The sequence below is a fragment of the Atractosteus spatula genome, chromosome 11 (genome assembly GCF_055471065.1).
Source record: "Atractosteus spatula isolate fAtrSpa1 chromosome 11, fAtrSpa1.hap1, whole genome shotgun sequence".
Taxonomy (NCBI): Eukaryota; Metazoa; Chordata; class Actinopteri; order Semionotiformes; family Lepisosteidae; genus Atractosteus; species Atractosteus spatula.
The window spans coordinates 3,078,121-3,222,299 of NC_142716.1; the positions used below are offsets into that span (position 1 = coordinate 3,078,121).

Below are 144,179 nucleotides of genomic sequence, written 5' to 3' on the forward strand. Positions count from 1 at the left end.
GTACACTGCCCCCCCCCTCTGAGGCCCTTGTTTGTGAATTACAACAGTTCCAGAATGAGAGCCGTGGTGCCGTTCCACCTCGTGGCTTGTGCCCCGCCGGCCCTCGGAAATGGAGAGCGCGTCTCAGATGGAGAAGACGTGAGTTAAGAGAAGATCACTTCATTGGCCGTATACCATCTCTTGCATTAGGGAATGTGTCTTTTCGCAGACCCCAGCCTGCTCTCCATGAGACGCACAGACAGGGAGAGAAGCTTGGGGTCAGAGCGCAGGGTCAGCCATTGTACAGCGCCCCTGGAGCAGCTGGGGTTAAGGGCCTTGCTCAGGGGCCCAACAGAGTAGGATTCCTCTGCCAGCAGCGGGATATGAACCAGCAACCTTGTCTGGAAGACTGCGTGCTTGTGCTCTCTCTCTCTGCATGACTCTCATCCTGTCCAGGGTGCACTCCTGAGTAGTTGCCCTATTCCTGTCTGGATTACCCCCACTCCTTTCCAATAATATCCAGCTTTCTGATAAGAAATTCCTGATCCTAGACTCAGGTTTCAACTTCGATTCACGGCGGGGAATTGGATTTTAAATGAAATTGTAGACATTGGAACTTACAAAAAAAAATGAAACGAATCTGATTGCTTGTGTGAAATAAAAGCAACTGCAGTCACTTGATGCCTTAAAACAAACTCACTACCAAACAAACTGCATGGAACCCTGAGTAAAAGCCAGCAAAAAAAATATATAATTGTCTGCAAGTCGAAGAAATCTTCACGCGTCCCGATTGCTGCTTCCCAAGCAACCGCCGCAACTGCAGTGTAACCCAAGATGTCCCTGAGAGTCAACACACAGGTCCCCTTGAAGGAGAAGTGCCTGGGTTTTGAAAGACCGGGTTGTTTTCTTGCTCTTTTTTTTTTCCAGACGGTATTGGCTGGACCTAAGCCAGGCCTCCACCACCTCGCGGCTCGTCTTCCAGCTCTGCTCGGGCTCTGTGTAGCTCGGCTTCACTCGCACAGCAGCGCACACACACACACTCACACACACACACTCTCTCTCCCGCTGCCTCTCCGTCTCACGTCTCACGTCTCACGTCTCACACACCGGCACAGACAGCGGCCGGGCACACAGCACCCCCCGGAGGAGGCCGAGTGGGACCCCATGACCTCAGCAGGTCCGGCGGAGCAGCGAGAGATCAGCAAGACGAAGAAGGGCATCTCGACTTTGTTGTTTTCCCCTCAGAGCAGTTTCTCCCGCAGACTGCTCACCAGATTAGCGCTGAATGACCAGACCGCTTTGAGAGCCTGCCCTCCTCCCTTGGCATTGCTCAGGGTCCGCGCAACAAGCCTGCCCCTCTCTTGGTGAGTAAAGTACAGCGGCTGTTTTTATTTCAACTGTAAATAAGGGCCGACTGTGCACTGGAATCGTTATCGCACTTTGTAGGTTTCTGGAAAGAGAAGTGGTGTTTGTGTGTGTGTGTATGGGGTTGGAAGGGGAAGGCTGTGGGTAAATTGAACTTTCCTCTCTCGCCTGCTAGATTTTTAAACAAACAGTAACTTTTAGCCAAGGCCAGCTCCTGTGCAGGATGCTCCAGTACTCTTACCCTGGGCTTTGGCTTCAGGCGTATTGCTGGTGCGAGTGATGTTGAGCGGGGAAAGAGCGCATGAGTGCTGTTTGAGGTAAACAGCGGGGGATATTGATGTTGGTTATGCGGTAGAGGAGCGCGGTAAACTGCGCGAATATTGTTTCGGAAACAGCTGAAGCTGTGAAGGGTGTCTTGAGGCAGTCTTCGCTTCCATATATACTCACATGCTCTACTCTTAGGATTTGCTTTCTGCTACAGTATCTACACCTTGTGTAGATAGGATATACTGTATACAGTATATGCGTCAGGAGAACACTTTTAATGAACATTAACCTAAGCATCTCTGATCACGCAACTGTTAGCATATTAAATCTGATATATTGTAACACATGTGACAAGATGTGCTGCTTTAACCCTAGCACCTTCATTTATTTTCCTGCCATTTGATGATGGCAAGATGATTGAGATGGTGTATGACCGCCCTAAAAATAGCCGTTCGCTTTACTTTCAATACTTTTATATTTCCAATCAAAATGGGTGTGTGAACGCAGGAGTTGAATAAGATGGATTATTACGGCTCTGTTATTTGGTGAATGCCTGTATTCAGGATGACTTGAAAATACAAAAGGATTTTAATGTAACTTAAAAACACAATTTAACTTCCTACACATGTAGTGTGTAACATATGTAGTGTTCTTTGAATAGGAAATTGCTTAAGAAAAGGGTCATACAGTATTATTTAATTCAGCATAATGTACTTCTCTTCCTTTTACATATCAGTGTGCAGCAAAATATCACAGGAGAATACATACTTTATAAGCACAGAAGAAAACTGGAATATGTCTCATTTTAAGAGTTTATCAGCCTTATAATCCTTAGCAGGAGCACCTAGAAAGGTGGATTTATGAATGATAATGAACCCCTTTATTTTTCTATGTACAGTACGTGAATATTCCAGGACTTGAACAACATGATAAAATGGTTTCAGGGACTTACCTACAGTAATAAAGCTTATTTCAGAATACTGCCAAAGAATGGTCTTTCGGTTAAGCCGTATACTATGGCTGTATACAGCATGGCATGAGACAACCAAAGTCTGAAAGCTAGTTGTTTTAAAGAGCCTGCAATAGTTAGTGCCCAGTCTCATTGGGGGCTATCTGTTACCCATTTCAGCTGTTTTTTTAAGTGCAGCAACCTGAGTTCTGAATTTATTGTAGCAGGCTTGATGGATGCAGTTGCATTTAGTATCATTTGTTTGCTCTCAGAAGAGGCCAGCCTGCTATAGTGTTTGCCATTTGATAGCCTAGATTAGGAACGGATGTCTGGTTCTGGACAGGCAAAATCCACTAGGGTTTATAGGTTTGTGTTTCCTAATCCTGAACCACCTGGTGCTGAGATGTTAATCACTGGTGCTAAATTATCAAGGTTTCTGCGCTCAGTCGTTAGTTTAATAAATACTGTATTTCAGGTGTATTGTTCCAACAACTTTAGCATGCATAACGTCATGCAGTCTCCCCTAAACCACATATTAAAACTTTGCTCCTTCATTACATTCAAAACATCCCTTAATAGGTAATCAATCTATGATGAAAAAATATAGGTAGGTATTGACACTCTTAGAGGAAGTGTACAATGCACTCCCACAATGAGCTTTTGTTTCTGTCTATAGACTATATACTGTATAGACTATAGAGGCCCTCCTGGTTGCGTTTCAGTTGAGACACCTGAATTAACGAACTTCTGAAACTCCAAAACAGGTGCGGTGTTGATATCAAATACAAATCCCATTCAGAGCAGAGAAACAATTTAAAAACATACCTCTGACAGAAAATGAAATTCACCTAGTTACAATAAGTCACTTAATTTAAGGATTAATGAGAGAGATGCCTGTGAGTAATCTGAGTAAAGGGGGTTACCGAAAAGGAATGAGCCAGTTTGAAGTTTAAAAAAGGCGCAAAAACACTTTTAAATTTGTTAAATACTCAGGTATCTATTGCGTAAACAGGATCTTGCAAAGACAGGATTCAGAATTGAGGAAGAAACCTTTTATTTAAAATAGGTACAAGGTGGAGCACATTACAAATACCTTAATCACTGATATGATAGTATGTGGCTATAACCTGAAGCTGTTTTTAAGACATTTTTTACTTTTTAACACCTATGAATTATCATATACAGTATGGCTCGCAGTTTCATTAAACTCTAAACCAGTAGAAAGATAAATATATGTTAAAAACACATTAAACATGACATTACTTGGCAGATTAAGAAATGTTCAAGTAAGAACTACGATTCATGTGTCCTGTAACCTGACGTTTTGGTGAACATGTTGAAGATGAGCATTTAAACTAGAAACTGTATAAAGCAACAGAGACTGGCCCTAATGCAATTAAACCTAATCATGACCCAGGTCAAAGCTTTGGAGAAAATGAAATTCTGAGAGACCACTACAGATACACTATGTAAAGCTCCATCTTGTAGACCGGTGAGTAAACAGAAATGTAATTTCAGCTGTGAAAGGTGAGTTATGGCCCGAGCAAGTTGTAGAAAGTATTGTGCTCTGTGCCTCAGATGAGCCATAAAAGGGACCTGGTGATACCGAGAATGCACTGAGACTGCTTGAGCAGTGGTTTTCAGCTCTTCCTCTTTGTGCACAGTTTGCTTGTGGTTAACTAAATGGCCACAATACACATAATTGAGACGTTGTGCTACAGTGTGGATTCATTGTCATGGTTGTGCGTTACCTAATAACTAACAAACTAACAGGCCATGCGGTTTTCTCCTCTGTGTGACGTTTCGTATGTTCCTCTGTGCTCTAACACATCGCGTGGATTTAAAACAGCAGGTTATGTTTTCATGGCTCTCCAATGACCTACTTGTATATACTGTATGTATGGAAAGTCCTCTCTAAAACCCTTTCAGCTCATCAACTTTAAAAACAATAAGATGCAATCACACAATGTCATGGTTGGTTAATTTGGTCTGCCTCCCTGGCATTTTTGTGTGACAGCTGGAGAAAACACTTTTTCTCAGACAGCATGGTGTCACATTGCAAAGGTCAGCACCTATTGTAAGAGACTGTGCTACCTGCGGCTCCACGTGCTTAGGTCACTTTGGGCTGGGCTTTTACATTTAAGTCCAGAAATCACAAAAAGACACGTAAAACATCAACATTTGAGTTTCTGAAGGGCAGGGACACCAGACACCTGTTGATGATTTTATCGATGTCAGTTTCACTTTGTAGTTTTGACTAAACAAAAGACAAATCGCTGGCTAAAAAAAGAGGTTTTGACTGCGAACGCAGGGAACACGGTGTCTTGTATTTCTGAAGTGTCAAGGCCTTCACACTTGTCAGTCAGATTACACACGGGCTCTTCTGACACTACAGAAACGCTTTCATACAGCTTCGCTCACTGTAACCATGAATTACTCTCGGGGCGAATCTAAGGATGCTTGAGTGTTCTAGGATACTCCCTTCCTTGGAATGTGCTCAGCAGCTGTCTCAGCCATTTCGTTTATTTGCTTTCCGAAGCTGTATTGCCAGCTAAATAAGCACTGAGAACAATGTGGTGAAATGGCACTAACAAAACTTTTATACTGAAAAATCTCCCAGCTTTACTGGTCGTCCTGTTTATAATACGTTCTCATATAGATTCATATTTCAACTCAATAGAACGTCTGTTCTATTTTAACACTTAGTATGGTCATTGCCTAAATAAGGATGAAAGTTATCCCTTTTTTTAAATCTATAAGATTTAAATGGAGCAAAACACTGCTTGCTCACAGCTCTCAGGTCCTAGGTCTGTTTCTGGGCTGGGGCACCTTCAGGGCGAAGTTTGCATGCTCACCCCTCTCTGTGTTGTCTGGGAGTGTGTGTGTGTCCTGTGATTATAGGGTGGGCTCAAGGTTTCTGCAGCTCTTATTAGAAGCAGATAGCCTTATCAGAAACCTAACCAGTGTTACTCTATGCATAACTGCAAGGCTATAAGTGATAACACAAATGCAAACAACAAATGAACTTTGAGGTGTGCAGAGCAGAAGGTCTCAATGTGTTTAGTGAAGGTTATAAAAATTTAGTGCTGAGGTTAAAGAGGACTCAGAGAAACTTGTATGACAATGAAATGTGCTCCTGTAGCTTTTACACTGTGTATTGCTATATTCTTTCTGATTGGTTTCCCCCTCTCTTAATGGACGATTCATCAAGATTTATTTTTATCAAAGGGGCTTTATTAGGCTTAGAAAAATGAGGAGTCTTGTGATTTCGTCTTCAGCTATAGAGAGAGCACGCTGTGAGCGACGCCGAAGCTCTGCTTGTGCTTCAGGGTCCATACGACAATACCGTGAGCAATCAGAAAGTGGGTCACCAAGAATAATGTGCTGTTTCACTGGTAATCTTTAGAACTCTATGGCACTGCACAAGAGGCCATCCATTAAAATTTGTGATCTAGGTCATAAATGCTAGGCTGTATTACTCTACCATGAGCGTAACTTTGCATATGATATCTGTTTAGAAAAAAAAGTCTCAAGCATGGTTCCTGTAGTGAGTGTAAAACGTTCGCCCTCAGTGCAAGCTCACTGTCAGAATGGATATACAGTACAGGGGACACTGCCTTCTCAGTTTTAGGGTCCCATAACAATGCATCTGAGAATCCTGAAAGATTTCAATAGACTGAACTAGGAGCGTGTGTGTGTGTGTGATGAGAAATTCTATTTGAACTACTATTCAAGTACAAATGTTGTGTGTGTGTTTAACCTTTCTTCATGAACATGAGCCCTGCTAATTATACCCCTATTCAATTCTGTTCGTCTAGCCTGCTCAGGATCTTCCCATCCTTTTCAAGGTTACAGCTTGCAAGTACAAAAGAATCTCCCAGTTTAGAAAACCAAGACCTCTCATTTCACTTACAGTTGCCATGTAACAGTTTTTCCGAGCAACAGCTTTTAAGAGTTAACAAAGATATACAGCGACGTGCAGAGACGTAAGAATGCTAGAAAAGTCAAATCAATTCAACCTGATATTGGGAATGAGCGGTTATTCAGATTATTTCCACCCCACATTATGAAGCTGCTTATCCTTGGGCAAGGGCTGTGGACACAGTGTAGGGCACAGGGCACACCCTGCACCTGGACAGGTGTAGCTCTGTGCTGGCCCGTTGCACGAAACACACACACACACGAGCACAGACAGGCCACTTACCACTGAGCATGGGAGAGACATGCAGAGTCCACACAGCCTGGAATAAAGAGCAGGACCCAAGGGCTGGGAATCATCAACTCTGCTCATTCAGTTTACATGTGTTGTGAAAAGCACACTAAAGACACGTGGACTGTTTGTGTAGTCTGTCGGGGTACAGGAAAAACATTTCAGTTGTCTTGTCAGCTCGTTTGAGCCTTTTTTGATTATCCTTCTAACTGCGCCAACCTCATTTGTACAACAAAGCCGTTTACACGGCTTTCGTCTGCAGAGAAAGTTTCTACAGGGGTTGACCTCTGCACAGTGTAAGAGCGCGGCTGACATCCTGAAGTTTTTTCAAAACCCCTTTCAAAGTGCTGAACCAGACAAACCAGACATCTGGAGTGGGGGGGGTGGGGGGCAGTAGAAAAGGAATTGCTGGGGTTTGTGGGGTTTCTGTTCTTTTTTGTGTTTTTATTTCTCCGCGTCTCGCCCACACGTGTGTCTCTTGGCTGCCTCCCGTTCCGACTGCTGCTTTCCCACAGAGACGGTTAATCCCCCGGGCGTATTAACAGGCCGGCCAGTCAGTGGATGCTGTGTGACGATCACAAGGAAGTCAGATGGCGCCCTGGCTGTGAGGCTGACGGGTCTCCCCAGGATCAGCTGGGCTCCCTCTTCCACACGGGTCTCTCAGGCCCCGTGACCGGGAGGCGTCTCACACACACACCACCATCCGCGTAGGAGGCACGGAAAACGATGGTAAATAATCTCCAAAGGACCTGTTAGGAGAACACATCATTACGGGATCATGTTCCCCAGGAACAAAAGGTCAAGAAAGAAGATTTGATTTGAATGTCAGGCTCAGCAGCGATCTGACGTAAGGACGCCTGTCATCTGGCTGTAATAAATGGTGGATCACATCGTGGGCCTGAAAAGAGCACTGCTGTACGAGTCGGCTGTGAAGCTGCCAAGAACAAAAGCAGTAATAACAATCGGTGGGATGGACTCAGAAGTCTAACAAACCGACAACATCCTTCAGCTCTGCAAAGACCAGAGCCGCAGCACCTGAAATGACAGAAAATCGGAGGTATTTTACAGTAACTGGCTGTGCTTTTCATTTCAGGGACGGTGTTCATGTTCTTCATCAGTCCGTGTAACTGTGGCTACTTTGGCGTGAGAGCATTTCCGGTGCGTGTACCGTTCACGCACAGAGATCACCACGCTGTGTAATCGAATCTGCCCCAGGCAGGTCTACTTCCAAGTGGGATTATAGGGGTCAAGTGGCCTCCTCTTGTTCGTAGATTTCCTTATCTTCCGGCACCACATTAAAAACTATTCAGAAGAGTGTTGTTTGGAGCAATGATAAGGCCTCTAGGCAAGTATCAGTCTTTTCAGATGCAGGTGAGTAGTTTAAAGATTCCCACTGCATTTGCAAAGCTGTTGCCAGATGATCCATTAAGTGAAGAAGATGCCCATCTGTTTGGAGTTCCTAAGGACTGGTCATCTTTAGAAATCTATGGCACTGAACAAGAGGCCAGATAGACAGTGGTGAACATAAGAGCACAAGAAAGGTTACAGACAAGAAGAGAAGGCATTCAGTCCATCTAGCGCATGTGGTTGGTCTCATCCAGCTGTTTCTGGAAAAGCAGGGATATCTGCTTCAGCTCTCACAAGCCTGGTGGAGTGGATCTCCCAGCCGGTCAAAGAGTGAGAGACTTGTTGAAACGGGGAGACACGGCACAGAGTTGCTTCCTTAAGCGTGACGATGCTTACAGACCTTCAGGGTCACCAACTGATGCTTTTATTGGCCAGTGTCATGGCTGTTAAGTTGGCATCCACTCCTTTGTATGCAGTAAGAATGCAGAGCCAGGGGAATGGATGGCTTATGATGATAAGCAGAGCAGCATCTGAGAGCGAGAAAAAACGATCACCCAAAGCATGTAGTCAAAAGGCTGTTCTGTTACATGTCGATCACAGAAGCCGAATTAGCGGAAGAACAGAGAGCTTCTTGCTAACTCCGGGTAACGGCCCTAGGAGGACAGGGAATCTATGGACTGCAACCGAAGAACAAAAACAACTATTACTACTTTTTTGCCTAGAAGATTATATCTATTACAGCTGGAAGTGGCTGTGAGTATTGACATCAACAGTGGAAACAGGGTTTTATTGAACTCATAGCCACCCTTTATTTTGTTGGGTAACCCCCCCCCCAAAAAAATGCCTTAATTCTTTAGAAAAAAATTAAATGTAGTGTTGTCCAAATGTAATGCAAGTGTGAGACCACCAGTCCACAGGGTGTGGCTCAGCCCAGAGAAGGTGTGGTTGTAAATTATGCTCTTGCTGTTGCTCTGAGGTTCTGGAAAGATTCTCCCCGGTAAACCCAGTAGAGTTAAAAAAAATACAGAGAGGAATGGTGCTGTGGTGTGATGATGCTGGGAGGTGGTCCCTTGATGTTCATGCCATCTGGGGCAGAGGTTGTTTGAGAGGGGAAAAGTATTTTCACAGAAACCTTTAGGAAGGGGTGCACCGTGTTTTATACAGGACTGCTTCTTTTATCAAGGGGAACACCATTCCTCCTCACTTTGAGTACTGCTCATAACGGGTGGTCTTGTTTAGCTTCGTTATAATTCCCTGCAGTTTCTTTGTGGAAGATCTCTGTCTTTTGCCCTGCATTTACCCTGTAATGTTACAGTAATTGTGTGTTTCGCATCTTTAGTGTTCCTGTGTTGGGCACTCAATCTTTGCACAAGATAGGTAAATGATAGTACTGCGCTCTTGTAAGATAATGGTTTCCTGTGTGTCTTCTTTACAAAACTCAGACTGCGTGGGCAAATTTAATTTTTGGTGTCGGCGCTCTGTTTAGTGTGCAGCATGAGTCCGCTCTTCCGGTCTCTTCACACATCTAAGCCAAAGTTAACTTAAGGCATGTTTGTCACGTGTTAATAAATCACCCACTGATTGAAAGCAAACTACAGTGAACAAGTCCTTTTGAGCATCACTTCCAGGTAACAGGTATGTGTCTTAATGAAGCACTGTCATGATTGGTCATTGCTGGAAGTGTAAGCGGAATTGAAACTAAAAAAACACAGATCTTCTCGATGAACTGACACGGAGAGACGTTGTTGAAAAGGATGGAAGAATGCAGGAATCCTTTTTTTAAACACAACTCTTATGTTGAAGGTCCCTTTGCAAAAATGTGTGCCTGCCTGTCTAAAATTAGCCAGAATCAACTGGCAAGAGTCTGTTGCTGAAGAAGTAACCTAATCCATTGAAAGCAAAGATTCACGATGAGTTTGATGAAGCATTCAGTGGAATTACACCGGGGGAGTAATGTACAAGAAGGCGCACTACAGGAAGGTAGACACTCCGGAAACATTTGTAATTTCTCAAAACATCAGTGAAAACTGAATCGCAGTTGCTCTGAATCATCCAGGTCATGGACTCGAGACTTTACTAAATACAGCTACAAAACAGAACTCGTCTCGCGGTCAAATGACAGAGCTGCAGACATGGCTGCTGAAGCTGGGTGGTCTTCGCTCTTCAAGCCCTTGCTAGAAAGAGAGGGTGCTCAGGATTTATTTGTCTACTGCTTCGCCCCATGAGTCTGGGATTTGGACTGAACATACAGACATATGAAAGACTATAACCGACAAGAGCCTATTCGGCCCAGAGGAGCTCATTCAGCTGTTTCTGGACATGTAGCAGGTAGCACAGGCTGCCCCAGTCTGGCGTGAATCTTGGCAAAGTCTGACAAGTAGCTACAGTACGAGGGCATTGATAACCTAGCGGGCGGTGATAGTGGTCTAATGGTCTAATTCTTCTGTTGGAAGGCAGTGTTTGGCTTTTAGAAATTGTATAGGTACTATACAGTGGAAAAGGAAAAGTGTCAAGTTCCCCAAAGACCCACCTCATGACTACTGGAAGAATGTTCTTCGCACAGATGAGTCAAAGCTTGAGCTTTCGTGGCCACAATCAGAGAAGTTTTGTGTGGCAAAAACCAAACTCTGCTTCCAGCATAAGCACGTCATCCTAACTGTCAGGCACGCTGGTGGGAGTATTGGAGTCTGCAGCTGCTTTGCTGCCTCGCGAATGGCTTCCCATTGAAAATGAGGCCGTGCAGTCAAAACAAGCACTGAGGGCTTCTTGAGCATTTCAGCACCCTGCTGTGTGAGGCACTGGCTGCGACATGCAACGTTGACAAGCGTGTTCTTGATCATAGCATTCACTGATGATCCCATATCATTACCCTGATTCCCTGCTTGACAACAGTAATATACCCTGTGTGACGTGGCCCTACTTAATTCTACACAAGCATTTTAACAAACGTACATTTACACTCAAGTGATAATTGTAGTTGGTACTGGTTACATACCAAAGACTAAGGTTTTTCTTGAGTTATGTATTAAAACTCTTGTTTAATTGTGTGTGATCAGTTTACTCTTGGATTTGAAGTAGGTTGGCGAGACAGGATAAGGTGTGAAGCTAATTAAAGTGAATTCAGGGCTCTTACTGAGCGGACTTGGCAGAGGCTTCCAGATCTCCGGCTCTTGTTGTCTAAGACAGATTTGGAAGTTGAGCTACTTCCAATAATCTGCAGCACTGGGATAACACGGAGCTCTTGCCTGCTCCCAGGAGACTGCTAATTGAGCTCAAAGTGCAGACAAGAGGCTTGATGAGTCACTGCAGATGTACAGTTGAGGACAGTTGTATTAGTGCAGTGTGTGCAACAACATCGCAGAGAACAGCCCCCTGTGGAAGAGCTCATGCTATGCCATCTAGGCACCTGTTTACCGAAGCTGCAGTTCAACGCTTTTAGCCAGCATTTACCCTTATGGACAGATTTAACAGGATTTTCAAACAGCCCCCTTTGCACCAAACGAGCACAGAGTGCTTTCAAAACTGAAATACTGAAGTACTTTAGTACTATAAACAACAACGTACCGCTCACATCGACATTTTTTGTTTTGCCAACAGAGGTAACTTCATTGAAGTCCTTTAATAAAATGCATTCATTCCATATTTGTTTTGGCTTTTAGTTTCAGAAAACAACTGACTTCACTCTCCGTATTCGGTGAAATGGAATAATTGCCAGAATTCAACAGCTTTGGTCCTGCCACAGCAGGTTTCACCCACTTCCTGCCTAGCGACATTTACCTGATTCTATGACATGTTTGGTGCTTTAGGCAGGTGATTGATTCTGCATAATTATTTGGTGAAGACACTTTTGCAAAGTGCGGGTATATTTTAGGATTGCTCATTGCTTCGAATTTCTAAAGCGCAGCTCATCTCTCCAAGCCTGCTGGGCAACCTTCTGTGAGGCAACAGATACCATACTGGAAACAGTAAGCCCAGGAAATGGGAACTGCTCATCCATCTTTAAAGCGCTCACTGATAAAATATTCAGTGGTACTAAGAGAGAGAAAGAGTCCCCTTGAATAGGATAGGTATACATCGGCACTTACAAGCACTTTCCTCCCATTGTAACAATACTCTATTGAATCAAGTTATTCTGGAGAAAGTAATGAAATCATGTAAAAACAATATCCCTATGGTATGGACTTGTTTGTGTGCACTTCACACTTCACCCAGTATTACGCGTCTCATTCCAGGAGTGCCACGTGTCTGCCTAATTGTGCTCTGCTTCCTTCTTGCCCTCTCGTACGTGACATGCATTTAAATGGTGAAATGGGCTCAGTTCTGATGATCAGGTCAAAATATTGTGCATGAGAGTGTTTCAATATTGTAGCGTCCATGGGCCCTGGCCAGCACCTGTAGGACTGTAGGACGTCTCTTGGGATGGGTGTTTTGCATCTTTAGTGAATTTAAGTCGCTGCCTCTCATAACAGTGTCTCCTAGACCTGTGTCTCAAGGGCTCTCGGTTCCTTAATAAGCTGGCTTCCTCTCCTAACCACACTGTGTCTAAAGTTCAGTGAGACAAAGCAGTCTAACCAACGCCTGCTCTAAGAACTTCCCAAAAACATATTATCAACCTCAACTTCAATTTTTTTTTTTTAATATTCGTACAGTTGTGCCTAACATAATCGCTTCCCCGCAACAGCGCGGGCGGAAAAAAATATAAACTTTTGTCTTTCACACCGACGAGTTTCCTATGACATAAAAAGCCAAATCAAACAAATAAAGAGCAAGCAATGTCCTCAAAATGCCTACCGTGCATGTTATAATAACGAGTTCGGGCAAGTAGGAGAGCGTTACTTTTTTTTTTTAAGCTGTTGGGGGGGAACATGTCGAATGATTGGGTTACGGTTTTCAATTCGTGACTGGAGTCGAGGTGTTTTCCTGTCGTCTAGTCCCTTTTCTTATAATGTGGAAGGAAACCGCCCGCCTGGAGATTGAAATTGATGCCCTTGTAACCCCAATGTGACTGAAGCAGCAGAGAGGGAAGAGTTTTTTTGGGGGGGGGCAAACTGACGGAAAGCCAGCTCTGACCGAGTATGAGAGGAGGAGAGGTGGAGTTGACCTGACGCTGTGTATTTCGTCCGCTGACTGAAAAGTGTCGCTTTAATATCTGCGACTAGAAAATAACGGTGTGGAGAAATGCGCTTGCGAGTCGTAGACCTTGTTTTTTTTTTCTTCTTCGTCGGCTTGCTGAGTGAATAGCTTTGAGAGAAGGGGGAGAGAGACGGTCAGTCTAAATGCAGCAGGAGCTTGGCTGAGAATTCAGCTCACGCTTAAAAATAGAAGGACATGCAAGCGCTCACGGACGATAGCCATGGACGTCCCAGCCTTGAATAAGGTACATGCCGAGGAGAACTACCTCATCTGTTCATGAAAGGTAAAACGCTGTGACGGCTTTGGATGTTACTGTGTTACGTTGTCGTCTCTGTTTGTTGTTTTTGTGCCTCTTTTCCCGGCGTGGTGTGGGAATCCTGAATTAGCTAGGCCTGAACGCCGACTCGAGTCCTCGGGAATTTCCTGACCGGGGCGACCGAAATTCGGGACGACATCGCGGTGGTTCGTTTTTTTTTTTAATTCGGCGAGCGTTTAATGTAAAGTATGGCCCGCGACACAAGAGTGGGTAATTTAAATTTATTTATTTTGAAAATCTGAAAAAAAAACCGATGACTGTTTGTTTTTTTTTTTTACTGATTACCTTTGTTATGTAGTGTTGTAGGTCTTTCTATTAGTTTGGGGGGTAACGTTGGGGGGAAAAATACTCGCCCCTGCCTCTCAGTTTGTAATATGTGTTTTATTGGTAGTGTTTTAATAAGCATTGTTGTTGTTGCTGGCGTTTCACATAACGGACCTCGGTTCGCCAGAAGGCACATTTTTTTTTCAGAGACGGACCGCAAAATTGCAGTAACGGTCTGGTCCGCTTGCTATTTCAGTAATTGACAGCCGAGGAGGGGTATGTACAGAAAACTCGTGAATGTCACCAAATTTAGTGCTTAAAAAAAACTTGTAGTCTGCCTGTTCACTGCGCTGGCCCTTACTTTGATCGGCGAATTGTATCGTTTTGCAGCTTGGGTTTCCAGAAGCGGTGGCCCATTTATCTCTCTGTTCTTATTGAAACTGAAGTGTCCCATCCTTTATTAAAACCGGTGTTGCTATTTTTGGGCCGTTGAGAAGTTACAGAGAATCATAGACGTACTTTTATCGAAACGCTGTGGTGTGAGTCAGGCCTGCCGTTGGCAAGCTCTCAAAATAGGTCCTCTGGAAATAAACCCTACACGTCGCCCAAGCAAGTAAGCAAGGTAAAACGACGCTCATCCAGAAAGTTTTGACACCAACGAGCAGTGCATTGCGGTTATCGGGCTCAGCAGTACAGTTTTAATATTATTCTGCTAAAACAATACTATATGGAAACAGAATACAAGTTTGAGGTCTAGTGGTGTTTTTTAAACTTTTAATTTTGATTACCAAGCCCAAGCGTATTGACAGAATTTATTTTCCTGTTAACTCAATAATAAGATAGTTATTTAATGAGAAATGTTTTTTTTCATTTTTTATTTTGCGTGGTAGTGATATTTAACATGCGATTGTGACAATCTGAACCAAGTGAAGAATCATTTTCTAGCTTCCTTGTCCAGATTCAGTAGTCATGCTTGCAGCAGATGGTTAGCATAATTGATTGAGCCAAATCTGGTCTCCAAAAAGAAATCAGTAAAGGCTTATAAGAGGCAGGTTTTGGTATCTGTAAGAGATGCTATGTGTTTTTGTGTTCTTGAAAATAATTAAATATTATACACCCCACATTCATAGAACTGTACCCCGGGTGCTAAACTGCTTTATTTCTGTCTAATGATTTTAAGTTTAAATTGAGTTCCAAGTGCCCAGGCCTGTTGTTACGTCAGTCTGTGTGATGTACTGATATGAACATTATAGTCCATAAAAAAAAAGAGTGGCTTAAATTTGCAATAAATAACGAGACGTACGAAAATATGAAAAGAACGGGTCTTGTAAGTGTATTTTTTAATTTGTTTAAAAAAATTGAAAATCTTCATTTTGTTTCCTCATATTTATGTTTAATCCTCATGTTTATTCCTCTCTTTTTCTAGTTAAGCCTCGGCTTGGCTTTAAATTGTGGTTCGGACATGCCACGTCTGTTGCTGTGGTGTGACCCTCAAGATGGTCTGAGCTTTGTTTGCCCCAGAAGAGTGGCATTGCTCTTGCTAGGCTAACAAACTGACTCAGACCCAGTTAGACCCAGTTAGAGTGCAAGGAATCTTGAGAAGCAAATGGTAAGCATATTCCAGTGTGTGTGGCTGTGCCCAGCTGGGATCAATTCACAGTGCTGTCTGCTGTTTAGAGGCTGTCTCTCAGGGCTAGCTGTTCACTAGTGTGACCGCTCTGAAGAGGGCTGTGCTCTCTCACCCCTCAACACGACGGGCTCGTGCCCAAGACCTCTCGCACGCGTGCATTGTAGCACCGTCCTGGTTTCTCTCCTCAAGTGGGAGCGGTCCCGGAATGAACAGGACCACCTTAACTTTAGGCGCCCTTTTTTGGGGCAGCCCGTGGTGAGGTCAAGGTGAGCACACAGTCGAACCCAAGACCAGTGAGAGCTTGAAGGTGACAAGTGACTTCTAGTCAGCAGATGAAACAGGGAAACTGAGGCATTTGGAAGGAGAACAGCTCTTGGACTGTCTCAGCAGTATAGAATGTTGTTTAATATAGTCTTGAGTAATGACAGGCATCTACATAGGCTTCAAAGATGTACAGGCTCAAAATGGGACATCGTCGAGAGGGGCTACCCACTTTTGCAGAAGACTGTATAGATCCTGTAACACAACTCTTTAGCATGTCCTGCCTGTCATTCAGTTTTGCATAAAACTATAGCACAGATGTGATTTCAGTCAGGTTGCCACAAGGTGGTTTGTTGTCGGTGATGGTTATGTACTGTACCTTGAATTAAAAAAATGCCTCATCAGAAATGGTGATCTCATCTGGCGCTTAACAGGTTGTAACAGGTTTGTGTGTGTTGTAAGCTATAGGTGTCGGCACTGGAGGTTTTAAAAGAGGAAACGGAACGTGGCATGTAAGCCACAGTTTACTTTGAGCCCTGTTAAAGCATGTAAATGATTTTCTGTGTTTTTTCAACAAACTCAGTGACTCAGTGTCCTGTGTAGCACCACGCACAGTACACGGCAGAAGTGAAAAGTAAGTGGTGGAAGAGCACAGCAAACTGATCTTGCGAGACCGAGGTCACATGGTAAAACCTGTAGCGTGGGATGACAGGTGTTTAGGCAAATCTGGAAGTGTTGACGTTAACAGAGTCTCAACTAGACGTGAGCAGTGAGACTGACGCGGAAGGCTCTCTCGTTTTGTGGAGCGTGGTCTTGAGGAAACCGGATTAGCGGCTCTCTTGATGACACGCCTGCGTTCTAACCCTTGAAGTTACCCTGATCAAGACCATTCACTGAGCAGGTGAACCTTGAAGTCCCTTCTTCTGTGTTTCACGAGGAGTGATGTGATGTTGCAGCGTACTCTGTGTTGGCATGAGAGCCGCAGACTTCTGGCCCGACAAAGGGCTATTTAGTATTTTAGCAGATATCCAAGTAAAGTAGTCTTTACTTTAAAGATTAAAGTAGTCTTATCTTCCAAGAATAAGAGCAAGCATTTCATAGGATGGAGAAATTTTAAGCGAGCAACATTATGCAGGTGGAAGGTATTCTGGTGACATTTTGAAACATGCATTTCAAATGGTGACACATGGTCAAAAGTCACCGACGCTTCTCACTTCCATCAGAGATTTTATTTGACCTACCTCAGCAGCAGGACTGTAGTCGCTAGCTATGTGAAGGTGTTGTTGGGTGCCCATGAGTATAACCTCAGTCATCAGCAAGTTCTGTTGCTTCCATATCTCACGATACAGATGTCGATGAAATGCAGAAACGACAGCGAAAGCGTCTGGATCGGTCTGCAAATAATTCTGAATGTCATCAGCACAGGCGTGAATGATCTGACCAAGTGGCAGCGTGCTAATACTAATCGTTCCCAGCACAAAGACCTGTGGAACACCTTGAGAGAGCCAGAAAACAGAGATCTAAAAACAAGCTGGACCAGTGATCTCTAGCTGATATAACACAATCTACAGTAGGATGCTGTAATTGACAGTATCCAAAGTCCAGAAAGAGAAGAATTTTAAAGAGGAAAAGAATCATTACCTGCTTTCACGAGAACTGTTACAGTGCTGTTGCTTTTTCCCAGCCCCAACCGAAAAGGTTAGAAGAGTTGGTTCGTTGTAACATGAGATTTCAACTGAGCTGCTGCCACCATTTTCCATGTTTGTTAAAAAACATCAAGTGTGTGTGTTTACGGGGGTTGAGGGGGGTGGTGGTGGAAAGACTTTTTTCTGATTACAAAAACAATTTCCTGCCCTGTAACGAACATGGTGGAATTGTGGAACATCCGTGATATCAGCCCCATCTCCTGCACCTCCTGCTCTCATTGATAGACGAGGAAAGGAATTTTGACAAATGCACTGCAATGCCGTTTCTATAAAATTGAGGGTCCCATTCATCTCAAGCGAGCAACTTCAGCTTTTTAAAAATGTCATTGTTTCTTGCATGTTATTTGGATGTTATTTTAGACAATTAGCTTATAAAAGCCAAAATATGCATTAGTAATAATTAGAATTGAAAGTCCTGCTGCTAAGCTCCTGTGAGCTCTTCATCTGTTGCAGGTATTGTAGGATGCCAACAAATGAAAACGTTAAATGACGTTAAATGAAAGGATCAAGACTAAAAGTCTGGAGCTTTGTCAGCTTGTTTACTCTAAAGGAAGAAGAAAACTAAAACTAAATGAGTGTTGCAATGCCAGCATCCGTTCGCTACTTAATGATGTGGTCTGAATGCTACGTTTAATTTTATTCATTGAAACGATTCTAACCCACTTGATTTAATGATAATTTTGACTTCTGCTTAAAACAGTTGGTTGGCTATCAACATTTTTAACCAGTGTCTATCACTCACTCACGATGTTTCTGGGAGGAGTTACATATTTTTGTAGTTTGAACGTGAGCAAGAGATGTTCTCTTTTTACTAATTTCGTGCTATGTGCTGTAATGGTCTGTCAAAAGTAAAGAACTTGACTGTTGTCCTGGAAAACTAGGGGTTTTTATTAGCACCTACTGACCTGGGTAATGTCAAGTAAGTACATGTCCCAGTGGTTTGGCACAAGTGTAATTAAGTTAAGATGGCAAAACTTAATTACACTTGTTGCATCTTTTCTGTGTAACATGTTGTCTAGTGCTGATGATGCATGTTTTTTTCCAGCTGGTCTAATGACTTTCATATGGCTCAACCCTGTCTGTCAGAATTTTTGCACAGTGTGCAAAGGTAAAATAAACAAGAAGGATCAATGATCTGATTGTTTTATGGCATCCAAGAAAAAACATAGTGCCAAACCGCTGACTTCTGCACAGACAACGCCTCACTAACCTGAATTTCATGTATGCGAACTTGCCACTTCCCTGTGAACGGTATGTCAACAATTCCACTGAAATCTCACTGTACGGGTTTAGGAATGTGATACTTGCAGTGTGATACTGTGTGGTACTTTGAGCACAACTTGTACATCCAGCCAGTAGAATTTGTGGGTTTGTGTGTTTATGAAGTAGTACTGACAGTGTGGGTACAAAGCAGTAAAGGAAAGGTCCTGACGTAGAACATGTTTACAGTGCTTAAGAACAAATTAATTTACCAGTTTTAGAATTGAAGAAATACGGAAGTGCATTGCTGCCACAAAGAGAAAAAATCCTTCGCCTTGTCTCATCATTACGAGACAGTAATTCTCGTGTACTTTGTGATCATGCAATAGCACAATTGTCATAATACCTATATCGCTACCTGCGGACTTAAGCAGTTTTAAGCAGTGAAACTGATTGCACGTGTAACTGTTCCTAATGAAACCATCATTGCTTTGATCTCTAAATCCCACAAAACTGGTCTTCATGCTTGTGATGATTCTCTTCATATTTGCTAAAAATTGTACGATTTCTTTATGACTAAACCACAGTTGAAAGTAAATCCGTACAAATTCTGCTGCGCTGGATATTGACACAAGCATTAAACCAGAAGTGCCAGCCAGGTTCACGGCAGCTTCTAGATGCGTTCAGTGCACAGCGTAACAGGTTGTACAGTACATATGCTAAACCATTATCTAGTAAATAAGAGATAAGGGGGCAATTTGTATTCCCTTAGTGGCAGCAATGCGCTTCAATAAAGACATATGTGTAATGCAGCACAAAGGTGAAAGGTGTGGTTGAGAGCTGAGATCACATGTGCTGCTTAAACACGTAGAACTAGTCAGGTACTTCTGCTTATGATAACCCATTACCCAATAATAGGAACTGTGGCAGCTTTCTACTGACACCTGTGAATTATCCCAACAGCAGTAGATTTCAGCAGCATGTTTCGATCAGTAATCAATGCTGATATGCCACACAAAGGTCCAGCATATCAGTTTACAGCTAGTACAGTTTGGTTAAATATTTCCAGCTTTCTAGAATGAAACAGTCAGAGCCTCGCCTCTATTTAAGGCAGCAATGTAGAGAAGTGGTTGAGTTAACCTTTATATAACGTACAGTATATGACAATAATACAATACAGCAACAGTGCAATAGAAAACAAAATTCAACAAGATTGCTTAATTGGAATTCTTCAGGTACCGTAGAACACAAGACAATTAGCTTGTAAAAGTTTAAAAACAAAAATATCCTTAACTGCAAACAATTTTCTCTGTTTAAATGTGAGAGGTTTTCATTGAGCATTGTTCAGCGTTATGGAGTATGAACTGGAAGTCTGTGTGTTCTAATATTGGGGGGTGGGGGGAGGGGGGGTTTGCTGGTTGTACCTCTTAATTCACTCAGGTTGCTGAGTGCTAAGTCCCTGCAGTTGAAAAGAGTGTTCAGCTCATCCTTGTGAATGAGAATTTGCGATTCACTAACGGATTTAGTTAAGTAAAGGAGTAAAAAATAATAAGCAACAATTGTCAGCCTACGTTGGGCCAAGCAAAATGTGTTTGTGACACAGTGCAATCGTCTGTGTAATATGCAATTTTCTGATGGAAGCTTTCATCTTGCCACCCGCTGCAATAAGGAGAGGCCAGAATAGTGCATTCATTGCAGCTCACAAGGCTGAGATAACTGAAACATGCATGAAGGTAACATCAGCTACTAATTAAAATGTGCCCTTCTAGTGAAAAGATAGATCCCCCATCACTAGGCGACAGGAAGCTGTAAAAAGCATGTGAGCTGATTTTCAGTTTTGACTCTAAATTTGACTCCAGTCACAATTCTTACACCACTGCGTGTGAAACTTTAAACTGCAAATTTAATCTCTTGGTTTTTCTTTGAAATCATCAACATTTTTTTTCTTTCGATTGGCGTTACAACTTATGAAAAATCAAGACGTTTAAGAGGTCAAGAGGATCGAGGTTTTCTCCATAATGTGAAAAATTACGGCAGATAATTGAACCAGTCGGATTTCTGTTGAGAAAAACATTTCACGCTGCCCTGGTCTGCTGCCTCTGTGTCGTTTAAACGGTTGTTTCCTCCTGCAGGTGATGTAGCACGGTCGATACCATGTGAAAGATGAGCTTCCTGAAGCCTACTCGGAACCTGCTGCTGGCCTTGTGTCCCATGCTGGTCTTGGGATTCCTCTACTACTCGTCAGGGAAGCTGCACCTGCGCGTGTGGAGCCAGAAACCACGTGAGTACGCTAGCAGGCACTGTCCCCCACCCTCCCCTGGGCAGAACCCCCCGAGTGACCTCGAGAGGGACCTCACGGGCCCCATCTGATTGTCGCAGAGCCCGAGACACCGGCCACCCACCTCCTCGCTCCCCTGGCACGCGGCCGCCGGGATCGCAGTGACCCGAGCCGTGAAAACGTCCACGCACGCACGCACGCAGCTGGAGATGCCAAATTGACTGGGTGTCAGATTAACAGAAAAATGGCGATTGTAATATCAAAAAGGAAAAACTAAAGACGTCCAGAGGCTCAGGGGTGAATTTTAAAGTTGGTCAGGTGGTAAGAACCGCACGGCGCTTTGAAGTCTACAGCAGCCGAAGGCGGAGCAGGCGCCGGTACTCATTCAGATGAGTGGGGGAGCTGCGTGAAGGCGGCGGCGCCCTCTTGTCACCAGCTGAGAGAGACAGGAAGGCGGGCAGTGATGATTTTTGACAGAAGCTGCAGGCTTTCGGCCCAGTGGGGAAATCCTATGTGGTTTAAATGGTGCAGCCAGGCGCTGTTCAGGGCTCGGGGATGCTGAGCAGATTACCCACCTGAAAGATGCCTTCCACTCATTTGGTCTGTGACGCACGAACCATGTGATGATGCAGATGTTGTTTGTGCGTTGGGAGCTAGTTTGTGCTTGCTCCTTTTGGCAGATGAACACTTATACTACAGGTTTTTCAGCAGTGAAAAGAAAACAAGGGCACATTTCTTGACTCTTTTGTTCTGCCTCTAGCTGACGAGGGAATATGTTAGATTGGAAATCTATTGAAACCTGTTACAGAGCATGTGAAGGAGAGCTTTGTTTTTTTGCTGTTCTATTTGGTTTTTTTTTCAAAAATTAGGGTGCCTTAGAAGGAGATCTTGGGTTGTCACAAGTATGTACAGTAATGCATAACTCATTCAGGAAATGGTAAAGGAGCCAAGTGATGACCTTTTTCCCATACCACAAAGACATTATCTTCTTTGCCCTGGGATATGGCGTTACCCATGGTTCTGCGCTTTGTTCACAGGGTGGTTCTAAAGTTAAATCACCTAAAACTGTGTTGCTCAAATTACACCCTGTGGAATGTAGGAGCTTGTCCCACATGCGAGTGGACTATGGAGAACATGTTGCTATGGACAGTAACACTGAAGTTCTATTTCTGTTTCTAGTAACACGGTAGTTGCGCATTCTACACGTTTGCTCAGTCCGCAATTGCAAACATGGTTGTACATGCATTCGATGTCCTGCCTTGTGGTGTGTACTGTCGCTGTCCACTGCGTCTCTATTGCCTGTGGGCCAAGTTTCACCGCTTCCCAGTGTGGAATCGGTGTGATAGAAGGGCTAAACAACTATATGTGCACCCATTTTTTTAAGTACAGAAGATTGTACAGTGTCCTTTGTAGCTCACTGTATCTTTTAGATGGAGCAAGCCTGTTCTCTTTAGGGTGCTTGTCTCTACATAGCGCATTTGTTTCACTAATGTATGTGTTCAACATGAATTGACTGTCATACTTAAAAGCTGCATATTTAGGTAATTCTTTTTTTGCCAGGTGGGGGCGCTAGAAGATTTTCAAAGGCAGTTTTCAGGTTCTCTTTAATATTCCACAACTTCAGCAAACGTTGCAAATTTGCATAAGAGTGCTGCACTTTTTTTTGTAGCTGCTTATTTGAATGTTTAGCTTTAATTCTGCTTCGTTTTGAAGTTGTTATTTACTTAAACTTGGTTTTTACATTTGTAGAACAGGGCTTTGTTGTTCAGTCCTCATTGGATTGATATCTGGGCAGCTTTTCAGTGGGTTTTTTTAAAGTGACCAACAAATGGAGAGCTGGGAAGTGGTTAAATTTGTTCAGTTATTATAAAGTAATAAACTGCTTTGTGTCAGTAGGAGCTAAGCCAGTAGGAGGTCTGAAAGACAATGGCCCTTTTGAGACCACGATTAGACAGACCTGTAGCAGAAGAGATTTCACTTTTGATATGACTTCTCAGAATGCGTTCTTGTGGGAGTTCTGGCTGTTTTTAGTACTCTTGTGTTTTTGAACTCTTTCTCTCACTTTTTTTTTTAGAATGCAGGTGTTAGCAGAGTTATAAATAAAAGAACTGTACAAGTACAACAACCATGCAAGTAAAACTCAAACGTACTGTAGCTGCAAAGGCACTATAAACAAAAAAAAAAGGCAGCTTTGATTGGAAATGTATTTCTTGGTTAATTGTATTACTAAGTGTTGTTCATTTTTCCCCCTCATTCTTATGATGACTTCAGCTTTCGGCCTGTATTTAATGAATTCCAGAACACTGCTTTCAAGAGTGTGTGTCAACCCCAGTGTCCTGACTGTGTTCACCTCTGTGTTTCCACAGTTCATTCAGTCAGAATGTAATGTTTTCCAGACGACGAATCTCACTTTAGTTGTCCTTTAATTCAGTGATCCGTGATTCTGCTTCTGAGAAAGTAATAGAAAAGGTCTAGAACAGAATCTAGATCTTTCTTATTTAGGAGTTCCAGAGGTCCAGAGGAGGGTAGCCAGGTACATTCTGGGCTGAACGTCATGTCCTGCTCAGCCATGGTGACATGGGCTCTGACAAAGTGAACGCTGGACTTCTTCTGTACGGATGGTGAAACGTGTCTTAGGACACAAGTGGAAACTACATGGAATTGTATTTATAACTGATAACAGGAAACGCTCCTTTCCTGGAAGGGTAGTTGAAGTGTGGAACAGGCTACCCAGCCAGCTGTTGAAGCGGATATCCTGACTTCTTTTTTAAAAATAGCCACAACTACCAGATGAGCTTAATGGACCAAATAGCCTCCTTTCGTTTATAACTCATTAGGTGCACAGACGCAGCGTTTTACCAGGGTGTACTCCTTGCGTAGTGCCTCGTTTATACTTCATACACTTCAGAGAGTTATACTCAAGGAAAGGAAAGACGCGTTATTCAGAAAATGGTGCTTGTATAACTGAAATAAAGTATATGGGCTTCCAAGTTAGAACAGGGTACTGAACTACAGCGCTGCAGTGCCACTTCTCTACCACTAGAGGGCGAACTGACACTATGGAATGTACTTAGTTCAGTGACGCTGTAAGTTAAGAGTAATGTGTCAGCGTCGTCTCTTAAAAAGAAACAAAAACATTGGTGATTTTTGGCGTTTTCCCTGCTTGTAAGGTTAAATCTTCATAATTAGACTAGCCCTTTTAAAATAAAAAAGGGCCCTTGAATTTATCTAGAAATGCTACCCTGGTCTTCAACAGCTAAATTCGTAAGTTTAAACTGTTTAATACTTGAAAATGGCGCAGAGGGGAAGTAGAAGTAACTGAGGGACTGGTGTTATGTCTGCTTTCTGAAGAGGCTGCAGCCTAACAGGTGTTTTGCTTGTGCTGAGGAATGAAATGGCGCTGGCCTCCCTGCTGTCACTGCTCTAGTACTGAGCTCCTGCACTCCAGCTCTTCATTGCATGACTGCAGTCTGTGGTTTGGGAAAACGGGATCATCCCGAGCCACAATTGTTAGGGGCCGGCATGCTGTGAGATCAAACAGGTTGTGTTACAAATATGTGCTGTATGTTCTGTGCATAATTGGCATTCCAAAAATGAACATTTGCTGAATAAATATAGCCCAGTGTTTATATACATAGTCCTCTGGCCATGCTTTAGTAATCTAAACATTTATCAGAGCGACTAGAAATAAAAAAAAAAAATTGCGGCTAGTGCAGGAATTTGATGCTGTTGTCTGAGGGGCTGAAGAGAAAATGGGAAATCGTAGTCCAGGTGTGGTCCATTCGCACACAGAGGCCTTCGGGCCAGGCTCCTGTGAAATGGCGAGCTGCTTTTCTCAGGGCTGGGAGGCTGGGATTGAAGACCGGGTTCCCAGCATCGCGAAGAGAAAAAATCCGAGTGAAAACCCGAGTTTCCACCTCCCTCCCCCCCCTTTTTTTTGCGGGATTAAATTTGAGCTTGCTTCATAACGGGGTGGTTCAGTGCTGGGTTACTTTATAAAATGAATCTGGGACTGTAATTATCTAAGATGCGAATCCTGACGGGACACGCAGCAGACGCCATTGGGTTCTGGATTTCTGGTGGAGATGGTGGCTGCACCTTGTGCTTCCCGCCCCAGTTCTTGAACACGGTACGCCCTTTGGAAAAATTTTCATAGTATCAACACATTTTGTTTTGGGCGGAAAGAGCACAACAGAATTGGATGAAAATGACAGAAACCTGCTCATTTGGTTTCCCCCAGGTACACCTTACACACACTGCTCTTGGATGAGCGCCTGGAACGTGCTTTCTAGGGTTTTGCCAGATGCTGCTTATAAAAAAAAAAAACACAGGGAAGGAAAACAAAACAATTGCTCGGCAGTGTAAATCGCCACACATGTCGACTGTAGTACTTTGCTCAGCCGAAGGGAGTTGTTTTACTAGCAGGATTAGAGCAGCCTGAGCTGGACCCTCCCGCGCGGAGGCATTCGGAGTGCAGTGAGAGTGTCTGGCGGAGGTGAACGCCGAGCCTGCCGCCTGACCTGCTGGTGTCTGTCCGCTTCCCAGAGCCAGTGAGCTCTCCGAGGTTTCCAGTCTTCAGTCTGCGTCTCGGCATTTGTTTCTGCTTACTGGGGTGAAATCTTATCCCTTGAGTTCAGTTTGCCCCCATGGCCTTTTTTGGGATCGTTATTTTTTTTCCCCCCATGTTTCGGGGCACGGGTGTTGTTATCGAAATGCAGACTGAGGCCAAAGCCTCATCATTCACCTTAGTGTGCTGTACTTGCAGCTAGCTTGTGCTAGCTGCTGTTTGTACGATTCATTCATAAACCCCAGTGAGATTATACTGCACTGCAAAGTGTTAATGCACTGTCCTGTATGGATAGAGAACCTCTTAATGTTTTAAATGCAGACTGGCGTAACATTCAGCTGATTTGATTGTGCTGAAGGATTATTCAGCAGTGTTATTGCTTTGTGTGCTTTGTGCAGCATGTATTGTTGAAAAGTCTTGTGGCAAATTTCAGAAAAGGATTAACAGTAACGTTGCCTACATGCGGTCATAAGATTATGGTTAAATAATGTTGAAGTACTGATTACATACTGTAGCATGTAAAATAAGTCAACTTCTGTGGTTGAAATGCTAATAATCTCCTTTAGTAAGTAGTGACTATCATGTTATAGAATGATCATGTTTGCTAGTTGAAAACCATGATTTCAGAATGTGACCAGGTTTGAGATGAAACATCAGAGGTGATGAAATGGCCAATTGAATGACTTTTTAACAGATGTTACCCCAAACACCTCACTGGAGCCTAGTTTACAAAACCTTGAAGATACCTTATCTTAAAGAATATGATTACAGTAGTGTTTCCACACAGCACAATTAAATTTGACAGTTTAACAGTAAGCCTTATTTAACACTTCTCCCATTTGGTGGATGCTGGTAACAGTGTTTTTTCTGTAATGGAATCGGTGAGTCTGTACGACACAGCCCGCATCTGAATCACTTGTCAGTGTAAATGTTTAGATTGCCTCTTGGCCCTTTGAGACACCCCCTGTTTGAAGAGCTAAGTGCTGTTCAACCCCCATGTGATGGCTGGGTGAGTCGTCAGGAGGTGGGGGACACGGCAGCACTTGAGCCTGTCTGATCTGCAAGCCGCCTTCTCCGGAGCCACTCTTCTGCTTTGTGATCGTGAGAAGCCCTCAGATCTGTGATGCAAGTTCAAAGAGCCACGATTTCACCTTCGTCTCTGTGCACAGACGGAACGGGTGGGGGGGGGGGTGTTGGGTAATGAGAGCCCCCACACAGGGTTCTAGGGGGTGGTGTGATTGATTAATGCATGCGTGTTCAACCCTGAATCAGAAGTTGTTGAATCTTATTAGCACCCTCACTGACCCCCTGTCTCGGTTCATTAGCACAGGTTAGGTTGTGTTTACTTTTGGAGTTAATCAAATCAGGGCCCAGCTGAGGTATGGATAGACTCTTTGGGTTTGGGTGCAGCTGATCTTGCCTCATCCTTCTCTTTCTGTTTCGCAGCCTGTGATCAAGTGATGTTATTTTCCCAATTTGAAGGACGGTATTATTCTCTGCCTCGTATCTCAGGCATAAAAGGCACTATTTGGTGGCAGATCACCATGTGGATGGTTTTTGAATTGAGGAAGTCGGGTGCAATACAGATGTGCAACCGTTCCTATCAGGGATGGAGGAACAATTTCTGTTAGCCGTGTTCATTTTGATGATTCACTGATTAGGAGAGAATTAAGTATTTACATTACACTGTATGCAGGGACCCAAGAGAAGCCGTGTTCTGCTTTTTCAAATGCAGTGAATACTGTGATGTTATGAAACTCTCTGCTCCTGCTGCCTACCGAATTCGTCCACACCAAGTGAAGTATGGCTTGCTATGCAGGAGTTAAAGCATACTGGAACGGCAAATCTTGTGGTGGCTGTTCTTTTAGCTGTGCGTGTTCGCCATTGTCTTAACCTGAAATTAGTATTTCCTGGCAATAAAAAAAATATATTCATTGCATCGTTCTGCCTGCTCCTCTGGTGAATTAAGGCTTGGGTCTTGGCCCCCTGGGGGGGCTTCTCTGTTGGAATGTTTTATATCCCAGACCCATCACTATCGCACTAATCCAGGACCTTCAATTAGCTGGGAATTTTGTCTCAGTGGCTTTCCAGGTTGCTTCCCCCCTTTTTTTTCCCCAAAAGCTGAAAAACAGAAGTAGAGTGGTCAATAAGTATTTTCTAAGTCTGCCCAAGCTGTCTGCTTCAGTATCGCGCTCGTCTGAAGCTGAGCTTCGGTGAAGGGTTGTAACCACTTGGAATGTCGTTTACAACTGGGGCGTCAGTGTCTATGCTGTATACATGTTGTTTCTTTTGTGAAAAGTTACGCAAGTTATAACACGTGAGGGACTCCAGTTGGTGTGTACAAGCCAAAAGCCAGGAACATGAGGAAAGTTACAGCCGAGAGGAGGCCATGTGGCCTATTTAACCCATTTAGTTGTTAGCAGCTAATTGATCCAAAGGTCTCGTGCAGCTGTGTCTTGAAAGAAGCCAGGTCCACGCCATTAGCTTCAACAACATGGCTGAGTAGTATGAACTGGGAGAACACAAGCATCTGCTTGAGAGAAATACGGAATCACGCATTCAAACGTCATTGTAATCGACCGGTTCTTAGCACCTCGTCAGAGCTGGCTGCTTGCCTTTGGGCTGCCTAATGCCTGCTTTGGAGAGCTATTTGCCATTAACTTGGACGTCGCTGACGTTCGCAGGCATGCGGGCATCTTTGATTTGCTGCAGTCCACCCAAGTTTCAGAACAAGTGGCCCTCAGTTTTAAGTTCTTTCTACAAGAAGAGACCGATAATCTTCCAGCCACACTCCTGCTGGCTGTAGGAGGAAAAACAGCCTTCACATTTCACAGCACATGCGCCGCTCTTGGGTTTTTCTGACCCTGTTGCTTAGAAATAGTGAAGCAGAGCCTAAAGTTTTTTGAAGAAGGCATGGATGAAGAATGAACTGGAGTCGGATGCCTCTGGTGTACATCTGAGTGCCTCTGAAGGCAGACGAGGATTTTTCCTCCTTTAAAATGAGGTTGTGAGAAAGACGGACATCCTCTTGACACGAGTATGTTTATGTATGTTTTGATTATAGTTCATGCATAGTTACAGAGACAATGCAGACCATATTTCACCATGCCTGATGCTTCAATTTTAATACCGAGCTGAATGTAAATTTTTAATAGTCATAATGCGTTAGTGCATTTTTAATTGGGTTAATGTTAATTTGTTAATGTTTTTTTGTTGTTGTTTTCAGATCTGTTTATGTCAGTTCCTCAGGTTGCTGGGCCAGCGTGCCCTGAGGATCCTGCCACCTTCTAGCTGTGATGGGATAGCTGTTCCTCTTCCTGGTCATTCCTTTCTCTCTAGTTTAAATACACCCCCCATAGGTGCTTTGTAGTGTGCTCCATGGCTTGCTGGGGTCTACCAGAGACCCCCAGATATATATCGTGTGGAGCAGCCACTGAACCCTGACGTGCACTCCGAGAAAGACTACATTGCATTCGCGTGTACGTCAACACTGAATTTGCAGAGACATGCACAATTTAATCAGGTTAAGGTGAGGAAATGTGGGGAGGTTTTCTTTTCTAAGCTACTGTCAAATTCCGCCAGCGTTGTGGTGGATCTGTGGAGGTTATCGAAGTTATGTGTTTTTCCATTATAAAGTAATTTTCCTTTGGTACCACATGTTAAAAGCAATCAGGGAGATAAGCCTCGATTCCCTCAATTTTGAATAGGAGGGGGTGGGTCGGCGTGTGTGTTTGGAATAAGGATTTCAGAGCAGGCAGAATCTGGTGTCTCTTAATGCCGAGGCTTTGTGGAAGAAATTAGCAGATACGTTTAGTCATTTTTTTTTTTATCCTCCAGCAGTAACTGAGCTCAGCTTTTGTGCTTTTCAGAAAGTAAAAGCAATCAGGTTTTTAGTCTCGCGTCATGGGATTTTGCGGATTAATTTTGCAACATCTTTTTTTAAATCCACTAACAGGCTAGGTGTGCTGTCTTCGAGAATGCAGAGCCGTACGTTAAATATTGAGAATATTGATTGGCCAGCAGTTACTTCATCGTGTCTATGATATATCGTATGAGTTGACTTGATTGTTTTCCATAACTCTGCCCTGATACCAGTTTTCTGCATTTATTGAGTAATCTAAACCTTTACTAGAACGTTCTGTTCCCAATTAAAGTAGTTTATACTGTAACACAAGGGAGAACAAGTTCCTTTAAGGGATATTGTCAAGCACAAGAACTTTTTTCATTACATGGATGATTTATCTTTGTTTCATAAAAAAACACCAGACTATTGGACATGGGGTCCTCTATGTGATAAAGGGTTCCTCAGTGAACATACATGTGATGGACAGGCTGGGGGAAGACTATTGCACCAAGAAGAAAAAGGCCCTAAAGGAATTGTGAATTACCACTTGTTTAGCTTTTTGCCAAACTGATTATGTGTCTCATGTTAAAACTGCCGTGATCAAGATACAGAAGGGCCAAGATTCATTTCTGCTGCCTTGCAGTGCACGGTCCTTGCCCACTTTTTTTGAAGGCAGAAGCATGATCGCTACAGAGAAACTTTCGTTAAAGCTCCAAGACATTGCAAAGCCAAATAGGGTAGTTTGTGTATCTGTGCAATAGGTCTGAGGTTGAAGCCCCACCTCTAACCTCCTTAGGTCCATGTTCTATCCAAACAGCTCTGGGCCAAGTCCAGGAAATGTTGTAGGAACCTTGTCTTCCTCCTGGAATCCAGGCTGCAGAAGGTCTGGAGGTCAGCCTTGATCTTTTCGAAGACATGACGATGAGTGTGGGTTCTCAGAGTTTGGATTTCTACCCACCGTGTGTTTTGCCCCAAGTGCCCTAACTTGCACAGGCATGCGGCGGCATATTGGTGGAGGTCAAATAGGTTGAACTGTCTCATTTCCCTCCTTGGATCTGTCTGTAAGGTGAAGTGCTCTACATCAGCCCCAGTACAACAGCACGGAGGTGCGGCAGTGACCTGCAATGCACACGGCAATAGGATCGTTAGGATTACTCTGTCGGAGGCTTCCCTATGTCAAGGGGGACTGAATGAGCCAGTGCAGGGTGAAACTCAGCCTTTCCCTGTCAAGTAGGCCAACGTATTCCCAGGAATTTACCCTCTTAATTGTTAGGACCTGGCACAATTCTTGCAATCTTAATCTTCCTCTGGAAGAAAGGAGGTGCTGCACTTTTTGAGGGAGTGAAATTCAGAGAGGCTGTGTGTTAGAACTCGGGAAAACATTTAACTTTCTCCTCACCCCCCCCCAAACTCCCCTTCAAACCATCACCATCATCTCCAGTCTTGTTGCTGAATGCCTACGTGGAGACCTCTTCTGTAAGGTGATCCTGGCTGTTTAAACATGACTGTACATCAAACTAATGGTGCGCAAAGAAAGACGTTTGAAAGGAATAAACACCAGTCTCTCTTAATCCTTTTTATGTTTCAGTCATTAAGTGTTCGTATAGAAGTGTCTAAGTCGGCAGTGGGATGCAGATACCATCTTTTTGTGAAAATGCAACCTTTTGGAAAAGATCATTTAGTGTAAATATCTCTTGGATCTTCTTGCATCTCAAAACCAAGGCCCCAAACTGCAAAACAAAGAACTTTCTTGTAAGTAGTACTACTGTACTTTAAAATCTAAACCCCATCAGTCCACACTGAAGAGAGGCACAAGTGAGTAACAGCTTTCATATACACTAATAATTTAAAATATTGCAGATCTTCAGGATGTCAGTAAAGCTCTCTAAGGTTTGCTGTTTGAGAACTGCAGTCTGCTTATTTTGTACTACCAGGGCAGCACGTCTAGTAGTGTCTGTGGGGTTGCAAATGATGGCTCCGAAGGCAGAGTTGGGGTCAATCCCAGGTTTTTATTTCCAGTTGCTCTTTTTCACACCTTTTCCTGTTCCTTTTTTTACGTTCACAGCACTGGAATTGGTTTAGAGAAGGAAATGGGCTTGATCCCACCCCGATGAGTAGGAAACTGCGCTCTTGTTGCTTAGAGATGAGCCTGGCTAGTGTAGCACACTTTGCGCTTGGCTGAGTGCCGGAACTGCAGATAGAGAATGAAACATCAATTATTCCATTATAATACTGGTGATGGATTTTTCTTTTTCCTCATCATCTAGCCCTCCTGCTTAGGTATAATGTCTTGCCAGTCAGTAGAAAGGGCCTTTATGCATTAGCAGGTTTCACTACCAATCAGAATTTTCTCAGGTGTTCTACTTTATTTTTATTGCAATGCCAGTCTTTAGAAAAATGTGCTGTTCGGCAAGGTGTTGTTTGTCTTTACAGAGGTAGCATGGTGAAAGAAACTGTAGTTCAATGTGTGGTGTTTAATTAGGCTTTTCCGTATCTTTAAAAGTAACCTATCTGTTGTAACGCGGATCATTTGAGCTGACCAGAGGAGAACTCGGAGAGCTGTTTGACATTTGGGCAGCTGGGCATCCTAGCATCTGAATACATCCTTTCTTCCCGATTCTGCTCTTTAGATGGTAACAGAAAAGCTTGGTCATTGCTGCCAAGGTATAAAAAGGGTATTTGCAGTGTGTGCTTCAGAGCTAAGTGAAGAGACCACCTCTGTGCTTGACTGTCCGGGGGCATCCATAATAAACTCATTTCAGCTGCTCTGTAGCATCATACCTCCCTACAGGTGGCAGAGAGAAAGTGTTTTTACGTGCATATGGGACATTTTAAACAGGCTGCCATTATGGCCATTCCTGAGGCAAAGCTGTGTGTAGAAGAACACATATCCTGCAGTGTTTAGAATCTGGGCTTTTGGTTTCTTTGCATTTGCTGAAAATACCAGACTTTGTCCGATACAAAGGAAATCTTGCACAGCTTCAAGGGAGTCCTGCTTTTGGAAAAGGAGTAGTTAGAAGAGATCCGTCTGTGTTTTGCTTTTATTCCAGGTCATTCTTATCTGGAGTTTCTGTCACACATGAAGGAAATGCTGTTTACAAAATGAATGATTTCTGACTACTGTGAGTTTAAACCTTGAATAAAAAAATAAATTTTGAGGAAAGATGTGGTGAACCTTAAGAAAAAAGGAAACCATCAATTTTGCAGGCAACTTTAATTGCTTTCAAATATTCTTTTAATCAGGCTGTCTGGTTTTATATGAAAAATACACAGTTTGTGTAATGTCAGAATAATAAAATCAGTTTGGAAATGGCAACTACTTCACAGCTGTCTTTAGTTTATTTTGATGCAGGCGAGTCAGTATTTTTAAAAGACGTGGACTGATTTATCTAACGACAGCGTGTTACGCAAGACCCGTCAAGTTCTGTAAAAAACGCAGGCGAAGGCCGATGGAGATGGGTAAGTCTCTAGGGAATGAAAGGGCACATGTGATCCTTCAAAGGAAATGAACAGACCAGACACAGGTGGGGTTGAGAATCGACTATGTCTGCATTCAGGTTTCTGCAGGAAACTCTGGGTTTTCAGAACTAGAAACATAGTAGTTCATCGTTCGTCTCAGGAATAACTTGACTCCTGTAGTGCCTGTTGGAACTAAATATGGGATGTATGAGGGACAAACTGTTGTAATTAAAATGATAATTGACTGCACATCTGGCCGACACTCCCGTCCGTGACTGCACTTGAATTTCCCTTGAGGGTGCTGAGTGGATTTTTGTGTTGTACAATTAAGTGTTTTCCTTCTTTTTTATTTCTGGGGGGGGTTAAAGTGCTTCAGGTAACACTTGTCCATTTTCCAAGGTGTTGAAGGGGGGGATGAAAAGTCATGGTAACAATTAAGCTGAGGGCTTGATTAAAAGCAGGAGTCATCTCTTACATAATCAGATGGGCCTTGGACTCATCTGCAGGATGCCGGGGTTTAACGCTGCCAGAGGGTCTCCCTGTGGCCCGGTACTGATTCAAGCTAAACTGATGCTCTTGTGTTTACAGAGTTCCCGGGGGATCCACTCTCCGTGGGACGAATTGTAGGCTCAGGTACAGGTCCAAAACAATCCTGGAAACAGTCAGACCTGGCAGCCATGTTGGGAGGTTGTCTTACAGCTCAAGAAAGAGGTTTCATTGTTTCATCGCTAAAGCAGTCTTTATGAAGCGCCTTATTGCTGTCCGATTGTAGAGGCCAGTTTTCTTAACCATTGTAGCCTTCGCTCGCCCAACTGCGTGGTGAGACCTTTCATGTAGACTGTATGATTGTCTTAGTACAGTACCTTCAAATTGGATCAAACATACTGAAGCACAATGAAAACACAAGCCCCAAGGTTTAAATCGGTAGCAAATTAGACGCATGCTCTTTGCATTTTAAAATAATGAGCCGAGGGCTTTCTTGGATAAATTGTTCCTTTGGGATAACTGAACGCCGAGCTCAAGTCATGTTAGATGTGTAGATGACTCAAATGTTAGTTCTTGAAAGCTCTAGCCACTTACAGTTTGGCATTGGAGTTAACATGACCAAAAAGTAGCCTTACAATTCTGTATGAATTGCCATTCAAAAAGACATGATTTTACTTAAAAAGCAAGAGCAGCAAATGATACAGCCATGCCCACCTTCTGCAGTGAATATCTCTTGTTTGCTGTTCACAAGATTGAGAGAAAAGTGTCGTGGAGAGGAAGATGTTCTCAGAAACTTGCTTTGTGAAAGATGGGCCCCATCCTGGAAGGCAAAAGGTCACCACACCAGTCCTGGGCGTCTGTAATGTCTTTCTGATCCACCTGGATTATCATTTGCAGTGACTACAATGTGAGAAGTTCTTGTGAAGAAATAACCTGTGCATCAGCCAGGTCCAGCTGCTGGCTGCCTGAAAGTGAGGCCTGTTCACAGGAATGACATGCCGCAGCTGTGAGATCTACCGAATCTTCTGTGAGCTGGAGGACATCTGCGGTGGTGGTAGAGAGTCGTGCCATGTTCACCAATGAATGCCATTTTGCTCTAGACAGACCTTTCATTAGACGATAAATGGAGACCTCCCGTTGATCATTGCTGTGTTCAGGCCAATCAGTGGGGCTGGAGAAGTGTGATGATCTAGGGAACAACCTTCTTTAAACATGAGTGCCTTTGATGCAGATGGCAAGCTTACCGCTGCTTGACAGTGACCTTTGTAATTGTCATTCTGTTCCTGTAAGCTGATCTTCTATGGTCTGGAAGTTGTAGCCAGACATCGCAAGACCACACAGTGCTGTGATTACAGTTACAGATTACCATGACTTTGGTAACATAATGTCAAGGTCTGAGTGTGGCCAGTCCTTTCTTCTGATCCAAATCCAAGGACCAGCTCAAGGACAGCCATCAACAGAAGACAGAAGTATGACTGGCCAGCCTTCACCTGCTGACAGCAGCTGCAAAGGAAAAGAAGCAGAATATCCTACATTCTGTCCAGAGGCTAATGAGATCTACACTTCTGGCCTCCCAGGTGTTCATGCTCAGGGAAGTCATACCTGATAATCAGCTTGGATGGTTTCATCCTGATTGTGTGCCATGTTTCGCACTGAAAGCCTAGCAGGACTTTTTTTACCCGTGTTATTTTTCAGATTGTCCACAATTGTGTCTCCAGTTAAGTAAGACTTGTTGGTTTCTTTTGTGCTTCAGTGTATAACAGAATTTGAAGGGGGTACTCAGGTGTGGAAAATGAAGGCATTTTAATGTAAAGATTGAAAATCATTACAAAGCATTTACTTTTAAAAGACCTTATTTCCACCACTGCTCTGACACGTTATCATGAAGAAACACAGTGTCTTTAACTGTAACATTATTTTGTCTGATTTGGTTTAAGTGCAATTACTGTATGTAACCAAACAAATCCCGTGCAGGTTATTAAGTCATTTATTGACAAGAAGTATAACCTCCCAACATTGCAAAACAAAGCCCAGTTGCCAGCTCTATGTAAGCTTCAGTGTCCCTACAAAACCACATGTAAAACTTACAAAGACTTTAACCCGCTTCTTCTGCCTGGCCCTGGTTTCTAACGCACTTTCTTCTTTGAATTCAACCACTTTGTTCAGAGAGAAGCCAAATTGTTAGTGGGAGGAAATGAATTGGCAGTTTATCCACAGGTACTACACATGTCCCCTTTTCAGAACGAGCCTGCTGTGAGCACCAAACAGCTGGTACCTCACCCCCCAAGTCACCCCCCCACTCCCACTCACATTTCTAAAGTTTCTGATGGGACTGATATATCGTGATGGTTCTGTCCCCTTTTTTAAAAATGATCTTGATCGAGCCAGGCGGCGGGTGATTTCCCTCTGCCCAGCGGCTGCCTTGTCCCACCGACATCCCTGGCTATGCCACAGGCAACACTGCGTCGCAGGAGACTCTTTTGGTGGGGGGGACGCGGTTACAGCCCTCCTGCCTTTTGCTACCCAACACACCTAAGATCGTTCATCTTGCATTCCTGGGGATGCCGATCTACCCAGGGAAAAAAAGCAAAGCACGGTCTTGCCCATTTTCCTCCCTGTGCAATCGCACTTCCCGCAAGCTGCATGCAGGCTGCTTTCAGCGGGCTTGCTGAACAGAACGGGCAGGCCGGCCCTCGTCTTTGTAAGAGCGTGGGGACACTGAGGTTTCTGGTTCTTAACCTGGGAAGCTCCAGTCAAGAGTTCTTGCTTGAAACCTCTTGCCTGGTCTGCTGCTTTGTCTGAGCCCCACTGCAGGCGAAACCCTGTGCTGGGGTTGCAGTGCACGTCTCCACTCCCACTCCCAGTGCTGCTGCATAAACACCCTCTTAACCGCAGATACTTCTGGGCCTCAGGTCTCATAACTTTTTAGGTGTTGGGGAAGGGTCTTTCGGGCTCACTGGAAATACTGCATTTCTTTTCATCTCCTCGGTACCCTTGAGAATTTACTTTAAATCCCAGCAAATGTTTCACATTCCTGATTCTTCTGTTTTTTTTTATTTGCAAGCTAAAAAGTTTATAGAATGAGGCCTGTGCTACAGCTCTTGCTAGCTCTGCTATAAATATATTGTTTTGGAGAGGTAAGTGTGTCGTGAACAAAACAGATGGGAGGTGCCGATTGCACAAATGTGATACCTTTACTGTGGGAAATGTTCTGTGCTCCTTTCAAGCGCGCTGTTATTTTTTTTTTGTGTAAATCCCAATGATATTTGTAACAGTTTTTCTTGACCTTCTTGACTTAAAAGGTTTGGTGTGGTTTTGTCCTCATCATTGCAAAACGGGTGACACAAAAACGCTGAGGAAAGATGCTAGAGTTGGAGGGGATAAATTGGACATGAGCTGCAAAAGGGAGAGATTAAGCCATGCAGTGTCTTGACAACACACATTGTTAATTTGATTTGTCTTAAGAAAAGAATTTAAAAAGACTTAGTGTGTGAGAATTTTTGAAAGTGACGCTTTTTGTCATATGGAACTGATAATAACACATGCTCCAAAACAGAAGTACAGGCACTTGGCACATTTTGTTGGCTTTCAGGTATAGACCACACCATCAGCCTCAGCATTTATTTGATTAAATTCTTAAACCTTACAGAATGGAATAATTGCAGCTGTTAGAAAGCTATGCTAATTCTCTTCATAGCAAATGGTTTCGTTTCTCCAGATCAGGTACGCATTTCCTGAGCTCTAGTTTTATTAGGTATGTAAAAAGATTATTTAAAAAAAGATTGGTCATTTGTTTCAATAAACTATTGTTTCTTCAAGTGAAGAATATTTTCCATCTGTATAATGATATACTTTAGGTGGTATTCACCCTTGATAAAAGCGAAGTTTTTCTTGTAGTTGTATTGATGAAAATGCCTTCTCTGTGTTGTCTGGGCATCATTTGGCAATTTGGTACTAAAAACCAAACTAAAGAAAAATACAGCAAGGCCAGCCTACACCATGATGAGCATTTTTATATATGTTTGAAGCACAATTCAAGGTACTTGGCGAAGCAGTAACAAGTGAAGAACTTCATACGATCAGTGACCTTGACAGGTCGGAAAGGAGAGGTATGCAGAAGGGAACCAGAGTCCTGTTCTGTTAGGACGATGGTGCTGCAAGCAGGCTTGCTGGTGGCTGGACCAGAATATAATCTTGGGAAAGATTTTGACACTGCTCTTCTTCGATATGACAAGAGGATCTGCATAGAACACTGGATTAGCTGAACAGTTCACTAATGTGTTCTTTCGGGGATAATTCAGAGATGGAAGGGACTAAGGTTTCAAAGTCAGAAGGGCTGGAAGTGGAATGTGCTCCTCTTCTGGGCTGAGAGATGTATAAGAAAACAGCCTGCATGCTCTCGGTTCTTCTGTGCAGTGCAACACAACCTTGAAGCAATGAGAAAAAACTGTTGTACATGCAGGCTGTTCCACTGGACTGAGACATTTTGTTTAATCAAAATTCTGAATGTTTTGGATAAGTAATAACAATAAATTACATTTTGATACTCATTTGTTAACGACTAGAGTATTACCTAAATATTGTGCGTGTTAGCCATCAAAGGTTTATGCAGTCTCTTGACTTCTTGGCACTGTTGAGTTAAATATCAATAATTTATGGGTTGTTTTTTTTTTGCCGAGATCCATTTATTTGTATTGAGTTACTTGGTTTAATCTACAGTGCTGTGCATTGTTTTAGTGAGTGGAGCATTGTTAAAAGAGTTAATTTTGGAGCACATAGACTAAAATGTTTGTATGATTTATAGTTCAATTAAAGCTTCACTGTACTTGGGAATGTTTCATACAGGTAGTTAAGAAGATGTTTTTTTTGTACTTGTGTACCAAAACCTCAGAGTAACCTGTAGATTAATAGATTAATTGATATTGTCGTTACTGTTACTTAACCAGGGCTTAAATGGTTTCAGTTTTCAGTGGGGAAAAGTTATGGTGGGTCTTCTTTACTCTGCTTATTTAACTGCACATGCCTTAATGCTATGCCATAACATTTAAGCAATTGCAGCTTTTTGTAGCTATTATGGGTGAAAACGCGATTCCTTTAGCAGACCAGAATACATGCTCACGTGATTTTGGGTCATAATGTAATCCAACCTGCCAACCTTATAAATAAAATTTCTTTATTTTGCTTTAATCAGAATTAATGTGGTTTTGATTTTTCTCTCCCCAGTGTATGACAAGCAGGGGTTCTTGCTGAAGCTGGATGGTAAACTGTAAGTACATCCTTGTTTTCTCTGCACATGTTATTAACATTAGCTTTTCTTTGTCTCGCCCACCAACACCCTGCTGAACACGTTGAAGTACCTAGACCACTGTTATGCTAGTGATTGTGATCTCATTAGCAACTGTGGCTGGTGTGTGACTTGATTGCAGCCTGTGTGTCATATAGCCCAGAAAGCCAGAGTGATTGGCAGCTTTGAGATTTGTTATCATTTAATTAGCTTAGTGTTTACAAAGAAGCGACATGGCTCTTTCAGTGATACTTTACTCATTCAGGAAAGGAATACCAAAAAGTTAGGGAACTTTTTTAGTGTTTCCTGAACATTTTCTTTTTCCCATCGCTCTGTGAAAGTGAATTACTCTTAAACGGGAGAGTGGTCTTGTGCTTTTATCTCTGTGCATGTGAGGCATCTTGCCCCTGCGTAAGAAGGATGTTGCTGCTCGGCTTCCTTGTGATGTTGCGGTTTTATCCGTTGGTAAAAAAAACAGATGTTGCATTAACTGAGCTGTGGGACCTCTGGGTTGTAACATGCATCCTTTCATAAACCACAACCATGTTTTATCCTTGATTCATAAAGACAAAGGGCACAGAATTTCTAGTAGCCTTGCTATACACTGAACAGACAATTCCACAGTGGCTTGTGTGTTTTCTAGTAAATTGTTTTCAATTTACAAAGCAATCTTTGCTTACTGGTAATTGCACAGTGAAATAAGCCCATCTATTTATATACTGTTACTAGGAGCTCTTCTACAGTTCAGTCGAACCTTTCCTGAATTAAAAAAGCGAGGAAACCACAGATTATAGATTCACTGGCTTGACATACTACAGTGTACTTTCTTTGTTATTCATTAATCCTTACAGAAGTCTTTTTTTTATTGATAGCTTAATAATATTCTTGAGACAAATGGAGAATGCGCCCGTCTTGACCGCTTATAAAGGAAACAGAGTCCCAATGGATTGGCTTTTTCCTTTAGAAGATTTTGGCGTCACACGTTTCTTTTCCTGCCTGTCACAGGTGGGGGGCTGTGTGTCTGGGGGGGGGGGGGGGGTTGAGGCCCTGGGTAATGGGTTTCACTCCACATGCCCTGATGAGAGAGCTGGCTCCGTGGAACCCAGTGACCGCAGAGGCAGCAGCGCGCGCCACTGGCATCTGCACTCAGCGCCCAGGCTGCTGATGGAAACCACCTCGAGAAACTGTGCACAGAGCAGCCCAGATAACAAATAATTTCAGTGACCGTGTACTGGCATGCATGTAGACAGGCGGTGCTGCGTCTGATCGGTTCACCTGAATTTCCGGGTGAGTCCGAAAGCTGAAATTCCGATTTTATGACACCAGCTGCTTTGCATAGGAGTAGTTTGGATTTAACATTCCACAGCACGAGTGTGTGTTACACACTGACTCCACTTAATTCATGACATTGCCTTTGGTAGAAAGGTTTCATGCAGTCCTTAAGTATGTCAAATATACTAACAGTCCTTTCGAGTGCATACTTTGGGTTCTTTTGAGTGGTAAATTAAGCTGTTAATTAAGCTGTGAGCTGTTATTCCATTTAGGACGTTTTTTTCCCTCTGGAAAACTGTATTGTGGCGGAATGTTACTCAATCAGCAGAAAGAACGAGCTGCCCCTTCTTTGCAGAAACATACTCTTGTGAATCCTCATTAATCATTAACCTATTGGAGGTTAAGACTTGAATGTTATGACCAAGAATGGTAAAGAGAAGAAAATCTCCTTGCAGTCTAAACTTGATGTGTAGGAATGTCTGCTTCCTTGTTCTCGAGAGCTTAAGTTTTCGGTGCATGGCTGAGTGGCGGCACCCTGAAGTCTTAGCAAACCCCTAAACCCCTGCAGCGCGTGAGGATCCCGGAGTTATTTACAATCAATCAAGTACAGTAAGTTCTTGTCGTTCCACGCCCACACACAAAAACCTTTTGAACTGGCGCGGATTCCAGCCTCTGCAGCCAAAGGGACTCTCAGGGCTGGAGGGCTTTGAAATGGTTCCAAAGCCAATATCCTTGTGATGCCAGCCCGGCTTCAGCTGGCAGAGCTTTCAACTGTGGGCCGGCTGGCTCTCTGCACCCTGTTTATTTAAGTTTGGCTAATTTTCAGCAGGTTATTAATGGGTAGGTTAAAAGCTGCCATTTATGGAGTAATTAATAAAGTGTGTGAGGCTTAACAAGAGACTGACCCTCTCCTCCAAGGTCACGCAGTCATAAGAAATGAGCTGTTGACGTTTTCGAGATTCAAACCAGGCATTTTAGTCCTAATCATTTTCACAGCTTCTTGTGAGATCCTTAGCTGGATGCAAAATTTGGAAGGCTGGACTTGTCTTTAAGTTCAAGTAATTTAGCAAAGACCCTTTTCCTCACCTTATTGAAGGTGTTTGTTCTGAGTATATGAGGCCGTAAATTATACAGAAGAACCATTTTAAAACATCAAAGTCCTACTTAGATATTAAGGCTATTTAGACAAATAGGTTGCAAGCTTATTGGGTGTGGAAATGGCATGTTTACTGTAGCAGCGGACGTTATTGCAAGTCGATCACTGTTTTAGAAATGTATTTTTTTATCAGACAAGCATGTTTGTAACAATAACGGGAAGTATTAAAGCATTTTCTACAGGGGCTACAAGCAGTATTTGGAAAATAAAGACTTGTATTACAGTGTTTATGAAGGTCATAGTTGGCTAGGATTAGGATGCTACCTGTGTGGAAGATACAGAGCTTCTTTTGGTCAATAGGGAATTTACAGAGATTTGTAGCACTTTCTAATTTTAGTTCTCCCCAAGTTCCTTAGCAAAAAAATGAATTGCCCGTTTGTCTTCTCCATGACACGGTGATGGGTCTCTCTTCTGTCCTCTTCCTTAATCCGTCTCCTTGTGCGTCTTCGCAGTTCACCCGAGCTGACCTACAAGTATGGCAATCTCAGCGAGGGAGCCTGCAAGCCTGGGTACGCAGCTGCCAAGATGACTGCCATCTATCCAAAGTAAGCGGACTCTTTCTTCTCCGTCTTGCTTCTGTTAACAACATCTGCCCCGGATCGCCCACGCTGGCCCTGCCATCTGCAGTGATCAATAACAGGTTTTATTGGTTTTGTATGGCCGGCCCTGCCATCTGCAGTGATCAATAACAGGTTTTTATTGCAGGACGAGCTAGGAGTGACTTGGGCTTCTGCGTTATCTTTGTGAGGAGAATTTGGAATCGGGGTTAGAAGAAACAAAGAGTCGGGCTTCTGCGTCAGTCCCGTTCCTCTCGTGTAATTTGGGCGGGTTAAGGCATTAGCCAATCATTTCTGTCTCTGTAGCCGAGCTATTAATTAAAAACGATACATTTCTTAGAGTCGAAATGCAGGTAGGCAGGTAATTGTTTTAAAATGGTGTATTACTCCTGTGTAGCACCTCATAAAGTGGTGATTCTATTGAAGTGTGTCCTGAGGGTTTTTTTTTTCCAGGAAAATGCATGGCGCTGTGCAGTTCGACAAACACAATCTGAACCAGCGGCACCCTTGTCTGTTTCGCTCTGTGCTGGAGTCTGTGACTCTTCGGGCTCTCCGTTCAGCTTCTCTCGCGTCCCCTCAAGAACAGCCTCGAGGGGGTGAAGAGAGGGGGCTCCTTTTTGAGACACTATGTCATGCTGCAGTCATGAGGAGTGGTGGCTAATTGTACACGATCTTAGATTGTATAGAAAGCCTTTCTTTCCCTATGTGGGAATGTGTAGGTTAATTCATGTCTAACTTTTCACCTAAAAAACAGTAAATGAAACTCTTCCCTTGTTTGCTGTAAACCACAAAGCTCTTTGTTTCCTGCGGCCGGAGTAACGCAGCCTCCCAGTCTCTGGGAGGTTTAGCCACAGTCCCGTGCCCAGAATTAGGATGGAATGACTCAACCCCCTTCACTGGGCTGGAAGGAATACTCAATGGCCCACTGTGATGTCACTTGCCTTTAAAGTTTTTTTTGCCCAGGCTGTTTGCTAGTGAGCTCCCGTTTGTTGAATGTCATTGATCTATAGCACCAGCCCAGAATTGTGGGACTTTTTTAGGATGAAGTCTATTTTCCATATCATTGTACCCCTGAATGCCCATTACTATGGGCCTGTTCATCAAAGGCTTTATTAATACTAGAGATCTGGGGCTGGAATAAATGTGACCATGTTATTATACAAGATATAAGTTGAAAGCAAACTGTAAGGAAGCCATCTTCCTGTTGGTAAGAGATGTTGTTGGCATCTTGTCACAAAATAACAAGTCTCAAGCTCTGACAAATTTTGCTTACCTGTTGTACACCCTGATCTCTCATATACTGTGGTTTTTGGTACTTTTAAAAACTCCAAAAAAGGAACAAAAAACGTAAATTGGGCAAGATGACTTCTTAACAAAAAGTTTTCTCCTAGCGGTCGGTGCAAAACTACGGCTTATAATGAGCTTAATTCATAGTACAGCCGAGAGGACTCCTAGGAGTCGTTCACACACAAAATGTAGAAGCTAGTAAACATACGTGACTTATGGGACATAATCTCTTAGATCAGTCCTATTTTTTTTTTGAATTGGAGCCCTTTCCCCCATATCATAAATCTGAAGGAGGGTGACGTTTCCCAGGACTCGGTGGAGCTGGAGGCCTGTGGTATCCATGCTCAGCCCAGAAAAGCAGGAAAAACTGTGCAAGAGCTGCTCCCTCACCAGCCCGGGCCACAGCCTGCTTGTCTTTGCGGTACATACTGTACACTTGTGACCTCACCTTTGTTTGACAGTGACGCTCCCGCGGTGGGCCAGATTCGGCCTCGGCAAAGAGCCGAGAACAAGAGAAGACGGATCACTTTATTAGCCAGATACAATCTCTTGTATTAGGAATTTGTCTTTTCGCATAGCCCGGCTTGCTCTCCATGAGACACACAGGCACACAGACAGGGAGAGAAGCTGGGGGTCAGAGCGCAGGGTCAGCCATTTATATGGCGCCCCTGGAGCAGCTGAGGTGAAGGGCCTTGCTCAGGGGCCCAGCGGAGTAGGATTCCTCTGCCGGCAGCGGGATACGAACCAGCAACCATTCCAGCCACAGGCATGGATCCTGAGCCACAGAGCCACCGCACCGCCCCAAACAAACCTCAGAAACACATCTCTTTCTGAAGTGCTTTTCCACCTGAATGGATTGTATGGTAACGTCAGGTTCCACGCTCTGGCTGGCTGAAACAGGGCCACAGTGCATGTTAACACGTTTGAAATTTGAAGCCAAGCTGAAAACGTAGAAACATTTTGCAGGAAGACGGCTCAGCAGCCAAAACGTTACTCCTTATTTTTGTTATTTTCTGTGTCCATTGCGGCCATCTGACACAACGTCCCTCTCGAACCATGTTAACGTACTTGCCTGAATATTTGTTCGTGGTCTCTTCAGTTTATGGCAGTTTCAGGTACTGGCCGGTGGCTGAGGCTTGTGGTTTGTCTTAGAATTTTGTTCCACATGTATGGTTTTCACTCCGAAGATCACGGCTCATAGAAATAATGCAAACATCATCTCCCTGATGAAAGATCACTGGGAAGAGTTTTTCAAGTGAAAAAAGAACATGTGTTTGGCAAGCGTTCTGAATTGAACGCTGCTCAGTTAAGTGAGTCCCTTCATTTGATTTGTTTTTGTTGTGGCTTACAAAACCAATCTTGACTTGTAAAAAAAAAAAGGCTTTCACCTTTCAGAAGCATTTTAATTTAGCAGTAAGGTGATGAAGGTGCACATGTAGGGGATTATTGACTCGGAGCTGGAAGTCAAGGTGCTATGGAGCCAACAGGACCTCCATGCAAGAGATTCTGTCACATCTTAGAAAACCACATATAGCGTTAAACATTTGTTTAGCCATCCGAGATTTTTACTTCCCAAAACAACAAAAAAAGATTTTTCCTTTGCTGTCCTAATTACCCCCTCTTTAATCATGATTCAATTGCAAAAAAAAAAAACCTCAAGTACGTCAGATTATCAAGTTTCTGAGAGCCACATAAAATACACAGGATGTCTGTTTATATTTCTCTGCAAAATCATTACTGCTGTTATAAATGGATATTTCACAACATTTTTCTGAATTGAGTTTCGTAAAACTACCTTGGTATTTTAAGCAGGCGAATTTGTGTTTTCTCTCGGGAAAGCAGGGAAGTCAGAAAGCTCACTGGCAGTCTGAAGGCTTCCAGATTCACGGTAGATGGACACAAACATGCGACTGGGCGTTGGAATAATTCTTCATGGTGATGATTTTGGTCTAGTTACTTTGAGCAGTTTTGACCTTTTGTGTCCAGGCTGTTTAAAAGCTCTACGTGTGCAGCAGTTAAGGTGGCTGATGTTGTGTGGGTTAGACAGTTGTGCATCTGAAATCTATTCCCCAACCCTCTATCTATAGGATTTTTGTGTCTTTGATCAGACATGAGAGATTCCTGAAATGTAGGATTTTTTTTTTTTAAATGATGGAAGTTTGTACATATGGGTTTCTCCTTTTATAAAATAAAAAGTCTTCCTGGCCACTGTGCCAGCTATCTTTCACTTGGAAAACCGTGTCAAGTCACTTGCCCGTCTTCCATGAATTTCCATGAGTTGCTGTCCTGACTATTCCGGGGAATCCCCAGTCTCCTTCAGGGCCACATCAAACGGGACCCCCTTCACACAGGCAGACCCAGCACGACAGTGGCAGCGAGTGGTAAGTGGGGAGCCCCCTACTGTCCCCCAGAATCCTTCAGAACATTGGACTCCCTCAGCACGCGCTGGTTGGCTTCTTCTTTTCGCCATCCCGGTGCCCACACCCAGAGCTCAGATCAGCAAGGCTCATCTTGATGGCATGCATTGTAACCTAATCAGGCTGTCGTCTTTCTGTTGTCTTGAGAGCTTTACCGGTCTTCTGAAGAGCCTGGAGAGCATGGTCGCTAGTTGTGGCAGTATGGAACAAAGTTGAAGATGACTTCCTGGTCTCTTTCTGCTGGGTGAGGCCTCGGATCCATTAAGGGCTTTCTGGGAAATGGACTGGATGGGCCAGGTGGGGCCTGCCCACATTTGTAACCGTTCTTGTGTCGTTACTGGTGTCCTTGTGTATAGTATGTGCTATGCAGCTGTCCAAGGGTAAGGTCTCTTTGGTGTGATGTTCGAATGTAGGCTTCTGCGTTTGCATCTGGCTGGAGTAGAAGGCATGGTGTTGAGACGGACGGATCAAATAATGAAATTAAAAGTGGAAGCACTGGGTCGAGGGCCATGCCTCACTGACTTCTCATGGAAGTCCTGAGTGCCATTTTTCCTTAAATTGACAGTTGGCTCTCAGGACGTGCACGAATATTGGAAATTATCAGATTGCCGCCGAGCCTGAGGACAGCGTGAAAAGGACAGGGGGGGAACTAAGACGTCAGGCTTTTTCCAGGCTTGAGGGATTCAATTATTCAGGCTGTGCAGGGATTTCTTTGCTGTTAAAGCCTGGCCGTACCGTCCGAGGGCAGCCAAGGATGAGCTTGATGTGGAATCGGGACAGGCTGCAGATTGGATGCATCCTCCTTTTTTTTTATGCATGCTGTTCCCAGGCCCATGTTCCTGTGCGTGAGATGGCTCCAGGTCCCCCTCACCGGCAGCCTTCTTTTCAGTTACAGGCACGCAATGTGGGAACCCACCAGGGTGCAGAAGCACAGCAGAAGCTCATAAATATGTTAGCAATGCAAAGTGAAATGCGGAAGCTGAGGGACTGCAACTGCGCTTTGAGTTGCCTTACAAGCTGGATGGAACAGATCCATTTACTTAACAGTCTCTGACGGAGGGGAAAGTGGTGTTTGAACAAGTCGGTTTCACTCTAGAATTATTCAGTTTAATTGCTCAGTATAAATGGGCTGTTAAACCGTAAGGAAATCCTGGACGCAGACTCTTGGAGAGTGAAAATGGGAACTGGAAAGCTTCAGAAATGACTTTTGCGACTACTCGAAAGCTGGGTGATTTACAGTAGTTTTATAAACACTTGAAGCTGGTCTGTAGTGAGTTGCAGGGCCTTAATATAAAAATGTAAAACTTCAGTGAAGTCATTTATTAAATCGGAGTTTTGATTTGAAAGTTGAGTTCGTCCAGTTTAATTTCCTCAAACTACGGCCAAGTTTTTTTACTAACATAATTAACGGCTTTTGGAGTGTCTCCTAACTTGGCCGCCTTAGTTCTGTACGGCTCTGCTCGTGACACAAGTTAGCAGGCTTTGAATTAAGGAGTGACATGAAGCCACTTGAGCAGGGCTGAATGCCTGGCAGATCAGCAAAGGTGAGCAGCATGTGAGAGCTTGTGGAACAGGACTTTTTTCTCTGGTTATTAGATAGCACTGTGGCTGCTTAAGTAAACGGACAAGGTTATATTATTCCTCAGCGTCCCAGGTCCGCAGCACCATGCATAGAAACACATGGCATTCATTTTTCATTCCTTTGTCCATCAGCAGTGTCTGTAGTACCAGGGGCCCTGGCAGCAGATGTGATCCTTTGTGAATGTAGAACCCCTGCTTTTGGTTGCCTGGGCTCTCAGGCAACAGTCTCCACTCCCTGGTTTGTTCCATAGAATGAGAGGATAAGTAACGCGTCCTTCCCTGTGCACTCTGACCCAGCTCTTATCTTCATGAAGATCTTCATAATGGTTTCAGGTCTGCCTCTCCCCCAGCCCATTAACTGTGTCAAAGTGCTGACTGCAGAGAATGTGACCTGCGTTCAGAGAAAAAAAAGAGAAAAAAGTTATCATAGTGGAATATTTCTTCATTTTCTCTGTTCCTCCATTCTACGGCCGTTCTTCGTTTGTGGTGTGTAGAATTATGCCATGGCCTCATTCTCCTATTTCAGCCTCACAGTTTCAGTGGCTCTGGAGACACGGACTTTTAAAACCTCTGAACTAACGCAGTCTACCTCGCTAAATTAGCAGGAGAAGCTTTGAGACTTGCTTGTGCCGACCACAAAAGACACCACGACTGGAGAAGAAGCACCATCGTTTCAGGTTTGATATTCCTGAAATCGTTCCGCTTTCAAGAAGCAGGCTTCCTGACTGTATGACAATCAGCTAATTGCCCAACGCTGACGTGCACTGTCCCCAAACAGTGGCTTTTGTATGCAGAACATGAGGTCTTGATGTAGGGTAGGTAAGCTGAATGGAGAAATCTATCGGGCCCTTTTGCAGCAATCTAAAGGTATTGTCATTTGGTTTCTGAAAAAAGCAACAGGCATTTGTGGAAGTTGTAATGTTGTCATTCAAACTTCAGAGTTAAGCATGAACTGTTAAAATGTGCTGTACTGTATCGCTTTGAAAATGGCCTTTAGTGCACAGCCATTGCATTGGAAATGTTGAAAACGTTAGGGGTCTTGGGAATCAGTGGAGCAGGAGATACATTTTTAAAATTCAACGTGGTCGTGGAGCCATGTTAGCAGCGATGGTCTGAAACTTGGTTCTTGACACAGCTGAGAACTCCAGGACCCTGTTCTCCCACACAGTCCCTCGGGCACTGTCCCATCCCGGATTAGGAGCAGTCCTCCTGTCATCCTGTCTGGAACGTAGCCCCACCGGTCGGCATATCCAGTTTTAACATTTCGCTTTGAGAAGCCTTCCATGGTGGCTGGAGGGGAAAAAAAAAATTAATCACACCCCAAGTTAATGGCTCGTCTCGCCTCTTGCCAGCACGTCGGCCATTAAAAATAGTTTTAAAGATCGGCGTGGCCCAGCTGAAACAGATTGCTTTTCGGATATAGACTCTCAGAAATGGATATTCCTTCTCGCTCTGGTTTTTAGTTTAAAGAATGCCAGGATTTTTTAAAAAAGACCATTCTGTGGGAGGGATTAATTATTTGGAGATCAAACCATTATCATCATCAGAGGGGTGCTCACTGTCATTTCATAAACCGTGCTATTTGCTACTGACCACCTTGGGATCACTAGAACTTCACGTGGGAGGGAAACTTCCCAGCTTTCACTCTCAAAGAAAACTGCTGAAGCCAGCAGCCAGTTAGTCTTGGACAGTGTGACAAACGGGTATGAAGCGTCATTCATCTTGCTTGCTTTTGCCAGTCAATGCTGGAACAAAAAGACAGGCAGTGATTAAAGAAAAACCTCATCTTAATGTTATGAAACGGAAATTGCTTGCATATTTGCAAGATTGCTTTGTCTGTATTAATTGGTTTTTTTGCAGGCTGATTGTAGTCCCTTGTTTTTGATGTGCAACTGGATGTAACTCAGCTTGCTGTGCCAGGGACCTCAATCGAAACAAGGCTTTGTTTTTCTTTGCCTTCATAGAAGAGACAAAAAAAAAAAATGAAGACAAATGTTTCAGGTTCTCGCTCCTGTTGCCTGTGTGCTTGTGATGTTTTGGTGCAGCTGTGCACTCAGTCTGAGAAGAGGGCAGACACAGACGCAGGCTGTGTTAGAAATGTAAAGAGCTGGCGTAGAGGTGAGGTGAGGCATGAATTTTACTTATGAGGTTTACTCCTGATTAGTGTTCAGTCTCATCAAAAAAATTTTTTTTTTCTTGGATTTAAGTCATGATTCATTCAATATTATATGTCACAAGGTACATTTTTTCCCCCGATTTCCAGCTCCTGATTCTTTTTTTTTCTGATAAGAAATGAGGTAGAACACACTGCTGTTGCAGATGGCACACGTAGGAATGCTCGAACATGTTAGTGTTCCTTTTCCAAAATTCTTGGGGTGCCGAACACCTTGGGAGCCTCTTCTGCGCCCTGATGACCGTTCTCCGCAAACGGATTGTGTTGAAAGTCGAGGGGGGACCCCGTTCAGCCGGCTGACGGCGTGGGGGGACAGATCTCCTGAGCACGACTGAATTAACACCACCGTCTCGTGGAGCGGGGAGGCTGGGCCAGGGTGGGCGCACGCACCTGTGTGCTCTCTCCACGCGTGAGACGGCACTGTCCCCCCCCCCGCAACCTCGTTGTTTAAATGTCAACAGCTCGGAGGGGAGAGTTGCATGAACAACAAACAGGCCTGCACCCAGAGCTAATAATAGTGGTCAGCACTCACGACCGAGGAGGCTCTCTTCACAGGAAAACAGCTCTGTTGTTCCAGGGCCTCCCTAGCGTCCGTGTCTCTCGTGATCCCAGCGCTCTGCGTCCTTCCCAGCGAGTGCTGGAAAAGCATACGGGAGGGTTTTAAATAGGCGAAAGTCGGTGCTTTATATTGGATTTAAAGATGCTTCTCACTTTTTTACTTTTTCTGTAGTCAGATTTCGCTTGTGGGATTGCATTTGAAGCTCTCTCGCTCGCTCTGGTGCTTTTGTTCCAACAGCTCTCTCTGCTGCGGTGTTATACGTGCAGTGCCAGGCTTTGTTTTTCTCCTTTAAACACGAAGGATGGTGGGTCTTTCAAGGGCTGGGGGGTGTGCTGTTCTCTGACTCTGTCTTGGCTTGGTACAATATGTCTGGCTTGCAGTGCCGCAACCATGCCTGCTGCTATAAAGGTATCTCTCTGGAAAGGCACAACCTCCATGACTGTGAAGTGGCCCTGACTAGCAATCTCCAAAATGTGGATTAATTCTCAGCACCCCCCTCTTTCCCTACCCAAACGGTTGGGATCGAAGTGTTAAATCAGCCGTCTTGTTTGAACTTTAACTGACCAGTTATGAAAATATCACACCCAGTGAAAGATAGCTGCAAGGAAATGAGCACAATGGGATTTTGGATGTGTCTTTCGGGAGCAGTTTTATGACACTCAGTACCTTGTCAGATGGCTTGAAAGTCTCGCGCTGGTTATTTACAGCCGATCTTGCCCCCAGCTGTGAAAAAAGGTTTTGCCCCAGAATCTCATTTTAATTAATGGAAGTTTATTTTGGCAGCTTTTCTGCTTGCATGTCTTCTGTAGTTGATTCTGAGACATTAGCCTGTTCCATTTTTTTTCTGGGGGTGCTATGTCTGCTGTCTGTTGTAACCCCCCGAGATCTAATAGCTGAAGTGGTTCCATCATGTTTCCCTGTGAAAAATATCTGGAAGAAGTGCTAGCCCTGTCTTATCTTTTGCTCTGCTGTGAAGGACTTTCAGTCCCATGACTGAGAATTCTCAAACATGAGAATTGAGTTAAATGGTAACCATGTATAGATCTGTGACTCGCATATTTTGGGCATGTCCAAGAACACGTGGGAATTTGGGAGGCTTGCTGCATTGCGAATAAGTCTTATTGGAGGTCCCCAGGCACCTCCACGTTTATCCCGTGGTGACATGTGAGCCTCTTATGCAAACAAAGGGTCCAACCTGTGTGGAGTGATGGAGAGGTTTTCCAGATGTGAGAGGCCCGGGGGTTATTGTCTGTCATCCCGTTACCCCACTGTGGTGGAAGGGATAGCAGCCCCTTGGAGACCTTGTTGCCATGTTTACATGACGGAGAGGGGCCCGTCGGCGCTCCTGCCCCACCTGGCACTGCAGGTGTGGCTCGGGTAGCGAGCTGCTTGAAACGCCCAGTTCCAGGTTGGCGGGGTCCACTTGGGAGGGGTGAAAAGGTCATGAAAAATGTCTGTGGTGGGGGGACAAAAAAGCAAGCTTATAAATGGTTTCAAAAGTCTGGCGTTGCTTTGTTTTTCATCTGTTCACCTTGTTCGTTCACTCGTAGGCTTGTTATGCGTAACTCTGCTGTGCAATGAAACATGAAAGTTATTCTCATGCTAACCTTGAACTGTCTAGCACTTGTTGTTCTTGTTTTGGCAGCTGTACTTTGGTGCTTTGAATGGACAAGGGGCGCTTAGCAGAAAAATCAAGAAACTCAGTTTGTTGTCCACTTCAGACTTCAAATGTGCTTCTGGTTATGCAGACCCTGCAGGTTGTTTTACTGTGGTGCTGTAAGCACTAGCTTGCTTTTGCAGGTCTTGTGGTCAGATGGCAGTCTGGATAAAGACTTGTGCAATATCATGACACTGGTTTTAGCAAATTTGATTTTTTTTTTTTTTGCTGCTCTAGTATCCATCCAGATAAGTGCAGCCTGATATATTTCCAGGGTCAAAGTAAAGTCCTATTCCAAGAGCCTGAAAGAATGGGGTCTTTTTAGTCTTGAACAGAGAGGATTATGAAGGGGACCTGATTCAAGATTTCGGAATACTCAAAGGCATTGATGAAGTCTGTCCTAGAGAATTCTTCAGCATTGACCACTGAAACATAAACCAGAGGATACAAGTGGAAACTGAAGTGCAATTCACAGCCCTAAAGTGGATTGTGGAATTTGCCGATATGAAATGAGTTTTTTTCACATGTGCTGATAGGCCTGTATTTTGTTTTCTTACAGGTTCACAAAACCGGCCCCCATGTTTCTGGACCGGAACTTCAGGCGGCTGAGCAAAGTTAATAACTACTTACCTCCGTTTGGGTTCAAAACGCAAGGTACTACTTTTTATTTCAAAAAATAAATAAAAGGTACCGGTTTTTATTTTGTGCAGTAGAGCACAGCGACTGCACACTGCTCACTGGACCGTTTCATACGGCCACTCATCACAGCTGCTTTTAGAAAGCCATTTGCTTTTTAGATGTTTTGATATTCTCAGTGATGACAATATTCCTTATAAATAAGTTTTTTTTTATATCCCCTGGAAACCACTTTTCCTTTCTAAACACAGTCCCAAAGCAGAATTTGGAAAGCATTTCAGTCTCTTTCTTTGCATGATCTTACTTGGAACAGGCTTAGTGCTTCTCGCTGTTGGAAAATGGTGAGCACAAATTAATTGTTCTCTTCCATGACCAGAGTTCTCCAGACTGTGGAAGTCTTTTTCCATGTTGAGTTGGGTTTAAATAGTCCCTTTTATCATTTATATGTTTCTGTAGGGTAGGTGTCATGCATTCTTAGAATGGTGTAAGCAATCTGATGTGTGTTCATGCACCCACTGGAAGTGTTTTCTGATGCAGAGAACTTTTATGTTCCCATTAAACACAGGTGAGGGGCCTTGGCCAAACATAATACATTGTCTCAGAACTGTTTTTTAAAGCCGAGCTCCGAAGACCATCTGTGAAAAGGAAAGGAGAGATTACACGACTGACAAAATATTTCTATTGTCTTGGACATTTTTTATGATGATCAGTTGCAGGTAAATTGGTACAAGAAGTAACTTACAGGTCAAGGATAAGAGGTCCCTTCACTGAACAGAGTTCTTTAATTTTTCAATAAGTCCTTAAAAATGATTTAGGGACTCTTCCTCTTGGGGAAGATCCCTGCTTTAGGCTCTCCTTCAAAGTGTACAAAAAATAATTGGGAAATGGAATAAAAAACCCAACCCCCCCAATAAAAAATAGACAAGTGTGAATTCCCTGGTGCTTGATTTCCCATACTTAAATTCATATTAGATTTTCCTGACGATTTCCAGAACGTTTGGACTGGGTTTGGTGGGTTTAGGATATGTGTATACTGTTTTCACACTGTTTTACAGATTTCTTTTGTCTTTATTTCTTTAAACAACCAGTCAACGACAAATTGAACGCAAATATTGTGTTGAGAGAGAACTGTACCTGGTGTGCCTGCCCTTAAACGAGTGTCTCAGAACGGGGTTTTTGTTTTAAAGAAACCTGCAGTCCAGTTCTTCTCCTGTTGCTTGCATGAATTTAGCCAGATGTCTGGCTTTGGACAGTTTCTTCTGTAAGTCATTGCCCGGGCACAGTGAGCGAGTACCAGTGACCGAGAACTGCAGAGGGATCCCCTCTCTCGGCGCCTGTCTCTCAGCACACCGGCACATCAATTATCATCAGGGTTTTGTATCTTATTACTTATTACTTATTGCCACTTTACACAGCAAAAAGGTTTAAGTCATTTCCAACCCACAAAGCTGTTGACTTTTTTTAAGAAACTTTTTTTATTCCGTATGCTTAAGAAAAAATGATAAAAACCTAACTTGTGCTTAAACATGTTTATTTATTGGTGGAAATGTGTGATAGAATTTTAATAGCACAACATAATCTGTGGTGTGGTATTCTTGTAGGGCTTATCAATAAAGAGCAGTGCACTTCTTTAGCTTTGTTTGTTGAGTCCAGGAATCCCACCTTTAATGACATGCCTGTGCTCCAGCTGTTCTGTGCTGTGCCTCCGTCTCCCTGCTTGAAAGGAGAAGTAGTCATTTGAAACATTTTCAGAAGAGCCAAGAAGTTAATGTCAATATTCGGATTGTGCCTGATTAATGTGATCATTTTGAGGTTTTTTTTAAGTCATGCGTTGTTGTGAACATAGTAGCTTATAGCGACATTACTGTGACGTTACCATTTTTTAACTTTTTGTCCGTGCTCTGTGGATGTCTATGACTTAAGGAAAGATTGGTCCATACGCCACAGCAACTAGAATCTATAACGGATGCCTTGGGATCATGTTTTGACATTATTCTCACTGATAATACAGGATGACAGGTATTGTTTTTTGGAGTAGGAAATTGGAAACGGATGCATTTTTACGTTTTAGTGTTTTGTTCTACAGCCTGCTCGCAGTGAATACGAGTTGACTTTCCATTGGAAAAAATAACGTACTTAATAAAAATCTTGTTTGTGACCACCATTTGACCTTTAAAATCTAGCTTCAAAGACCGCATCAGAAGTAGGTTTTGTGGGCTGGGGGCTGGCCAGTGACAGCCAGGCAGAGAGATTGAAGCTCAGCAGTCTTCACAGTATACATTGGTAGATTGTTTGCATCATATCCAGTTAGGTAAGAGAGAGAAAATGTAGGTATGTGCATTACATAGCTGTTTATAGTGGCCTTTTCTATTCGTTCCGGGGGTGACAGCTTTATATGGGTGAAAATTTTAAATAGAGCTCTTTGCTGTTTATGTTCCACCTGGCTTCTATTTTATCTGCTGACAGTTAGAGCAGCGAGTTGTTTTTTTTCCAACCCGAGACCTGTGACAAGGTGTTATCTGGCCTTACTGAAAAGAAATTCTTGGCAAAGCGTTTTAGAGCCCCAACAAAAACAACAAAACCAGTTTATTTTTAGGCCGGGCGAGTGATTGTTACCCCTGTTTGACGTCAGCAGCAGGCCTCCTTCTCCCGCCCTCCAGTGTTCCCTCTGTTTGCCCTGCTTGGCCGTTGGTTTCCCTGCCCTTTTGTTGAAAACCGCATGGGTGACGTCTGCTCTGCGAATGTTTCCCGCCCGAGTATTCTGTCTGAAATCTGCGTGAGACTTTCAAGGCCGTTCCTCATGAGATTCGATTCTCCTGCAGGTGTGCCTTGGAAGCTGTTGTCCATAAACAGTCCCCAACCAACCAAGACAGAGCTTGAGAAAGCTTGCCCAGAAGCATGGATGAAAATCGCACCATCCCAGCGGGCAAAGTTGGATTAGGCTGTATCAAAGAAACACCCAATGTGCTTCTATCGCATTTGGACTTGGGAGTGTGAAAACTTAATCAATATACAGTTATTGCCACCATTTAACTTCTTTCACTTGTTCATTTTGCAAATTCCAAGTTTTGATTAAAAGTATTCACTTTAAAAAAAGCGTCATTCAGCACTAGGGGATTGCCATTGGAAGGGGGTGAATACTTTTCCAAAGGCATTGTTTGTGCTTTGCTGCTGTGCTGGAGCGCAGCTCAATCCAGCCCTTTTCCCTGATCCAGTTTCATCTTCTGCATCACAAAAGGCATAAAGAAGAACTGGATTGCATTCCTCATGCCTGTATTTGGCCATGCACAGCTCCCAGAATGACTCAAGATACCCTAAAAAAAGGTATTTAGCAGCTGTGGGAAATGTATCCCCACCCCCTTGATTTGTTTATGAATTCCCATAGACTGCTACTGTCTCCCGTTACAGATTGTCCATCAGATTCTTACAAGCATGGGGGGATTGCTTTCAGCCATAGAGTCGGGTTTGTGCTCAGATGGTGTTAACTTGAGATGATGTACCAGGAAAGGCACTATATTTGTATGAAATGGGACTAGTTTTGCACAACTGGAATGCTACCTGCCCTATCTATGGTAGGCTGCTTTGAAATCCGGAATACTACTATAGCTATAGCAGCAGACATCTTTGCATAGCTGTGGAAAGTACTTGTACATTACTATTAAGTAAATAGCCTGCTGTGATCATACTGCATTGTCCCGACCAACTACTTTCAAATAACCTCCAAATGCTTAATGGATTTTTGTAAAGTTCATCAGTGCTGTCAACTCCCTTTTTAGAGGGTTTGAAATGGTTCGTTGCTGTAAACCAACAGTGACTAAGCTCTGTGAACCATCTCGAGAAATTATTCAAGATGTCGAAACCGAATGGGAGCAAAGCTAGTTCCATTCAAAAGACAAAATGGGTGATTTCCCTTAACCCCGCGTGCATGACTTTAGAAAATGTAAATACCGCAACTGTTAAAACATGCTTTTTTTTTTACATGTTCTGAAGCTGCTTCGGTATTGAAGTGTGTTCACCTGTGATGGGTGTTTGTCTCTTTTCAAGCAGCTTGTTTTCAAAGCCAGCTTGTGGAATGTTGTCCCGTCTGTTTAACACTGTGCAGCACCTTCTTGTAATGATACGTCAGTCACCTTCATCATGCAGGCATTACAGGGGCCTGGCCCTATGAATGGGGCTGTCTGTAGTGTGCGTTCAGTCAGTGCAGGAGGGGTGGGTTCGTCTCTTAGCAGTTGTAGTAAAGCATCGAAGGCAGTGCTCTGGTGAAATGTTTATTCTGACAATTAAAAATGTACACGTTGCTAGTTTTTTAACTCCCTTTGAGAGGGCCTGTCCATTCATCCAAAAGAGTGAATGAATTTTTACATTATGGACTGGGTACTTGAAGCCATGTCATCAAGAGTGCGCAGCAGCCTGTGAAATCAGAGCCTTGAACACGTTTTTGCACCAATGCCAGCACCAGCTGCCAGCACCAGCCGGAGCCCCTGGGCTTGGGTATAGCGACAGGAAGCGACATGCCCTGAAGGGTCTGGCTAGGGTCCTGTGGGATGCAGCTGCAACAGGCAGTGAAGTCCTCGCAGTTTTGAAAAAATGAGCTTCAATTCATGCCAGGGCCTTGAGGAGCTTCATTCCAGAGGAGGGCTCTCTTGGGGACTGACTGGGGTGCCCCACCCTTAGAAACAGTAGCCTGGGTTTTCGCTCCTTTGATTTCTCTATGCTTGAGTTGGCTTGAATGAAAGCCTTTCTTTACAAATTACCATCGGGCCTGATTAAAGTAAGTCTGTCTGTTTGCATTTGTACAATTAGCTTGTATTTGCATTGTGGTACTATGTGATGCTATTTCCCCTTTTTTCACTCCCTCTACATACTGTATATATTCTGCCACCATCTCTACCAGTGTTATTCAGTGATTGATTTGTTTTGATTCTATTGATGTAGAGCTGGTTCCTGCTATATTTATTGGATTTTTTTTCTGTCTGAAGAAGCTGGTGCCATGGATGAAATAGGTTTTTATCTTAAGTATTAGTTCATTCTTAATTGCAGTACCACCTGCTGAAATGAATGAGTGTTATAATATAGGACTTTGTTAACATTGGTTGAGATGGACGTTGCAAACAGGTCTGCAACAGAATGTGTTTGTGCCTGGCTTCTGTATGTACAGTACTGTATTCTCAGTCAGTAAGCCTACAATATTTAGACATTTGCGGCTATTTTCTTCAGAGAATTCAGAGAATCATAATTGTATCCCATGAGTACTGACTCTTTCTAAAGTTAATTTAAGCCTAGAGACATGAATATTTACTCCTTTATGCATTTTTGGCAAGTATTTTTATTTTTTAAGATGCATAAGTTACATATTAATTTTATGTTACAGAACATGTAAATTGTTTGTTCAGTGTTTTATCTGAGACTTTTTGAAAAAGAAAAACGCAGAATTACTGCTTTATGGATATAACCCGCAAAGTTAGAAAAGAATCCTGTATTTTTACACAGTACTGGAAAATTACTGTGGTATGTTAGTCGTTCACCTTTGAGCCACCAGTTTCAGGGCTTTCACCATCCTGACTGATAGCAGAGTGTTTTTGTTGTACAAAGTAGTACATCTTGAGCGCCTTGTCTTAAGACCAAAGGCCCTTTTCATTATAATATATACCTAAGATCTTTTCTGAGACTAACCAGAAAATTAAAAAAACAACAGAGTCGAAGGAAGGCGAATAGAGTGTCCCACACCAAAGCTTTTGACTCCTTGGAATTGTAAAAAATATACTAGCAGCCACTGTACCGGAACTTAAATGAATGCTCTAGCAATTCAGTGACATAACCAAATTCTCAGAGGGCGAGAGAATGCATGCTTTATCTGGAGAATGTGCTTGTTTAAAAATGCCATTCTTAACTGAGTGTTTCTTTATGGACTCTTTCCGAAGCACACTTAGCGGAATTTATTTCTCCTGCTCGCGGTGGGCCCAGGACTAGCTCTCCGAAAGTTGTCTTGCGCCTGGCAAGCAACTGGAAACCCTAAGTGATGGATGTTTTTGAAATATGAAGGGGGTTATCTGCGTCCAGTGATTGCAACATTGTTCGTTTCTTTTAAGGATTTTCATTTTTCTTTTCTTTCCACAGAAAAAATTATCGACGCTATCTTGTCAGCAACGAAGCATTACGGGCTGGGTCCAGAGCTAGACAGGTAGGTGCGCCTGTTACTGAGTGAGAGTGTGCGGAGGCTGTGCGACTCCCGTGGGAAGTCCTCTGGGAAAGAGCAACCCTTTGCAAGGTGCCAGGCCAGGAGCACCGGTTTAGAACTGCACGGTTCTCCTCTTCCCTGCCACGGCCTGTGTTCACTGCCTGGCTGCTTCGATTGAGAAGGACCTGTACTTCTTTATGAATTACCCAGACGTGATGCGCAAACAGGATCACAAAGGACAGGGAAGGTATGTTGGGGGAAACGCTGACCCGTTCGGTTGAAGAAGTGCACCCTGCACTGGCACTGAATGCACTCGGAAGCTCCAGGTGGTGACAGTCCATGCTCATCCCAGCGGCGGACAGCCGGACACGAGCCAGTGCAGAAACACTGTGGCAGCTGATGTCGTTTCCAGTATAGCGCTCACTGCTCTTGCGAGACTTGACGTCATTCATCACTCGATACCCCTCAAGACCTTTTGCCGATCTCTTACATCTTTGGAAGGGGAGCAGATTTGGTGTGACTGTGGTCACCGTCTCTTGAGTTTTAAGTACGGGTGCAGTGGCGAATCTAAAATTCCCCGCTACTTGTGCGGAGAAAGATTCCCGCGGAGGTGAAGCAGCGTGACCATCTCCTGGCTCTGTACGCTCTTGCGCCCTCTGAATGAGTCACCGTCGGTCACATCCCGCTTTGTTGAAATAATATCTCCAACGCGTCTCAGCGAGAGGTGTTTACGGCACAGTGGCCTTTCAGCTGAAGTCCCCGAGAGAGGCAGAGAGCCCTTGGCGCCCACTTCAGGGCTCCAGCATCAAAAGGGGCTCGAATATGTTGAGCCTCTTACGGGTCTTACCGCCTGTGCAGTCTTTGATTGCTTAAACAGGGGGACAAGCTGAAGTGTTTATCGTAAGAAACACACTGGACTTAACCCGGAAATTCCAGAACCGTGCTGAGCAAATACCTCCAAACCACAACAGTGAATCCATCACTCGCACACACCTTCGTGTCTCTCCTTGTTTTTTTTATTTTATTTTATTTTTTTAATTTCTTGGCCAAGTAGTCTGGTGTTCTTGTGCATGATCCATGGTGGCAGAATTGGCTTCTGAAAGCTGAGTTTCCTTCCTAAGGTTAATGCATTTCTGCAGGCCCAATTTTCAGTTGGCTCGGTGTTTGTCACAACACAAATACAGTGTACGGTATGCTGGTGATGGAGTCGGGGCACTAAGTGTTAGGTCTGTACCTACAATGCAGTGCCTGGAAACGGAACAGATTCAACTTGCAGAATTACAGTGGATGTTTTTGTGGCACCTAGGTATTTTATTCCATCATGTGCTGTGCTGAAGTGGTGTTTTGCGATAGACGACATTTTTCATAGAAAACACCTTCAACCATTTTTACTCAAAATTATAAAGTTCAAATCTGAGAAAAACTGTAACAGGGCCGTTGATCATTGTATCATAACATTTCATATAGTAACGCTAACCTAGCTCTTCTTATCAGTATTGGTGTCCTATACATTTTATTGGCTTTACAGCATTCTGCAGGTCAAAGTTTAGTGGTTAAGAACTATAAAAATGTCCGAAGCCTGAAAGGAAACCACACTCAAGTTGTCCGTTTTAAAGCAGGCTGTGTTCCCGAGTGATGTCACTCTTAAGGGCGCAACACACAGCATTTTATCCTGGAGCCCCAGCCCTAGGAAGTAACCCCTCCTTTTTCTCTGAACTGTGTACGGCAAAAGAAAAGACATTTTCTGGTTTAGCTGGTAAGGAATCCTGAGTGTAGCACCCTAAGAGTGATGTCAGGGAAACGTTTGACCTTGGTATAGGCTACTGGAGTGCACCTTCTCTAGGCCTGGGGGATTTTTATATTAATCATTAAAATGATAGAGCTGCACAACATAAGACCAGCAAGCGACATAGGGTATTGATACTAATGAGGAAAAGACATGATTTAGGGTGAGTATTTGAAGTCTTACGACGCCAAGTCACAGGGCCCTGTCATGGCATGTTTCCTTATTTCCCATGTTGTCCTGGGCAAAGAATATTCACTCAGAACCAGTCTTACAGTCAGCCTTTCGGCCTTTAACCTTGGGATAACATTTCTTCTTGCAGTGTTGTGTCCCCTCTCTCCCTTCATTTTGTATGAAAAGCATTCAGACCTGCTGTTCTCAGTCTGTTGGAAACATCTTCACTTTGTCAGGCTGTTTCCATATTTGTTTGGAGATTAATGTGGGAATTCAGTGGTGAGATGACTTCACTGTGAACGGACATCCCCGGCCTCCTGCTAAACATTGTCGTCATCCTCGGGCTCCTCCAGGGGCTGTGGAGGGGGGCAGGATCTACTGTACTGTATGTCCCTCCATTTCTTAGTCACCCGGGCCCAAGGCGAATAAAAAGACTGCTTTTATCGTCTCTGCACATGTGAAGACAAGAGGAATTCAAAGACACCAAGTTCAGATCTGGCTTCAAAGCCCTTAAGCTGTGTGTGTGATGTCCCTTAAGAGGTTAAGGGACTGAGAGGGACAGGATCAGTCAGTTCATGCTTGAACACAAAGGTTGTGGCACTGGTGGGGAAAAAAAAAATCCCTCTCCCATCCTCTACTTATTGCTGTAACATTATTGTTGTCTTGTTTCCGCTCGGGATTATTTCATTAGTCCCGATATTTTCAGAAGATTGGTGTCCCGTGTGTCTGAAATCTTGTCTTGTAAATACACATCGCACACAGGATGAGATAAAACAGAGTAGCCCAGTCTTCCATGTAAGTAAGAGTTTGGATCTGGAACCCTTTCTAGATGTAGAATTTTGCGTAAACCTGGATTTCACTTGAGAGCGAATGCTTACTATTAATACCTTTATTATTTTATGCTTTGATGGTAGCGGTTCCTCTCCTGTATGCTGCTTTGCTAACATGAAGACATTTTGTGATACAGTTAATACATTGTATTCTGCAGTAAAATGAATGATATCATTCAAGGACAACTAAACAGACTCTGTAGAATGGGTTTATGGTGGTGTGCCCTGTGCATACTTCATGTGCTAATTGCTTTGTTTATATTTCCCTCTTCTTTAACAGTTTGAGCTGTAAAAGATGCATCATTGTTGGGAACGGAGGGATCCTTGCCAACAAGTCCTTGGGCTCCCGGATCGATGAGTACGACGTCGTTGTGAGGTGTGTGTGTGTGTGGGCCAGGCGCCGTTCGGATTGAAACCTTTTCTAATCGTCCACGTACTCGTGTGTAGCACAGAGAGAGCCGTTTAGTCTCCAAAAAAAAAAAGCTGCAAGCAGAGGGTAGTTGGACTAATGGTTCTGCGAGCTGCTTTAATGAAAGTCACAAGTAAATGTGCTCAGAGGCAAATTTTCAGTGTAGCGCAGAAAATCAAAAGCCTGAAATCAAGACGTTCCAGACCACACACTTTCTTCACCCAAGTGGTGTTTTACCCCATCTGCCGAAAGACATTGTGAATAAAAATAACCTGTGGTGAGACAGAAGAAAGACAAACTATGTCCTTAATGATGCAGAGAAAACCCTATATAAGCAAAAGGCCGTAACTGAATTAGTGTTTGACAGAATAATTTGTAACGTACTCTCCTTAATTATGCACTGTCGCATATTGAATTACAGCTTCTTTGAAAGAAAGGTTCTAGATCTAAAACTGTTAGGGTAGCAGTAAGAGTTAATGCCCTGATCTGCGTGAGTGTTTAATGGCCGGGGGAGACCGATGAAGGAGTGCATGTGCCCCCTGATGCTTGGATTAAGAAGCGATTGGACAGGCAGCCTGGTGGGGCTCTGTCCAGGTGGGCTGAGTGGCACGCTTATCCAAGCATGTGCGGCTCTTCTCAACTGGAAGCACATGTTCCTGTGTGTGACCGGCTTGCCCCGGGTGCACTGAAGGGCCGTTCCTCTGGGAGCCCATCCTTTATGCCCCCGGCCCCCTGACATAGATCTCCCAAGCCCGTCTAAGGGACGTGATCTCAGGGGTGCCCCAGCCTTAACCCTGAGACCACTGGAACTAACAGACTCCTGCAGCTGCTTCGTGATGCTGGGTAGACGAAGAGGGATCTGAGAGGTGTGACAGCACTGAGGATGTCCGTTATCCTTGGAGCTTAATTTGTAACAACACAGGAGACATCTTCTGTGCATATCATCATTCCTGTCAAAGCACCCCGCTTTGTTTAGAGATCATTTTTTCTCCTGCCCTCAGTTTTTTTTTTTTATGTCTGTTCAGTTCCGTGTAGGGACAGAAGGCTTTACAGACATGCTAGGCTAGGCTGTGCATCCCAACATCATGTTCAAAACCGATTGAAAGCACTAGTGTGCGGCAGGGTGTGATGATAATTCTTTACCCTGATGACTGGGAAACGCTGACAGGCGATGGAGCTAAAAGATGATTTCAAGAGGAAGCGGTTTGGAGAAGTATGACCAATATGGTTAACCACAATATGTGATGTGCTCTGAAAAGCCTGCCTTAGTGACCACCGTAATCTTTGGTGATGGACAAGGCTTATTCCTTTCCTTTCAGAAATGTGTCATGGTTGTATTCATCTCTTTGTTCTCTTAATGGCAGACCAGAGCTCTCCTGAGAGCTGGAGCCATGTTGTGGCCAGCAATTCTGTCAGAATGATCATCAAAAGTCCAGACAGATGTTCATTTGAGGACAGCACAGTGATTTTAGAGTAAGGCGATGACAGCACAACTTCGATCAGAGAGACCTACGGTTTTCCGAGAACTGCTGTGGATGCAGAATTTGTTCTGCAGTCATGTTCTTCAACACTTTCAGACCACAGACAGCCAACACGCTGTTAGCTTTCCAACAATCTGGGTTTGTTGATTTTATTGTTCTTCTCGTATAGCATATGAAAAGTACGGATTTTACCCACCGGTTAGCCGCGTGAATTTCGCTGCCCTTTCCCAGCGGGGAATGATGCTGCAGTGAAACATACATTTGTTAGGTGACTGTTGTTAAAAAGCATGAAGAACTCCCTGTGACTCGCCGGCCGTTTGCAATGAAAACGGAAGGATTTGTGAAGCAGTGACGATGACTGTTCTCCTGCAGCCTGCTCTTTTCTCGTTTCTCGATTCCAGCCCCAGCTCAGTGGGCCCCTGTGCTGGACGGTGCTGACAGCACAGCACATCCTGCTGGGTTGGTACATGCCTCCCACTCCTCTTCCCATGTCAAACTCTGATGGTCACACTCATCCGCTAAAAAGACTTGCCGCCTTGTCACAGATGCCTTTTTTACTGTCGTGTTTTTTTTAACATCACTAGGCTATGAAAAACGAGCCATTGCCCTTTCTTGAAACCCCGCAGGTCCAGTGCTGGGCTCCGTACAGGACTGAGCTTTCTGAGTGTGTCTTTGTCTAGTGCAAAGTTAGTTGTATTTTCTGATCTTACATTTTCCAAAGCTGCGAAAATAATCTGACGGAAATGGAAACAGGAAGTTTGTTGTTTGATTTGTCTGTATAAATAGCAGGTGTTTACCTCATTCCATGTGGAGTGAGTAAATATCTCTTAATAGCATTTATTACCAGGGACTTTTTCCCTATAATTCCTAAGTTTCCTGTAAGTTCCTAGTGTATGACTTGACTGCAAAAATGTAATTATTGATTTGTACTCAATTCTTGCAGGAGTTAACTGTTGCTATGATCTGAACTTTTAATGTTTATTGGTGCTTTTTTTTCCCCTGCTATCCACTTGATTATGTGTGCTATTTTAAAATATTTTACTTCCCCGCTCAATCTAAAAATGGGACTTGTGTTTACAGTTTCCAAGTATCCTTGGAAAATATACAAGAAGGGGTCTGAAAGATCCAAGATCGACAGACCCAAAAAAGTTCGTTAGTGTTTCGTTTGCAGACACTGGGTGCTGAAATGATTCCGTTGTAACAAGCAAGTTACTTAACCTGACACCTCGCGGAAAATATGATCAAAACATTGTTAGCACATTGAAACAGTGGTTATTTTTGGATAGCTGGAAAGTACCATTTTTAATTTGTGTTTTGGAAGCAAATCTCATCTTTGCAAACCGCAGGAACGTTTTCCGCTGGGTTTCCCAGGCGGCCTCCTGGGCCTGTGTGCTGGGCACAAGGAGGTGAGGTGGATGCCCAGCCGCGAGTCAGGTTGCGTCCTCGTGCAGATCTTGGTGAAAAGGCGGGGGCGCGGGGGCCAGCGGCGCGGCAGGGCGGGGTGATGATTAAGCCCCTCTTCTGCCTGCATGGGCGGGGGGTGGGTAGATGAGTATGGCACGCGCCGGGCGCTGATGGCGATGCCCTCTCCTCGCAGGCTGAACGAGGCCCCCGTGGCTGGTTACATGCGGGACGTGGGCTCCAAGACCACCCTCCGTATCACCTACCCCGAGGGGGCCATCCAGAAGCCGGAGCGCTACGAGAAGGACTCCCTCTTCGTGCTCTCCGCTTTCAAACCCCTGGACTTCAAGTGGCTCAGGCAGATGGTCTTCAGAGAGAGGCTGGTAAGTGCCCTACAGCGGGCCTGACGGGGGTGGCAGGTGGTGATGAAGCCCTCTTCTGCGTGCACGAGGGGTTAGTTGAGTATGCTCATCTGCAGCCCGGAACCAGCGTGCGGGGACACCAGAACATCATAACATCGCTTTATTAGCCCTGTACAATGTCTTGCATTAGGAATTAGTCTTTTCACATACCCCAGCTTGATCTCCATGAGACAAAGACACAGACAGGGAGAGAGAAGCTTGGGGTCAGAGCGCAGGGTCAGCCATTGTACGGCGCCCCTGGAGCAGTGAAGGGCCTTGCTCAGGGGCAGTAGGATTCCTCTGCCGGCTGCAGGATTTGAACCGGCAACCTTCCAGCCACAGGCGCAGATCCTCAGCCACAGAGCTGCTGCTCCGCCCTGCTCCAGTACTTCCTGTGAACACGTCACAGGAAGTACTGGAGCACAGCTGGAACATTCATCGCGTCCTGCATGAGGAGCTTTTGGATGTCCTCAAGCAGGACACCGTGTCTCATGTCGTAACTAATGAGACACCGAGGCAACAGAAACTGCACGGCTGCTCCCAGCGATGGGCTTCTTTAGCTTTGATTTGGAAGGGCTCCTCTTCAGCTTCAGAGCCATGTCACTTTGCGCAGTGTTTGTTAAAGAGGAGAAAATCCCATTTTCCACAAGTGAGACAAGTGGGGGCAAGTTTACTATGTTTACTACAGTTAGTCTAGAGTAGAGAAGGAAATTCATCACGGAAGACCTTTTATTGGGAAAATGCCAAAGCTGTTTGTTGTAATATATATATATTTTAAAGTACATTCAGGAAGGTTTATACCATAATTCTCTTACATTTTAAAACAGTTTCATGAGATGTTGAAAATGTTAAACCACTCCAGTTTCTTAAAGTAGGCATTACTTGTAGTACCAGAGTTGTGGCGAATAACCAGGAATGAAAGGCTTTATTAATGGTTTTTTCCAGCTCAAGCTTCTTTCCCTTTTTTTTAACTGTGTTGCTTTTGTGTCTGAGGAGCGCCGTAACAAGTCTTTCAATGTGGCGGAAGGCTCCTAAATTGGCAAGTTGCTTTGACTGAATATCTGCCCTTATCTCCCTTCCTAAAGCAGAAGGATGTGGAAAATTAATGAAGCTCTGCTTTAGTTAGGTTATCAAAAAGGAAGAAGGCAAATGAAGAAAAGCACTTGGTCACACTTGAGTGCTCTGATGCTTCACGGCTGCCTTTGGGGAGTAATGCTGTAGTCCTCTGTGGCATTAAGATCAAGGACAGGGGGCTGAGTCTGTGCTGTTGTGCTACATTGTGCCAGCAGCCATATCACTCTGCAACTCACAACTGGCAGCCCACTGAAGCTCAGCAGGTGTGAGCCTGGTCAGTACCTGGATGGGAGACCTCCTGGGAAAAGCTAAGGTTGCTGCTGGAAGAGGTGTTAGTGGGGCCAGCAGGGGGCGCTCACCCTGCGGTCCATGTGGGTCCTAATGCCCCAGTACAGTGACGGGGACACTATACTGTAAACAGGTGCCGTCCTTTGGATGAGATGTAAAACTCTCTCTGGTCATTAAAAATCCCAGGGCGTTTCTTGAAAAGAGTACAATTCCCCTCATACAATTGGAACATTTTCCAGTCATGTCCTTTATTTTTTTATTTATATATTTTTTTGTCAGCAGACTTGCTAAATCGTACCATCTGGTTTTCATATCTCATGGATTCTTCATCCTCGTTCTGGGCCCGGGCAGGTACAGTCATTGACTAGAGCAGTTCTGTGAGTGTGTGGTACGCAACTTCTTTTAAGACATTTGTAAGAAAGATGTGCTGGACATGTTTAGTCTCCACTTGTCCCAGCTGTAATATTTTACTTAGACGTTTGTCGTTCTACAAAGCGTGGTAGCCATGGTTACATTTAGATGTATTTTTTTATGAGTATATGTTGACCACCTTTGTATATTTTGGAGGTGGCCCCAGTGAGACACTGGAGCTAAGCAGCACTTTCCCAAGTAACAGTTAAATCACTCGAAATGCTTTGTTTGCTTGATATGGAATCGAATGCCCTGTTTTTGACCACATGCCTTTTTCCAAGACCAATTAAAAACCTTGTGTCAATAATGTCTGTAGATTTAAAAGTTATCACTTTTTGTGTGCCTTTCATGTTTTATCTTCTTGCTTTTTTTTGTTTAGTGGAACTTTATATAGAATTATCTTGCTGTCCTCAGATACCTTTCATTGTTTCAAGGCACAGTCAGCGCTCAGCTGTGATTCTGAGTGTATAAACAAATCTGTTTTATTGCCAGCTGCTGTTTTGTTACTGGTACAGTTGGCACTGGCATCTGAACGGTGCTTTCAGTGGCTGGTATGAAAGGAAAAGTATACCTTTTTGTGTTTTCTAGCAACAGCTCGGTCAGCCCAGGAATATTAAAGTGTGATTTTTTTTTCCCTCTTTAAAGTTGCTAAAGCAAGCAAACTGTCTATTGAAAGAAAGGCATGTGTGACTTCATAGACAATCAGCTTTAGAAAATCACAGCTTTTGACTCCTGTTCCAAAAATACCACTCCCTTTTTCCCTTTCTGCAATGAAGAGTAGCAAAAACTTTGAACTGTAGCATGTGGGAGCTTTGAAGTCTTGGATTCACAAATTCCTTTTGTCACATGTTTACTTTTCCAGGCAGAAGGAATGCCAGGCTTTTTCAGCATTTTTCAGCCTTGAAAGTAAATTTTCAGTGCCATCCCAGGAGACTGTGTGTAGACTTAGCTCTACACCAAATGTTGCTCAGCAGTTCAATTACAGCAGGTGCTCTAGAGTTTGATCTGGTGACAAAAGTGCCCTAATCTAAATACTCGATCTGTGCCAGACCCTGCATTAGCAACAGTGTCGACTCACTGTGCAGAGTTTGCATGGCTAGAGAAAAGTTATGCAGTTCAAGAAAAATCAGGTGCAGTTGACTTCCTTACAATACATGTCTACGATCAACACATTTGTGTGCCACTAGTTAATGGAGTATGCTAGGAACAGTACATAGTGGGAGAAAACGGCAAAATTAAACAAAACAGTCAAACATAAATGTCATTGGATACCAGGGCCAGTAATAAGCCAGAACTGGAGTTGTGATCTATGAAGTGGGGTGTCCCCAAGAGCACCCACTGACTGATTTGAGGTCACATGAAAGCAGAACAGAACAGATTTTACTTCCAAAATGATATTGAAATGATGTATATCTTAAAAAGCATCACGAAAGACGTTTGTCATTGACATAGATCTTGGATGAACTGAGAGACAATTAGGCACGCAGTTATCTTACCTATTCATACTAGATCTGCTGGTTTGCATTGTTTTAAACACAAGTAAATTGCATGTAAAGAACTTCATAAGCAGATGCCAAAACATCTGAAGTGGATTTGCAGTGAAATGGGCATGATGTGACATCTCTAATCTCTAAATAATGGTTGTTTGCTAATGCTAAATTAGCAATTTTTTCTTTCTAAAAAAAACAGGTTATTAATCATGACATAGTTCCTAGTGGTGATGTAAATCAATTCCTTTTCGGTCAGATTTAAAAAGGCATATTAGGACTGACTACAGGATTCCTTTGAAAAATGAAAGTCAGTGGACTTGTAACACTACACCTCCTCCAAACTAGTCTGTGGTCAGGCCTCATTGGTGTTTTTCCAACCATTTCTCCTAAGCCCCTTACTTCATAATATATGTCTGTGTTTTAAGTGTTCCTTTTCTTTATTATGGTTTTTACCAAGTTAGACATCAGTACTCACAATAATGGAAAGCTAAAGGGTGACTTATGATAAAAAGCACCTGGACTGTTAAAGAGTTTTAAAGAGGTTCACCCACTGGGGGTCAGGCATTACTAGAAGATTATTGTGCATTACCATGCAGTAGGGATTTCTTTACATTCACAAGATTATCCTGTGTGGCTGTACTAAGGGAACATTGTTTTCCACACAGTACTCTTGTTTGACTGGATCTAACCAGCTTACTTTGATGATGCATACAAATCTGCTAGGTCTAGATATCAAGATAACAGACAGCTGTGGTACATTACATTTAAACATAGGGTTATAACTATGTTATGCAGAATGATGATAGGTTGTGCTTATACTGTATGATCATTATCCAGTTTACTTTTCTTTGACCTTCTCTTTGTGTAAGCTGACATGAACCTTTTGATTATATGCACTGTAAAATAAAGAGTTAGCATTTTTGATTAAATATACATGCATGCTGCCCTCGGTTATCATTGCAAGAAGAAGTGGAAGTTTTTATTACATTTCTGAGTTTGATGTTCCCCCAGGCTTGCCAGACTTAAAAGGCTAAAAGCATACCTGGTTGTGACGCAGTCTCCTCCTCTTTTTGATTACCCATTGTGTTCCTGTGCCAAGTATGGAATGCACTTGATTTCTGAGCCTGTGAAATGTTTTTGTTTTGATATGGTGTCTTTCACTTTCGTACTTTTGACCTCGCCACCTGATATACATGGTGGTTGTCCTCATGGATACCCTAGCGCAGCAAAACCCTTACAGCTCTCTCAGCTGCGTCTTTCCTCTGAGACTCCTGTCCTGTGCAAATGCGTCTGGCAAACAGGGCTGTCTCAGCTCCCGTGGCTCCAGAAGTCCGTGGAATCTCCAGGTGTAACCCTCCAGAGAGGACTGGACACATGGACCCAAGGGTCTCGCGCTCGTGGGGATCAGAGGAAAACTCTTCCGTGGGAGCTTTTATACTTTCTTCATTGAGAAATTGCACCCACAGGTGGCTGGTGGGGGTGAAAGTTCAAAGAGCTGGGAAGGACCACTTGGCAACGAGATAGGTGGCTCAGGACCACAGTGGGAGCTGTCAACTGAAGACCATGTCAGGGCTCTGCTAGCAAGACAGAACACATTCCCAGTAGAGCAGCACTGTTGATCTGAAGCACAGTCTTCGCTCTGGTAAACAGTCCTGCTCCGTACATACTGCATAGCACTGCACCTCCTGGTACAGTAGGCTGTAGGGAATGTGCTCTAGGGAGCAAAATTACCTGAATTATAGAAACTGTTTTTTGCTACGATTGCTTCACATTCGTGGTTTTAAAGCACATTTTTTAACCAATATTGCAAGACTTAAACCGGAGACACGAAGTAACCTAAGCCGTGAGAATTGCCTGTGACACCAGTGACTTTAGTTCTGCTGGATTCCCTTCAAGGGTTCGGCTTCTTGAGATTCACCCAGCGGAAGCCAAAACTGTAGAAGGACGCTACAAGCGACCACTGACTCTCTGGCGCCTGGATGCACCCCAGCGCGGTGGCCTGTTTTGTCACGCGAAACCGCTAATAGTCACGAGGGGTATCGAGGGAAGCAGGTGCTCTTCGAGATGTGCCCCCTTGCCTTGTGATGAGGCAACAGAGCACGAAGCTGGCAACAACTGTATGTCACAGAGCCAGAGTAATAGCCCTCCACGTGTGTACATGTAAACCCTCAAGGGGCACACGGCCCAACTCAAGGCCGCAGAGCTTTGATCCATCAGTCTCCCCGGAGAGTCGGGTGGGTTAACCAAAGGGAGTCTGTTGACCCAGGCTCTTTGCATCACAGCCATGGAGTCTTGCAGTCTGTCCCGAATTTGGCCTCTGGGTTCTTGGACCAGCACAACCGCCAGGGTGATTAGAGAGACAGGAGCTAAAGGCACGAAAGTCAAGGGCGAATTCTGGGCACTTCCACAACCTGAACTGTGACAATCGCCCCTTTGTTAGAACTAGACAGATTTCAGCTGCGCAATGTTGGGGGCAATCGTATGCACACAGCGTATTTTCTGGGATAAGTTTGAAGGCAAAGATTGTGCACACGGTTTCAGCCGTCTGATCTGAGTCAGTGGGAAAAGTGGTTGACTGCACTCCTGGCCAGACAAAGGTCGTGTCTGCTTTAAAGTGGTTACATGCTTGGGATTCCTTGTTACAAAAGGGACTTGCACCACAAGGGCTGCAAGATCATTACCAAGTTCAGGGGGTAGCGACATGCTCCACTGCTCTTCCGTAGAGCTGGCCGAATCCTCCAGGTCTGTGCCCATTGCAAAACTGTCAAACTCTACAGAACAGGAAAATTCAGCGCATCTGCAGCAGCTGTTTCAATGCACAAGGGTTTTTGTCATCTGCATTCACTGGATAAACACTTCATTACCCTTGTTCTTTCTGTATTGTTTGAATTTGTATGCAGGGTTACCTTACTTTTATCCCAGCTGGCAACTCGGGTGGCTGTGTAAGTCAGGATATTGGTAAATAACCTGACTGATGAAAGATCTTCCTAGAAATCCTAGCATAAAAACACACTTAAAGTACTAGTACTAGAGTACTAGTATTTATGTGGGAGTGTAACGTTTCAAGGCTACCAGTTTGTGTATCTATAAATGAACCTTTTTTAGGGGTGAAGTCTCTGAACTCACTTTTCTATCATTGCTAAAAAGGCTATTCCAGTAGGTACAGTATAAAGCCTTCATTCAATGCTATCCAAGAAAGTACAGGGAATCCTTATAATAAATCACACATTAAATTTATTCCAGATATGCTGCCTACGAAAGTAAAAATATACAGGTGCAAATAAAATTGAGCATCTGAGCAGGTATGTAGTTACTTAAATTATTTTTCCCATTTATTGTAAGCTGGACTCAAGCTGGAAACTGAAAATGGTATAGCGTATTTAGCACAGACATAGAAAAGTTACCAAAGTCTTCCTCTGTATTCTGGCTTCACTTTCCTCCCGTTTTCATTAGGTAGATTTAAAGGAAGACCTGTTTTATACACATTAAGTCTAGGCTCTTGCCACTGAGGTCTGCCCAGCTATTTGTGGCATTCCCTGAGTAAACCTGCAGTGTTTGCACAGGGGCCAGTTTGGTAGTGTACCATGTGTCCAGCAGATGCACACCAGCTTGCATCTGGGTGCACTGCCCTGCTGTTAGTGCTGTTCCCTCGGCATGCCAACGCAAATCTGCACAGCTTCTCACAACGATAGACCACATCTATCAGGAAGCAATCTGGAGTTATTCACCATCTGTAGCAATAGGCACTTGAAGCACCGTTATAAACGTTTACACTAGCACGAATGCTAAAAAATGCATGCTAGCTTCCTAGCTTTAATAATGTCTACAGTGCATTAATTGACCATTTTATCTTCAGCAAGAAATTGGAGACTTTCGAAAACCCAGGGTTGTGTGTGCACTATTTTTTGCATTTTCGTAAGCACGCCATTGTTAACTTATAGTCGATTTAAGGAAAAAAACCCGAATGTACTCGGTAATCGTATGCTCAAAAAATGAGTACTATATCTCACTTTCTCATAGCTGAAAACAGTCTTAGCCGTTTTCTGGGAGGTTGTTATGGAACAGCTTTCTCATCATGTAATATGACTGCTTAAAGTTCCTTCTGAAAGGTGTATTTATCTGCCTTGGCTCTCTGCTAAAGGCAGAGCCACTGAGGAGATGTTTTTTGTGCCTGGGAAAGTCTTTGTTGTGCCTGGGAAAAGGGGCAGCCGATTTGAAAGGTCTTCCGCTTGCTTCGATATGAGTTTCTCTGCCGTCTGTCTCCGTGCTGCTGTCTTTTGTGAGCCCCGATTAGGTTTCTCGGTCTGCTGGCTACCAGAATGGCCGGGTAGAGCTCAGAGCTCAGAGGACAGGATTAGCAAGCTGGGAAATGCTGCCCGTGAGGAGAGCAGAGTGTGCACAGAACAGGGTAGCACTGTTATTGAAATCATGTAAGTACTTAACAGTTTGCCATCTCTCTGATGTGTTCAGGTGTACTCAGAGAGGCTACTGTTTTTATACCACAAACAGAAACAGCACAGGCCTCTCTTAATTACTCTAATGGTGATACAGGGTCTTAATCTTCTACAGTGCTTTGTTCTACCTTTTGTTTTCCATCAGCTGCCTATTGCTCATGGCTTAGTTCTTGATACCATGTTCCTGGGTATTGCTTTCATTTAATTGATGGGGTGGCATCATGTTTTGCAGCTATATTACCCATCCTAAGGTGCAGCCCTCTGTCATTGCTTTCAGCCGTTTTCCTCTGTGGTTTGAGAGAGGTTTTCCTTCGTATACTTGTTAGCGCTTCACCACATATCATTGAAGGAAGAAAGGAATCGGATATATAGATGCTTTTATTCTTTTAGAACTTAATGGATACACTTGTAATGCATGATATACCGGTTTTGGTAGAGAAAGCATGATTGGACATCCCCGATTCAGTTCTTTAAGGTAGAGAAATTGTTTCACATTTCTAAAAATCTGTTTCTTCAGAATTATATCTCTTTCTTAGAACACACCATTTAAATAGGGTGGGGTGTTTATTGACTATAACCAAACTCCCACGCCTTGTTTACTTATGCCTCCTTAGCTTCTCCAGCTGTAATTAAATTCAGCAAGTCAATTTCAAAATTCTCTTTCTTTTCTGCGTTGGAAGAAATTGGTTTATTTCGTCGAAATAATTGTAACAATGTTTTGCGATGTTAAGAGGGTTGTGTGAAGTTTGCTTTTCTTGGAATGTTCAGAAGTCCAGGGTGGGAACGTTCAGCTGGTGATTACATCCCTGCTCTTTACAAGACCCTGCACCTGTTTTTTAAAGACTGGAAAAGCTGCAGTCCAGAACTCTTTTCTTGCCTGTGTTTTGCAGTGGTGCACAACCCCAGCAAGGAAAACATTCCTTATGTGCTCTATTACCAGACAGGTCTGTTAGCCGCTGCCTAGTCACTGATTCATAACCTTCAGTAGGGACCAGATGCCTCAGTACAGCAAACCAGCATCTGCTCTTCAATGTTGAATATTCAGGCTTTTGAGATTTACCGTGGATTTTTCATGTTTTCATTTTTTTACTGTGGCGGTACACTTATTTTGCATTTGTAATTATATCCGTGCGAATGTCGGCTCCGTGCGGTCTGATGCATACACTGGGTCTATCCATACGTGGTATAGGCTGTTTTCCGGACCCCCTGCTTCTTCTTAACCAGCAGTCACCTAGTTGGCCTCTGTTGGTATTGAAGCCCTGACTGAACCCTTGCTCAGCACTCTTGTCACTGGGTTTTGCTCCAAGAGCGTCTGCATGCATTGCTGTGCCCTGCTGCGCTTTGCTTTCTCCTTGCTGCGCTTGTGCCTTGTCCAGTTTGCTGCATACTGACTTCTCCTGGCTGGTGAGCCTCGTGACTACCTGTCTGCAAACTTCGCCTGTCCGTGTTTTGGAAACTCCTCAGGATTCTGTTGCGTGTTCCCCGTCTTCCATTTGAGCCTGTTTATCTCCACCACTGCCCCGGCTCGCTGTGCACCAGCCCGAGTGCCGATACAGCACAGCTTTACCGTGTTTCTGAGAGATTAGGTGCACATGCTTTTTACAGTGATTTCACTGTGCATTGCTTTTCTTTCTTCCCCATGCGATTCCATAGGGATCTTTTGCAAAGCTAGCACATTACTTGAATATCTTTTGTTTTAGTTCTCACTGTACCTCTGCTTTTTATCAAACAGTTTTTTAACAATAAAAGGTTTTGTCTCACAAATATTCCTGTATACCATGAACATTCATTCATTCAGCCACAAATAGCATAAATTCTTCAATGGCTTAATTATCTAAAAATGTATTTATCCACTGTTCTCTTCAGGATCCCATACCATTTTCCCAAGTTTGATTTGCCTTAAAAAACATTTCTTGTTCACTTTTCACCAAGTTCAGCATCCAGCCAGTGTGGAAAGTATTGAGTGGATATATGATGGATGTAGAAACTGAGCTGACACTGTCAAGGAGAGAGCATTTTAATCTGAAAAGATACGGTCTGTATTTTTTTACCAGTGCAGACTGAAAGCATGGGTCCTCCCTTTGTGAGGTCACCTGTTTCCTAATAGTTTGAGCCAACTGTCTTCAGCTGAAATCTTGCCATGTTAAAGGAAATCAAAACATTTTTTTTTGTCATAAATCAACTTTCGTGCCGTCTCTGTAATTGCGCGATTTATTTCTAATTCACAGCTTGACGTGACTTTCTGAAAGTGGGTTGGGTTTTTTTTTTTTTTTTAGACAAGAGTCAAGATTAATTTTTGTTGGGCTTCTCCGGTCTCTGCGGCACGCCTTTCATGTCTTTCCAGAAACCTTCTCAATGAAACAAGCCCAAAAAACCAAGCAGTTTAAGGTTGAAGCCAAGCAGTGCCATTCAGTAAAAAACTTTTCAACACTGAAAGGAAAACACTGTTCCAAGCCATGGGAGGAATGCTGTTAATTGGACTAATCTGTTTTTCAGAGGTCCATGTTTGTTTCAGACAGGATAAACTTAGAGGGCTTCAGGGTTTCTTGTGTTGTGTCTTTTTAAAAAAGGCCTGCAGTTCTTTTTTTGCTCATTTGCACTGAAACTTACCGTAATACCAAACAGTGATCACATGCTTATTAATCTGTAGAAGCAAAATTTCACATGTTGGGTTCTCAGAATGAGAGAGGGCTGAGATGGATCCCTCCCCAGCTGCAAACTACAAGCAGAGTCCAAAGCCGTGGTTGGCCAGTGCTACACAACCCCCCTCCCCTTGTGCCTCCCATAAACGTTTCACGGGACAGTCGGAGCAAATTGATCGGAGCCCCCTCAAGAGTTTTAATTGCCCTGATCCAAGTCCTGTATTAACCATCCAGTGCCTTTTCAGGAAGAATCATGCATCCAGTGCCTTTTCCAGAGGTACCTCTCCACATTGAAGCGGTAAGGAATCCCAAGAGCCTGGCTCCTAATCAGAAATATGGCCGGTGCTGCGTTTTGGGAAAACTTAACAAGTTGGACCCCTGACGTCTTTGTGGCTGTCACTGTTCCAGACGTTGTGGCCGAGCTGCTACAGGCCCTTACTCTGCTGACATGCACTGATCTCGGCGGGAGTGTGTCCAGTTAGTGTGCAGCACTGACTTTGTTAGTACTGCAGGACCTCTCCCTGACTTAGTGCTGTAAATTATTTTTAAAGACCTACTTTGAACTTTTGGCACAAAAGATGCTTTTTAAGACTAAGCAGAAGTCTTGTGCCTCTCTGCCTTAGGGTTCCATGTTTTTAATCAGAAAGGGGCACTCACCATCCATCACCTCTCCAAAGATGAGATATAGCTATTTTTAAGAGCTATTAAAATATACATACTATATTTTATGCACCTTATTGACAACATTTTTTCTGTCCAAACTTTAGTCAGTGTGCTTGGTATTAATGTATACTTCCTTTTTAGCCGCTCCTCAGTCCTAAGTGCTACCCTCAATCTCCTGTATCCGTTTTAGATATTTTCATCCTTTTTGCTCCTGGTGCTGAGTTGACATAAGAATGTATTCCTCCTCTTCTAATTTCCCTGATCAAATTGCAAAGATCACATCACAGCTATGCGTGGCATCCAGTGTCAGATTTATGCTGTCGGAGTTTGGAACAGAACAGGTGGGAATTTGGTGTCCGAACCACACTCAGGTGCTTGCTAGCTTCTCGGGCTGTCTTCGTAACTCCTATAATGATGTGGACAGCCGTGTCCAAACACCCCTGTAAACTGCAGTTTTATAGACAGGTTTTTATAGTCAGCCAGCATGCGGGAGAAATGTCAAGGGCCATTCAAGGCTTGCTTCCCTAGAGAGCTTTTGCTTGGTGTTTTATTGGGAGATCAGTTTCAGGGTATGTGGTGTTTGATGGGAACAAGGTGATCATTATTTTTCCTCCCCTGTTGAATGCAGACTTTTAGGAAAATAAAGCAGCGATCCATCAGGATACTTTTTTTTATGTTGTCAGCTAAAAAGCCCCCATAAGTTTGAGTTTAGATGGAGGGCTGGTTGTAAGCCAAGAGGTCCATAATACCAGGTGTAACCTGCTGTGGTCACAGCACTCTTAAAAAGTCTTCGAAGCCTTTGGTGATAGGGATTACAACAAGAACCTGTTCTGGACTATAAAAACAACAACGAGACTCGAAAAGGCTGCACCTGTGGTCTGTGTGCGGATGATAAAAAGCTGCAATTCATCCTTCTACATGGATATAAATGTATCTGACAAGCCTTTCCAGCCGCGCAAACGCAGCCCACGGGGGCTGTAAAGGGAAAACAGCCGGGCGCGCGCTGTCTCTGTAACACCTGTACCACGTACCTGGCGCCGCCGACCCGGATCCCAGTGCTGGAGTCGGACACGCACAGCCGCTCTAAAAATAGGCCTGCCTGCGCCGGACCTGCTCCAGCCCCTGCTCGGGCCTGGAGCTCCGGCTCCTCCGGCCTCTCTCTCTCTCCGGCTTCGCCCCCTGCGGAGCTGCGCTGCGGCCCGGTGATGGAAGCCAGTGTCCAGAGGCCCGCCAGTAGAGGACTCGGAAGGGCGCTTTTTCCACACCGGTGCCTGCTCCCACAAGCCACCCCGTGAGCAGCAGGGCTCGGTGGGGCTCCAGGCCTCTGCTGTGAACGTTTTGTGCAACTGGCCGTGTTCACGGAAAGCGAAACGCCACACGAGTGTTGTCGGAACGTAGACGACCTCCCTCACGAGCCCAAGGACCCCCTGGAGGGACGGGCGCAGTGGGCGTCGTTAAAGGGCTTGAGTTCACTTCCTCGGCTGAGTGATGCGTATTGCAGTACAGTGCAAAAGCCTCTCATGAGTTCGGTCCCACAGACTTGCCTGGGAGGATTAGATTTCCATCTCCCGTCAGTTTTTAGTCATTTTAATTCGTATGGGCTGGCTCGCAAGCCACGAAAAGCACTGTAGCACGAGGGGGCTAAAACCTAATTGGTCCTTTTTGTTTTTCCCAACGATCCTAAAAAAAAGTCAAAGACGTAACTCCATACTCGCTAGCCTGTCAGCCAGAACTGTCGCTCTTTCCAATCAGCGTTGTCCTTGGCTCTGGCACTGCTCGGGACTGCCACGTGGAATGCTGGGAATCGCTGGGCTGCCTGGAATCCCACAATCCTTCTGCGCGGTCAGTTTCCGAGAACGTGTTCGGGGCCGGAGACGAGGGCACATCAAACCTTGGAAGCCTTCGTCTCCCTCCATCCCTTTGCATGCGTTTACATCTCTCACGCTCTCTGCCAGCTACATCCAGCTTGCTGTTCACTGATAAGCACGTCGGCCTTCTTTGCCAAATGGCCAAAGTTCCTCTTGTCAAAGTTGTCCCAGGTGTAGCCAACACCTATTCTGAAACTCCCTGCTGTTTTAACAAATACAGATATGCAGCCATATCACTCTGCAAATCACAACTGGCAGCCCACTGGAGCTCAGCAGGTGTGAGCCTGGTCAGTACCTGGATGGGAAACCTCCTGGGAAAAACTGTTGCTGCTGGAAGAGGTGTAAGTGGAGCCAGCAGGAGGCGCTCACCCTGCAGTCCATGTGGGTCCTAATGCCCCAGTATAGCGACGGGGACTATACTATACATCCTTCGGATGAGATGTAAAACAGAGGTCCTGACTCTGTGGTCATTAAAAATCCTGGAGCGTTTCCCGAAAGGAGTAGGGGTGTAACCCCGGCGTCCTGGCCAAATTTCCCATTGGCCCTTACCAATCATGGCCTCCTAATAATCCCCATCTATGAATTGGCTTCGTTACTCTGCTCTCCTCCTGGTGAGCGTTCTGGCGCACTATAGCTGCTGTTGCATCATCCAGGTGGGGCTGCACATTGGTGGTGGTGGAGGGGAGTCCCCATTACCTGTAAAGCGCTTTGAGTGGAGTGTCCAGAAAAGCGCTATATAAGTGTAAGCAATTATTATTCTAATTATTGGCATTGTCCCCTATTTCCATCGTTGATATTTCTTTTTTAAAAAATCCTATCCTATAAGGCCACATTTCATCAGACGTATTTACGTATACATTTGCATTTCTCTGCTGTTTGCAGAATTTGGTTCATCTAACAGCATTATAAATCCCTATCCAATGTCCAGACCCCCCAGTGCCACTGTCAGCGGGAATGCTGTTCGTAAGCTTCCACTGCTGGGAAAGTAATTTTAAATAAATTAATCTGGCTTCCTATTTTATCTTGTCTCAGGCCATCAATCTGCCCAAAATCCAGCCGAAATGCAGAGTCTCAGACAGATAGATCTTGAAGGAAATTAAAGCAGATTCCATGGCATTGTTTTACAAGCAGTCATTAGTGAACTGGGCCCTGCTGAAGCTCAATTATTCCTTCATTAAGAAAGCATAAAAAAGTGGTGCCTAAATAAGGGCACCACTGATCTAGGAACATTAAGACCAAGAACAACCCATCAAATTATTTAGTGTCTTTTCAGTTTTCCTGATCATTTCAGTCAGTACCTTCGAAGACATTAATAATTTTTGCCTTGCTAAACTACTGTAACGGGGGGAGCTTTCTGTCTGTGACCTGCAGAAGTGTCTGGAGGGAAGACGGCATCCAACTCGCACCGCAGAGCTCTTGTTGCCGCAGAGCTTTCCTTTGAAGTGGTTCTCAAAGAGCATTTGGATGCTAATGGCCCAAGTAGCATTACTTTCATCGAATTTTTCCTTTTCAAGATGGATGTTATCTTTGCTTTTAACATTTACTTTTACATTTATTGCCCAAACCAGCCCTGAGTTGTTGTTGTCGTCGTCATCGTCGTTTTTTTTTGTTTTGGATCAGTTTGCATCGAGTGGCCCTGATTCTGGCATTAAAAGATGGAAAGAGACTCTCGTGTATCTGATTTGGCCCATCTCTGTAGTCATCGTGAGGCTTCCTTTCCTCCTCATATTTAGAAGTCAAGCTTTTGCATTTACTATAGAAGGAGCTGTTTGGCTCTGAGGGTATTTGGTGCAGTCAGCTGCCTGCTTGAGAAGATTACCACCTACAGCACAGGCACAGCCTGCCTGGCAACCCCTTGCAGACGCATAGGCTGGATATTGCTGTACAAGTCTAGATTGTTGGGAGTTATTAGCATATGAATGGTGTCAGGAAGTTTTCCCATTATCGTCATTTCATCTCTGTTACCATGCTTTGAAAGAGCATTATGCTTATTTGCTTTTGTCGAGGTTCTGGGACTCGAATCTGCTTTAAGATGAATAGGTCAATTTGTGCAGAGCTTGCAAGCAGGGTCTCCTGAATTCTTTCCTTTTCCAGTTTTCCTCTTTCAGTTTCCCCACAATATTACTATCCAAACTATGGAAATCAAAGCACAATTCCTTTTAAGTTTCTGTACTTTTTTTTTCTTGCATACAGTATGTCCTTTCTTTAATGAAATGCAAACTGCCATTGGAGTAAACGGAATAGCTCTAGTAGTGCACATTTTTTTATGTATGCAGTGAGCTTGAATAAAGAAATGTTGAGTGGCAAGCTGTAGCAATTCTGGATTCTTCCCATTGGTTGATTGTCTAAGCAGCAGCCACCCTAAATAGCAGATCTGACTAGTTCACACAAACTGGTTTATTCTTTAACCTTTCCGGTTCAGTCACCTTCACTAGCCCTGAAAACTAACGTGGCTGCCCTGTTGCTCCTCGGCTTCCAATATTTTAAAAAAATGGCAAGTACCTTTGGCACCATGCGGCGTGCTTTCCCCTTGCCCTGCTTTTTCCAACGCCTCAGCTCTCCAGTTTCTCGAGAGACGGCGAGGGTGGCGGGTGCCAGCTGTAGCAGGTAGGCCACCAGCCCCCCGAGGACACACAGGAGCCGGGGATCCTCAGTCCCAGCCCTGCTGCCTAGAATGATCTTTCGAGCCCTGGCCTGTCTCTGGCTCGCAGCCAAGCCAGTTCAAAGCACTCTGCCGTGCTCAATGGCTGCTCCCTTTATTTGGGATATCAAAGGCAGCATTCACTTATTTGTACAGGTGATTTCTATTAAGCCCAATAACCTAACCGCCTGTTTGCCATCAAGGATGTTGTCACTTAGCCATCCTGCTGAGAAATAATAGGTGATCACAATGCAGAGCGAATTGAATAAATGCAGGGTAATTGTTCAGCTGGCCTCCTTGCCCGTTTCCCCAGTAATCGATATGGTGAGAGCCGCATGGCTCGGAGCTCAGCCATACCAGGCTTCTCAAGCAGAACACCCATGGAGGTCACTGTCTTCCGCGGGGCTCTTCCTGCTGGAAGGCCTGATTAAGGCATAGATGCAGAGCAGGTTAAGGTGAAGTACTGAAGGGTAATAAAATGCAGAGCTGTTCCTCGCGGGTGTGCACGCTTTATCATTTTGTCCGGCTTCCCGTCCCTAATTCTCATTTTTGTCCACAAGTCCGTTATTTGAGCTTTTCTTAGGCTACGAGGGCGAAGATGTGATTAGGTTCAGCGTTGTCTGAACTTTACCGACCTCGGACTCGACTGCTAAGGGAATATCCTTGTTAAGGATGTGAATCCTCATGTGTTAAAATTAATGCTTATGATAGGCAATTTAATGTAAAATGTTGTAACTCATTTTACACATTTTATAGGCCTGTGATGTAACATAACTTCATGCGACTTGCTTTCTGCAATTGTAAACTGAAGGTTGAGTTACAACTTTGATTAAGTCATACAAGTGCAGTGAATCTGATTTTTTGCCTGAGGATACGTTTTCTGTTTATGGCTTTCATTTTGTTTGGCGCTGATCACTAGATGTTAGCCGCTGAAAAGCAGCCAGGGAAAAGTGCTGCTCTTCCTTTCTGTAACACACTGAGGTTCCACCCAGCTGTCATCGGCACAGTACTCATTCTCCAGGCGCAGCTTGCTCCTTAAAACTCTCGGCTGCCTCTCCTGATCTCTCTCTCTCTTTCTCTCTCTCCTTGGCAGCGTGGCACAGAGGGCTTCTGGAAATCGGTGGCCCACCAGGTGCCCAAAGAGCCCAGTGAGATGCGCATCTTGAGCCCCTACTTCATCCAGGAAGCTGCCTTCCAGTTCATCGGGCTGCCGCAGAACAATGGCCTCATGGGGAAAGGGGTGAGTGGCTGTGGGGGGGGTGTGGTCAGTAGGAGGCGCCGCTGTGTCCCTCAACAGGGTAAGAGGCAAAACCCGAGACCTGCACTGACTGACCTGTCCCACCACATGCCACTCGTCTTGCAGCGCTGGGCTTTTGATGACATTAGTTCCTGTGCATTTCCAAAATATCGGATCGGTCTCAGCGTCACAACACACTATTTTTTTTTGCCCCTTTTCAGGTACAGTATCTTGTCTGGCCTCGTAAGACCTCTCAGACCAAGAGGGTTGGAAAGAAATGGTTTCAGGAGGGTTTTCTTGATTGCGAGGACAAGGATACAGTGTCCCTCACTATTCCCCCACAGAGCTATTTGCTGTGTCTGGGTGTAGCGTTTGGACCCGGCTGCCCTCGGTCTGCTGTGTTGATCAGTCCCTGCCTTTTGGAGCACAGAGCAGATCGTCTGCAATGAAATAAATCCAGAAAACTAGTCCAGGGGGGCTGTGGTTTGAAGGTCCGTTTAAAGGCACGTAAAAAAGGAGGTGTGTGTGACAAGGTTCAGATAGCTCCGGCGACGCAGGGCGTACGGTACCCCAGATGCAAGGTCCATTAGCCTTGTTTGCAAGCAAGTGGGACCTAATAAATAGAGGGTGGACAGCTTTATTTCAAAATCACAGGAAATTAAAATTTAACAAATGGGGGGAAATTTAGGAGGTTTTCCTGGGAGGGAAAACTTAAAATTTAAATCTGGTTGAGCATTGCGTTTTTGAAGCCAATTACGAGTGTCTTTTTACGAGCTCTTCCATCATAAACCAATTTTGAAATGAGAGGTTCACTTCTTAAGCGCCATCGTAACTCTGTGCATTTGGCCCGGGTTTCGGGGGGCGGAAGCCAGTAAGGGGGAAAGAGGTAATTTTCCTGCTCAGACACGGGCCATCAGGCCACCTCGAGCTGAACCCTGAACATGTGCTGAGCACGTGGCCGGATAGCCGGGCTCCCCACGCCGAGTCTGAGCCCTGGGGCACCATGAGGCTGGGAACAGCTCCATAAGGTACTGATCACGGCAGACAGTCTGACACATCCTCCGCTTTGATAGCTTAATACCCACCTGACAGAATAGGGCACCAAGCCTCTATTTTAATGATGATTAGGAGGCAGATTGACCTGGTGTACAGAGCTCTGGGCTACGAAACTGAGTGATCTCATGGTTAGAATCAGATCCCCTGTTTAACATTCTGGGAGGTGGCTTGAGGAGCTGGAATGTCTCTAGTGTCCAGGGACTGAGTGCCGTGAAAGTGGGGAGGTAGGTTTGAGGAAGCTGTTGATCTTGAGTTTTCTGGAGCTTATCCCAGACGTGTTCGCGTTGAAGTGGAGAAAGTATCGAGCAGTTCTTTTGTCTTTGGCGTGGAACCTCTTGATCCTTACAAGAGCTGGGACTACCAAAATGTTAGATTGCTACAGAAGCACCTTCATAGGGGAACACTTTCATGCTTTCCTCTCTTGAGGAGAAAGCGGTATCATCCCATCAAGGCACTATTCCTCGTGCTTTGTGAAATCTAAACGCATGTTTTCCTGTTGCATCCTGGCACCTTTTGTGCTAAAGCGAACAAGATCCTGCTGTGACAGCAGCGAATGTCAGGCTTGACGCTGCTGGCTGGAGCGTCGGGGCCCGGTCCCTCCTGCTTCCTGCTGCTGTCAGCGCTGCAGCCCCTCCGTCGAAGGCGCTGGCCCTGCCCGTCCCGCTGGCGCCGCGGTTGCCGTGGAGACGGGACCCGCGCACGTGAAAGGCCACACAGTGTCCCGAGGACCCGGCAGTCAGCGTGGCACACCGCGGCCCTTATCAGCCCCTCGCCAGGCTCTGGGGACGAGGATTAATTCCGGCGCTCAGGGTGGCACGCTGATAAGCTTTCGCGCGGGTTAGGCCATTAACCTCAGGGCTGCTGCCTGTCACTCACTGCTGAAGGGAGCTAAATGAAACACAAAGACCGCTCGGTTCTTCACTGCCGGGGATGTCAAAAAAAAAAAAAGTCGAGCTACAGGGTCGTTTTTCATGCACACACTCCTGTGCAGAGTCTCAGATCTGTGTGGTTCTTATGTGAATTGGCAGATCTCTCTTGTGTGTTTGCATATGTGAGGGAGGGAATACAATATGCCCATACACTATATACAATACGATGCCATACACAATATACGGTACAATGGCCCAGTGTTACGCAGTTTTAATTTGTAGTTGGCCTCTATACTTTTTGTAGGGCGGTTCAGATGTTTTCACACTCTTCTTTGAATACCTTAACATTTTAAAAGCTAAATCCTGAATTAAATCCTTGGGATAAAAAAAAAATCATTTTCCAGTTTCCGCCTGTAATTCAGGCAAGGCTGTCCTGGTCATCAGCCGTAGGGTCCCGGTGTTCCGCTCGGTGCTCTGAGGCGCTGTGCCGCTGCGTGTGCCTAACATTTGTATCCTGTCTTTTACAGAATATTCCAACACTGGGAACAGTTGCTATAACAATGGCTCTCCATAACTGCGATGAGGTAGCTGTGGCCGGATTTGGATACGACATGAACAGCCCCCACGCTCCTCTACACTACTACGAGACTGTGAAGATGTCTGCTATTAAAGAGGTACGAGTACGAAGGCTACACGTTGTCTGCCGCGGGCTTCAGCGCTGGCTGATTTTTTTTTTTCCTAGGTTCAGACTACAAAGCGGTGTGAATGTTCCTTCTTGTGCTCGTGCACGCCATAAAACACCCCTTCTGTCATTTCCTAGAGAATTCAAATGTGCAAACAGAGATTCACAGCAAGTACAGTTTGACGAACATCACTTCTCAGCAGCGTGTGCTCCTGTAACAGAGCACTCAGTTGACCTTGTGTAGTACAAGTGCCCAGCCTCTTCTGGGCTTGCAGGGAGCTGCTATCAGCCAGTTATCTGTGGAACAGTTTCGTCATTCATGTTCTCCTCCCCCCAGGCTTCAGCCTGAGCCAGTCATTCAGCAGCAGCGGTGCTTGATGGCTGAGGAGCTCACACACTGTTGCCCCGGTTTAATGATGTTTTCTTAAGACTTGCGAGTCCTGATGGATTAAAATAACACTGCTCCGCAGCTCAAATGGTGTCTACAGCACCTAATCCCAGTGCTGAAGGACAGGCTAATAGAGGCATGGGTTTTGGGTTACTTTTCAACTTCACGCTGTGAGAGGCTCCTTTAAAAAGCTCTCAGGCCAGGCTTTTCTTTACAAAGTGTGCTGCGAGGGCTGTCGCTACTCTGTTCACTGTTGCCAAGGTGGTTATACCCATCACTTTTTTTCCCCCCCTGCTCACTGTAAAAAGGATGCACCAGTGTCTGCAGGCACTGCGACAGCGAGTGTGTTGTTCATTAAAGGGATTTGTACTTGGCTGTAGGGCTTACATGTAACTAACATAAAAAAGGCTGCGTTGACAATACCAAAATAAAAACGTTCAGAATGTTTTAAATGGCAGGTCTTTTTCTGCGCTGCAGGTTGTCCATTGTAGTATAATCCTGACAAAGCCATTGTATGTAGCCACTCCTCAGGTGGAAAAAAGGGAGTATGATGTACTAAACAATAGAAGATTTTACCAGGTTGTCAGCTTTGATAGTTCTGCTTTTCATATTCGTGTCCTGTGGTCTTAAGTCTCGTAAAATGCATCTTAAGGGAATCTTGGGATTTCCTTAAGCACAAAAACCTCAGATGGAGAATCCCTAAAGCAGAAGACCCCCATTTCATCTTGCATTGCTGCAGGAGCACTAAAGCTTCCTGTGGTGGCTGGAGTTCCTTGGAAGAAGGTTCGCTCCGAATTGGGAATCGGAACTGGTGGAGGTGGCTCAGGCAGTAGGTTCTGAGTTCCTCTGGAGTGAGTCTTCTCTTATGCTTATGGCTGCTTCCTTTGTTTTCTACAGTCTTTCTTGAAATAACAGAATTTATCATTCGGTTTTCTTTTCTGCCGCGTTTGGAGAGGGTAGTGAGTGACAGTCCTTTCCTCTGTTTGATATTTGTGTCTTTTTTTTTTCCCGCCGTTCCAGTTCTCTCTCCAGGAGTTAACTCCAAAAAACGAAAGACTGGACATTGTCAAGGCTGCAGCTCAGCAGGGGGGTTTATCAGTGTTGCACAGGCTGAGGAGAATGGTAGATCACCTGCGGGCTTTACTGCGTTTAGCTTTGTCAGTTTTTTGAGACCTTTCATTTCACTGTCATTAATCTTGCCGCAAAATAGCCCATGCCAAAAAAACAGCTGAGTCGTATGTGATGTATGATATTATCTTCTCTCTGAATGCAAATGGTTATGCGTTGTCTTGGGTTTGTCTTGGTGGAGAGTATTCTAGTGGCCCAGCAGTATTGTTTCGCCAATGGAGATGCTATCCAGTCTTTCCAAGCCTCGGCATCCTAGCTCTTCACAGCCACATGCCTCTCTTGGATTTCAGTTTGCAGTTCCGTGCGGCTCATTCTCGACAGGGGTGAATTATTGAGAGCGCAGTAATTGTTTCTGTGTGACCCCGCAGCAGGAATTTCTGGGTGATTAAACCAGGGTTGGATTTTGGGGGGGGGGGGGGAATAGAAATGTAATTGATTCTCAGTGTTGAATGTCATGTTCAGGACAGCAGGAAATGTCTCCCGTCTCTCTTTCCTTGCATGAACTCTCTGCTAATTAGAAAGGCTTGACTGCACGTCTTTTAACTGCTGGAGACGGTCTTCATCCAGGAAAGGTGGACAGATCCTGTTTTTTATCTGTGGTTCTTCTGAGCAGATGAAAGGAGGTCATTGCCCAGAGGACACATGGACCAGCACGAATGGAAGACACGCGGTTAACAATGTCTTGAGGCCGCGTTAAAATACAGGAGTGCTAAAACTTACGTTTTATAACGTCTGTAATGTCCGGATTTATTTTTATCTTTGGAGATGCTGTCAGACCACCTGTGAAGGAAGGTTTTACCACCAAGACTGTTTTGTGCTTCCGGAATCTGTACAGTTTGACATGGAAAAAAAACAAGTTTTTAATTTTTGGTATCTAGAAACCATCGTAAGCAAAGACATTCATGTAAATTGCCTTATTCTGTGAAAGGTTTTACTGTAGGTTCAGCCAACTCCTGAATTGTTAAAAACTACAGAACCCTTTGTGATAAAGGCCGCCATGACCTGGGCTGAAAATGTCAGAGATCAAAGACTGAAGCACTGTCGTACTGCATCATGCCTTACTTTTTTAATTGATTTTCCATAGAGGAAAGTTATTTTACATTTTTCATCTTTAAAAGACTGTGAGGTGCGCCGCTCCTATTATCATTGTAGCACGAGTACAGTATGGTTATTCACCGCTCCTTTTCGCGGAAGTTGTTTGGCGCTTCGTCGGAAGACCGAGAAAGGCACGCATCAAGCGGAGAAGCGGCAAGACCGAACGGGGGAGCTCAAGACTCCGGTCTGTTGATTAAAAGGCCAGGCGCTTCAGCACTGATTTGCACAGCGCACAGTGTGGTTTGCAGGGGCAGGACCTAACCGTGGAGCAGCAGTCCCTGCCTTGGGGGTGATGGGAGCCCTCCTCCGAGCAGGACAGGCGGAGCGAGGGGCCGTGACCGGCCGAAGCCCACACACACGGAGCAGGAGGGAGGAGATAATTAAACGAACGCTGAAACCTGCGGACAGCCAAACAGGTCCCAGCTGAGTGTGATTTGCTATATTAGCATCAAGGAAATTAACATTTCTGTCGCCCTCCCTCCCTCTGGTAACCTCTCCCCCCACCCCCCACGTCAGGCAGGGAGTAGGAAGAGAGCTCAAAAGGTTGCTCCTTCATTCCTGAAAGGAATTTTTAAAAATCAGCCCAGAAAGCAGACGCGTTGCGCACGTTTTTCATCATCATTCAGCTTCTCCTTGCACCGAAGGCATTTCCTTGCTCTCCCCGTCTTGGCATTTACACTTGCGCTCTCTTAACATAGCGCAGGAGAGTCCTGTTTCAGGGCTGGCTGGTGTGTCATGACCCAGCCTGTTTCAGCGTCACAGCGTGTTAAAAAGCAAAGAAGCATCCCCCGCTGACGGATCTCCTGCAGGCTGGTGCTCGAGGCCTCAGCGCCGAGATTGAGTGATTTCTCAGCAGCTGTGACACACCGAGGAGGCTCGTACCTCACACGCCCGTGAAATCAGCGTGACAGAGCTGGCCCAGAAATTAACCTGGAACAGCTCCACTGGGACTTGAGTTTCAAAAGAAAAAAAATTAATTAAGCAACCAAATGCTCCTGGAGTGCTCTAGGGTGACATGGTTTAAATCATACACATTTCCTTATTTTGCTGCTGTTTTACAAGTCCTTGGAAGCTTGTGAGCAGTTTGTCGCTTAGACTTTTTTACTGGACTTCTTTATTAGTTCTTTATTATTCTTTCGGTTTCTTTGCGTAATTAATTTCTCCTTACAACCTCACAGTGATCTTAGTTCTTTTCCGACATGAATGTGTTACCGTCTAGAAATGGTGAACTGTACGGTAAAAAAAAAAACTCCCTGTACTGGTCTGTGCTTCGGTTCATATTGTCAGCTTGTATGACAGATGTTGGACACGATTGAGGAAAAGCCCTCGTAAGGCAGACAGATTTCTTACCAGATGAGGTGCAGGCAGTGGAACGCACTATGCCCAGCTCAGTGTCCAGCAGTGTGTCCTTTCTGCAGTCTGTCTGCCCTTCAGTAACAGCATCTTGAAAAGCAGTTGCAAGCCGCTCACGATAGATGAAGCTCACAGGGGTATGTAGTAATGTTATGGAATCTAAACCAAGCTTAGCTCATGGAACCCTTCAGCACCATGCAGACGGCATGAAGCCTTTGAATTCCAAAGGTACCATTCCAATAGGACAGACTGTCGTGTTTTTGTGGTTTCAGGCATTTGTCTGTGGCACAACAGCCGGTGAAAATTCATCCTCGGGTCTTTTGAATGATTTTTTTAAACCTGTCTCTATTCCTTTGAATTGACTCAGTCACAAAAGTTTTCCCTACTCTGCGACTGAGCACAGTGTTCCCTGTATCATTGTCAGGTAATCCTGCTTTATTCCATATCCTCTGCTTTTACTGTGGTGTTCCATAAACCCTTGAGTTACCAGCAGGGGCTTTGTTTGAACGGCTCAATGGCGTCTGCAGTGGTTTGTTGACTCTAGGGTGATCCCTTAATGCGGGTTTTGTCTCTTACTGTCACTGCCACTAGGTAGATCTGGAATTATGTGATCAAAGGAGCACTAGCAACATGTTCAGCATGAAACGTAGATAATGTGCAATGTTGTTTACATCAATAAGCATCGCATAAAAGAACATCTCTGCACGCATTTGTTGCTTGACCTGTTTTTATTCACCAGGGTTTAGTGGGTCACATACAATGGCTTATGGTGCTTGTGTGCTGCTGCTGCTGCTGCGCAGGTCTTCCCACCAACTGAACCTCATTCTTTTAATTCTCCTTTTTTTCTTCTTTTTATTCTCTAAACACAGTCCTGGACACACAACATTTCAAAGGAGAAGGAGTTTCTCCGCAAGCTGGTGAAGGCTAAGGTCATCACAGACATGACGAATGGGATCTGAAGCCTCTGCCGTTGAAGCCCTGTTCCCGTCGAACTCCGGCGTTCGAGGAGCGTGCTGGGAGACGGAGAGAGACCGGACGGCAGAGTGCGGCTGTGATCAAGCGTCCCGTGAGCTCTGAAGCAGGGCACAGCCCGCTCTTCTCTTCCTCACCGCCCAGGGGACAGAAGGTCACCCTGTTTGAACTGGCATGTGCCTTTAAGACAGAAAAGGCTGTTTTGGAGGATGTGATTTACACTACAGAATTCCTCCTGTAAAACATTCTTTCATTTTGAACTATTAGAGCGGAATTGGGGGATACTGAGCGACAAAAAAAAAAAAGAATAACAGGAAAGCTGTGTCTAAAAAAAAACATATAAAACTAATATAAATAAGAAGACTGGAAGATACTGGTTTATGTGCCAAATGTACCTCTGGAGGAGGTGCCCTCCACTTTTTGCTTGAATGTATTCACAGAGTCAACATCAAAGATTTACCGTGCGTTTTTAATGGTCCGCACCGCCCTTTCACAACTGCTTGTACAGGAATCTCTCCGTCCGGATATCAGTGGGCATATCCAGGTCATGCCCGTCGACAAGGGCAAGGTGCAGCTTTTTATTCCAGAACTGCTCCCCGTCACCTCTTCCTCTTTTGAGTTTTTATGGTTGTGATGCTGAGGTGTCTGCCGTTTCTTTTTTCTTTCTGCAGACAACAAGGGCAGGTCTTTTATTTATTCTGGGTTCGTTTTTTCAACGGCCAGGGGAGCATAGTTTGAGTTTGAGTCTTGAGCCGGAGAGCCGGTCTCGTTGACAAGACGCGGCCAGTGTACTGTACGTCAGCGCCCTTCTATTGTGCTTCCTGAGAACATGCCGACTCAGGTTCCAGAATGGTTCCATTCTGAAGGCTGATATTCAGTCTGGTAGCTTTTACTGCTTCTCAGTGTTACCGTCGTTCAGCTGCGGTTTCGTTTGATTTTGTCCTGCACTGCGTCTCTTTCAGTGTTGAACACGGGGACGGGGGAGAAATATTTATTTTGAAAAAGACTGACTGAGTGGACCTTCAGCAGTCAGCGCACCAATGTTAGTGACAATGTGTTCTTTAAAAGACGAAAAGACGCGTGTTGTGGGAAAGCCGAGCTGCATGGGTGCTCGCTTCTGTTTCTGCCCAGCAAGGTTTCTGGAGAAGCAACCCATCTGCAGCAACTTAGAGCTGTACTGCCTGGGCCAATATTTTTTGGAAACAGACCTGTGTCTCCTCCGGAGGCCACCCCAGGCTTCTCTCAGATGGTGCAGAAGACCATGCCAGCCTGACAGGAGATCCCAGTAAAAGTGTTTTCTTACCAATGCAGTATAATGTATAAAATGTATTATTAGTTGACCAATTGAGAAGTAAAGGTTTGGATATGGTTTGATTACCAATGAGGTGCCACTGTTGATAAAAACAGATCAAGAGTATATATTCCTCCTTTCTTTTGCCTATGCAGTTAATGCATAAATTACCTGATGTTTCTAGTAGAATTATGTTTTTTTTTCCAATCCCAATTATATAAACACTGACTCCACTGACAAGTGTAACTGGATTATAGTATTCTCTGTATGAAGGAATTTGAAAAAAAGAGACTGACTATTCCAGAAACCTCATGTTTTTAATTTTCAATTGTATTCACAAATATGTTCAGTGTTCACGTTACATATGGTTAACATTTTCCAGACACAAGTGAAAATTATGATTGTTAATCAAGTTTTTCCTTTTTTAACTTTTAAAAGAGCACAAGACAACCCTTCAGATCTTGAGGCTTTTTTTGCTAGAGATGATCGTAGCAGATGGTGCTAGAGGTTAACAGCGTTAAACTGAGATCTGGAAAGATTTACTGTGTATTAGTAGAGAGTTATACTGAATGACTGTATATTAGTAGTAATTCATTTGCTGGTGTTTCTCTTATTTTTGCTGCGTTAGACGTCAAACCTTCCGGCTTGATGTTGGGCAAGCAAATTCCCAGAGAGCACTTTCACTATAGGATAAGCCTGTAAACTTCAGAAAGTTTAGGAATGAAACATTATTACAGGTACTATATAGTTCCAGTTTGCTGCTGATTGGTGGTACACTATACAGTATATATATTTTATTCTGTTGTGTATTATTTTCACATATTTGTTGGTCGCTGTAAAGATCTTTCAGCCTGAAGTCAAAGACAAATAAACCATGTTACATCTTTTCCCTTGTTGTTTATGTTTTGAAGTGTACCTCACTCTAACTCCAGCTGCTGCACAATCCGCTCTGACCTCCCTCCATGAACTAGCAACCTCTTGCCTGTGTTGTGTAAAGTACTGTACAGTGAAGAGCCTTGTCAGCCAGAACTGAGACATCCCAAAACATTCTGCTTTCAATGTCCGATTTCTCTTTTTATCTTGCAGGAGAAAGAGAATTGTGCAATCTTGGTTCTTTTCACCAGCATTATTCATCAATAAAATTGAAAGTGTATGGCCTGAATAGATATGACCTGTTCTGTTCCCAGGAAATAACCCTAGCTAGACCATAGGAGAACCAGTGACCTTAAGAAATATGCAAACCTTTGTCATGTTTGGTTAGTACAGTATTGGAACAAGTAATAGGTTTATTCCATGCTGAAAAAAAGAAGAGAGAGAACACAACGTTTCGGCCATGGAGCCTCCTTCAGGTGTGACACCTGAAGAAGGCTCCACGGCCGAAACGTTGTGTTCTCTCTCTTCTTTTTTTCAGCATGGAATAAACCTATTACTTGTTCCTTTGCAGCCTACGCATGCTGACGCAGCTACCCACCTGAACTAGTACAGTATTGTATCACAGTAAACCCCTCAGTTTAACAGACTTTACTTTACAGGACTTCAGATTTAACTGTCAAATTTTACTGAAGAATAATATTGTCTGTAAAATCCTAAATATCGAACTTTACCTGCACAACGGGGATATATATAACGGGGAAATGCACAAACAATGAATGAAGCAAGGTAAAAATAGTACATAATGTAGGTTTAAAATTCAGGAATATCAGGGTCCCTGGTTGGGGCAGGTCAATGCTTATGATGGGTGTTTTGTGTTCTGTATGTTTTAGCAGATTTCATACAGTATATTTAGGACACATGATATAAAGAGCATTTGAGCTTCTGCATTTGTGATAAAAAAGGCACAGGAACAATTTTCTTTGAGTGTGCTGAATGCAATTGTTCAATAAGTAGAAAGATCCAGGAAGTATTTTTTCATATAGTAGTGTGTTTTGGAGCTCACAAAATGTAATTTGTTTGAATGAATTATTTAATGGACATTCTGAACTTACTGACACCCCTTCACCACTAATAATCTGTTAAACAGAGTATTTACTGAATTAAGTTCATTTTTCAAATATTCTTTTGGTATTTTTTTGCATTGCATACAGGATCCCTGTTGTAGTATAAGGTTACTACGCCAAAGGATCTCTTGAGAGTTTTGCAAAAAAAGATCTGGACACCTTCTCACACTTTTCACTCCATATAAGCTATGGCATATCAAGGGGGAAATGTTTCACACATTCTGAGGTTGCAGTTGTCCTGTTTCGTTTGGTGTGTTCCAAAAATGAAAACAAAATGTTTACGACCGTTTGTCCAGCATAAACAAACGCCCAGTGAATCTTAGCTGAGTCACTGTTGTGCAGTAAATGTTTGCTGAGATGTTTGTGCATCAGTGAAACATTGTAAAGGTCAGAGAGAGAGAGAGAGAGAGGGGAGGAATACTCTCTGGCCTTTCTCTTCTGCCAGCTCCAACTGTCTTATCAATAAAAAGAATCTTGCCTGTGAGGGTTTTCCATTTTCATACTGTACACTCATTTTTGTGTTGGATGTATCTATTTTAGACGTGACAGTGCTGTAGTTGTAGTTGTAGTTGTGGGTGTGTGTTCTTTTTTAAAAGAGCAACTTCGTTGTCATTGCAGAGTCCAGAAGCAGTTGCTTCCAGAAATGTTGCGCCGGGCTGAGCAGTACCAGCCTAACCTGGGATAAAATGGGAGAAAAGCACATCTGGGGGTTCGCCCATTGAAACTTCAAGACTGATGATGAATATCTTGTGTATCTGCGCCAGTAATTGCCAGATCTGTGATTCATGCAGTATGTGAATGGTGCCTGAATGACTGATCTGACAACGTAGGTCACGCAGCAAATGTTCGTAGGTGTCGACCTGGTCAATCTGTGGTGGGCTTGTTTCTGCCAGCCTGCTGATAAGCTTCCTGTACTGCACTGACTTTGATCTTGCCCTACTTAATCAATTCAGCCGTTTTCATGCGTCCTCTGGAGCAGTCTTGATAACATGCCCTCTCCTGGAGGAAACCCATTCTTCTCCTGCAGGCCTCCCTGCTCCTGCTGGTTGGATAAATTGTGGACAAACTGGGGAGGCATTTGACTGGAATTGATGACGCAACTGGGATAAAAAAAAAGTTTATGATCTAGAATAGTGATGTTTTTAAGACCATGTGCCATTTAATTTATATACAGGACATGAATGCAGAACCACTACCAGCTGTGTCTCTCCGGGCAGGTGTTGCATCACCACTGTGCTCAGTTTACTTGCATTCCAGTTGACCAGAGCAGCAGTCTAGTCTGTGAATCTGGAACGTGTGGTTTGCACGTTTGCAGAAGAAACCGCCTGAAGTAAGACTGATTAATGTCTTGGTGAGCAAATCGTGGAAAAACTCCTTTTCACCAAACGGTAAGATATCTACTTCCGTCCCCACAGAACTCTGGCCTGGCTATGGCATTGTTTTCAAGCGAGGGCTATTTCTGAATAGGTTGCAATTCTGCAGGAAGGAAGAGGGATTTGTTTCTTGTCTGCACCATTTTTGGTAGAGCTGTTTTTCCGAAGTGACAGAAACGTATTCTGAGGTGAAGCTGCCTTGTTTTCTGTAACTTTCTGTAAGAGATTTCTGAGCCATGTGGACTTCGTGCTTCACATCAGCGCGTCTGGTATCAGTAATTTTTAAATGTGTGCTCATTCCGTGAATGACATGGTCCCCCCTCGACGATGAAGGAAATTTGCTGGCAGCAAAACTATTTAACCTTTTTTGTATCCCCTTCCTCTAATTAATCTTAACCCTTGTTGTGAAAATGACACCCCCGTAGAGAATTATTTGCATTATTGCAGTCAAAGCCCTAGATCATCTGTTTTTTGAAATCCGATCCTGATTGTATTGAGTTTCTGTGGATTACAGAAACGCTGAAGCAAGAGCCTTGACTTTATTCTCCATGGGTGAGTGCCGTGATCCGACCATGGATGCTGTCTGCTTGTAAGGATCACCACAAACATAGCACCTCCAGGTGTGTGAGGCAATGTGCTGGAACTTCTCCCCGCGCAAGGAAACTGCGGCCATCCCCAGCGAGCCCACAGCTTGTCTAACACCAGCTGCACATTAGTCATCCCGAACAGGAGTCTGTTTTCACACAAGCCCCAGCGTCTGCCCTCCACAGCCCCGTCCCTTCCCTTTGAAAACAGGAGAACTTGAAAAGCTCTGTTCCGAGAGTGCACGCGGTTGTTACGTCCAGCATAAGAATGCCTCCGTGTCGGGGATCTGCTGATGCAGATGTTTGCACAGCCGTCGGAACGCGCATGGAGGCGGCTCTAAGCAATAGGAATGTCCCTTGTGCTTGCTCAACCCAGCGGCCTGTTCAGTTCATCGTCTCACCTGGTCTGCGTGTCTTCAAACCCTGGTTTTCTGTTTCTTGTGCACCTACCTGTATATGCCCGAGGTCTCATGTTCACTTGCGTTAATGGCTCCTTATTCTAATGAGGATTTAATGATTGTCTATGCCGAGTAAAGTTTAAAGATTAACTACTCATCCCTCCATAGTGGCCGCAGCCCAAGAGAAACAAAGTCATTTGCTGATATTTTCAGTCTTTGCTGTCTTTACCTCTGAAACTGATATTTTTGGGGACTGCTTTTTGTCTGAACATCACATCGGATTGCACTTTTCAAGTTTTTTTTTTTCATATAATCCAAACTGCAAGTGGTGGAGTTCTTTGTTTCTATTCTTTGGGGTTCCAGAGTAAATTATCTAATGTTCCTTCAGCAGGAAAGGTAAAATCAGGTTGTACATTAATGTCCATGAAGCCAACCTACTGCTGCCACACTCCAGTATTTTTGAGGTCGGTACCATGCCCAGTAAAAAGAAGGAACTATTAGTACGAGGACTGCAGTCTTCTCCAGGTCTTGGTGCTGTTTGTCCAGTGCAGTTTGGTTAAGTGGAATCAACAGGCATCGATACTGAGCTAGAGGTGCAGATGTTTATATCATTGCTGTAGTAATGTCTCTGTACAGCAAAATTACCATAGTTTCTCCTACCTCAGGCTTTGCCTTGTTGAATCTAGCCCATCTAGCTTGTTCGGTGTTATTAGCTAATCGATCCTAGGATCTCATCCAGCTGTTCCCTGAAAGAAGCCAGGGTACGCGTTTTGACAGCATGGCAGGGTAGCCTGTTTCGCGCTCTGGCAGAGGAGAGGCACAGTGGCTGAGTCATGTACTGTATGTGTGCTGCATGTGTACAAGCATCCCTGTGTAACAAATATCCCTGATCTCTGGTGGTGATTACTGTGGCCTCGCCTGTTGAATCTCTCTGCGGATACCGAAAGATTTACTCTCGTCTGTACAGCTCATACACTGCAGGTATTTTATTTTCCCTGTTGTTCCATAGCTCTGCACTTCCCTGCCCTAGAGTGTGACAATCCTTGTGCGATTCGAGGGGCCTGACTCAGACTGAGCTAGCCGGCGTTGGCTTTCCTCCCACATTCAGCCCCTTCTTTCACAGTAAGAGGAGCGCTCTGATCCCTCCAGTCCGGGCGAATCCCATGCCGGCTAATCAGCGGAATGAGAACTCTGGGCTTTCCGGAACAGAGTTTCAAGCCTGGACCCCCGGTGCAGGGCTGTGAGCTGGGTGTAGACAGCCCGCTCTCCAGTTCTGTCCTGGAGCCTGTGTTTTTACACCTTGGTGTTGTCCCCGAGCTTCGCTGTTTTTGCTTTGATGTTAATTCCCACCCATGATGGCATCAGTGATGTTATGGGAGTCTTTCGTTTTGTGGGCTCTAGATTGTGATGGTTTGAGTAGGGAGCTGTGTCAGCATGCGTAGGCTACAAAGGAACAGGTAAAGATTTATTCCTGCTGAAAGGAAAAGAAGAGAGAACTGAAGAAGGCTCCACAGCTGAAACATTGTGTCTCTTTTCTTTTCATTTCAGCAGGAATAAACCTTTACCTGTTCCTAGATCATAATATATATACTGTATACGGATTCAGAATAAACAGCTTAATACCAGCACAGCATGACTCCTTATACCTTCTTAAATGTAGAAAAATATACAGTTGGATTGCATCTAATTTTGGTTTTGAGTACTTCATTAGCTTATTAATGCAGTTGCTAGATTATGCCACTTTTCCATTTTTAGCACCAGGACATTTATTATTTGCTTATTCGTTTGATCTCATTGTTCTCAGTGATGTGCATCTTTTTAACTCTCAGGAAAAAAAAGGACTGAAATTGTATCTCTTTTCTGTAAAATAACATTTTCACATGTACACAAATGAGTTACTGTATGTTCAACTAAATAGTTTTAAGGATTGTTTGTTATGAGTTTCCACTGAACTATTTAGATTGTCCAGGCAATTTTTTCCTTGGTTATATTTAAAACTCTGAACTCCAGCCAGCTGTATCACACTCAGAAACTAGTATCAACCAAAAGAGAGAAGGGGAATTATCTAAAATGTTTAAAGTGAGGCTTATAAAAACTATTAACAGCTTTAAAGACATTTATAAAAGGCATTTACTCTGCAGTCTAATTTCTGAGTAAAGAAATTTTTAAATACTGTATTAAGAATAGCTCAAAACTAGCATTTGTACTGTATATTCATAAAGCTTTATATGTTTTTTTGTGATTAGATTCCAAAAGCACTGCAGAAAGATCTGATTGAATCTGAATAACCAGATTAGATTTCCTTCCCTTGGGTGGTCTTTTCCAGTTAGGTCAGTGAGATGCAGCCCCAGTCTGCAGGGTCTCGGCTCCCTGTACCCCTGCCTGGGTATCGGCCTGCACTGTCAGTCCCTGAGCTGAGGCCTTCAAAATCCTGCTAGTGTGAAGCTCACAGCTTCTTCCACAGGCACATAACCAGCGGGTATAGAAAGTGCGAGATCACCGACGGACGAGATATGGACAATGGGCAGGTGGCTCTTATTTCAGGAAGATTCTTGACCCGTGCGTGTCTGTGGAGGGGGGGTCAGGCGATCCATATGGACAGGTGGCCTTTCTATATAGGTGCCCCCTGTGACAAACTAGACTGTGATCAAGGGCATGGGGGACTGTGCTCAGAAGCACCACCGGGAGAGGGCTGGGGTTTCGGTTTCAGCTCTGCAGAGGTTCGCCGGTGGTGCTTTTGAAATCCAAGCTGCAGTAAAAGAGCTTAAATTCACCATTATTTACAAGGAGCGCTCCAGAGTGAAACAAATTTCTCCTTTTTCATACGGCCCTCTGCTACCTGCAAAGAGGTATGATTTCAAACAGGAAAGGGAAAGAGGGGGGGGGAAGGTTAGCCTGGGGTGGGGGTCTGATTTCACCAAAACAGGCTGGGAGGTGGTCTGGCCCGGTCTCTTTACAAACATGTTAAAACACAATGAGATTATGAAACAGGCGGGAACTCGGCAGCTGTTGGGATAATTGGGCTTTGGGGGACATTTTTCAAATGGGCCCAGCTATTTAAAAGACCTGTGGAGATGTGTATCCGCTATTAAACCGGTGCCAGAAACCCTGGCATGGCCACACACTGGCGTCAGCGCTCGCTACTCATTTACAGGGACTGCTAAGGTAGGTTTGACTTATGGCCCCCATGCGCCCCAGCTGAGACTAAATTAAGAAGGGCTGCAAGTGGGTACTTCAGCGCACTGCTCTCCTCTGCCCCGTGTTCGCACACACGGGCCCTGCAGCCAGGGCCTGTGGAGTGTGCAAGTACGTCCGGTCGGCCGAGAGCAGGAGAGCAGCTGTGAGCGAGCCTGTACACCTTCATGGGCCGGTCCTCTGATTTCCTGTGACAGGCGTTCTTGTGTGTGTGTGTGTGTTTGCACGGTGCACAGGGAGACGCGCTCTTGTCTTCCGGAGGGGCTGATTTCGCCAGTCCTCCCCGCTGGAACGAAAACTCCTCGTAAACCCAGCGACGTGGGAAAATGCGCAGATGGAAAAGCGAGCGCTTCCTGAGGTTCGTTTACTTTGCTAAAAAAAAAAAATCTGCCGTGCTCACCAGCTCTGTTCGACTTCGTCCCTCTCCGCTTGCTTTCACTCCATGGGCTGTTCCTACAGTTTCAAGTCAAGAATCATAAATTACAGTTTAACAGGAATCCCCTGAACTCTCGAGCTGGGCGAGTAAACACGCAGGACGGCGAAGCTGGTCCCTATGTGGTGCTTTTGAGGTTTTTTTTAAAGAAAGCAATCAGTGCTGATGTGATTATATCCTAGCCAGCTGGGAGGAGGTCTGCTCAGCTTTCACTGGCTGACACCTGTTCCTCTTTTAAGCAAACAGAGTACCATCTACTGTGTCTGAAATAGAAATATTTTATACAAATTCTTATGATATAGTGTACCTGGCAGGACACTGCTTGAGGAAAAGGTCACATGGGGCAGAATGGATTAGTGCTATGTAAAAACTCTGACTCTCCAAAACAAGCAGCCTAGTTCCTTTTAATTTCCCTGTTTTTTTTGTTAAACAGAGTTGTCAGCCTCTTGGGTTTTAATTGGTTTATCTTTTTTTAGATGAACATGTGTACATGTACAAATGTTTGTCTATATCCATTAACATAGCAAAGACGACAGAGTTCTGTGTGCAGTGTTAACATGCATTTTAGAACTATAAAGATAAAATTAATTTAAATTTCTCCTTGCAGATTTTTTTAGGCAACTGCAAGGCTTACAGTAACAGGGAGATGATGTTACACGGATATCACCGACATAAACAACTGGGAGTTCAAAGTGGTTTTGTTACAGGCATGCCTGGTTATAGTAGTTACAATAATGCCAATATTTACACAGACATCCATTATGCAACGTCTTTAAAAAACAGACTGCGGCGACCGTACAGCCTGCTTCAGAAACAATCTAACCTTCAATACAAGCAGAATTCTGCAGTTTCCCTCCACCTTCCCAAACGTGCTGGTAGATCCAGACGATAGAATGTATTTTGAGGGGAGTCTATATATCGGAGGGTATAGAGATGCGATATTTTAATCCAAAGGATTTTCTAGTGCATATCCTTCTCATTCCCAGACTGCAAAATGTTGGCTTTAGATAAATACAGATGGCAAGGGTACAAGCTGGGCTACAGATGTTTTGGTCAAGACGCAGCTCGAACTTTACAAGGATTATTTCAGGTGGATGATAGCACTTGGTGTCACGAGAAAAATTACCAATCCGTATTTCCTGTCACGGAGGAAAACATGACTGAATTTAGAATTACTGGCTCCTGCAGGAGATGAAGCAACAGAAATAGGGTGCACCAGAAGATGTATTCCTCTTTAGGACAGTTATTTTTCCACTGTTTCTTAAGCTAGCGAGATTTCAGAAAAGCACCGGAGAATGTTCATGGCAATTTTAGGTAAATGCTATTTTAATGAGCCCCCTGACAGTCTGAGTACAAAACTTTGAAACTGAACATGAAATTGCCATGCTGGTCTTTCCAGGTTTTTCCATTTCAAGTTCAAGACACAATCAAATTTGATGCGTCAGCTGTATGGTTTAGTCTTACCGAGGTGCAGCAATTTACTGATAAACATTAGGCCGAAAATTAAGTAGAAAATACTTGATCATTTCTTTAGAATAGTACCTGAAACTCCTTGTTTCTTGATCCTGTATTCAAAGGTTGTTCCTAAACAGTACACATCCACAAAACAGTGCTACTGTAGTTTCTCGTTGTACAATTCAAAGCACTTAATGAAACATAAACTACAGCAAGTTAATCTCTTTAAATGTGAGACAACGACTGTTTTAAATCAAAACTGTCCAGTATGCAGAGATTGTGTTGATGGCTATTTTACTGCTGGTGCTCAAGCTGTAGTAAAGAAAGCATTTCCAGTCATAAAATGGAAGAAAAATAACATTTCAGAGCAAAGAGCACTTGGGAGAATAGTTAAGGCCAAGAACGAACAAGTCCAGAAGGGAGATGGGTCTGTATCAGCCCTGTAGGATGAAAATGTAGATCCACTCAGGGATGGCGTGGTCTTAAAACACTCTCACATCTGCAGGCAAGCACTGACTTCCTGTTTGGCTCGGGACAAAGAAGCCCCCCCACTCTACAGCTGGAGCCCCGATTTCAGGAGAGGGGGCAGGTGAGAGATGGGAGAGTGTGAAAGACAGCACCCCTGGCACTGCAGTGCAATGCCACTGAGCATCTGAAGAATAACTACACTTTTTAACGTGCTTCTCCCATGGGCTACACAGGAAACGGCACAGTACGAGGAATAAGGCTGTTGGACTCCGAGCTCCAGGACTGTGGGCTCTACCTTTGAGCAAGGGGTACCAACATCGATTCAGACACACCTGAAGGAACCCTCACCCAGGGGAGAAACGACAGGCCATCAGCTGCACGGCCCAGGTATGGACTTTTTCTACTCGGATCACAGTACATGCACAGTACATGTTTGGGTAGTAATTAGAATAATTGCTTACACTTATATAGCGCTTTTCTGGACACTCCACTCAAAGCGTTTTACAAGCAATGGGGATCCCCTCCACCACCCCCAGTGTGCAGCCCCACCTGGATAATAATATAATTGGATAGATAATCAGTAGCTCTTCCTCTCATTCACGCAGTGCTGTTCATGTCAAAGGATCCCAAAGCACCAGTAGGAAGGGAGGCAGTTCATCCAGCCCTGAGGTGCTTGAGGTGCAGCCCCCGCTGCCTGGGGGGACACCCTACAGCCCCACTGCACAGCAGAGCAGCACAGAACTGAGAAATCGTCTCCCCAGTTGGACTGAAGATCTCAGTTTCATACAGTATCTCATCAAAGGATTGGCACCACAGATACTGGTCCCGAGGGAAGGGCGCCACCTACTGGGCTACAGTGTTAGTTTTTGGAGATTTTCACAATTTCAGGGGTCAGCAAGATGTTAGGTTGAAAATAGTTATGTAACGTGCCCACAAAAAAAAAATGTTTTTTTAAATCGTAATAAATTCAGCGTTGAATACATTGCTGGTACACTGTGTTCCCATTCCCCTTCCCCAAACTATTTTTCTGTTTTCTTTTCCCGAGCAGCTCTTTGTTGCATGCATATAAAATACGCAGCAGATAAATGAGTGGAACCAAGCAGTGTGTATACAAGCCATCAGAGTGGCCTGGCTGCCTCACGCCTAGCCGAAGTCAGCAGGCGTGACGTGTTGTGCTTCAGGTGAATGAGTAACTCAGTATGCCTGCTGCATTTTTCCCGACCTTCCTGCCGTGGCTGCGGAGAATCCGTTCAACTCGACAAGCCCCACTGCTTCTCCGAGCGGGTTCCAGTTTTGTTTGTCAAGTATCACTCCGAGGGCTTAACGGCTGGAAGCTGAGTGGGGTCACTGCCTTGAATCCACTCTCGAGCTCTTGCCCGGAATCCTAGCTCGCTGTGTGTGTGACTTGCGAGGGTTCAGGCAAATTGTAAGGAAAATTTCAGCCGGTGAAAAGGGTTTGCATCATTGGGTTTTAGGACTTAATCTTTATTTGCATGTCCCCTGTGCTGCATGTGTATTCAGAGTATTTGGCTGTATTGTTCCCAATCAATTTACAACATAGCTGAAGGTACACAGAGGCTCTTCAGCGAGGTAATCTCCTGACTGAAGGTGAATTTCTTGCCAGCAAATGTCCTGGAGTTAACACGCATCCATAGGAATTACTCTCTCAGCCTGTATATCACAAGAAAAAATGTTTGTCAAATTGTATAAGACAAATTGTACAAGACAGTGATACATTGGAAAATGAAGTATACTCTCAAAAGATGATTAGACATGAGCTTTATGCATACTCTCTGTGACTAAAACGTTTCAGAGAAACACAAATATTTATAGTTTTTTTTATACTGCATTACTGCCCTACTTGCCTATGCCCATATGTTTCACTGTAGGCATATAAGCCACAAGATGAGTAGTTTTACCTAATCTTCTCCTTCAGGTTGGCCACAAACAAGACAGGTCAGTTCTTCTTTGTTCCGGTTCTTGACTCTATTTATTCATTAACTATAGTTTCAGTTACACTTACTTTATGCTTTTGAAACTGTTTGTAATCAGAATGTACAGTATAGAGACCCTGCTGACTGAGCTGTAGTTAAAAACGGCTTCATACACAGAGCTTTGTCTTGGATCAGCAAAGAGCTGTGCCTGTACAATTTCTCTTTTGACCCTGATTGCTTTCACCTTCTAATCAAGCCTACCTTCATTTTCAGAAAGAGGCATCGGCTCCGACTCCCTTGATAGGTGTTGCTCTCATTCCTTTTTGAACCTGTTTTGTACCCCATTAGAATGCAATGGAGTCAGTGTTATAAAGCCCAATTATTAAACACACAATTCCACAACAGGGAAAAATTAGACACAATATATATAACTTACAGGCATGCATGATTTGGTGTTTGTACTGTAACCTGAATATTACACACAAATCTATCTTTATGTAAACAGACGTACACAAACTCTGGACGTAACTATATTGTTTTGACTACACAATGTAAAATCTATTTATAGGCAGATACTCTCTGTATTCCTGCATTTTTCCTGGTAATTAATAGGCGTGAGGCCCAGTTTGAAGTGGCTTTAAATAGCTCAATATTTGAAGTAAAGGGTGAGCTGCGCCTGGAGCTGTTTGCTCTGTGGCCTGTTTGTCAGTGGATTAAGGAAAGCTGTTTTGGGAAGGCTTGAGGAGATCTCTGAATCACAAGTGTGCTCTGCAGCAGCGCTGCTGGAATGTCAGGCCTGACTGGAATTCCCACCACCTCCACCTTCCCAACGGGAGCTCCATCCCAGAGCCAGCGGGGAGGAAGCAGCCCCCTGACCACCCAGCGTGCCGCCCAAGCCCGGAGCCCAGCAGACAAGTGGAAGACCCTCAGACCGCAGAGGTCAGCACGCTGCACACGAAGCCCAGTCAGCATGTCCATTTATAGGCTTTACAGCTTTTCTGTTCTCTGCCTTCTGGGTTAAAAGATTAAAAAGACCCAAATCGCTCAGATGTAAAATATATGTTCATACGTATGTCAGTGAGAAAATAGCTATTCCAATTTGAAAGAATTCTAATTTAATCTAGATTTATGTGGTATTTAGTGCTGGCAAAAGATTAATTGTGTGAACGTTTTTGTAGCGTTAACTGCTGCTTTACACTTTAATGGATGTCAAAACAGGAATTCTGGTTGCAGGCTTGCAGCCGGTTCCTGGCATGCAGACTGTTGTAGGGCGCTCTGGGAAGTGGGTTTCAGCTGTCCGCTGTCATGGGAGTCGGTCCAGAAGAGCCCACACAGGCTCAGGCCAGGACAAGGACACAGCAGCCCTGTCGTGCTCTCCCGGCTCCCAGCTCTTTTGTTCAGGGCATTGCACAGGCGTCGTTCTGGTAGAGCCATCAGTGGCTCAGTCTCTGAAGGAGCAGTACGGCTAAATAACAGTCCAGGGATGAGCCTCCAGCTACATTCCCAGGCTTAAGAGAATGTCCAACACTAACAAGCTAAAGGTACTGAAACTCTTTAGGCTTGAACAGAGAAGACTAGGAGAAGGACCTGATTTTGAGGACAGTGGACTGTGGAATAAAACATGAATCGGAGCATAGACTTGGAAACTAGGAGGAAGTGCACTGGAAATCTAAAAGGAAAGACACTTCTTTATTTCATTGTGGGTGTACAAGCCATCCAGCCCTGTGGCCAAAGATAATATCCTGTCTTCTTTCAGGGAACATGTGCATGAGATCCCTGGATCACTTAACCACTAACTACCACACTGCCTAGGTAGGCCTAATGACCTCCTCTGATTGATTGGTAACTGTTCAAACCAGGCGTGTATCGCGCCAGGGTTGTGCGATATTCCAGAATGAATGGGATTTTCACTATGTATCAAACCTGGAATTGATTTCTTTAATAAAGTGCACAAATTCTCTCTCTCGCTTGTAGTCCTCTTGGGAAACCCCAGTTGAAAGTAAATATGCAATATCTGAGTGATGTGTCAGAGTCGCAGCTGGCCTCCTGGGCTGACTCACCACACTCTTTCAGAGCAGTAGTCTGGGTAGATCCCCTTCCAGGGACACTGGAACAGGCCAGAGAGTCGCCTCCCCCTTCGTGCCGAAGCTGGTTGATTGCAATTGGCAAATTATCAGTAATTTCAGAAAATACACTTATGACACTAAAAATATAGCATTCGTAGAAAGGAAAAGACAAGCTTGGTTACTGTGAGCAGCTAACCTAAAAAGATCTTCTTTCGAGATGGACCAGGAATCCTGTTTTTGTGCTCTTCAGAATTGTGAAAAAGAATAGATTTTATTCCTTTCCTCCTTGTTGGCTTTGCTGTGTCTGTAATCAATGGGTGATAGGCCAGATGTCCTTTGTGAAGGCCACGGTCCTTTGTGTGGATTACTTTAGTTTTCATGGAGCCTGGATGGTTTCCTACAGGAATCTACTCTTTATGAAACTGTTCTTACACTCCTTTTAATAACACAAAATACCACACATAAAACAGAAAATTACCAGCAGGAGAAAAACATCATCATTTTGTCTAAGCTGTGTTTTTGCTTCACGTTTCACACTGACCTCTCGAAGTTATGATTGATATCAAGGGATCTTATAACTGACTAAATTTGACCCTCACCAAATTTTTTAATGCAAAGCATGTTTTTGGATCTCTCACACTTTGGGGAATAAATGTCCCCGAAGTTATTAATTAAAACAGCCAATGGATGCTTTTGTTTTTTCAGCTGAAATATTTATGCCGCAAAATACATCATCCTGGCAGCAGCCGAAATCTTATTCAAATGCACTTTCGAGATAAAACTGCCGTGGTCATTATTTATTCGCTCCGGCCGGGGTTTCTTTTCGGGAAAAGTTGCTCCCCCCCCCCCCTTTTTAACCAGTGCGGAGCTCGACCAGTGACCCCCCCCCCCCTCCCCCGGTCAGTTTGGACAGATGGACAGATGCTCCACCACTGGCCGCCCATTCACGTGCCTTGCTTCTCACCCTGCAGGTCCGCAGGTCCGCAGCGCCCCCTGGAGACCTCCCTGACGACGCACCCTGGAGGTCACCGACCACAGAGGTCAGTGCTGCACGCCGCCCGGAGGAAACCCAACGCTATCGTCCACAGTCTGCCATGACATAGAGCAGGTAAAAGCCGCTGCTCTCCAGGGCCGAGGCCACATCCTGCTTTCAAACACGAGCTTCTACCCGAGATGCTTCCCAGGGCTGATGAACACTGACGTTTCAGCAGATTGGGGTGTTTTTCCGTTTGATGCCTGGCCAGTCTGTACTCTCCCCACGTTTTCTCTAATATTTCCGCCCCCACCTGGGTACTACTCCCATCCTCCATGGGGAGAATGAGGAAGAGCGGGTGTGCTCCTCCTAGCTGATGGGACCGCTGGCTCCCATTGGACAACGGGAGCGTCCCTCACCAACGGCACCATCAGCCAAGAGGAGCCCTGCCTGGTCAATCCCAGCCCTGTCCCGGCAGGACTCTGCCAGTCACCCAGCCCCATCACAGCCAGCCAGCGCCAGGACTTGGCAACACCTGAAATGGGGTATAGCACCGCTTGAGCCGAGAGACATGGCGCACAAGTAAATATACGTATTCAGATCTGTCGTGACTGGACATGGATACTTCTTGTAATAAGGCATGCTGACGATGGAGACTGCGATATAATGAGCAGAAGAGGGGAGTGGCTGCTGATACAGCAACTGAGCAATGTACTACGTCCATCCATCCATTTCCTAACCTCTTTCTTCATTTCAGGGTCAGTGGGGAGCCGGAGCCTATCCCAGCAAGCACCGGGACCACAGCGGGATACATCCTGGATGGGACGCCAGTCCATCACAGGACACACACACAGACTCAGACCAGGGACAGTTTTCCCAGAAGCCAGTTCACCTGCCGGCATGTCTTTGGACTGTGGGAGGAAACCCGAGCACCCGCGACACAGACCTGAGGAGGACGTTCAAACACAGGTAGCTCCCCAGGAACTGACCCCAGAGCCCCAGCACTGCGCGGTAGCAATGCTAACCACTGCACCACCGTGCCGCCCCTCACTGTACTCCACTTGTGTACCATTAGTAAGATTCCAGGCCCCCTTAACAGCGAGCTCCCTGCTGAGCATTAATCCCTGGCCATCTGTACTCTGTAATAGCCCAGTCTGCAGTGTGTCTGTAGCCCTTGCCCTGTCCAGCACTGGTCATTAATCTCCATCAGCGGAGAGCTCAGCTAAAGGGCTCAGTCTCTCACACAACGTGTGCTTGCTGCAGTAGAAGCCTACATTTCCAGGGCTCCTAATGTCCAAACAATTTTATTTTTCCTTGAACAGCAAGGAAATCGTTTGAAAGCATTGATTTAAAATATCTTGATCAGGGCCGTAAAGCTTTATTTTATGTGTTGTCTTTAAAAGCAATAATCTCAAAGTGATTAATAAGATGAATACCTGTTTGTCTCATGTTTTAATAACAATGAAGGTTTCATTGCAAACACACAGAACACGGTTAAATACACCATTGTCATCATTGAAACAGAGGAATGAACATTTCTGTTACATGATTTTTTTTAGTTTTTTTCAAGCCACTGTCTTCCTGTGTAACTAAAAAAAATACCATCCTCCAAGATTCATCCCACACTCCTCAGCTTGTTTTGGGAAAGAAAATAGACAAGTGGGAACGTTGCACAGTGATAATACAAAATGTATTAATGCACCCCAGTATTTGCTGCGGCATGATGATGCTGTACCTAAAAGAGAAAGCTGGAATGTTGTCCGTGCCACATACTTAGCTTGATGCCATTTTTCATGTCTGGCTGCCCCAGTGCGAAGAGTTAGTACTCAGAAAGGCACACCTGGAACCTCTGAGCACAAATACAGCTGCAGTTCTGTATTCATCAGCTAAGCGACTTACAGCATTCACTGCGAGGCTGCAAGTCAAAAGCAGGGTGCGGGTTTTAGCATAGTACTGTTGCCACAAATACTAACATTTTTACCATGACAAATTAAAGGTTCTCCCCATGAATGAGTGGCGAATTCCTTCAGTCGTGAACAGTGCTCCGGTTCAGAGCTCAGCTGTGTGTTGAGAGCTCCTGACAGGTCAGGCAGCAGTGATCCTGTCTTGGCTCTGTCACCCAGCCTGGTACCCGTGGCTGTGAGCTGTCAGTCTGCTGTGCTGTCTGCTGGCAGTTCCCCGACAGTGCCCGACGCTCGGTCAGGAGTGAAAGGGAGTCAGGCTCTGTTAGCTTCGTGCTCGGGAAGGTGATGCTGCTGTACCCAAAGATGGAACTGCATCCTCAACTTGGCAGGAAGCCCCGAACTCAACTGTTGTTTTTCTCCCTGAGAAATTGGTATGTTTTGGAAGGTCCATAATGGTAAAGGGAGGCCTGGACTTGTTTTAAGGGAGCCTGATTTCTCCTGCCCATCTTGATAACTTTCAAAGGCAAAGACCGTGCATTCGAAAGCAACTTTGTCAGGGAGGGCTTTCTTTCTGCAAAATGTGTTTCCCTCACGTACTGCATATACTTCTTTTTAAATGTTTATTTGTCTTACTCAGTTTATCTTGGTGATAACCTGCATATGACTTATCAGCTATATGTTATGTGTATAATTAGGATAAACTTAACAGGTTTGCATAACTCTGGGATATGCTCTTAGCCATCTACAGAACTGTCCCTCCCCACATACTGTACATACACACACCTACACATTTGAGAAGGTTCGGCTTAGTTTGAAGAGATCAAGACACATTTGTTTCACAAAGCAATTGCCTTTGCCAAAAGCTGACACAGGCTACTGTTTACCCTTTAAGAGTTTTAGTTATGATACTAAAAAAATCATTTTAATAACTGAAATCATGTGTCATTTGCATAATATGCATTCTGCAAAATATTCTGTATGAAAAGAAAATATGAATAATTACTCCCTTATTACATTCCCCAAAGGTTTTCACTTCAAAATGGTTAATACCTCCCTGTACAAGAATCAGCACCCTTCCAATCCTAGCCCCCATTGACAGTCAATGTCCAGATTTGGGCTGTACTTTTAAAATTTGTGAAACACTCATATTTTATAACCTGACAATATCATCATATAATGTACTCCAATGCCGATGTCCTCATTTGTCTGAGTTTGAAGTGAAGTAAATCTGAGTGATTTCAGCATTTACATAAGATTCAAGGCAACGTTTTCTGACGTTTTTGACCAGGCTGTTGGCCCTATACAGACCCCTGAGGCACACCAGAACAAACAGCTGTGACAGCAGAAGTACAATACCCAAGTGATACAAACTGTGTCCTGTTACACAAATAAGAAAGCAGTACTGGCAAGTGTTACAGTTGTTAAAAGAATTTGGAGTTTTTACAGAGGGCTTTGTGGACAATGGTGTCAAAGTCAGCGCTCACATTGAGCAACACAAAAGCCCAGGAACCAGAATCCACAGACATACAGTAAAAGCCATTTTGTCGCTTCGGACCGAGCGTAAATTGAAATGTTTCAATAATGACTTATTCAAAACTAGATGAATGAAATCCTGAAAAGGGTGGATTTCAATACGTTCTGAAGGCTTCGCCTTAATTTCTACGAAAAAAAATCACTTAATGGCAGAAAATGTATCCTGAAAGAAACGCGCGAATACATTGCACAGCTCAGTTGCTTCTTCAGTAGCACGAACACAACAGGAGCCTGGACACGGTTTCTTTAATCACGTTTGCTAGTCAGAACGTTGCATATATTATTCAATCCACTTACTTCAAATAAGCAGATAAATCTAAAAAAAAAACTATTGACAAATCTGTCATCTTAAACATAAGCATGGGGACGCATTAAAATGTTTCACTTCCTTTACAATGGGATTTTAAAAAAAAATCCAGGAGAGAAATATTTCACACAGCAATAGGTGCTTTAGACTCCTGCCTTCAACCGTATGGTAGTATTCTCGATAGAAAGGTAGCATAAACTGGTTATTGATTTTTTTTAAAGAAATAAAATCACTGTGCTGTAGCGACCGCGTTTGTAAACGCGCACACCAGAGAACATGCGCCACCATCTACAGCAACGGCATAACGAAACTAAAACTCCCGAGCGCTTCAAATTGCTTATTTAGACTGCACATAAAAACTAGTCCGAAACACTAACAACAAAGCGCTTATTACTGTTGTTGTAGTACAGATACACAATTAACTGTAGGTTGAAATTTGAGCACGATTGTGTTGCAATCGGAAAAGTCGAAGCGCAGTTATGAGCCGGAGGGCGCTCCGGTTTCAGCAGCGAGCGGTTGGCACTGGTGTGTCGGGATATTCGCTTACAGGACTCACCTCTGGTCCCGGATTGTGATTACAGACTGTTTATTTAGTGTGTGCCGCTACCGGCACGAGCGGCTCCCTGCCTTTGGAATGACGCCGTCAACGCGTGCTCTCGTATGTGCGTGTGTGCGCTTTTTAAACATGTTTTTAAAAAAATAATTGCAGAGAATTTGAGGATAACGGCAGGCACAATGCAAAGAGGAGACGCGTTTCCCCAGGAATCTGCACAAATAATGGTATCAACGGATACAAGTGAAAACAAAGAAAAAACACCCACCAAAAACACGAAGGAATAAAATCAGATGGCTCATCTAATAGCGACAAAGAGCTGTACTTACTTTATCATGTCATAGCTACCTGAATAGCTCGCTCTGCGCTCCGGTTTTGTGTGTGGGATCATGTGACAGAGAGGGTGGAATTTGACACCAGGAGGTTTCAAAAATGAGGAGCAACACATATCTGTCTTTGGAGCTGGAATTGATACAAAAATCCGTAGTTAACACGGACCAGAAGACAGTTTCCGTTCCAAATTGCTGTCCCGAACACTCTGGGACAGAGGCTGCAATAACCTCTGATAGCGACAACCACCGCACGGCGCGCCCCTCGGCTCCTGTCTCATTACTGGCAACTTAACGTGCCGAGCGCCGTGTACATCTGCGGGACAGGAGTTTGACAGGACAACGGCAGCATCACCTCTGGCTGAAATCGGCAACAGAAATTCGGATTACTGACAACTGATTGTATCCCTTTGTGTGCGCGTTGTATTGTAAGGAATCATTTATATACAGTACCCATCCAGGGGGCACGTTTACCTGGAATGAAGCTTTGTCGCTGTAGGATTGCTGTATCAACACGTTTGCGACTTACAACACTTCTTTTCTGTCAGGGAACGAAGTTCTGGAGAGGTAAGTGTCCACTGCGTTATCCTGACCAGCGACGTTAATTTGCAAATCCTACTTTTTTTCCCCCCCTCATACAGCAGGTTCGTCCGCGGCATCAGTGTGAATACCGGAGAACTTGTTTCAGATACACGGTTAAAAAAATCAAGTCGCCCAAAATGGTAAACTAATTCTTGCGAATGCCCAGCCGATCCGTGCTTTCAATATGAAGTTATCTTTAAGTTGTAAAAAAAAACAACAGTGGCACAACAGAAGAGTGAACTATCCAGACTGATATTCGTGGGGTCGTGCTACCAAAACGGGGAGTGGGTTAAGAACAGAAGATTGCAGTCGCTGGATGTACCACAGAGATACTCTCCTTACGCGAATCATTTCGTGTAGCCCTCGGGCATTACAGATGAATACTGCTTAATGTCAGCCCGTTTGTTTGCTCATCTGCGCCTCTAAAAAGAGAGAGGAATATTCAGAATATCTGAGGTCGTGACAGACTGAAAACTGAAAATGCATTCTGCACTTAGGGTGGTGGTGGGGGGTTAAACTGTTGGGAAACATCACTGTTTCAATACACAAGACGCGCTGCCTTCCAGTTCCTTAGAAGTAGTTGCTCTGTGCTGCACTTGAGAGGAAAAGCGAGGCATCCTGGAGCGAAATTAAGCATAAAAAACAGTTAAACCTGTACATTTGTGCATCGCTTTCTCGAAGATAATTTGTGGGAATTTTAGCAAATGAAAGTCCCCTTTCATCTTTTTTTCTGCCTGTAAAACTCACTTTCGTCTCGGCTCCTTAGAAGCACACGCAACGCCGCCAGTTCTGAACTGTTTTGTATAAGCCCGGTTGCACCGAACATATTAATTGGGCAGTTAATTAGATTAATTTACGGAATCGGTTTGGTGTCTTGATCTTGAACATGGCCTCGACTTTACAGCACAATGCATACAAATATGGGGTTTTCCGAAAAGACCTAAAATCCTAAGGACCGAGAATCTCAATGCAAATCATTCTTGGGTATTCACATTGATCTGTGTTCTGAAGATAGCAATGCTACTATATTAAAGACAGTGTTATTGATGCTGTTGCCAAGTATATTATCTACTTTAGAATTATTTTTCTATTTGCAAACTTGAGTTTTTTTATTTCTTTCTCATTGCAGAGAAAACAATATAAAACTACACCTTCATTTTCAAGGGCGCCGCTCAGCTGTTTCTTACATTTAAATAACTCTCATCAGCCGGGAAGTTTTCTTAGTCTGGAGCCCGACACCGACTTGTGCGCTGTTTCGACACCAAGCGCAGTGTGTCAGAAAGGTGGAAAATATTATAAATATATATATTACTGAAAAGAAGAAGAGAGAAGGAACCGGCTTGGTTACGGAGGGAGGCGCCTTTTAGACTTTTGAAAGTCTACAACCGCAGTGGATCGGCCGAGCAGCCCCTGACCAAAATTACAGCAACAAAACACCCACCCTGTCAGGCAGGGGGGAAAGCGCGGAGGGCGAATACACCATGCTTCTGTGAAGGAGCTCTCCATGTGCGTTTTACACAGCCGAGAGATGCGGAGCAGCCGCGGAGAAGGAGGGGCACCCAGAGGTGCGGATCAGTCCGGGACGCGCTGGGAACGCACCGGGACGCGAGGAGCACACGGTAACGCCGAGCTTTGTCGCTTTAAGTGGTTTGGGGGGCCATCTTAACAACTATAGATACACTTTCGCCTTCAGCAGGGCAATCAATTCCCATTGGGAGCTGTGGGTTTTGTCGTGTCCTGCAACTGGAACGGCAACTTCATAAAAACCTGCGACGGCGCTCATCTGGCGCGTAACCACACGTTTTTCCCAGAGGGCGACAGAGAGCACCTGTTGAGCATCTATATTCGCTTCGTTGTGCTGCTGGCAGTTGGTGATTTGGATTTGAGTATAGTTGTATCTTCACATGACGCAAAGAATGATCCAATATTACTTATACGTTTATTTATATATATATATCACTTTACTATAAGTATCATGCAGCCTTTGTTTTATGACGAAGTGGTGCTGGTGTTGTAGTCTAAATACCAAATATCTACGGGCTCCAGCGTGAAATACTGTACAAAAAAAAACATACCGTAACAATTCGCTGAATTATTTCTGCTTCGAGGTCCGGTTTGGCCGTACTCCGACACGCCGGGCACGAGTTCCAGGAGGGAACAAGGTGTCCTAGCTGTTGCAGCTCGGTCGGGTGTCGAGGTCTGTCGAGCGAATAAGTGCTGCGGCGTGCCGGGAACGAGTTTCTTGCTTTTCGGTAGCAAGAGTGTGTGTCCCGAGTAGTTAGAGTACTTGTTTGCAGATTTCACCCTGGTTGAGACCCGCCAGAACCCCATTAACCTATCATTTCCATCTGTCTTCGGGGAAGTTTTTTTTTTTAATTAATCAGGTAATCATCTCAAAAGCTCTTGTTTACTTTAGGACTCTGCTCGAGTCAGCGTTAGCGAATTATGGATTTGCCGGGGACATACTGTACAGTATATTCCAGGATTTCTATCAAGTAAAAACTTTAACTCACGTTCAGCTGAATTGTTTCAACGAATATTTTTTCATGTGTATTTGTAAAAGGCGCATTCTTATCGCAGGCCATTAGCTTCTGGCGTGCGCTGACTTTGACCCGGCAGTTTCTCAGCAGAAAGCCCTCACTTTCGTGAACTCGGCGTCCAGTGCCCATTCAGATCGGAGGCTAAAGGAAATTTATCTTGGTGCTTGACGTTCCTATAATGACTCCGATATATGAAGGTGGTAAAACACTTAAATCTTTCCTTCTGCACTTGACGCAGTATTCAACATCCCTGTGCTCCGTTTAGAAATATCCAAAAAGGCTCCTTCATATGACCTAGTCTCACCTGTCATCAGTCGGGTTTGCTTTTTCAGTATTGCGTCGGTGTAAACAAAAGTTGAAAACGCCATTAAATTTAAAACGTTTTGTATTTCAGTCGTTTTCCTTAGGGAAAAGCATGGTGCATGCATTCAGTTAACAGGCTGTACAAATGTGAGATCTGTAAGTATCTGAATGTACTTCTATGTGCAGATGTGTACATTAGTGAAAGAGTGTGAAGTATGAGCCAAAAGCAGAGCTCTAGTAGCTGCCTTTTAATTTGTTTGCCTTTTAAATAAGTTCTGTCTTGGCCTGGCACAGTATTGTGGATGCTATCAAAGAGAATGTGGGGGTAATGTGTTCTTGAGTACTGTATGTGGTGATCAAGTTTAAAGCAGGATAATACATGCATTTTAGGATAAATAAGAGCTACCCCACCACCACCACCCACCCACATGCACTCAAACACATACACACACCTCTGTAATAATTGTTTGAGCAGAGTTCCTCAAATTTTCAAAGGGTCTGACCCTATCAGCAGATTGACAAGGAAAAATAAACACTTTTAAAGCATTTCTTTTAGAATTAGTAACAGTCGTCCAGTCAGTATTGCAGGTCATGAATAAGGAGTCAGATTTACTTATTGATCTGCAAAAGAGGGAAGACACTGATGGTGTCTGAATAACCCCGGGCATTCTAGTACAACATAAAAAGCTTTTAGAGCCATATACTGTGGCTGCTGAATTTTCCCCTGTTCTTATCTGTATTGAGTCTAAATCCAAAGGCTCTTGATACTTCCTTTTTGCTTTTACAGCATTTTATTGTTTGCACAGAGTAGGTTATAGGCTATAATGTATTAATTTAAAAAAGCTTGTAATTCTGAACAGGAGAGCATGTCTTTAATTTTAGATAACCATAAATGCATAACTATTTACAATATTACACTCGTTTTGCTGTTTGCAAGTTTAGTGTTATTGAAAAGCAAGGGATGAGCAGGACCATGCTGGTTTGCAGTGACCCAGTATGTGACGTATATGCTCCATAAAGATCATTAGTACTGTCTCCAAGGCCTGCTGAGAAATACTACACATTATGTGTATTGGGTTGAAGTGAAGCCCCTACTATATGCCAAGTGCTTTGAGATCCTTTCAGAAAAAAACCTCTAAGCAAATTAAACGATTAATTAGTATGAATTGTAAATATTAGTTACTATGTGGCCTTTAAGGGCTGCTGTATCTCAGAGGGACAAGTCAAGTATACTAAGCATGTGCATTTTGTCATGAAACTGCTAACACATAGTGGACGTTTTTAGCTGTTTATCTTGGGCAATCCCAGCAGATTCTAGTGTAGCGAATGGACTTTAGGTTTGCTGTATTTTGGAACACAATAAACAAATTGTTACAGAAGCAAAATGAATCAACCATTTTACACCTCAAGGGCACGCTGAAGGTTACAATTGCAGTACTTGCTCTCACCATAAAATCATGTTTCTTGTGCAGAATCTTAGCTAAACCCAACAACCTACAGTGTGTTAAAGTATTGTTCAAGATTGAAAGCATGTTCAAGAATCCAATCTTTTATTTGACTGCAGCAGTTTATCCAAATACAGTAAATTACGTTGTGCTTAATAGCACGTCTCACTCGACAGGTCAGACGTGTCAATCATGGTCAAGGTTATTCCTGTTAAATAACAGGAGCGTACAGTGCAGCTCATTGCCTCAAATTAGTCTGAGCATCATTTGTTGAGCTCACACACGGTAATGGGGAGCAGTGTTTTTTTTCCTTAATTGGAGCCCATGAATGCTGAGACTTGGGCAAACCCACAACTGCTGTAGTGTTTGTAAAGAGAGGGGACATGCTGGCTGATTGAAACCATTCCTAATTGTGGGGTTCTGTGCAGAAGTTTGGATGTAAGCTACATTGCACCACAATTCATGCACAGATGTGTCCTTTAAGTCGAAAACACAGCCCGTGAATCATAAATAACCTGCTTATTATGGGAACAATCAGGCAGAGTACATAAAGGATCTACATAATGGAGATATTTTGTATTCTTTCTAATTATCAGAGTGTTGATATGGCCTAATTTGTTTTTTTTATATACTGAAAGCATTTTTAATGTCTTTCAGTTTATGTTCAAGCTTTTAGTTGAGAGAAAGTGCTACAGAACTGCCTTTAAGAAGTGTAACATTGCTATTGTATGCAAAATGCAGTGTCTCTGATTTGTGTAGAAAGCAGGATACGAAATAAGCATTTTTGTATACACGATTATTAATGTTTATTTGACAGAACCCCACATCCTTTAATTTCCTTGTTAAAGTAACGTACAGGTCATTCTCTGACTGTCGGCAACACATCTCCTTAATGCAGACAAAGGTTTAAAAAGAGGCCGAACACAAGCAATAGCAAATAAAAAATGCCTTCATGTGAATGTGGTAATTCATCTGTGGTATAACATGACTGCAAAGGCAAACAGTGGGAGAAAAAGAACAAACGACAGGGGAAAAAACTCCCTGGATGTGATAGGTTTCACTATAGCAACAAGATCAACAAACCTTTTTCATCACAGCTCATTCTAGTGCGACTTTTATTGTACTGGTGCAGACAGGGCGAATGGAGTTTCTCCTGTACGAAAAGGACAACTACAAACCTTTACTCCCTGCCAGTGGACTAAAATGTTTTGGTCTCCTTGTCGCGGCAGTAGATGATTCTCTGCGCACCTTCGAATGCGATGGATGTCTCTGTTCCTGCTGTATTTTTCAATGGGAAAGCTGCGTTTTCTGCGGGCTCAAGTCTCCTTCACACACACACATGCTCCACTGGGTCCCAGAAATGGCACACTCCACTCCGCTGACTGAAACCCTATCCCAGCATCCCACTGCCAGCCCAGTCTGCTCGCCTATATTCCCATTTAAGGAATGGGTTAGCGGGACATGAAGTACATTTTCCACCATTTGTTTTTGATTTCATCACATAAAGCCTCCGTTTATTAGATGAAGAGGAGTTTTCCAGCGTGCATTTCCCAGGAATTTAATTAAATGGTTTTCCTAAGAGTTGAAAGAGAAAGGGCTACTGTTAAATGAGACAGTGTCCGTCACCCTGAAGTGCGAAGTGAAGGTTTGAAGGGCGAGGTGCAGGGAGATCTGGAGCCTGTTATCAATCATGAGGCCGACTGACAGTAAGGGCCAGAGGTCCAGACCTGTGGGGTGTGAGAGAAATCATCGTCCCCAACTTCAAACGCTTAACTCAGGAAACCCGTGTGAGCCCAAAAACGTTATCCAGTGGGTTGCAATTGTTCCTCAACATCTGTGTTCCTCGGAGTTGTAGAGTAGAAGACAGAACACAGGCCACAAACTACAACACCACTGTTCAAATGAGAACATTCCCATCAGGTATCATTTTTTACTTTTAATTTTTTATAGTCTGTTTTTCCATTTAATGTTTTGGTTTACCTTCTCATAATAATAATAATAATAGTATAATACCTTTTGTATTGTAAAATAATAGTTTTGTTTCTATGCTGTAGATCTCATGTTTAGAGAAGTATATTCTGTGTTATAGTATATCATATGTTAGTCATGGGAAGTGACATTGCTCTTCGATTTTCACAGATCCGCTACTGGGTAAATGTGATCTATACGTTTGCCAGGCAGGATATTGAATGAGACAGGATAAATGGAAAACAAACCTGGGTTCCATCCTCAGGGCAGAGTGCATTAGAAATTGTGAGGGTGAACACATTGTGCTCCAGGATGTGGACTGTAAGCCACGTACGGCCAGTGAACTGCAGCCAGTGTTTTGGTTCTATCGGAAGAGAGGAGAAGGGGCTACAGCTGTGTGGAGTAGTGGTGAGGGTTCATAGCTGGAAAGTTTTGTGTTTAAATCCCGAGTGGGCTGCTCCTGTTGCACACTTGAACAAGGTGCGCGACTCGGACTGTTTCCACAGAACGCATGTCTCTGTAATGGGTTCAAGTTTGTTAGGGATAAAAGCTTCGGGCAAATGATAAATTAATAACAACGCACAGCATTAGAAGTTCTCTCCAGCAATAGGGGTGCCTGCTCTTTGCAGAGGTCAGCCACCACTCCAGTCCATTTGGATCTGCTGACTAGATCGTTCCATTGAAGGGAAGCTAAATAAATAATGATTTTGAATTCCTCTTTCCTTCCCAGATAGAAGACAATTAACGGCAAGATTAGGATTTCATTAAGTGTCCATGCAGTGCTGCTCACTCTTTGAACATGTGGCAATAACTTAGATATTGCCGAGTCATGAGGCTGCCGGGGATTGAAGAACCCTGAGCTGGGCTGATGTACTGGTAATCTCGTCCCTCCTGCCCTCTGGAGTGATGGGTGCCAGGAGTTCTGGGGTCATTTTGGTTTTCACTTTGGAGGCACTCCAAATTTTTAGTTCCTCGGTGACTCACAGAGGGAATGCCTCTGATCCTGTTGTTTCAGATGAGAAATTATGACATGACCGATTCTATTTAGAATGCAGCACTTCATAGAATTAATAATAAATGTGAGGTTTAAACGAGTCTGGTTTCAATTTGTATCTATAACAGGACTAGTAGCAGTGCAGTCTGAGCCTTTTCCCATGACACTACCCCTAGGACTCCCAATGACATTGAATTCTCCCACTGGGAGACAGTGATTGAATCCTAACTAGGGACGAGTTGTGAATACCACATCCCCATGTGACTATAGAATACACGCAGAAGGCAGGAAGACCACTTTGTTAGAGTCACCAGTCCTCCAACTGAGGTCAGACTCTGTTTATGTTGGAGCTATCAGATATCTTTCAGATACATGCCACCAGCTATATCACCTTGCAACCCAGTGAAGCTCCGCAGGTGGGAGCCTGGCCCGTATCTGAATGGGAGACCTCCTGGGAAAGCTAAGGTTGCTGCTGGAAGAGGTGTTAGTGGGACCAGTAGGGGGCGCTCACCTTGTGTTCTGTGTGGACCCTAATACCCCAGTATAGTGACGGGGACACTGCACTGTATAAAAGGTGCTTTGAGTGGAGTGTCCAGATAAGCGCTATATAAGTGTAAGGAAGTATTATTAATTATAATGTTGGTAATAAAATATAAAGCATTTGCACTGAGAATTGGTACTGGAGACCCACACACCTGCTGGTTTTTGTGCCAGTGAGGCATAATAATAATAATAAAGTTGATGTCCTAATGGAAAGTGAGAATAAGTAAAAGACTATGTTTTCTTTTCTAATTTTGTTCCATCCATCTATTCTCTAACCCCTTCCTCCAATTTAGCGGTGCAGGGGAGCCGGAGTCTATCCTGTTGCAAGACAGGATACGCCCTGGACAGGACAGCAGTCCATCACAGGGCACACACATGGGGGAGCACGCAAGCCCCTCGCAGACAGCACCCCAGGTCTAGAACTGGACTCAGAGCCCCAGTGCCGTGAAGCAGCAATGCTAACCACTGCGCCCACATGCCATTGTATGGTTTTTCCATCATTTCTTACTGTGTTGTTAGAATGTATATAGAATCTTAATGTTGTTTCTTATGTTACTGTAACATCACTAGTAACCTTTTAATTGCATTTGAATGGGAGATTTTCTAAAAAAACTGTCTGAGCAGACCTTTGTAAATGCGACTCCATTACACTTGAAACAGTGTTGTACAGTAAGTGGTCCTTGCACCTGTAAAAGTAAAGGAATTTCCTTCCTTGAGTGAACAGCTGCCTTGTAGTCAGTTTTCTTTTTTGGTTGCATGAATTGTCGGTCACGATAGGGATCAGATATGGTCCTGGGCTGAATACACAAGTGGGCAGTGATGTACTGTAGCTCAGTGGACTACGTTTCTGTGTGTGAGAGAGAGAGAGGGGGGATCGTGGCAGAGAACTGAGAAGGCAGCTGGCTCGCTACACCACAAAGGCTGTGCTTGTGAGGACGCTGCATGCGAAGGAATGCAAACAATATCCACTTAATTTGGAAAGCAAAATAAAAACTGCGTCCCGGACAGTAACACACATCCGTCTGGGTTTCGATCTCAGTCACAGGCCTCGAACCACGCGAGACCCGCGCTTCTAATGCTTTAATGGTTGCGGTTTTCTTAGGGAAGGACAGGACAGAGGAAACCAGGGGAGAGTGTGGGCATGGTTTCTGTACGTCGTTGGAAAAAGTATTTTACATGATAGAATTTGCATAGTATAATCACGGCAAAGCCTGGTTTTGCAGATGCAACCATGGTCAACTTCTTATCTGGGGAAAAAGATGGAGTCTGACTTTCAGCTGCTAAAAGAATCAATAACGGACTAAGACATTACTGACCGGTTTAGTGGACTGCCTGTGTGCTATTTAACTTCAGCACTGGAACTGTATCTGACGTTGTATGATTTTCAGTGGAATTTAGGCCCACAGCTGTACTCTATATACCAATTCACTTTGTTTGTCTAGAGTGAAGTTGTAGCCTTTGTAGAATTGGCTGATAATCAGAACCAGTAACTTCGATGCCAGGATAGTACTTGCAGTGTATTTTTTCAATTACGTTGACATTTTGTATCTTCTGTCTGTGGAATGCAATGCTACATCTTGTGGTACAGCTAGCATCTAAGTTCACGTTGTTTGTCTAGAAGGATTTTAAAAGCCATTGCAAGCGCGCTGGTGCCATAATTATGCTTCCTTTAATGACTTTCTTTCTTTAGTGCAGAATTAAACCAACTGTACTGTACGTAGTCGCTGGAAAGAATTCCTAGCCAAAGCCTAGACTCAAAATCTTCTACAGGATTTGTCTCCATTCGCTAGCAGAGTGTTATTAGGAGCTGTTTTTCCTCTTTAATTACACAGAAAAACAAACACACATTGTCATGTAGCCTCACTCTCCTTAAAAGCAGCTCCGATGGTGGCAGTTCCTAATGTGAATACAGAATCTCGGGAGGGCCAAAGCGATGTTCTTCACAACTATGATCCTGGAAGAGAAACGTCTCGATTGTTTGGATCTGGGGAGAGGTTTCCTGAGGGAAAGAGAGGAGCTTTGAGAACCAGGGCTCCCTGAGCTGGACTGGAATTTTGGGGATCAAACAATTTCCGAATCAGCTGCTTTGTCCAAAACAAGCACGAGAGGCATTCCTAGAAGAAACAGTGACCATCTACTGATATGAATTAGGATCAAGTTCATAGTAAAGCTTTACATGGTTTAAGTTCCCTTGATTAAATAAATTATTTGTGCATAATGGAAAACTGCAGCTGAACTCATATTTAGCCTGTTCTTTATTCCGCTGTCTGTGGAAAAGCTCCAAATTCAGCCATGTCTAGTAGGTATGTAGTCGGGGAATCTCATCCAGCCATTTTCTGAAGGAGCCTAGGGTGTCTCCCTCGTCAGCATGGGTGGGCAGCATGTGTTCCAGACATTTACAACCTTTCATGTAAAGAGGTGCCTCCTGTTCTGCATTTTAATAGCACTTCCTCATAGTTTCCACTTGTGTCCTTTGGTTTGTGTTTCACTGTTGGCTCTAAATACTTCCACTGGGCTGACTCTGTCAGTGCCTTTGAGGAACTGGCATTAGGCCTCCTCATAGTCTCCTCTGTTCAAGACCGAAAAGATTCAGTTCCCCCCAGCCTGTCAGTATACGACATTCCCTTAAGCCCAGGAATGTATCTAGTTGTTTTTCTCTGGATTGATTCCTGTGTCTGACCACAGGGGAAAACACTGCACTCCCGTAAAAACAGCTTTTAGTATGATCAGTGAAATACAGACTACTTTGTTCTCCGTTGTAAGTGGATTTTCTTATAAGACATGCTGTCCAGTTGTAAATTCCTACGTTTATTTGTGATTAATAACACTGCATATGTGAACTGTCCATACAACTTAAGACACTTCAAACCTTTTCAAACCTGAAGTGAAAGTGGTTAGCCTTTTTAAATGGGAAAACCATTACAAAACGCTATTGAGAGGCTTCATGCAAGTATGTACTGTACTACGAGTGTCTCGTGCCTCCTACTTGGTGCACAAGACATCCCACACTTGTGTCCTCAAGTCATTGAGTCTCTCACATTACTGCCCATAGGTACTGTAGTCACTTCCTTACATGTGAGACTGTCTGCGTATGACTGAGTTTTGGAGATGGATTGCTCGGTGAATTTGTAACTTGGCTCTCTTTTTTCATTCACAATGTTTTTGATGCAATGTATAACAATTGAATGCACACTCCTGCAATATTCTAACAACAGAGAGATGTCTAAAAACAACAATTTCTTTTGTTCTGTATTGCTCCTAAGATCTTGTGCATAATGAGCCACTTACAGTATATGATATAAGATAGATATGAATGCAGCACACATGCTACTGTCCAGTAATGTGTGTATACGATGGAATTTGTGACAGGCTTTTAGAGAAGACGGTGTGCCAAGCCTGTTTGGTTGAATGTTCACGTTGTAAATAGCCATCAGGTTTAAACTCACAGTTGTTCCCCACGTGGTTTGGCACATTCTCATTTCTCAACAGCTTGTTCAGACTGGAGGGAATGCGAGGGTGAGAACCTCTTTAGAAGGCATTGTAAAGGGAGCTAATCCAGGCAGACAGTGATCCAAAACTGCAGCATGTGCAGTACTTCCTGCATACAGGTTTATCAGGCTGATGCTTTTGTGCAAAGCAACTTAATATTTGCACCCGTTTTCTGTATACTGCTGAGTGTTTTACTGGATCCATCTGGAAAAAGTATCATGTACAAGATCAGTGTCTCACCTGGGACTTGATCCCACAACCTTCCAGTTACGAGTCCAGACCCCTAACCCCTGTTCTGCCCCACTACCCCGTTACCACCGGACCACTCGCACTGGGCCAGGACTTCCCACCACTCGTGGGAATCAGGACTCTTCTGTGGTGGTGCTCTGTCTTTGTTAAGGGTTTTCAAATCACAAGAACATAAGCAACATTAAAAACAAGTAGATGCCCATCTTGCTTGTGTGGTCACCAGTTGCTTTTTGAGGACATCAAGATATATTAGACCCCAGCAATTTGTTTAACCCAACCCAACCTGACTTTGTGTGGAGTTACATCCTAGACATACGTTTCCTATTCATTTCCACTGGGCGTCCCTTTATCTGCGCTTTGTCCTGAAGAAAAGGTTGTGCTTCCCATTTCTGAGGTCTCAGGCTCAGCAGCAGTCCTGCTACTTTCTGTCTCAGAAATGACATCCCTGGTTTTGCCCTCCTGATCTGACACAGTGGATTCGAATGTACAGTACCTTCCCATCAACTCCTTGGTGTAGATCAGCAGACAGGCAGGAGCTGTTCTGCAGATGACCTGTGATGCTCATGACTCATGCATGTTTGTCCACAATGTACTCTTAAGGCACCATATTAACATCATCTGGATTCCTGCAGTGTCTGTTTTAATTTCTTTCTTATTTGCCTTCTTAATGCAGTCACAAAGGGAAGCACTCTAGTTCACACAGAGGGCTTTAGCTTATGTCTGATCCATGTCTTCCTTGTCGCTAAAATGGACCATCTTACTTCTGACATTTGAGGCCTTGATCACATCTTTACAGGGGCAGTGTAACACAACACAATAGCGTCTGTAGGGTCCTTCATGATGAGGCCTCCCAGAATGCTTTGTATGGGTCTGTAAAGATCATGAGCACAATGCTCTTCTGTTACAGTCCATTACTCAGAAGCACTTTACTCTGTCACTGATTCTTCACCCTCCAGCTCTGACTTGAAGTCATGTCTGTAGGGTTTTGTTGAGATGCAGTTGGACTTCCTGGCAGCTCAATCCAGTGTGCAATAGAATGCATTATAGTGTTATCATGCCCATCTCTTCTGAGTGCGTGAGACAGCTGTGCTGGGGAGAGCTGTCAGACCTCCAAGAGGATTTCTCGTGTATTCTAAATAAGAGTGCATCCCTCAGCAGGTGTAGTGCAGCTGGATTTGAAGGATATAACGTGCTTGCAGCTTGTCCAGTGCATAGCTAGTCACGTTCATACGTTTGGATACGTTTTACTAGTTGCCCGCTGCTTGAGCTGACTCCAGGGCCAGCTGTGCGAGCTGCTGTCTTGAGCAGTGACCAGCGCTGCTCTCCCTGTGTCCTTGAACATGGCCTGGGTGGGTGTGGAGAAAGGAAGTGGGTTTACAGGGACAGAGCTAAAGAATGCAGTAGCAGTAGGAGAAGCAGCAGCAGCAGCAGCAGTAGTAGTAGTAGTAGTGTCCATAGTAGTCATGTTGAAGCACTGCAGCTCTAATGTGAGTGAAATGTGAATTTGAAAAATGGATTTTGTCTCCAAAACGTATTTATTTTGGTTTTTGTTACAGAAAAAAGTTGTATCAGATGCCCACATTTGTACAATTCACGGTATGTGGAAGCAAGAAGCTACGATTGTTCTCTTATCCCATGTAGTGTATTCTTTGTAATTCCCAATTGCAGTCTGACCTCAGATGACAGCTCAGTAATTCAGCCATGTATTGGTTTTCAAGGAGGCCCAGAGGCGGTGATTCCTGGTTTGCAGAGCAGTGGCGCTTGCTGTCTGGGAGACAAGTGGAAGTGTGTGAAGGAATTTATTGCGTTTTTATGACAGAGGGAAGTAGAGGGAGTGAGATAATGTGCTTGCAGGGCAGTTGCTTTTTGACAGCAGCCTGGCACACCTGAGGAAGGAATGTCTGGTAATAATCAACCAGCTCCAATCATAAAATTAGATCTTATAGAACTTATGCTTTTACCGGGCTGTTATCATTGACCAAAATCTCCATTTAATCCTTGTTCTCTCGCTTTTACTTCAACACCTGTTAATTCCAGCCGGGCTGACAGGTAAAGCCTCTTTAATAGCTCTTTGGGCAGAGGGCCCTGGAGTCAAAGGGCAGTAAAACACAGCAGACCTTTCCTGACCTCTGCACAGACTTCCTTCCGTCAGCTTTGCCCTGGGCTCTCCTTTAGCGACTCACTACAACAGCAAAACATGAAGCTTTTAAGAAAAAAGTGCCTTAAAGGGCCCTTGATACGGAGGCTGTCCCTTCAGATAACGAGCCTTTCTCTGTTCTAGCAGGAACCCCATGGCGTTCAGTTAGTAAGAGAAGGACAGGGCTGGTGTGAGGATGATACTGAGGAATAGGAATTAAAAAGTTTGTAAAGGCAGCATGGTGGAGAGGTGGTTAGCATTGCTGTCTTGCTGCACTGGGACAGTTATTTATCATATCACTGTTACGCCTATGCTGGCAGTTCTTTAAGTTCGAGAAGTTTGAAGTGGTTAAAACAAAACTGATCTCATGATGCCATCTCCCTGCAGCCAGGTTTCATTCTGAGGTGCACAACAGTGCCACAAAAGAAGGAGAGTGGCCCCACCATGCAGAAGAAGGCATTAAAACACACACAGCTGCTGAGGTTACCTCGCACAACATTAAAGCCACTCATTGCCTTTGAAAACAGGCATCAATGGCAGCTTTGAAAAGGCTGTTTTACCTGAAATGCACAAGTCCGAAATCAGGTTAGGGCATGAAGGTGTCCTGCCTAGTGTCCTCTTTCAGCTTCCCAGTCTGGAAATGAGATTTGATCTAATGTGTTGGGGCTGCAGTGCATGCAGATCAATTGCAGTGCTTTCCCTTAATGGCTTTAATTTTCCTTTTAGATAGCAGAGCTGGAGGGTTAATTAATCTCCACTGCTAATAACAATAAGCAATTAGAGGCTTGATCCTTGCCAGTCTTTGGCAGGTCCAGGGAGTAACTTCGTCCAGCAATCAGTGTCGAGCAGGGGTGGTTAGGATTGCAAAGTTTTCTCTGGCATTCCTCGAGCCCCGTGTTAATTCCCTGAATGGTGTGGAATGCGAGAACAAAGCTGTCACCTCTGGTAATGAGAAATAAATTCAAACGACCTCGTAGTTCATGTACAGAGCCTTGGTAGAATGGAATCCGTTTTATAGTCTTTGCTGTGATAAACAATACGCATTTTTCCAAAGCATTCTGCAGTGCCTTATGCACAGCCGTTCCTTATAGACTAAGACTTGTACCTCAGTAATCTTAAAGCAATTTCAGTTCAGTTAAGGAATCTCATCGGTTTTCAGTACAAGCCCCCTTCCAAGCTGACTAATGCATTGATTGTATCGTCCATTTTCCTAATACTTTTTAAAATGATCTTGCAGTCTTTTGCAATGACCTGCACATCAAACACAATCACACACATAGCGATAATTAGCAGCAGCGTTTATGCTTCTTATACTGCAAATACTAGGACTTGCTGTCAGTGTGTCTTCCATAAAGCCTTTGTACTGTGTTCCTGCCACAGGGAAGCAATGTGTGCAGGTTTATATGCAGGGAAGGCTATTTTTAGAAAGCTGACAGCAGTAAAAGAGATATAAAAAGCAAGAGATAAAAACAACATGCTCTCCTGTTGTTGATTTGTCCTTCTATTTATATCTCCCCATGAATCCTTGGTGGTCACTTATAAGTTATATTATGACAGCCTGCTCTTAAACCTATTGTGTTCCCATATCACGCATAAATCCTTTTTTATACGCAGACGTGTAATAAAACCATTGAAATCCTATACAAGCCTTTATTTAATTCTCTTCATGGCTGCTTTCCTCTGAAATTAATGAAACTGGCATTCACAGTCCTGATCATTATCAGCGGGGGTAATACGATCCACGAAATCCTGGAGAAGGGGCTCTCAAGTCATAAAGACATTGCAACATGTGTGCCTTTTAGAAGACAGGGGTAAACTAAAAGTATCTGGAAAAAAAAAGCAGTTGTGTTGTTTCTAGATCATAGTGGTGTTGGCTACCAATCCCTCCTGCTTCATGCCATACGTCTTGCATCCAAATATTATATGTGAATATTCTCCCAGTAAAGTGAGTCACAGGGACAGCCTGGTCTTGGATCTCTCTTATAAACCATGCTGGATGCTGCACACAGCCCCTGGCAAGAGCAGGGATGTGAGTTCTGGTGCTGTGCTGTGCTGTGTCAGGACCACACAGGGCCTGAAGCAGCTGGATCATAAATGCTTTTTGAAAGTTGAGGTTATTTACAAAAAACATTATTGCTACCCTCTTTTAAAATAGTCACTTTAGTAATGCTATCTGTCATGTATCACCAGTGTGAGTTAAAGTAATAAGAGTTCAATTGAAAACTCTACTGTAAGGGCTCTAACACTGCTTTATTGTGCTTTCATTGTACAAGTTTCATAGATGGCATCACAGACGTTTTCTCTTGAAACACACACTTCATGCCAGAGCTCATAGTTTAGTGTTTGACTTTTTTTTGCGGTGTCAACTTCAAACATGTGCAAATGGTGGAGTGATAGAGGTGACACCGCAAGTGGCGATGGACAGAGAAAAAGATTTTGTGCTGCTCTTGCAAGAAATCTGAGGAAAGGTTGCTAAACAGTGCCCCCAGCTGTTCAGTAATCGAATTACACCCCCCCTCCATTCCCGATGAGGTCTAGTTTTTGCAAAACATGTTTAAGAAAGGGGAAGTTGAAGAAAGCAGATAAACACTAACAATATTAGTATTGCTTGGGCTCTAATACTGTTTGTTCCCCAAATATTGGAGACAGCTTTGGAAACTCACACTATAAGAATAGTTTTTCCTTTAGATTGTATTTTGATACCCTGAAAATGAGAATTCCTTTCCTGTTCTGTGAAGGAATGATAATTAGTACGTTTAGATGGGTTTGCAGTATGTAAGTGGAACTTACACACATATAAATCACATGGTGCTGAGTTTTTATAAATACAGGAATTTGAAAAGATAAATGAAATAAAAGTGGTGAATGTACAGTACTTTGTAAAGTGTATTTTAAGATAAATGACATTCATTCATTGTATATGTGAAAATCGAATATATCTGGAACAAGTAAAGGTTAATTCCATTCTAAAAACAGACAGGAGAAACAACGTCTCAGCTGTAGAGCCTTCTTCCCAGTGTGGCATCAACCTTTACTGTAGCCTTGCAGGCAGCACAGGCTGATACAGCTCCCCACCTGAACTGATACAGTATATCTCACTTTTAATCCACCCATAACAGCCCTAATTCTTTATCATCTTTATCACCATGCTCAACATTCACCGGTGAATGTGAAGAGTTTATTAAAGTGACTTAATATTACATGCCGGATGACTGAAATGTGACAGCCATCTCCCTTTCGGTTCTCAGATAAATGCAACAATCTCTTCTTTCCAGATTTTAGTGCCGTCACCGTTTCTCATTGTCTTTCAGAGGAAAATTTTAGAAAGGATAAGTGAACTGTAGCGAGGTATTGTGGGCTGATCTCATGCAACGTTAGTGGGGCGGCAGTACAGTAGTTCCCACCCTGTCAAGGGCGTAAAACAGAAAGGTCAGCCTCACTGTGCAAGTCATTTCAGAAACAGGTTCGCTGTAATAGGAAGACCACCTTATCGGCTTTCGATCAGTAATGGTCTGCTGCCCTTCTGCAGAGTTTCTGTTTCTGTAAACCTTTTAATATTTTGAATAGAAAGATCTCTGGCTCTTTAAGAATTCCATTGAGAAGGGTTCTATAGAAGGTGTTGTCACTGAACTTGTGAGGCATATGAATCCTTTCAGTAGACAAGCCGACACAAGCAGTGTGACCTATCTCAGTACATTGAGGTTTTCCCACCAGAGAGGCAGAACGTAGTGCTTGCTTTAAAAAGCGCTGAAAATGTACAAAAGATTGATGAAGTTTGGGCAAAATAAAAAAGAATAAGACTGTGGTTTTTTAATTCACTCTGTACTGTGAAAAACTGTTATTCTACTACTGTTATTTAAAGCATTCATATAATAGAAATGGATTATTTTAAACTATTTTCTAAACTGTTTGATTGTTTCTATTTTATTAGGAATGTTTTACATCAGGTTATATCCCAGATGAACTCAATTTGGCCCCCAGGGTCACGGGGAAGCCAGATCCTATCCCGGTCAGCTGAAATGCAAAGTTGGTTTCTAAAATACAAAGGTCTTTAGGACACAGCACTTGGGACATTTTATTAATTTATTTACCTTCCGATGAGCGCTTCAAAATATATCTGTTTGTTGGCATTCGTATCATTTTTTTTTTTCAGAATTCAAGATGCAATATTTTAACACATAATAAGCATCCTCTCCAAATCAAAAGAGTAAATATTTGGAAAAATCTAATCTTTACAGTTTAGTAAAGGAGTGGATTTTTTCTGCCAGACTAGGAGTTTCATTTTTGTTTTGAACGATTAAAACTTTGCAGTGGATCAGAAGTACGGTGCATAGCAGTAAAATAGAACTCTAACAATGGGTCAATTAAAAGGTTGTCGTTTTTTTATCTGTACGTTGTTCTGCGGTCAGGGGTGAGATGGGTGTTAGTGTGAACTAACTGGCTCTTCCTTCATCTCCAGACAGGAAGAGACGGGAGAGTGCAGGACGTGTTCCGGAGGAGACGGAAGTGTCTCTCAGGACGGGATCCTACCTGGGAGGCTGGAAGGTACCTCCAGCTATATCACCATTGTTTGCATCTCTGTGGCACTTTTTTTACCCTGAAAGATCCCATAACACCTCCGGTGCAGTACAGGATGGGAGCTGCTTGCTCTCTCGCTGAAGAGTGGCCCCCCATCTGGGGCCCCGAGGTTTCAGCCATCGCACCTCCTCCAGCAGGACCCTTAGTTATTCCCAGGAGGTCTCCCATCCAGATGCTGACCAGGCTCACACCTGTTGAGCTCCAGTGGGGCTGCCAGCTCTGCGCTGCAGGGTGATATGGCTGCCAGCTTATGGAAAGCCTGGTTTTACTCCCCTGCACTTCCGAAGTGTCCCCCTAGCAGTCATTTCATTTTACTGTTTATCATTGTGCATCATTGACGCCTCCAGAACCTCACAAAAACATATTCTGCTGGTCGTGCATTGCCTGCAAAACCAGTTACCTGTCTCTACCACTCGGTTCCCCTCTGGAGAAGGCAAAGCAGGCAACAGCCCCCCCTGTGCTGTAACGTCTGGTGTGTGTGTCTGTGGTAAACTGCTCAAGCTGGGTCTCAGATGGAAGCTGCGTGTGTCCTGAGAGGAAAACACTGACACGGCAGTGCTCTGTCTGCTCTCGCCAGGTGGCGCTGTGGGTGCTGGCCTCTCTGCTGACCCTTGTGGACGGGCTTCTTCCCGGGGAGAGCCTGCGGGCTGAGCCCAGCCCCGAGCCGGAGTCGGTGCTGGGGAAGGCAGTGTGGATCCCGCCGGACAACCTGGAGGTGGAGGAGCCCAGAGAGGGCGGAGAGGCACATTCGTCCTGGGGAGGCCTGTTCGGTGAGTCCCCAGAGAGAGGTGCTGAGAAACCAGCGTGACTTAACATGGCCCACGGTAAACTTTGTAGTAAACACTCAGTGAGCTTATCTGTGACTTTCACTTGTGCAGTGCCTGTTGAAAATATGATTTTGGTCAACGGGAAGCTGAACATATCTTCTTCCTAAGAGGGCGCTGGTAATCTCTCCGCAGTTTTCGTTTAAGGTTTGGCGATCCTCATTTGGAAGTAACAAATAATTTTCAACTGCACACAGGTGAAGCAACATTTGGAGTCAATCTTAATAAATTCAGTTCAGACCAGGGACTTTTTAAGTATTTTCTTCCCTCAGATTTAAGACAGAAATATTTAACAGTTCTATTTTTGTTTACAAATGGAGCATCTGTGTTTTAATGCTGTTTTACTTTTCTTTTGGCCATGAGAACATCTTTGAAATAATAATTTAATGCACATGTGCTAACCAAGCCTTTCTGGGAAAAAGATTTTTGTGACTGACTAGCAGGCTCAGAAAGAGCAGTAAAGTTTGCAAAGTCAGTAATACATACAGTTGGATTACAAATCGTGAACATCCCAAAAGATCCTCCCACGGTCTAACGAGATATAGTATAGCTTACAAATGGTCTCAGGCGCTGGATGCATAGCATTGTTTTATGAAATTATGTTGAATCTTTCAAGAAATCAACCTGCAAGTTTGAACACAATGAACCACATGCCATGAAGTTGCTCACACGGTAGGTTTCCTAATTCCGTTGGCCTCAGGAGCAATATTTGTGAATGCCTCTCGCCTCTGTGGAGTTTAAATAGCATCCACAGGCGCATGAAAGGACATGTGCACAAGGTTTCTCTGGTCCAGAAATTCTGTAAGAAAAGCAGTGATCCACCCTTTCACATGAATTCACATTCAGGGAAAAATGTGAGCAGAGAAGGATTGAGCCTGCCCCTGGTTTAGCTGCTCAAGGAAACCTTGCTTGTTTCAGAAAGAGCCTATGAAGGAAGCAGTGAGAACACAACCGAGCACTTCTAACCGGTTTTTATGATCTTGCAATTCGGCTTGTTTCAGGCTTTAAGGAGTTATCTCCACTGAAACAGCACAGCTTTAATTAACGAACAAAGCCACACTGTGCTTCTCTTCACTTTAGCTAAAGCACTCTCTCCCTTGATGTCAGTAAAAGACCGCATGCTCTGGGAGTACGATAAGTAATGTGTTACTGATAATTCAGTCATTATTTGAACAAACCCTAAAGGCTTTTCTTTCCAATCTATTAACTTGTTGAATTGAAATATTCCCATGACTTGTTTCCCCCCCCCCACTTTGGTAGCAACCACGAGACTGCAGCGGTCCAATTTTCGTGGATAAACTGTAACGGGTAACTCTGGGAAGCAGAGCCCACTAGTGGGGGGGTGTAGTTTATCGGGTAGGGCTGAGGAGCTGTTACAGGAGGGTCACGGGTGAGAACTGCTGCTGCGGACCCAGCATGTCCAAGGGGTTTTGTCTCGATTCCTTCTTTCAACCCAGCTGTAAGGTAGGTGACGGCATCGCTGGGGTTACCCTGCGCTGCTTCTTGGCTGACGCAGTCGCTGTTTAGGGGAAACATTCCTTTAGTAAGACAGAGGACAGTTACAGACCGTGTCCTCTCCCCGTCTTCCCACAGCTCACCCGGCTCTTGCCGAAGACGTGGCGCTCCATCGGGGCCGGTGGGATCGCTCTCCCCCGGGCTCAGCGCGGCCCGGCCGGCCCAGGAAGGGAGGGAAGAAGTCCAAAAGGGACTGCCGAGTGCGGATCAAGAACCTGCGCGTCCGCGACCTGGGGCTGGGCTACGAGTCCGACGAGATCGTCCGCTTCAAGTACTGCGCCGGCGACTGCCAGCGCGCGCGCAGCGACCACGACCTGGTGCTCGCCGCGCTGGTCCGGCAGGGGGTCATCAAGGCCCGGGAGGGCGTCTCCGCCCACCCCTGCTGCCGGCCCACGCGCTACGAGACCGTGTCCTTCATGGACGTGGAGAACAGCTGGCGGACGGTGGAGCGGCTCTCCGCCGCGGAGTGCAGCTGCGTGGGCTGAGAGGCCCGGGCCTTCGCGGGGTTTGAGCGCAGAAGGAGGAGGAGGAGGAGCGGCGCGGCTTTATCGGAACTCCAGCTGGAGGAGGAGACGACACCGGCAGGAGGGGAGGACTGGGGTTGACTCGGGAGACGGGCACCTGCTGCACACCAGCACTTCAAAGTCTGGAGGAGGACAGGAGGGGGGCAGGCCTGCATTTTCGGTTTCAGGAAAGCTCCCGGTGCCCTCCGCCTTCTGTGCAGAAGGGAGGGCGCAGCAGACTAAGCAACAGGGCCCGAGCCTCGATTGACGGCCTTTTCTTCCAGACGCTTTTAATCTGGGAGGTGGAACGCGTGAGCCCAGATTCTCCATCCGAAGAGTCGGGACTGAGCTGCGCTGGCCTGATGGAGGCGAGAGATGGAGATTCCGATATGTAAGGACTCTTCCAGCCATGTGTTCACTAGAAACAGTCCCAGGAGTAAGAAATGCCTTAATCAGAAAAGTGGAATTGCACCAACCTGCTCTCCCAGAGCACGCAGTCAGAGATTTGTAAATTGGAGCAAGGGAACGCAGCTCAGATCATGCAGTTCTCTTCTTTATTCCTCTGTACTGTGCCCTCGGGAGAGAAAACTATGGATATTGAGAGGGTTTCCCTTCCTTTTTTGGGGGATTACTGGGACCAGAACCAACAGGATCCGGAGGTGACGGAAATGGAAAGGATTGGGGCCGGATCAGTGGAATGAACTCAATCAGAACGACAGCTTCTCTTTTCACATTGCTTAGGCATAAGGACTGTGCAGGCAAAATTGAAAGCTGGGTCGACTACAGTCAAAAAAGACATTGAAACAAGCTGGGCGTTAACTCTGAGAACGGAAGCATCTCTTGTCATTAATTGTTCCAGACAGCACCCTAATTACTAGTCCAGTAAGCAGGATTTACTCTGTTAGAATTGCAATACACAGGAATCTATTTGTATTGAACTGTGAGACAGTTTAGTGTTGCTAGCCAGAGAAAACAAAGAGTGAAAGGATATTTCCTGTCAAGCTGCAGTGTATCTCTAACGAAGAGAACATTTCTTGATAACGCATCACAGGCTCTGTGAGGTGACGTTGCTTTTGCTATTTAAGATAATAAGATGATGTATATTCTTTGTCCATTTTATAAAAAATGAGTATAGGGTCACGTCATATAGAGACCACAATAATGGGAAGTTTCCACTGGGACATAGGTGTCCCAAAGGGGACATGTGGACAAGAACTCCACATGGGTGACCACCATCTTTTATTATTGTGAAACCATATTGAGTTATGGGTATTGGCATGAAATGAGCAAAAAAAGCTTGTACTACAAATTTACTTATCACATAATGCCTGAGAGACAGGCAAGAGGAAATGAATTTCACTGTCAGCTTGGTCATGACATATTGCTTTAGAATTTCCTTTTTCACATCTGTGGGCCAGATACACATTTGTAAAGCAGGTGAGTCTCATTTTAACAAAATTACATAAATCTGGAGATGAGTCTCCATTTGTAAGAGAAAGAACCTGGCAAAAGATAATAGTTACTCAGTGTTTTGAGAAAGATTAGGTGCTCCCAGTGACAAGCCGTAACCCAGTTCAGTGCAACTCTACATTGCACAAGTGAAGGGCAAATCATGCTTAACTAAGGTGAAGATGTAGAATGGGTGTAATAAGTTGCCATTTTATATATGTCTGCTTACTGGGCAAGGCTAGAAAAAGCTCCATTCCTAAAATCACCTTGCCAAAGAAAATTGTAGTTTTTCTAAACTCCTTGTCCCTCACCACAACTTGAAGACTCTGTCTCTTCCAAGACCTGGGACCTAAGACCTTTGCCTCATATAAAACAAAGCATCAGGGTCTGCCACACGTCTCTGAGGGTGACTCAAAACACACCGTAAGTGTGCTTCTTTAAACTCAGGGCCATCCTAGTCAGCCATCTTAGAATGCTTAGCTTTCTGCGTACTGTAGTTCCCATAAGCTTCTGCTGTACCTCCAGTAACACGCTTTCTCCAGGCAAGGTCGTTAACTCTCTCAAGACCTTTGACCTCAAGGCCTTCTGACATTTTCCTTGGCTTTCATTCCTGTCAGAGTGGTCAGCTCTGATTTTGTGGTGTTGGAAAGCAGCTTGGGCTCTGTAAAGAGGTTACTTTGAAAAAGGAAATATCTCGGATGGCATTTTCAAGACATTGATTGTAGGATTCTATCCAAACTGTACGTCATCAAAGGCAAAGTGAAGAGACTGTATGACAGAGACCTAGATCTGTGAGCACAGACAATGAGGTGTGTGCCCAGAGCACGTAAGTTTATGGTGGAATTTTTTTTATCAGGCTAGGTTTCATTGATTCCCAAAAATGTAAATCTCTTTTCAGGGTTACTTAATAAGTTACATTTTTTCAAAAGAACATAACATTTTTTTTGCTGTTTGATGTATACAGTGTGTATATATTTATTAAACATAGTTTCTATTTTGTTAAGAGAACGATTAGTTGCTTAATTGTTGTTTTGTAAAAACATTAGTTTTTCTAATATTTATGGCTGTTAACAGAGCTTTTCTAGTGTTGCAGATCTTTCTTCATTTATATATTAGTGTGGCAATGCTTTATTTTGCTCAAAGGAAGAGCAGATTCTTAACCATGTTGTTTTTCTTTTGCCTTCTGTACAGTAAGTATAGCTTTCAGGACCATAAACAATATGCCACTGCTAGTCATGTAAAAGCCATTCAGATTGCTTTACAGTACCTCATAAGATATAACGACTGAAATGTGGTAGAACATTTCCATACCAGTGAAGGCCTTAATTTCCTATGTTTATTTTGCCTATTTAAAAGTTGAAGCAGGAGGAGGGATGTAGGAAAAAGGGGAAACAATATTAAAATGTTTTCATTTTTTAAAGGGTAGAGTTTTGGCATTATTAAATGGGAATCAAGGAGTCAGGGTGCATCAGAAATGGGTTTGAAATGAACCTGGGGTTTCAGATTTAACCCACACATGCTAAGCACAGCATCCAGTCCAGTAGAATTCATCTCAGCTCTCGACATGTTTTCATGCTGAAATGTTATATCATAGAAAGTATATTAAATATTACATGTTGGAAGAGCAGTTCTTGTTGATAGAAATGCTGATAACGTATTTAGCAAAAACGATCCATCGTATTTGCGTTTGACTGTTTTCTCTGGAGCAGCATTGTAGTGTTTCTTCCATAGAGCAATGTCAGGATCAGAGCATTTTTCATCGACCTTAACTTTTAACATTACCGGTTACATACAGTTTGCTTTTTTCTTCCTTCGTTGAAAAGGAACTGGAAGGAGAAGTTTTCTGCTCGGTTCAAGTTGCTCTTCTTCTGCACCGACTCACGGCTGCATCACAGAAGTTGTTCTTTGAAAGTTTCCGGTTTCACCGGCGATATACTACCAACCCTCGGTCTTGTCTTGTGTTCCTCAGGACTGGGATGTCTGGTCCTTGTTTCCAGTGAAACCGTTGTTATCTGCTAGTTCGTGGTTAGAAAATGTACTAGATTGTCAAAGGTTTTATGATCCACTAACCTGTTGTGTTTCGTATGGTTATTGATTTTTCAGTAAAAAAAAGAAAAACAGAGCAATTAAAATTCCTATTTTCTGTTTACTGTGAGCACCTCTCGGGTTTAGAACGAAAGAATGATAATCTTTTGTTCCGTATGACTGTGTTGTAGTTGGTGCTCCTCTTTGCATCCTGTCCATGGTATCTCCAGAGGCCTGGATGCTGTACTGTTATTTTTTTCTTTGGCTGGATGAGGCAAGGTCTCTTTCCCCTTCCTGGAGTGTCCTCTTCTGTCCTTGACCGCGCAGGTCAGGCTGCAGTTTTCAGCTCATGCTGTTGAAGCTGGGGTGCTGTCCTCTGAAACCTTTCAATGAGAACAAATGGACACAACTGGATGCCTCCAGCCTCAAAGAAATGTAATTCTTGGCTGACACGCCGAAATGGCATCTTTTTGCTTGGGATTGCAGTAAAATTGCATTTAGACATGAAATGGCAACGCGCTGAATTGGGAACTGCCAAGAGCTCCGTATCTTCGGTAGCGATCTGTACAGCAGATGGGTTTCTTTGTTTCATGGCTGTTATACTTTTTGGGGTCCCTGTCTTAATAACGCAAAACATTCAAGACATATCGGAAAAATGAGTGGAATGTCTTATTTTACGGCTGTCAGTTCGTTTAGGGTGCTCAGGAAATAGTGTCACGTCTCTTTACGAATGAGTAGTGCAGTAGTGTGGTCCCGCATGTACAGTGAGAATCGCAGTGCTACTCTGTAAATCTCCAAGGTCAAGATAAAGCATTAGGATGTCCACGACATTGTCAGTAAGGCCTGGCATTTCCTCTACTCCTGTTAATAAACAGTATTATAAATAATAAAACTCAAAAAGCACAAAATCTGTTTCCTTTGAGGAGGTCTTTTTCAGTAAAACACGTTATCTGAACAATTTTATTTTACTTCTGACACACTTCAGTTAACAGGTCTAGCAAAGTAAATCGGTTGAGCCAATATATTCAGTAGCCTGTCAGAAAACAAACCTCACAGTTTGTGACATATGCACCGCAGTTCGAAGTTGTCAGGTTTCCTCTAGTGCACGGGTCTAATTGACTTTTCCAAGAGGGGCTCGTCTGAAGACGAGAGAGAATGTGGGCCATCAGGCAGCGACAGGAGATGATTTCTTCTGATGCATCTTTGCAGTCTTTGGAGTAGAAAAGAAAAGGCTGGCACATGTTTTGTCAATGTCAGTCTCAGTCAATGTGTTTTTTCTCATTCACAGTTTCAGCTTTTGTTTCAGTCCAGCGACCCCTGTTGCAATAAAAGCAGCTGTCTTTGTAAAATTTGCCAATTTTTAAAAAACAAGGTTTTGATCATGATCACGCCCAGCAAGGCCAAGCAACCCTTTCGCTGTTAGCTACAGTGTGGCCTGAAGGGTCTTGTAGCCTTCAATTGCCCTGTGGCCAGTGTCGCCTGAGGACTTTTGGGGTGAATGGAAAAGCCGGGGTACAGCTTGTGGAGTGAATTTCAGCTGGATTCTGTTTTCCTCAGTCTTTGTCCATTGCTTTAGCACAAACCGACAATCCTCACTGAATGCTGTAAATGTCTTTGCATTATTGTTCTGTAGGCAAAGTATTTATTACATTAAGTTATTTATTATTTATTATTTTTTATCAAACTCGTTCTTTTGGATATCAGACTGCTATTTATTTTAAAGTGGCCATGTATCTTTTGATGTACTTACTGATGTTTTAATTTGTTGGTTTTTTGTCATGTCACACGGACATGCACAGCGAGACCTCTGCAGTGTGAATGTCAAGATACAAAAGCTATTACAACAGGGGGAAACAAAACTGCCTTACTGTTTAAGCTGTTTTCTTATACCCCCAGTTGGGCTCCTCAGAGGAGACGCAGTTCTCCAGAGAAGGAAAATTTTAATCCACGACATTCCTGCTATTGGGGTCTTTCTGTTGCTGAGTTGTCAGATGTTGCCACAATAACAATACAGAATCTCTGGGGCAAAAGAAAACTGTGACAGAGGTTGTTTTTTTTACTACAGTATTTTAAATCAACGACAAAATGAATTTATTATTCAATAAAGGATTTATTATTATCAATATTATTTACGGTTTCAAAAGGTTTCCTGAGCTCTATTTTTGTACCATGTCACTTCCTGCATAGGAATAAAGTTTCAAAAAAGACCTGAAGTGCTGGTGATTCTTATTTTTATGGAATGTATCCACTCCTTCTGTTCACAGAGAGCCTATATTTAGAGACCTAATTCCGAAACCAAGCAATCTGCTTAACATACAGGACTGCTGTCATTAACCAGTGTCTGGGCCATGAGACTGGTAAGAGTGAAATTAAAAATATTTTACAGGGGGGTTCTCCAGTGGGCAGAACATTGGTGCAGTGGTTAGCATAACTGTGGCCCTGCTTTTTCCTGTTTTCCTGGGGTGCTGTCAGCTCGGAGTTTGTATGTTCTCCCTTTGTTCACATGGGTTTCCTCTGGGCATTCCCGTTTCCTCCCACAGCTTCTCGGAAAATTAGCCCTGCTGTGAGCGTGTGTGTGTTTGTGTCTGTGTGTGCCCTGCGATGGATTGGCATCCTATCCAGGGTGTATCCTGCCTTGCGCCTGTTGCATGCTGGGATAGGCTCAGTCTCCCCCGCGATTCCTGCATGGAATAAAATGGTTAGATATGTGATGGATGTTTCTCCAGTGATTCAGCTGATAAAGGCTCCTGCTATGAACTCAGTGTTCAAGATTCTGTCATGTGACTATGACTGAGATTCCCCATTTGGTGATCTGCAATTGGCAGAGCATTATACAGCCAGGGTGACTCTGATTGGCTGCCAGTGCCTGCAGCCTTGCAGTGACAGCACAGAGATATACACTGTTCCACCAATCAGCACTCACTCTCCTGTCAGGCTGTATGGAGCTCGCAACATGTCAAAAAGCAGATGGTTCTGCGGGCAGGTGTACCTCGGTATCACCTCTCAGTCTCCTGAGCAGATAGAGGAGGTGTGTATTGGAGGAAACAAATCATCAGCGATTGTAAATTGAGTTTGTGTGCAATCTACAACTCCTTTTATTTTAAAATATTTAAAACACGAATTCCATAGTTCTGAAATCCCTCTGGAGAAGTGGAATTGTTATACCAAAAACTGGGAAGCCCACGTTTTGCAAATTAAAACTAAATAAAATAATATTCTTCTTGGGAGAACAATCAATAATCGTTAGAAGCAGAAGCTATTGTGCATCCTAAAGAGGAAAATGGAAATGTTAGTCAATAATCACTCTAAACTTCATTCATTATTCATCTTTAAAGACCGGCTGACAGGAAAGTGCATTACTCTACAACACGTCCTGTTTTTTTATTATATACATTACAACACAAAGGACATGGCTAGTGGTGATGAGATTTATTTTAACAGGAATGAGGGAAATTGCGTTTCATTGTGTATCAACTCCTGCTTGTTATTGCCTGATTTTTTTCAGCAGTACGGCAGTTTGGCGTTGATTTTGACGAACCCGCCATGCAGCCTGTTCTTCCAGAGCAGTGAAGTTGCTCCACCGGAGCGACCTTTTCAAGATGGGGGTGGTTGCAGTGGCCTGTTCCTGATCGAAAGCTGTTCCCCAGAGGGCGGGGGAGAGACTAGGAGCCGCACGTCCCAGTAAACTTAAGCTTTGTTCTCTTATCTCCACACCATCAAGTTTTGATTGGCTCCTTCTTTTGCTAAAATGCAAAGATAAGGCACCTGATGAATGCTTTCTGACCGCAAACAGAGGCCCAGTGTTGCACAGTGACAGACTCCCTTTGTTGAGACATAATTTGCAGTGTTAAAATCTGATCGCTGTTTATACAGCAGAAAGCAACAGAGTGGGCTTTTTCTGCGAGGAGGCGCTGAGGGTTTGATTTGATCTTTTTTAAAAGAAAACTTGTAAAAGTAACAATACCTTGGGTGGCAGGTGACTAAACATCTATTCTGAGCAGCCGGGGGGGCGTAAGTGAGTGTGAGGGAAGCTGCCTTTGTTCGCTTCTTCTTCAGAAGCCTGGAGAACGTGCCTGGCTGAATGTGCTCACTGTTACCGCCCCCAGTCTGCTCGCTGCCCTGGCCCCGGACGACGGCACATGCAGTACCTTCTGTCAGGTAAATACCCACGCTGCTATGCTCAGAAGAAATCTGTGGTGGCTTCAAACTGGTCAAGGATCGATAACGGTTTGATCATTTTATACTGAACTTTCGAGATGATTTGTGACCGGATTTCAAAGCAGTTGTCTCCTCTCTGGGGGGAACATTTGTAGTTACTGAGGGTTTCTGGGAGGAGTAAGGAGCCACACATGGCTGTTCCTAGGGAGAGAGGGATAAAAGATACAGTATCCAGCACTCTTCCAGCCTCTTCACTGTGCTCGCACGGCACAGAGTTTCAGTGTTACAGTTTCTCTTGAAAGGGTATGCTTTTGGAAGCACAGCAGACAGCGAAAGACTACAATGACTGCGCCTGCCATGGCCCTGTTCCAGGGGAACCCCTTGGCTCGACACCGCCCTCGTTCGAAACTGTGGGGTTTTCTCTGAAGAATTTCACAGACCGTGTAATAGAGAATTCAGTGTGCCTTATCATGAGCACGCATGCAGAATCTCTCTTGTGCCCGAGACATGAACACCTACATAATGCACCGTAGGCACAGGGCAGGTGGCCACACCACTCTTGGCTCTGAGGATGGGGGAATCATAAAGGAGCCCTTTCAGGGAGCTCTGCACTCCCACGCTCTATTCCCAGAAAAGCCTGAACCTTCACGCGTATCGCACCCGCTTCTCCGTCAGGTTTAGTGGACGTGATCGTGGGTGAGAGGTGGAGAGGACTAGTGTCCACAGCTCCTGGCACGGCTCTTGGCCGCACTCTTCTCCAGGCACCTCTGCAAGCGGAGATGCCTTGTCTCCAGCACTGACTACATGTTCCCTGAACGTGTTTCTAAGTTTTCCGCATATATTTTTGGATGCACGGCGCAATGTTTTTCATCAGTTATATTGTAACTATGGCATTTGCTAATAATATAAAAAACTGTATGACATGCCAGTGTGCAGAAAGATATGATTGTTTTACAAGGAATATGCATGTATAACAATATCTATTGAGCTAGCTGACTTTGCTGTTCACACATGACTTTCAGATGCATGTTTGTATATCCCAAATGATAGGCATGTTTAACCCTCTAATGCAGCAGCTAAGACTGAACCTCCTGAAGATGGAGGCCTGTGAAGGGACATTGTGTGTGCATCTGCATCACGGGCCAAGCTTCTGTGGTGAGTGAACCTGAGCTTTCAGCTCTTTCTCTCTCCCTCAGCCCTGCAGTGGTCCAAACAGTCCGTGGGCCTCCCACGGATAACATGCAGCTACGCAGGGGTATGGATTACACCCATCTCAGCAGTTTTCCTTGGATAATTACAAACAGGCGTGCAGTAGCACAGATTCTGCAAAGAATGTCATTTTTGATTTTTGTGATCTCCGCTGTGTGGATTATAGCCTAAGAACGTTGGCTTAAGTCACATACTTTCTTCACCGTACGTATAAGCTGCTCCCTGATTGCTAAGCAGGAGTACAGGTTTGTGGGTGCACCTTATTAAGACTCACGTCACACAGTCTGGGACGTCTGCAATCATCTGTTCCTGAGTCAGTGATCCCACATCATCCCCTTCTGAAAACGAAGGGCCAAACAGATCAAGAAGAAAATCGACACTATGCATACAAGACAGGTGCTCAATAACCGTTTGACCTGACCTAGAAGAGATTTATTTTATGCCAAACATATTTTTTTCAAGACCCACTGCTGGTGTAGTTTAGAGATAAGAAAGGTCATGAACAAGGAGGCTATATTTTCCACTTGACTTGTTTGCTTGCTGGTTGCTAATTGATTGCTTGCTTAGAACAATACAGAGGTGCCTGCTACTCTTGCTTTTGAATCCACTTTCCTGAAGTTTCCATTTGTATCCTCTGGTATTTGTTCCAGTGTCCAAGGCAGAAGTAATGCAATGTGATGACTTTGTCAATGCTTTTGATTATTTTGAATACTTTCATCAGGTCCTCTCAGAGTGCTCTCTGTTTGAGACAAAAGAGATTCTGCTGCTACTGTCTGTCACGGTAGGGCAAGCCTTTAAACCCAGGAATGTATTTGGTCCCTCTTCCCTGGACTGAGTTTAGAACAGCAATATCTTTTTGAAACATGGTGACCAGAACTGTACATAACTTTGGAAAAGAGGTCTTACTAGTGCATTATGCAATTTTAACATCTCTTGATTTAAAATTTTACACTTGTAATTACATACCCTTAATATATTAATTGCAAAATTAATGCTTTCCCTAATTGCCTAAAGTTTGTAAATGATGTGCTAACTACTGGTTTCCAAACCCAAATTAACACAAATCCTATACAGCCCAATTGTTTTCATTGAGGTAAGGATGTCTGAGTCTATTTGTAATCAGATTCCTGAAACTAACCACAATTTGTCTTAAATTAGAAGAGTTTTTCATAACTATCAGTTTCTTTACACTGATTATTTAAACTGAATATGGTACACAAATTAATCAGACCATTTTATTTCTGATTCTCACATTCTGTTCCGGCGGTGAGTGTGGACATCGTCATGTAAGTGGTCTACAATATTTCTGATTCCAGGCCTCTGTCATGCCATTCCAAGAAATCCGAGGAATATTACAACCGTTCCTGTTCCCCTGGAAGAGAGGGGGAGCCGAGCAAAGTAGATGTCATCCTCTTGAGCACAGGCTGTTGTTTAAAAACAGGAATAGCTGAAGGAGAAAAAGAGAAACTTCATGTAGCGTGAATGCATTACAAAAGCTGTAGAGACAGTACACTGCAGCAGAGAAGACTTTAGTACAGAAAAAGAAAGACTGCTGTATTTTTTCTTCAGATGAAAGAGCAAACAGATTATTTTACACCTGAGGAAAAAGAAACAAGTCCAGTCAGGATTCATTTATCTGAATACGATGCCAGGTAGTCTTCAGTAGCTGCAGGTACAGTACTTGATGGAAGATACCATGACCCCAGCATTACACAGCCTGAGAGATCATCTTCAAAACTGCTCGGTTTCTACCAAGGAGATCAGCTCTGCAACACAGGTGTAATGTTGTTTTTAAATATACCAATATTTTCTCTGAATCACTAGATTGTTCCATTTTTTTTTCCATTCCTTCCTAGAATTCACAGTCTGCCCTGTTTGTTTGGTTGAAAGAGTGGGCTGGACAGTCAAAACAGACATAAACTGTTGCAGAAAAGAAATCTCTTGTCTCATGGAGTTACTCCAATGGTTTACTTTAAATTCCAGCAAAGGGTCTTGTAAAAGCATTCAGCCCAGCCCCTGCAAACTCTCCCGAGATTGCATGAAGCTTTCAAATAGGACTTTATATTTGAGAAACTGCTCCGAACTGATGAAGCAAAAAAAACAAATGCTCAGTGTATGGAAATAAATTTGACATACTGTAGCATACGACCTCCCTGAGCATGAAGACAGTCCTGGGAGGTCTGAATTGTAGCTCTCACCAGCCTCTGGACAGACTGTTGGATATTCTGCCTCTCCTCCTGTGCAGCAGCTGTCAGCTGACGAAGGCTGGTCAGTTGCATTTTGGCTCCTTCTGATGGCTGAGGTGAGTGGGTCCTACGGTACATAAGCTCTAGTGGAGTCTGCTCTGTCATTGCAGCACTGTGTGGTCTTGCCGCGGTCCTCTTGCAGACCTGATTCTTCCAGACTTGGGCTCGTGGGAGTGCGTGAACTGTTGTCTGGAGGACCTCATCAGCGTACAGTACCCCCGAGGCTGCCCTCAATCTGCGCAGCCCGTGTTCTTATCATAATCAGGACCCTTTCACCACCCCCACCGACTGACTGGCTTAATCAACACAAGACAACGCCCCACCACAGCACCCCCACGCACGATGCCTCCTGTCAGGACTGTCAAGAAAAACAATGGCACTCACTGGTAAGTAAAACACTCTCTCTGCTGCTGCCACATGGTCTTTGGCCCACAGAAGATGGTGAGTGTGCTTCAGTCATGCAAGTGACAAGCTATACTCATTCTCCTGATGCGTTGGATTATATTTATCATGCTGTAGCCACTGTGAGCACTATAACCAAGTGAAAGGCTCTTTCACAGAGCTGGTTTCCTGGACTATTCTGCTGTTTGATGAAGCAGAACATGTGTTGCTCTGGACAGAGCCTCTCACAGGCGGGTGATCTTCAGTCGTGCCAAAAGCAACCAGGCGATCGTAATCGTCACTATTTGTGCGGTTGTATCATTTGCAACCATTCTTGTGATTATAAAAGTCAGGTCTTTTTGAAGGGCTGTTGTATTACTTCCTTATCCACTACTTTTGACCATTTTAAATCAGTTCAGGTCCCAAGCACTGAATACCCGGAGTTCTACAGGAATCATATGACATGAGCTCAGTGTTCTGGTCTCACAAAGAACACTGCTAATCAAACAGTCAGTCCATGACCCTGCTCACTATTGTAAATTGTAAGTAAGAAGATGTACTGTATGTGCCCACTAGGTGATTGAGGCAGCACTTTGAGTAGACTGCTGTGATTTCATTATGCATATACAGTAGTATGTTAAATTATACCCACCTTTAGAATATAATTTAATTTACCTAATCTCTACAATAATAATAGTGTAATATTTTGTCTTCAGGAGTGGACATGCATTAAATTTTTAATCATTATAAAAAAATAATCTCTGAGTTGAAGTAATTTTTTGTAAACAGTAAACCCTCAGTTTAACGGACTAAATCTACTGAAAATGACTTTTGTCTGTGAAATCGGAAATATCGGACTTTAACCACACTAACAGAGAAATGAACAAATAATAAAACGCGTATTTTACAATATTATGTAATATTGTGTTTTGGGGGCTGAAAAAAAGTCGTAAATTCGTTATTTACCGGACATTCAGCAGTAACAGACATCCTTTCACCCTGTTAGTCCGTAAAAGCGAAAGTTTACTCTTCACTGCGTCTTCAAAACCACTCTGCCCTTTTCAAATCAGCTAAATCTGGTTTCACAGCGCCCCCTGCTGACTCAAGCACTACATATTTGCAGGATCTGTGTCTTATGCCTCATATCATGTCAGTTTGGAGCTCTACAATACTGAAATCGGAGAAACAGAGCAAGTCAAAACAAAGGTTCTGGTTTGAAAGAGAGATCAAAATCGAGAAACTTTTTATTGTATTAATACAGCAAAAAAAAATATATATATATCTTTAGAGGTCATAGAGGTACTTCACAATACTGTACTGTAAAGCCAAAAAAAAAAAGAGATATATGGATATGTGGTTCATTTTTGACATACTCGAGTATGCCAGCAGTAAAAAGCGCTGCTAAGAATAAAAATAATGATAATAATATCATAATAATGA

General features: G+C 44.0%; 2 protein-coding genes across 5 annotated transcripts; both read left to right on the forward strand.

The window, feature by feature from the left end:
* Positions 1 to 959: 959 nt before the first annotated feature.
* On the forward strand, positions 960 to 90,986 carry LOC148823309 (CMP-N-acetylneuraminate-beta-1,4-galactoside alpha-2,3-sialyltransferase-like). 4 transcript variants are annotated; one of them, XM_088927027.1, is made up of 12 exons: positions 960 to 1,343; positions 20,760 to 20,908; positions 33,364 to 33,408; positions 38,485 to 38,527; positions 41,426 to 41,518; positions 51,764 to 51,858; positions 57,958 to 58,021; positions 61,086 to 61,181; positions 64,293 to 64,479; positions 81,122 to 81,268; positions 83,718 to 83,864; positions 88,706 to 90,986. In XM_088927027.1, the coding sequence occupies exons 2-12, from the start codon at positions 20,791 to 20,793 to the stop codon at positions 88,793 to 88,795; spliced, it is 1,125 nt and encodes a 374-aa protein (XP_088783153.1). In that variant the 5' UTR covers positions 960 to 1,343; positions 20,760 to 20,790; the 3' UTR covers positions 88,796 to 90,986. The 4 variants fall into 4 exon arrangements, with proteins under 4 accessions (XP_088783153.1, XP_088783156.1, XP_088783155.1 ...); XM_088927028.1 differs by lacking the exon at positions 960 to 1,343 and adding an exon at positions 13,189 to 13,533; XM_088927030.1 differs by lacking the exon at positions 33,364 to 33,408 and having other exon boundaries at positions 992 to 1,343.
* An 11,737-nt stretch (positions 90,987 to 102,723) lies between these two features.
* artn (artemin) lies at positions 102,724 to 131,253 on the forward strand. Its single transcript, XM_088927178.1, has 8 exons — positions 102,724 to 102,875; positions 104,974 to 105,089; positions 105,349 to 105,520; positions 107,150 to 107,221; positions 111,705 to 111,802; positions 128,311 to 128,396; positions 129,007 to 129,199; positions 130,847 to 131,253. Exons 1-8 carry the CDS (start codon positions 102,724 to 102,726, stop codon positions 131,251 to 131,253), a joined length of 1,296 nt encoding a protein of 431 aa, XP_088783304.1.
* The last annotated feature ends 12,926 nt before the right edge of the window (positions 131,254 to 144,179 follow it).

Excerpts from the sequence above, each read along its gene's own strand:
- LOC148823309 (XM_088927027.1), top strand. The coding sequence starts at position 20,791 with ATGAGCTTCCTGAAGCCTACTCGGAACCTGCTGCTGGCCTTGTGTCCC. Across the intron at positions 33,409-38,484 it reads GGGACGAATTGTAGGCTCAG|TGTATGACAAGCAGGGGTTC; the intron begins GTACAGGTCCAA and ends TTCTCTCCCCAG. Across the intron at positions 81,269-83,717 it reads ATGGCCTCATGGGGAAAGGG|AATATTCCAACACTGGGAAC; the intron begins GTGAGTGGCTGT and ends TGTCTTTTACAG.
- artn (XM_088927178.1), top strand. The coding sequence starts at position 102,724 with ATGTCAGGCCTGACTGGAATTCCCACCACCTCCACCTTCCCAACGGGA. Across the intron at positions 105,090-105,348 it reads ACCCAACGCTATCGTCCACA|CTGATGGGACCGCTGGCTCC; the intron begins GTCTGCCATGAC and ends TGCTCCTCCTAG. Across the intron at positions 111,803-128,310 it reads CGGGACGCGAGGAGCACACG|ACAGGAAGAGACGGGAGAGT; the intron begins GTAACGCCGAGC and ends CTTCATCTCCAG.